At 40.7% G+C, this 144179-nt stretch overlaps 3 protein-coding genes and 1 long non-coding RNA gene across 6 annotated transcripts; all 4 read left to right on the top strand.

Moving 5' to 3' along the window:
- The first annotated feature begins 22902 nt into the window (after positions 1-22902).
- fa2h (fatty acid 2-hydroxylase) lies at positions 22903-47416 on the top strand. The gene is made up of 7 exons (XM_079345264.1): positions 22903-23406; positions 33406-33525; positions 41089-41231; positions 43614-43714; positions 43881-44053; positions 44125-44377; positions 44471-47416. Exons 1-7 carry the CDS (start codon positions 23041-23043, stop codon positions 44536-44538), a joined length of 1224 nt encoding a protein of 407 aa, XP_079201390.1. The 5' UTR covers positions 22903-23040; the 3' UTR covers positions 44539-47416.
- Positions 47417-59016: 11600 nt separating this feature from the next.
- Positions 59017-140756, top strand: ano10b (anoctamin 10b). 3 transcript variants are annotated; one of them, XM_079345247.1, is made up of 15 exons: positions 59017-59212; positions 74277-74545; positions 106998-107171; positions 108261-108398; positions 124476-124592; positions 124908-124940; positions 131417-131755; positions 132001-132183; positions 132415-132470; positions 132624-132698; positions 138586-138750; positions 138826-139017; positions 139110-139247; positions 139338-139454; positions 139541-140756. In XM_079345247.1, the coding sequence occupies exons 1-15, from the start codon at positions 59190-59192 to the stop codon at positions 139562-139564; spliced, it is 2043 nt and encodes a 680-aa protein (XP_079201373.1). In that variant the 5' UTR covers positions 59017-59189; the 3' UTR covers positions 139565-140756. The 3 variants fall into 3 exon arrangements, with proteins under 3 accessions (XP_079201373.1, XP_079201372.1, XP_079201371.1); XM_079345246.1 differs by having other exon boundaries at positions 124824-124940; positions 139544-140756; XM_079345245.1 differs by having other exon boundaries at positions 59018-59212; positions 124824-124940.
- On the top strand, positions 111937-113276 carry LOC306825794 (zinc finger protein 862-like; the record flags this gene model as incomplete). Its single annotated transcript, XM_079346750.1, has 2 exons — positions 111937-112149; positions 112578-113276. The coding sequence occupies exons 1-2, from the start codon at positions 112027-112029 to the stop codon at positions 113274-113276; spliced, it is 822 nt and encodes a 273-aa protein (XP_079202876.1). The 5' UTR covers positions 111937-112026.
- Positions 133732-136680, top strand: LOC306825993. Its single transcript, XR_013779340.1, has 3 exons — positions 133732-135044; positions 135085-135261; positions 135299-136680. It is a non-coding gene; the product is annotated as an uncharacterized lncRNA (long non-coding RNA).
- Positions 140757-144179: the final 3423 nt, after the last annotated feature.

Below are 144179 nucleotides of genomic sequence, written 5' to 3'. Positions count from 1 at the left end.
GGTGCAAAAGAAAAAACAAGGCTGAAATAACAAGTACTTAAATAAAATGAAATAAAATATTTTATATACTCTATAATAGTTTTTAACTGGTTTGAAACATGGTATTGAATTAAAAGTAGTTGGAAAAGCTTCCTTATAGTTACAGCTACAGCAGGATCATAAGTATCGAGAGAACAAGTTTTCAGTGCCGAGTTAAGTCTCAGGAGAAATCCAACATAATAAGGAAGTTATCTAATAAAAGAGGATTTTTTTTGGCAAATGATTGATTTCAATACCATGACAAGGTCCAAGGTGTGGTAAGAACGATGAGTGTTTGATTACACCCTGGGTGACAAAAAACTGTGCTAAGGCTATCGTGATCAACATCCACGAATACATAAGAGAGACTCTAGATGTGTGTAAGGCCACAGCACAGTTTACACTCATTCAAGTTCATCAAGGATGCATACAGATCATCACCCCTCCCCCCACTGGGTCGCTCTGACCACAACCTGGTGAGACTGCATTCCATTTACATACCTATGGTGAAAAAACAACCCCCCACAACTAGGTATGAAAAGAAGTGGTCTAAGGCCCCGTTTACACAGAGACACTGTGACAGAAACGCATCAAAACGACTCCACTCCGGATTCAAAGTACAGACACTCGACACGGCAGGTCTTGCCTGAGTGAAAACGATGTAGTTCTCACGCCCGGCCAGGAGGCCACTGAGGCCCCGTTTACACGGAGACGCTGTGACAGTAAGACGAAACAGTTGAGTATCGGATTGGCCTTTCGTTCACACAGCGTCAGTGTTTCACGGGGGTGAAAACGCAAGCTTTTGAATTCAACCTCCAGAGTGGAACGAAACTGATACGGGGGGGCGTATCGCAGCCATGTGAACGAAACGGAGCGGACTCTCTGGCTGCGATGACCTCACCCCATACATTTGGACATGCGCAGTAGTCGAGAACAAACATAAACAACAACGGCAGCGGATTCGCTTGTGCTATGTGCTTCAGCAGCTATTCGCGTTGTATAAACAGAACCTTGATATGATACACTGTGTATGTCGCCGCTGAAAGAGCATCGAACACTTGCAGCAAATTGTTCAACCTTTACCCAAGCACAGTGCGACCATACGCAGCATTTAGGTAAGACTTGGGAGAACTAGCCGCTAAAGAGGATGTTGTGTAGGAAGTGGTTGTACTGCGTGTCACGTTGTAAAGTTCCACTGCCCACTACTGGCCGGGCGTGAGAACTACATCGTTTTCACACAGGCAAGACCTGCCATGTAGACAGTCTGTACTTCGAATCCGGAGTGGGGTCGTTTCGATGCGTTTCTGTCACAGCGTCTCCGTGTAAACGGGGACTGAGGCGCTGCAGGACTGTTTTGAAACCACCGACTGGGATGTGCTGTGCAGCCCACATGGAGAGGACATTGACAGCCTGTTGAGAACACCGTACCCACCAAAAAAGTACGGTGTTTCTCAAACAACAAAACCTGGGTGACTCCTGAGCTGAAAACCCAGCTGCACGAGAAGAAGAGGGTTTTTAGGTCTGGAGACAGAGAGGAGCTGAGAAGGGTGCAGAAGGAGCTGAAGAAAAAAATCAAGGAGGGGAAAGCCAGCTACAGGTCAAAGATGGAGGAGAAATTGCAACAGAACAATGCGAGAGAAGTGTGGAAAGGCCTGAACAACATCTCAGGTCACAGCAGAGGTCACAGGAGGGGCCCTGACGAAGGAGACAGGGAGTGGGCAAATGAACTGAATTTGTTTTTCAATAGATTCGATTCTGCTCCCACCCCTACCCCCAACCAACAGAGCTCCGACCATCCCGCTTCCCAATCTCTCCTCCTGAGCACCCTGTCATCCCCATCAACAACCCTGAGCACACTGTCACCCCCATCAACAACCCTGAGCACCCTGTCACCCCCATCAACAACCCTGAGCACCCTCTCTCCCCTATCAACAACCTCCTCCCCCACCAATGGCCTCTCCATTACAGCTGATCAGGTGAGAAGTCAGCTGAGAAAGATCAAGGTGAGGAAGGCCACAGGTCCTGATGGCATCAGCTCCAGGCTCCTGAAGGACTGTGCAGACCAGCTCTGTGAGGTCTTTCTGCACATCTTCAACCTGAGCCTGAGTCTGGAGAGGGTCCCTACTCTGTGGAAGACATCCTGCGTGGTTCCAGTCCCCAAGACATCGCACCCCAGGGAGCCTAACCACTTCAGACCTGTGGTCCTCACCTCTCCCCTGATGAAGACCATGGAGAGGATCATCCTCAACAACCTCCGCCCCCTGGTGACTTCAAACCTGGATCCCCTGCAGTTCGCCTACCAACCGGACATCGGGGTGGATGACGCCGTCATCTACCGGCTGCACAGATCCTGGACTCACCATCCAGCCCACACTGCTCAGGGAGAAGCTAGAAAGAGCTGGAGTGGACGGTCACCTGGCTGCATGGACCACTGACTACTTGTCCAACAGACCACAGTACGTGAGGCTTCAGGACTGTGAGTCTGACGTGGTGGTCTGCAGTACAGGGGCCCCACAGGGTACAGTGCTCTCCCCATTTCTCTTCACCCTGTACACCAGAAGTTCTCCGATGACACAGCCATTGTGGGGTGTGTGCCTGAGGGGAGCGAGCAGGAGTACAGGCAGGTCATCATGGACTTTGTCGACTGGAGTGAGCTCAACCACCTTCACCTCAACGCCAGCAAGACTAAGGAGATGGTGATAGACTTCAACAGGAAGTCACGCCAGACTGCACTGGTGAACATCCAGGGTCTGGACATTGAGATTGTGGAGTCGTACAAGTACCTGGGTGTTCACCTCAACAATAAACTGGACTGGTCACACAACACCAACGCCCCCAACACCAAGGTTGGCTGCATCTGCTGAGACGACTGAGGTCCTTTGGAGTGTGCAGGACTCTGTTACAGACATTTTATGACTCTGTGGTGGCGTCTGCACTTTTCTATGCAGTGGTCTGCTGGGGAGGTGGGAGCACAGAGAGAGACAGGAAGAGACTGAACAGACTGGTCAGGAGGGCTGGTTCGGTCCTGGACTGTCCTCTGGACTCTGTAGAGGAGGTGGCTGAGAGGGGGATGTTAGTGAAGCTGACATCCATCATGGACAATCCCTCTCACCCCCTGCATGACACTGTGGGGTCTCTGAGCAGCTCCTTCAGCAGCAGACTGAGACACCCATCCTGCATGACTGAGCGCTACCGCAGGTCATTCATCCCATCTGCAGTCAGACTGTTTAACAGCATCACCACATGACTGTGTTATAATCATCTTTATCATTACTGTTACACACTGAGTGTTTTATTACCTGATCTGTCTTTCCAAGAGCGAAAGTGTACATAGTGTTTATGCCTTGTGTTACAGTGTTTATGGTCTTTATAGTGTTTGTGCCTTGTATTATTTAAGTCTATTGTATTTTTTCTTTAACCCCCTTTGTTTAATTAATGTAAACTGGCTCATAGCTGTTCTTTTTTTTCTTTTTGCTATTTGATGCTGTTTATATTCCCTGTTTTACTGTTTTTTGGAGCTATTGTAACACCCAAATTTCTCCCATTGGGGGATCAATAAAGTTTATCCTTATCCTTATCACAGACACTGCCAGGCATTTAGACATGTTCAAATGCCAGTCTTGTTAATCTACCACCTACAGTACAGTAAGCACAGACTAGTTTAAATCCTGTTTAGACCTATGGTCTTCTTACCACTATACAGCTAAAATCTCTGATTTTGTTCTCATCTCTTCACTGTTATACTGGTCCTACTGTGCACTATATGTGACCTGTGATGCAGTATGAAAGTTAACCTGTTGTTACTTATATTTTTAGCTGACATGCTGAATAATAATAATGCTATACATTTTCAACTGTTGTCACTAACAATAAAGTCTGGAGGCTGTACAGACTTTTAAAGTGTCTGGTTCTGTTTTTTGACCCCTTTCCCTTACTTAAAAGCATGCGTGCACACACAAGGAGACATGTTTTGTTCGCAGTAGCTATTGTGATATTACAGTTACATTTCAGAATCCTCATGTGTAATAATGCCAGCAACTATAGACAATCTTTTCAGTAGAATTATTGTTTACTAACTGTTAAATTTCGCTCCAGGTGAAGAGCCCAGCATCGGTGCTCCATCTATTAGTGAGTGTTATAGATTTATAGACTGGATGTATAGCTTAAGTTTGTAGAGGCCATAAAAATAAAAATCACATCACTACACAGCTTGACAGAAAAACACACCTCCATTCCTGGCTTTCCCCGTCATCCACCCACATTCATGCTGGTATCCAATGGGAAATAATCCACCGATCCCCGCGGAAATTGGGATCCGTCCTCCAGGAAGGCATTAGTAAAGGTGCCAGTCCTCTTTGACGGTGGGGTGAGTGAGTGGAAAAGACAGTTGAGGAGGAGAAGGTGACTGAAATATAAAGCGTTGTTTTAAGTCCGCGTTGAGCCGTCTCGGTTGGCTGGAGTTAATCGGCACAACCGCTCCTGGGATTTGTTTATTTCAAACTGGGATCAACTGGCTCCGGTGTCTGGAGATGCAGGATCCAGCATCAAAAAAGTCCGACATACTTAACTGATTGACTGTTGACTTCGGTACCGTGAGTACCCGGTGTTTTTCTTTTGTTTTGTCTTATTTGCACCGCGACGAGAGACGCTGGTTATTTTGAGTTCATTTCCTTGTTTTGTGTTTGAGGCCGCCGTAAAACCCGAAGCGGGTTTTGTTGTTACTTGTTGTGAGTACCTGACACTGGACTGGACTGTGGGTTATGGGAAAACATGGACAAACATTGTTTTCCGAGGGGATTGAATTTTAAAAATAAACAGACTGAGATGTACGCACGCTACTGCGCCCTTTCATTTCTTTGGTATTGGAATTCTGATTTATTATCTAATATAAACTGTTTCTTATGAACATTGTATTGCTTGAGTGGAGTATTGAGTGTTTGTGTTGGTGACTGCTTTTTTGTTGTTCATTAATTATTCCTGGCTCTGGCTTTATTATTTTTGTGCAGGTTGACTACATTTTGTTTAAATTAATTTTTTTTCTTTGTCAGACATGCCTCTGACTGGCACCCCAACTTTAAAACCCGTCAATCCCGCTACAAAAAAGTGGCACCCCAGATATCTGGATTCACTAAAGCCCTGGTTTTGTGGAAAAATGTTGCCACCTTCTTCAAATTAACAGAATGGATTTATTTTCCCCAACAACTGTTGAAATTGCCTCATCAACACAAGACTGCAGTCAAACTCAGCCATCTACAGAGAAAACGACCACATACTCCTTGTTGGATATGGATTTATGTGTAACACTGAACCCGGATCTGTCTCAACCGCTCATTCCTCTAGCAGTGGCATCTCAGGAGGAAGTTGGAAATGAGGATGGTTGTTCATCGTTATGGACAACTGAATTAATGGAGGAACCAGTTGACACTGATAAAACAATAAAAACAACTTTGGAGGAAAAATTCTAATTCTAATGGAAACACAAAAACAACACAAGGAGGACCTTGAAAAAACAGTTACAACTTTATTTGAAAATGTCACAGCAACATATGAACAACGCTTTTAATACTTACATGAAACTCTAGACAAACGGCCAACATTCTTGAGGAATCAGTTTGCATCAAACCTTAACTCGCGCTTAACACACCATCATACAGAGATTTTAAAGGACATCAAAGAGTTCATGACCCCAGTCACACAATCAGTTGTTCACCTACAAGATGATGTGTGGAAATTGTCCCAAACTATGGACTCTGTGTTCCAAGAATTGGGTACAATGAGACATACACTGAATATATCTGCACTTGCAACAGTCCCTGTTCAAGCAGCACCGGAAAATGTTCGGCTGCAGGAGGCACAGACTCAGTGCCTCCAATCAACTGTACTGACTGATAAGAGAGGTGTAATTCAGTCTCCTAGGGATTCTCCTGTGCTGGCTGAGGCCAGGGCACGGTTAACAGAAAAATGTCCTGTGAAATTGCAGTTTCCATCATTTGGAAAGATGGAGGATGAATCGGATCCACTCTTGTACCTAGAAAAATGTAATGATTTTCTTGCTTTAAATCCACTGACGGATGAGGAGTTGATGGCAACTTTGAGAAATGTTCTCCATGGAACAGCAAGGGACTGGTGGGATGTGGTACGTTTAAACACACATACCTGGTCAGACTTTCAAGAAAAGTTCCGTGCTGCCTTTCTGTCGGAAGATTATGAAGATGAACTGGCAGAAAGAGTGAGGACAAGAGTTCAAGGTGTAGGTGAAAGCATTAGAGATTTTGCTTTCAGGTACCGCTCCTTGTGCCAGAGGTGGAAGCCTGAAATTCAGGAAGATGCAGTCTTGAAGCTGATTTTCAGAAACATCAATCCGCGTATGGCAAGTCAACTCCGAGGCAGAGTCACGACAGTGGATGAACTGGTGAGGCTCGGTCAACAACTGGAAAAGGACAGGGAGAGTCAAACTCACTATGAACAAAGGAAGAAACAAATTGTGAAACAAAAAGAGAAAGTGGAGACATTTACTGTTAAGGACCAACAACCACCGAAAGACAACATTTCCCCTTTAATTTACTGCTGGAGATGTAAAAGCAGTCATGCTCCATATTCATGCCCAAATTATAATCAGTACAAGAAATCAAAGCCCCCTGGACAATTCTACCCTCAACAATCTCACCCTCAGCTGCCCCACCCTCAACTCTCTCACCCTCAACAACCCCACCCACAACCATCATATTCTCAACAAGCTCATCCACAGCTACAACACCCTCAACCACACCAATCTCAGCGACCCCACCATCGTCAAAACCACTCTAATCAAAGCTACCCACAGCCATTTCACTCTTCAGATCCCCAGAACCATTCTTCAGTGAACACAGTGACCAATTCAGCACAATCACCATCATGTGTCACCTCACATCTCTTTGTACAGGGCCTGAAAAAGTCCAACATCCCCGGAGGAAGCCCTTCCCGAGACAGCTGAAAGTGAAAGTGTCCTTGACTCTAAAGAACTGGACAGGAAAAGCTGTTGTTGATACAGGTTCTACATACACACTACTAAATGAACAGGTCTGGAACAACATCAAAACTGAAGAGGATAAAGTTGTCCCATGGATTGGTGACCCCCTTTACCTTGCTGATGGTCAACCCAGGAAACCCATTGGGTGGGAGGAGCTTGAAATGAGCCTGCAGGATAAGACCTGGTCGGTAACTGTGGTAGTCCTAGACTCCAGGACTCTGGCTTTTCCTGCCCTGCTTGGTTTGGACTTTGTATTTTTTACTGGTATGCAGATTGACATTGCAGGTGGTGTGTATTGGTTCCAGGATAATGTAGAAAAGAAATTCCACTTTTGTCTGGAGTCCTCTCTTTCCGGGGAGGGGGAGACAGGCAACTCAATTGCCTTCTTTTCTGTGGAAGCTCCATCAGCCACTGCACTGTTCCCTACACAGATCCCTTTGGAAGACTCGGACTTAATGCTGAGAGCAGTTCAGGAGTCTCACCTAGAGGAGCATGTAAAACCTCAGTTACACAACCGGTTACTTAACAATGGTGATGTATGTACAACAAAAGTAGGACGAACTGAGATATTGAAACATCAAATCTTTCTCACCAATCCTGTACCCATTCGACAGAAACCTTATCGAGTCTCCCCCCCTAAACAAAAGGTGATGATGGAACTCATCGAGGACATGCTGGAAGATGACGTCATTGAACCTTCTTGTTCTGCATGGGCCTCGCCTGTGGTCCTGATTCCCAAAAAAGTAGGGAAACCAAGGTTTTGTGTCGATTACCGAAAAGTGAATGACAACACAGTCACGTATGCTTATCCCATTCCCACAATCCAGGAGATATTGGATAGCCTCTCAGGTGCTGTTGTTTTCTCTTCGCTAGACTTAAATAGTGGCTACTGGCAAGTGGAGATGGATCCAGAGGTGAGGGAAATCACAGCCTTTATATGCCCTCATGGACTGTTCCAATTTAAAGTTATGCCATTCGGACTCTAGAATGCCCCGGCCACCTTCCAGAGGCTCATGGAGAGAGCACTGGGAGAGCTGAAGGGAACGATCTGTTTTGTCTACTTAGATGACATTATCATCTTCTCTTCGTCCTGGGAACAACATGCTTATGATGTCCAAGCTGTCTTAGACAAACTCCGAACAGCAGGCCTCTCTGTGAACATGAAAAAAAGTAAACTGTTCAGAACTTATTTGAAATTCCTGGGCCATATTGTCTCTGCTACAGGAATTCATGTAGACCCAGACAAGACTGAGGCTATGCAGAATTTCCCTGTCCCCACCAACCTGAAAGCCCTACAAAGGTTCCTAGGCAAGGCTGGGTGGTATGACAGATTTGTCCCCAATTTTTCCCAAATTGCTGAACCACTCAATGCCCTAAAGAAAAAACGAGCAAAATTCAGCTGGTCACCTGCATGCCAAACAGTGTTTATTAAACTGAAACATCACCTGGTTAAACCACCTGTCCTTGGTCACCCAAACTTCAATGCTCCCTTTGTGGTATACACTGATGCCAGTGAGATTGAACCTGGGGCGGTGCTTGTCCAGAAATCAAACTATGGAACCATGGAAGTCCTCGCCTTTGCCAGCCACAGTCTAAACCCTGCAGAGAAAAACTATGCTGCCACCGAGCTGGAATGCTTGGCAGTGCTGTGGGCAGTTGAGAAGTGGAGAACTTACCTTGAAGGTAGACTGTTCACAGTAGTTACTGATCATGCTTCTCTTCTTTGGGTCTTCAAAACCACCAAACCCAGTACACGACTCATAAGGTGGGCACCCCGGCTTCAAGAATTCACATTCACTGTAGAATATAGAAAGGGAAAGTACAACACTGTACCGGATGCCCTCTCTCGAGTTCCAACAGAAATCATCCATACCACCTTACCTGTGTGCTACCATCACATCTGCCCATCCAATACCATCAAAAGATCTGCCTATCTCAATTGAGGCCCTGTGGAAGGCACAACAGGAAGACCCAGAATGCCAATATCTATATCAAAAAGTGATAGAATCTCAATAATTCCAATAATAGAAAGTCAATAATTCCAAGCCTTCATATAACCTCATGAATAATCTCCTCTACCGTGTCGTCACCCTCCCATACAAAACCATCTACCAACTCTACATACCTCCTAGCTTCCGCTCACAGTTACTGGACTACTTCCACCAAGATCCCCTCTCTGGACATTTTGGGAGGCACAAAACCTATCGTAGACTTCAACATCTGGTCTACTGGTCAAAGCTGAGCTGGGATGTCAGAGATCATGTAAAAAACGGTAACACAAATGTCAACTTTACAAACCGGAAAACAGAAAAAGTGCAGGAAAACTCCAACAAACCCAAACTCACCGCCCCTGGGAAATACTGGGAGTGGATTTGATGGGTCCCTTCCCAAAAAGCTCCAAGCAAAATGTCTACCTCCTTGTGTTTGTGGATTATTTCTCCCGGTGGGTTGAACTGTTCCCCATCAGAAATGCCACTGCTGAAACCATCTCTCAGGTCATGGTCAAAGACATTTTGACCAGATGGGGCATTCCTGACTACATTCTGTCCGACCAGGGAACACAGTTTGTTTCGTCAGTTTTCCAAGCTGTATGCAGGATCTGGAATGTGGGACACAAGTTAACATCTGCATACCATCCACAAACTAACCTTACAGAGAGAGTGAACCGTACTGTAAAATCAATGATAGCGTCCTATGTTGGTGATAATCATAAACATTGGGACAAACACCCGTCTGAGTTTCGGTTCGCGATTAACTCTGCAGTCCAGGAGTCAACAGGAGTTTCTCCTGCCGAGCTTAATCTTGGCCGCTCTCTGAGAGGACCTCTTGATGTAATGTTTCAACCTTGGGAAACTGCTCCGGACACCCCTCCATACACCAAAATCACACAGCTAAAAGATCTCTCTTCCTTTATCACAAAAAATTTGGACTCTGCACGTCAACGGCAGAAAAGAAGCTACGACAAACGCAGACGTGACCTTGAATTTCAGGAACAAGACAGAGTCTGGTTGAGAGCCCATCCTCTCTCAAAGGCTGAAAAATCCTTTGCTGCCAAATTAGCCCCAAAATGGCAAGGGCCATATCGGGTCGTGGAACAAGTTGGGCCTGTGAATTACAAAATTGTTCTAGAAGATTCGGGCAAAGACTTAAAAGTTGTCCACATTTCCCGCCTCAAACCTTGTTACCCGACTGCTCAGGACCTACAGGAGCAGGAGAAAAAACATCTCCTTGAAATATTGAATGAGGACTCTGATGAAGAGGACTTCCTTGGGTTTGCAGACAGCGAATGTTCTACCTCTAATGGAGGAAAGGATTTGCAGAGAAAATACAAAATTACACTTCTGACAACACTTCTGACTCCGACAATGAATATTGTTACAAACCCCACCTTCGATAAAAATTAACTTAGAATGTGATTTTGTGTAAAGACCCACACTAAGATTACTACTGCGCCTTACCTTTGGTCGGCTTCTGCTAAGGGGGAGGAGTGTAGCGGCCATAAAAATCAAAATCACATCACTACACAGCTTGACAGAAAAACACACCTCCATTCCTGGCTTTCCCCGTCATCCACCCACATTCATGCTGGTATCCAATGGGAAATAATCCACCGATCCCCGTGGAAATTGGGATCCGTCCTCCAGGAAGGCATTAGTAAAGGTGCCAGTCCTCTTTGACGGTGGGGTGAGTGAGTGGAAAAGACAGTTGAGGAGGAGAAGGTGACTGTGAAATATAAAGCGTTGTTTTAAGTCCGCGTTGAGCCGTCTCGGTTGGCTGGAGTTAATCGGCACAACCGCTCCTGGGATTTGTTTATTTCAAACTGGGATCAACTGGCTCCGGTGTCTGGAGATGCAGGATCCAGCATCAAAAAAGTCCGACTTACTTAACTGATTGACTGTTGACTTCGGTACCGTGAGTACCCGGTGTTTTTCTTTTGTTTTGTCTTATTTGCACCGCGACGAGAGACGCTGGTTATTTTGAGTTTTGAGGCCGCCGTAAAACCCGAAGCGGGTTTTGTTGTTACTTGTTGTGAGTACCTGACACTGGACTGGACTGTGGGTTATGGGAAAACATGGACAAACTTTGTTTTCCGAGGGGATTGAATTTTAAAAATAAACAGAGACTGAGATATACGCACGCTGCTGTGCCCTTTCATTTCTTTGGTATTGGAATTCTGATTTATTATCTAATATAAACTGTTTCTTATGAACATTGTATTGCTGAGTGTTTGTGTTGGTGACTGTTTTTTGTTGTTCATTAATTATTCCTGGCTCTGGCTTTATTATTTTTGTGCAGGTTGACTACATTTTGTTTACATTATTTTTTTTTCTTTGTCAGACTTGACTCTGACTGGCACCCCAACTTTAAAACCCGTCAATCCCGCTACAAGTTTATATACTCTGATTACCAAACCCAGCAGAATAACATCACACAGTGCCACTTTAATTGATAACATATTTACTAAATCATATGCAACTTAAAGAGTGCCAAAATACTTCAAATCTATTTTTCTGTTTAATTCTGTACATATTCAACAATGTCTGGAGATTAGGCTACTGATGCTAAAATATCCCGTCGGGAAGTGCAATTTAAAGTTACTTCTAACCAGGGCAGCAGTTAAAAATCCAACTCGTAGAAGCAACAGATCAGATAGATTTTATAGCACAGAATTCTCTAAAAAATTCTATAAGACAACTTACAAATGTTCTTATTCCAACCAACACAATTTTCAATATGTTTAGTGTACACAGCATTGAGGACTAATGATAAAGGATATCAGTAATCATAACTATGACTATGGAAAAGAGAAAAAGGAACAGCAAGTCAAATACAGAAGACTGACAACAGATCAATCCATAAATGCACTTAGAATGGAACTACAAGCTCAGGACTGTAAATAAAAGCCTTTGTGAAGAAAGAGATATCGACAAAGCATATGATGTCTTTCTCAGAACATTTAAATCACAATACGACAAACACTGTCCAAAAAAAAAAAAAAAAAATAGGACACGTGAAAAAGACAAACAATATCATAAGGAACAGTTCCGCTAACAAACGTTACCCTACGTGTTTCATAAATAGAAATAAGTCTTTGAAGACTATGGAAGAAGTGGTGAAAGATGGGGAAGACAGCCACAGTCCAGAAAATGCTATTACAAGAAATCCAAGCTCAGTCTTTCAAGACGCAATGGAAACAAAGGAAATCATAGACATAGTGATGTCATGGCTCGGGTAGAAAACAGTGGAGGAGGACCCAAATGCAGCAACAAAAAGAAATGATTTAAACGTAAAGACATTAAAACAAACAAGGAAACAATCAACACAAGGAAACATTAACACAGAACACTAGGGAAAAAATTAAAACTTAAACAACATGAAATACAGAAACAAAACCAGACAACCACCATGACAAGTGATCTAATGTAAGAATAAAACATCTACGGACTATAATGATATTAATATGGCACTTGTCAAGAGAGTCATTGACATTATTGCAAACCCATCTGTAACTTATCATTCAAAACCGGAACATTTCCTCAAAAAGTGAAAACTGCTAAAGTGATTTGGTTTTACAAAGCTGGGGATAAAAAAACATTTTACAAACTACAGGCCTGTGTCGTTACTCTGTCAGTCATCTAAAAAACTAGAAAAACTGTTTACTAAAAGATTGGACAAATTCATTGAAAAGCATCATTCACTGTCAGACAGCCAATGTGCGAACAGATCAACCTCAATGATATTAATGGAATTAGCAGAAGAAATCACGGGACATTTGGATAAAAACAAGTTTGTAGTAGAAGTGTTTATAGACTGAAAGAAAGCATTTGATACCATAAACCTTGATATATTACTTTAAAAAAATGAAAAGATATGGAATTAGGGGGGTTGTGTTGGACTGGGTGGAAGGCTATTTGAGAAACAGACAACAGTTTGTACGAATGGGGGATTACATAGCCTAATGTACAGACATAGCTGTTGGGGTTCCACAGGGGTCAGTATAATTGTGCATTTTATACATAAATTATACTGTATATGTATGGTGTCAAGCAAATTTAAGTTTGTTTTATTCGCAGACAAATGCTCTTTGTTCTGGGGAAAAGCTGCAGCTTTTTGCTGAGGTCACATCAGTAATGACTAAATTAAAGCCCTGGTTCAGCAGCTGTCACTAAACTTAAATAAAACTAAATTTATGTTGTTTTGAAACTATAAAAAATTACAACAAGCTCAAATAATGATGATCGATAATGTTAATGTCAAAAGAGTGTATGAAATCAAATTTCTGGGTGTGATCCTTGACCACAAAATCAGCTGGAAACCTCACATTAATTATTTACGAATAAAAGTGGCAAAGAGCATTGCTGTCCTGGGGAAAATAAAACACATACTGGACTATAAATCACTGCACATTGTGTACTTCTCACGTGTACTACCATATTTAAATTATTGTGTGAAAGTGTGGGGCAACTCTTACAAAAACAACTTACAACCATTATTCATACTGCAAAAGACAGCAATCGGGATTGAACGATTGTAGGTTGTAGGTAGGGCTCAGGGAACACAAGAACACTGTTTTTAAGATCACATGCGTTGAAATTTATAGATCTGGTCAAATTAAAACTGCAATAATCATGTACAAAGCAAGAAATAATTCACTTCTGGGCAACATTGAAAAATGTTTTGTGACAGGGAGGGGGGGTTATGAGGCAAATAAAATTTTCAAAAACACTGTCTTCGTACAACAAAGAAGAAGCTGAGTATTTCTGTGTATGGGGTGGAGCTGTGGAATGGCCTGGCTGAGAAGATGAAACAGAGCACAAATATTATACGATTCAAAAAAATTCACAAGGAATCTTTCTTTAGTATTTAGTATATTAAGAGAAAAAATTGTATTAGGACAAGGACCTTTATCATTTGATAACATTGAGGGACTAATAGGATTGGGATACACCGGGATTGTTATACCTCTAGGGAGGCAAACAATCCAGGTAAGTATTTGTGCATGTGTGTAAATAATCATCTAGATTGGAATAATCTATAAACTAACAGAAGAAATGTAAAATGGGGGTAGGATTATATAAATTTTACTTCTTCCTACTCCTTTTCTAATAATACTATTATTACTGTGTGTGTTTTGATACGTGTTTCTAAGGGAACCTTATAAATATGCTGTTTTCTATATAATAGATGCTTCTTTGTTGTGCTTATTAAGATCTCATCTAAACAGATATCTGATTCGAAAAGTGCAAACTCAAATGATAAAAGTCACATTGTATGGTTTTGGTCAGGCTCAGCCCATAAATGCAGTTGAAAGGACAGGCTGGGCTCAGAGAAAACCTGCATTGGCTCAGGTCAGTGGGGCATAGTGTAAGCTAAATGGTAAAGGTACAGCGTGCAAGAATTCAGTAAAAAAAAACAGTTAGAAGGAGTGGTTTGGGGCAATAATCCAAAAACTATGCCGCTCCCCTGAATGTTTTCTGTTTTCACCTTTGGTGGGAGACGCATGGACAGGGTCTCCCCAAAGGGACAACCACAAGGGGAGGCACAAGATGGTAAAGGCAACGGCTCCAATGGTGGCCACGCAGGAACTCTCTGAACACCTCAGAGTAATTATGGGCTGGATTAGGGGCAGCTACTGGGCTCTCCAGTGAAGAGGCGGCAGTGGCTGGCGTGAATCCACATGGCCATCTCTGCGACCTTCAAACGGTGTGGGTCAGCAGAACCTGGTTCGGACCTAACCGGCGCTTGGACTTTCAGTGGCGGTGCCTGTGGTCCTTCACAGCAACCCACTGTCCTGGCCAGAAGGTGTAGAGCGGTCCAGAGGCCGCTGGAACGGGTAGTGCAGCTTTCACCGCCTGATGGAGACAGAAAGGGACCGTGACAGACTTTTGCAATATTTCAACATGTTACGTTTTAATAAAGCAGTAGATGTTAGTTATTTTTGTGGAGTTAGTTTTGTGCTGGTTTCCCCTCCAGTGTTATCTAGATGTTCAAACAATATTTCATAAAAGTTAAGTGAGGTGCGTGCACGTGTGCGTGTACGCCTTTACATGAGAACAAGCGGAAGTGCTTTTGTCTAGGGTAACTTGGTGTCTTCACAACATTTAGCCAATCTGCTTTTTAAGTGCCATTTTCACGCTCACAGCGCCACCTGACTGTAGATGGGAGGCACAGAGTGTTTTTAGCTTGAACCCATACAGAGCACTTACTTCTTGTTCGGGCTTTCTTAATAAAATGGATGCCATTATCACTGGAGTTTAGGTTTAGGTATGTCCCACCTTGGAATGATCTCTGTCAAAAGAGCTTTCGCGACGGCACTTCTGTCAACATGTTTAGTTGGAAATGCTTTGACACACATGGAAAAACATGCAAACCACAGTTTCAAATATGTTTACAGTCAGATTTCAGAGAAGAGCGATGTTTTCATAGTGTTTCAACGTCATGAACTACTCCGAAGGGATAAGGGGAGTTAGTGTAGATCATGACCGCTTTAGATGCTAATTTGCAGGCCTCAGTTAAAGCCACAAGTTCTGCTGTTTGTGCAGAGTAATAAGATGACAGTGAGCCAGACGCCCACACATTGTTTTTAGAGCAGACAGCGTATCCTACCCAATTCAGTCCGATGTCAGAGCAGGAGGAGAAACCATCAATGAACGGTATTAGGTCAGGGTTAATCAGCGGTCGGTCAGAGAGGTCAGCACGAGGTGTGCAGACCTGACAGTGAAATTGGGGAGGCCAAGCAAGATGGTGGCATAGCGCAACCACCTGGCAGCAGACAAGTGTCATGCATTTTGATCAAGCAAAATAATAAACATTACGAGAAACAAGGACTGTAAGATCGAAGCCAAAAATGTCACGTGAAGCTTAAACAGCTACTTCAGCTGCTAAAAAAACAAAACCAGGAAGTTCCACAGGGTCCAGTTTGGATGAAAAGTAGGCCACCGAGCGGAGTTTATCACCACGCATTTATAACAAGACAGAAGAGAGAAATCCTCCCTTTTCGTCCACAGTTTACACAACAGGACAGGAGGGGTCAGGAAGACCCAAGGCAGGTATGACTGAGACAGGGATTGTTTTAATCAAAATCAGAATCAGTTTTATTGGCCAGGTATGTTTAACACCCAGGGAATTTAATTCAGTAGACTGTGCTCTCTCTCTACAAAATAAACATCAAATAATAACAAATAGCTAAAATATAAACAATAGCTCGAAGGAGCGCTCAGCTTCAGGAAGAAACATGCAGAGAGAAACTGTAAACTCTAAACAATCCTTCCTGAGGCTCCATCAAGGACACACAGATAGCCGCCACGTGGGCGCTCCAAAACAACGTCAGAGTCCGTCTGTCAGAGGATTGTTTGTACCATCGTTTACCATAAACATGGTCGAAGTTGTTAGACGCATGAGAGGTACAGTGTAAGTCAGTAAGTCGCTTGAAGTCTGAGTCAGGAGCAACTTTTCTTTTGTCATTTTAACAAGTTGCTGGGTCGATTGTCCTAACTGTATTCTCAACTCATAGATATATTTCAGTTCAAATGGGCCCATTGTACAGCTGTAACACGTGTCAGGATCATCATCATTAGGTCCATGATGAGAAACCAGAAATGAATGACGTATCTTTAGATTAGAAACCCTTTCTCTAATGGTTTCCCCAGAGGCAGATATAGAATAGATCTATCTGCCACTATATCTAATTGGGGTAGACAAAATAAATCTGTGATCTATGATCACAGAATGAGTAGCCTTAAAATCAACCATAAATTTAACCAGTTTCCCCAAAATTTCTATCGTAAAAACACAGGTTTGTTTTGAAATGCGGGAATCAAATTAACATAAGTACCCAAAATAAGTAAATAAACAAAAGTTCCTAAAACATAAGTGAATAAACACAAGTTCTAAAAATAAGTAAATAAACACATTTCTAAAAAATAAGTAAATAAACTAAATAAAAATGTTTCTGGCAGGGGTTGTGTTTGTAACTCTAAGTGTGTTAATGCCTCCTGTGTGTGTAACCTATGTGAATCAGTAGAAGCAGGCGCCGTTTCAACAGAGTGTAGCAGTGTGTGTGTGTGTGTGGTATCTCACGCCCCTGGGCAGGACCCTCAGCAACCGGGTTGACGTCTGCACCTGGAGTCCCAACCTCCCGTCCGTCCCCACCGGTGGCTCCTCCTTCAGCTCCTCCTCGCTGCGGGCAATCGTCCCTTCAACGGTCAGGTTGCCAGCAGTAATGGTACACGTCAGAATGTCAGTCAAGGGCTCGGCCCCCTTCGCATCCGTGTCTTTGGGACAGGCCCTGGAAACGGGCAGCTTATGCAACAGTGTCTCTCTTTTCTTTTCTGCTCCCTTCTCGCTCATTCACCACGTCCTGAGCGTGTAAAACGTGTCTTTGGAGCTCTCCATACCGTACACCATGACACCATGTCTGCCCCGCAACTTCAGATAATCCATAGTGTGGTTGCAGAGGAGGCCTGAGTGACGGTTAAAGGCTTCCGTCAGGCAATGCAGGAAATCAGCAGCTTGCTTCTCTGGGCGCTGCGTAACACTCCTGATAGCGCTGGTATCAGTGTTTCTGAAGAATTCGTCTCTCAGGTCTCAGAGTAGCAACAGCAGCTTTGTATTCCAGTGTCTGTGTTATCCCAATCCGGATGCTTTGCTCTTTGGTCTGGAGCTGGCAATGTTAGGGCTGTCATAACGTTGCGATGTTGGAGAACCGTTCGCTGGGCCCTGTTGACCACGGGGAGGAGGCTGGTCGTCTGGTTCCGGCTGGTCTGGTTCCAGTGGTGGCAGGGACGGTGGCATGGGAGGGTAGGAGTCCAGGTCCAAGTCCGTCACCCTGAGGGCCTGCAATGGTGCCTGCAATGGGGCATAAGGAGACAGGCGTGAGGTATCACTAGACCTATATGGAGGTGGACTGAACTGGTTTTTTCTTCCAGTTACATCTCCACCTTAAACTCTTCCCTCTGCCATCTTTTACATTACCTTTTTTCCTCTCTCTCTTTTTCAGCGAGAGTCTCACTGCAATCTTCCACATTGTCATGCATTTGCTATGACTCCCATATCTTTCCAAATCCTTAACTTTCACCTTTACCTTTTTCTTTTATTTATACTGTCTTTATTTATATTATTATTATTATTATTATTATTATTATTATTATTATTATTATTATTATAACTGATTTAAGTTCAACGAAACTCATTCTGGAAATCCATATTCAATCATCCACTCATTCAGACATTCAAAACATTTTTCACCGTATTTGTTTTATTTTTGTGTTGTTTGTTTTTTCCCTTTTTTCCTGTTTTCTCTTTTTCTTTTTTCTTTTATATCATAATATTACACAATGGACTGTCGGGGAAAGGCCCTTGACACTTAGTGGATCCGGACCCCATGTTACAGTCAAGACGTCTCTTGCTGGCTTTCCTAACTTTATAGTGCCGAAATGCTAAGGGCACTGGCTTGCCACGAGAATATTCTCACCCTTTGAACATCCCTGGAAAGTCCCCTGATTCTTCACTTTTATAGTGCTCGAATCATAAGAGCACTGAGAGTCCCCCGGAGAAAATCCAGAGCTCCTAGCTTCCTAAAGTTTGAAATACTAAGAGCACCTTGAATTTCCCACTGGGAAGTCTGATTCCTTTTCTATTTTTTAGTGCTCGAAATCATAAGAACACTGAGTCTCCAAGAAAAAATCCCGGATTTCTATTCTTTATAGTGCATGAAATCATAAAAACACTCAATTTTCCCCCTGGAAAATCTCCGGTATTTCAAATTTTATTGTGCTTGAAATCATAAGAGCACTGATTTTTCCTTGGAAAGTCCCTGATTTTCTCTCTTTATAGTGCTTGAAATCATAAAAACACCCGTCTTCCCTTTCCCAGAGAGTCCATAATTATGATTGGAATAGTATCTCACCCAGTATTCTCTCGGATCAAGTCCGTTGGATCCAGGCGGCCGTAGACGCAGGAAACGAGATTCCGGCTCCCCTGTTCAAACAGGTGGACTGAGTTTTTTTTCCTCAGGCTGGCCAAGCACCGTTCTCCCGTTCCCCTCGTGTAGCAGCTCGCTGGATCCTGCCGACAACGCCAAATTGTTGTGGAATTTTTTCCATTACCAAAGAGTGAAAATAAAGAGTGAGAAGATCTATTTAAAAAGGAACCCCAAGATCGATCTGGTCTCAACGAACATTTATTCGAAGGCAAGATAAGCGTTCGAAGACCCCTCTCTCACACGGTGAGGAGAGAAAGAGGCCCCGAGAAAAGGCAAACATAAAAACTTATACTTTTCCATCACATTACACAGATCACTCCCCCATCACGCCACATAGAGCCACGGCCCACCTGGCAGGGCACCATCTATCCCCTAGTGTGAGAAAAGAGACTACATGACTATTTACCATCTCCCAAGGCTGAGAAGGAGATGGAGTCCAGTGAGAAAGAGCCTGGGTGACTCTTCCCACATGTACAGAGTGTGAGAAACAGAATAAAGGGAACAAACTGATGGGAAACAAAACACCCAATATGCTGTGAATGTAGTATTCTAAGACATTTCAGATACATTTCATATGACAGATTCTATGAGACCTTCGTAGTACACATGGAGTAAAATTTTCCATAACAGCCGCTCTCACGGATTTTCCTATGGGAGTTGGATTTAAATGTTTTTTTATGTGTTATAAGACAGATTATGAACACGTTTGTGAAGAAATCTATTGGTAAGGAATTTATTCCCAGATTGGCCAAATATATGATAAAATACCCTGACTAATTTGTGAGGTTAAGAATGAAATGGATGAAAAGAAGCGAGCAATGCTATTCCTATTTCTCCATGTAGAAAAATCAAAACTGAAAAAGTTGTCAGTAGATTCATTAAAAATTAATGGTAAACTTGTCACTGATAGCAAAATAATTGCCTCATTTTGTTAAGATTTTTACAGAAAACTCTACACTTAATATTTCTTAGAATAAACAACATCTGAATTAATGGACATAACAAATGTCAACATATTTTGTTGAAAATGACAGAACACTGTGCTAGCAATAACTTCTGAGAAAGTGCTGGATGCCTTTCTGAACCTTGGAAAACAGTAAATCTCCTGGGAATGACGGACTCAGCGAAGACGTTCGTTTTTAAGGAGATTTCTGTATGTGTCAATAGGGTTTAATAAATTCTCTGGCACCCTTTATCTTTAATGTGTTTTTTTTCTTTTCTTCAGAAAGTATCAAACAGGGAATATTACCAACTCCAGACGCAAGGATTTATTAATCAATTAATAATTTCAAAACCCCCAAAAGATTTACTTTTGATCGATAACTGGAACCCTGTCTGTCTGCAATTTACAATTATTACAAGATACTGGCTCTTATTTTACACAAAAATATTAATAAGTCTTTATCCTCTATAATTCACGATTCACAGTATGGTTTTATGTCAAAGACATATTGCTAAGGGGGTCAGATTTGTTCTGGATCGAGTGGACTATTCTGAACTTATCCATGATGAAAGTTTTATTCTGTTTTTAGACTTGTATAGGCCTTCGACTCCCTCGAACACAAATGTATTTATCGTTCACCTCAAATTTGTTTCTTTTATTATTGATAAAGCTCTTCTTGGTTTCTTATTTATGTTCATACCTTCAAAGAATCAAGAGCAACTATACCTTCTGTGACGTTCTTAAACAGTCTGTTCCTTGTGTCTGCACTGACCTGGGAAAATGAGCATTCAGTTTTGCTGTTCCATCTACTTGGAACTTTCACCAGAATGACATGAAAATGAGCGAACTCATTTCACTTTAAGAATTTGGCTTAACCTTGAAAGACAAAAACGTGAGACAATCGGACAGTGCCTGTGTTTCTGATTGTAATCTGTCATCACAACTATGCACTTTATCTGTAAAGTTATCTGCACATTGCAATTGTTGTTTTCTCTGAAAATATTGTCTGTAAACTGTTTCTTAATCAAGTACCATTTATTAGGACATGTATTATGCCTGTAGGTGCTAAATATATATAGCAGTTGCCTACCACAGGGGGGAGTGCAGCTTGGTGTGGCAGGGGAAGTTATATATTGCACAGGTGTTAGGGGCCAGGTAATGATGCATGGGTGACGGGGAGATCAGACAAGGTCTGTTCCCGCACCCAGCTGAGTGGCCGATCAGCTGATCGTCACTACAATGCCTTCTTGGCCACTTCACCTTTGTAAAAGAGGTCTTGATCTCAAGGGATTAATTACTTGGTTAAATGAAGGATAACTAAAATAATAATAATAAAAAAAAAACTGGTAACTATTTCTGCAAAGCCAAACACTGTACACAAATGGTAGTTCTTCAATCAGGTTCCTCACCTCTCTTTAAGTTGTCTTGTGGTGTTCGTCAAGGTTGCCCTGTATCTCCCTTTTTATTTATGCTTGCAGCCCAACTCCTTTCCATTTTCATTCTTGAACTAACATCCAAGGCATTTCTCTTGCTGGCAGAGAAATTACCATAAATCAAGGTGTTGGATGATACTCTTATTTTAAGAATTCAGACCAAATTCCATTTACCGTTTAACTCATTCAAACACTCTCTGCAGTATCGAGTCTGAGTTTAAATATAAATAAATGTGTAACGTAAAAGTAATCTAGTTTTAATTATTATACTCACAAAAAATTAAGATGATCGTTGTTGAACCCCATCATTGATAAAGCTAAAAAAAATTCAATTGATTGCTTCAGAGAGATCTGGCTTTAAGAGGAAGATCTTTATTAACAAAAGCAAAAGGCATCTCCAGATTGACATATGCTGCTTTTGCCCTGAATTTTGATTCATCTGTGTGAAAGTCTACATATGATGCTTTTTAAATGTGTTTGTAATAACAAACGCACTTTATCAGAGAAATTCTGTAATTATGGACATTAACCATGGGGTTAAACCTTTTGATCTTTACAAATTTAAAACTTTTAAAATCAACTGGATCAGAAAATTCCTATGCAACCCTGAATCAATGTGGAACTTTATTCCAAACTACACTTTTTCTAAACTTGGTTGTCTGTCTTTTGTGTTCAAATAGCTATAATATTGAAAAAAATACCAATTGAATTAGTCAAGTTCCACCCACAAATCCTTTTAGCTCAGTCCCTTAATAATAAACTTGATTTCTCTCCACACAAATACCTAATTTTAAACAATTGAGATAACGTGTTCAAGAAAAATACTATTTTTTTCAAAACTGCTTTATAAGGGATATTACAACATACATACAAAATCGATTAGCTCTTTAAGATAAGATGGTGCCTGCCAGAGCTTGAAAAATTAGAAGGATATTGAACACTTTTCTATATTTCCCAGGGAGCCAGTGCAGAGACGCCTATTTTTTCTAGTTCTAGTAAGTAGGCTAAATCAAGGTTACGATTAAAGCGATCATTTAATAAAACTGATGCCAAGATTGTTCGCTTTATGATTCATAGCCCACGTTAAATGTAGAGGACGGGCCTGACCTTTAGTCTCTCTTATTATTCAGGAAGTGATGTCGGACTTCCCAGTGGTTGACGGCCAAAGTGAACGTTTGTTGAAAAAACAACCGCTTATAAAAATGTGTTTTGTTGCCTACTATGTGGGTTCTTTCATAGCCAATAATAGTCACTGTTGGTCCCTTTCTCCACTTATTGGTCTTTCGGAGTTGTTTACAGTCGCACCTAAAGAGTAACAGGTGCGTCTGGATGTAATGCTGCTTTCAAGGAACATTCAGAAATCTGGTAACGGTTATGTGTCACTTAAAAATTCGTCTTTAATGAAAAGGAAAAGCAAATATCTTAACATATGCAAACAATACAATCCATCAAGACGCCACCGAGGGAGTTTACTGACACGTTTTTAGACACCTGTATGTCGTTGCTGCTGTGAATAAATCTGAACGCCAATCTTTCCTTTGCATTTGAAGGCCTCACAGACCCCGCCTCTCACCTCTGTCCTCCCAAGAATTAGCTACTAAAGTTTTACAGCCTTTGGGTGTCAACGTCGAAATTGAATTCTCTACTATAGTCAATGACCCTCAGAACTCTCTCTGCTCTGGTTCCTTTCTGTACAGTTTCCTATTCAGGTGTAGGCTTTGCATCTTCATTACCAGGAATGTCTCCGTCTCCGTCCCCCAGGTCGTTCACTGAGAGGGAGGTGGCCCTACACTGCACCAAGGACTCCTGCTGGGTTCTCCAGGGGACCAGGGTGTACGACGTGACCGCATTCTTGCGTATGCATCCGGGTGGTGAGGCGCACATACTTAGTCGATCAGGCAAGGACGTGTGCCAGGAGATGGAAGGACCCCCACACCGCCACTCTGACAACGCCCGGCGGTGGATGGAACAGTACTACATTGGAGAGCTCGACAGAGACAACTACTCCGAAGAGCCAAAGGTAAAGTCTTACTTGCTTACGTTCTAGTTGAAAAGCCCGACATTACTTTCTCAGAGCATCAAAACAATTTAACAGAAAGACATCGACCTGTTTGTATTTCTCAACTGGGTGTTCAACGTGTGCCTACTTTTTAAAGGAAACTGACAGCATAGTTAAATATAGCATTTCATTTAAATACAATATTTCTCACATTAAAATAAAATACATTTATTCGCCAGATGTGCAGATAGGCTAAATGATTAAGAATGTAACCCAAATTGCGCATCAGGTGTGTGCCGTTATGTTGGGAAATGTCTCGTGTGACAGAGAAGCGCTGAAAGTCAGTTTCATTTGGAGATATGCGCAGTTGTTACACAGGGCTAGACGTTGTTAGAGAGGTTTTAATATAATATTCAGCAAGAATTTCAAAATGTAAGTTTTGGTGCATTGTCTGACAGGGAGATCTAAAGTCTTTAATTTCTCTGTTGTGTGCTCATTGATTGAAAGCCAGCTCCAAACTGCTGTGAGTTGAATGACTTGACAGGGGGTAGTCTATAAACGATACAGCCTACTGTAATAAACAGACAAAAATGCAATCACACAATCTGGTGTCGGCTATACTACATTAACATATCCCATAATATGAGGTTAACTATAGTATACATGTTCTTATAACTGATGGTTTTAATTGTTCCTGGTCACATACTTCCCACATCTCTACCGAGCCTGGACGTCATAGGAGAAGTAGTGGCATGCTCCTATCATGTATTCCGATCTTAACATATCTACTCCTCTCTTGAAAATATCTAAACCATAGAAATGATAACCCAAAATATTCCTCACAGTGAGCAAACTTCACAGTGTTTCTTCGGACTTGAGAAAAAGAAGGAACACCCCAACCCCAGCCAGACAGTGGTAACTAGGGAGGGACTTAGGAGTTAACAAACACAGATAAGTCTACCAGGAAAAAAGAATGGGTTTTACGTTGTAGGGTGGGATGGAGGTGTCGTGATGTTAATAAATGAGTATGTTTTGTGTGTATGTGTTCATTTGTGTGCATGTGTGAAAAGACAGAGAAAGAAACTCGTTAGTCATGTCACAGTAGTAATAAATGGGATAAGAAAAATACAACCATAATTTCCTTGCTATTGGAAAAATTCACGCCCAATTTACTGTTGTGTGTTTCTCTTAGGAGAAGAGAGAGTTTGCAGACATCTCTTGCCAGCAGATTGACATTTACATGGCTTGCCCAGACTCATGTGTCTGTGTGTATTTTTGCCTGGAAGTGCATCTGTGTATGCAAAGTTAACACCGTTGCCGTAACAAAAGTCATTTTCTTTTCTTCCTTATCCCTTCTGGATGGTCATGTGCACGTCACTCCTAAGTCATAACAATAAAAACACATCACTTTTGGACTTCTTTATGGCTCTGTTAACGATTAGGTTTAGAAATGGTATACAAACATTAACTTGTGTTTTTTTGGCGAGGTGGGAGAGTTGTGTTGCAGATATTGTGTTAAAAGTTAGCTAAACTCTGTGACAATTTGTATTTGCTTTGCATCATCTACCTATATTTTCACACATTCTCACAAAAGCTCTTTACAGTTTAATTTAGTGGTTTAGTACATTTTCTTTGTCAGCAGCTATCATTACACCCTCTTTAGCTGAAGTCTGTGGTTAATAATTTTTCTCATTTTATTTGAAATGCATCTTGTTGGAGGTGAATCAGCACTGAGGTCAGTCCAACATCCAGATTCATAGAACTAGACTCCAGTTGTTTGGAGATTGACTTGGGGTAAAATTCATTAACAATTTGAGATCTTATAAAACTATTTGAAAAAAACAACTTGAATCTGGGGAAAGTTTTTATTTTTGATATAATCTACCAAGTATTGTTTCAACTTATTGTTTAGCCTACATAATTTAGCCTACAATTAACCATCATGTGTACAAAAAGTAAAAGATTATCTATTTATGTAAACTGCAAATTATTTGGTGTTTTTTTCCATGGAAAATGGCAATGATTCACTGAATATAGAAGCATTTGTAAATGATGGCACTAGTAATAATGGCACTAGTTTTTTGTTGTTGTTTTTTTTACTTCCATGTCCTTGAATTTTGTTTTAAAGTACATAAAACACAATTTGTTTAACCTCAGATAATCAATGCTGTATTAAAGACAGGATTGGTAAGTTTCTCCAGACACTTTTTAAGATTTTCATTTGTGTGGTTCAATATATATATTAGGGATGGCAATTTACTGTCATCTCGGTTCTCGAATTACCTAATGAAAGAGTAGTTGAGTACTTGCAGATTATTATTCGCATGATTATTATTTTTTATCATAAAAAAAATCGTGTAAAAGCCTGTAAAATTACATAAACACCCAGTAAAATGCCTGTATGCCTGCTATACCTGTAAAATGACAAACATACAATATTTAAAAGATAAATATCAATAAATAGCCGACAACAGAAAGCGATCGTCATGTCACGACAGCAGCGTAGGCTATATGTACTTCGTGCTGTGTTGCTTAACACTCTCAAAAAACAACCTTGTACCTGTTGTTCTCCGTGATGGTAGCCTGTACTCCAGCTCGACAAACACCCTGAGGTCTCTGAAGCTCTTTTTATAAAACTTAGTGGAAGTATATCTCAATTTACCGTTTTGGTTATTAGCAGGCTAACTATGTGTGCTAAGAGGGCTAGCTAATGACGTGACGTGAAACTGCCTGTTTTGGTCTCGGCTGATTTCCAATTGTGTTTTAAGCATCAAACTAATATTTCTATGGTATGCAATTTTAATGCCACAAATCTTGCACTGAACATCTATTACATTGTTTTGTCATCACTTTTCTTGACTGACATGTCGCATGTGTAGCAGACAGTTCTGAATTTGTTGTTCTTTTGCTTTCTGACTAATTTGTCCCTTGAGAGTTGCCGTAGCCGCCTATTGTTTTTGTTGACATCTGGCTTGTGTGTACTAAAACTGAAGCTGTGGCTGGAGAAGATATACGTTTGTTTCCCGTTCATTATTTTCCTTGCTAGTATGTTAAATGAGGCGAAAATAAAAAGCTGGGTCACAAGAATAACGCTGTATAAGCCAAAAGCACTGCTTGCACAGGTGCGCGAGTAATGACTTGGAACTTGAATAATGGAGTCAGCGGCGAGTACTCGAGTGCTCGTCCTCATCCCTAATATATATCTATATCTATCTTTATATATATATATATATATATATATATATATCCCTGTCGAATTCGCTGAATGTTGCCCAAGGATATTTATATATATGGACTTGCACATTCTATTTAAGGACAAGAAAATGAAGTGAAAAAAATATACTTAACACTTTTTGTATAATCTGAACTGAGTTTTTGCACCAGTAACGGGGTAAGTATATGTGTGTGTTTGTGTCTGTGTGATTTAAACGACAAAAATACCTTCCCTGTCAGTGTGGCAATCATGGGTGCACCTTTGTTTGCTTTTTGCTCCTTTTGCTTTAACATGAACAAATAAAGCCTGCTAATACTGTTAGTTAAAATGTGGCAATGCACCGCTAAAGAAATAGTTAAAGAATAACACATTCTTTAAAAAAGTAAGATAAAAATGATTGTATGGTAAAAAAAAATTGAAGCCCATTTTAGAAACATGTAGAGCAACAAAGTGTTACAAGGCAGAAACTTAAAAGGTTAGAGTACAGAGTCCATCTTAGAGTTTATTATGCATGTTGATAAGTCCTGTAAAAAGGAATGTTGAAAGGCATCAGGGTTAGGCTTCACCAGATGGCTTCCAACATGCATTGTAAGTGTGTTTTGACAGATAAATTCAGCTCTTCTATACCCCCATCTCTCTCTCTCTCACACACACACACACACACACAAACTGTTCTAATAAACTACCTCTTTTGTTTCTCTTATGAGCTGCTCTGAGGCTATCACCATGGTGATATATTACTCAGCGCAATGTTTACTTTTGCTACCATAGAGACTGCAGACACTGCTTTTATACGCTCAATTTCAGGCCTCAGGTGGTTATCGTCATTACCACGGTTACATTTGGGGGAAAAAGGAGTGAGGTCCAGGAAACAGGATGGGCAGTCAGGAACTGAAAAAAATGTATGCATTAATGTGCCACAGGAGTGAAAATTAGCATTTTCATTACCCTATTCTTTTATCATGCTTGAGAGGTTAAGTGCATACAAACATATGAATAAGGCAAATAATGTAAATGTTGATTATTGGCAAAACTACAATTTTAAACTTTAACATTTTATCACAGTTTTAGGACACCTTCAGTCCCATTTGTTTGTAAGTTGACAATTATTTTTGTATAATCATAATGTAAAAAATATTTATTAGATGTATTTAATGAATAGCCACACACAGAGGCATTCAATAGGACTGTCACAATTCAAAACCAGACTCAGTTGCAGAGAAAACCAGTACACAAAAAGCACTTTGAAAGTTCTTTACTTAGAAAGCAGTCGGTCAAAAACAGACAATCCAAAATCCAAAATTCCAAAATCCAAAGTCAGAAAAAACCGGGCAAGCAAACACTAGGACAAAAAAGGCTGGAGAGAATGAAACACGAGGAATACAATGACAATCTGGCAGAGGGCTGGTGAAAACTCAGGGCATATATACCGGTCTGACTAATGGGAAAAGAGATACAGGTGTGTTGGACAAAAGGCGGGAAACATAACAAAGGCAGGAAGCCAGACTAGAATTCCTACAAAAACAGCAGTCAACAAAATAAAACAGGAAGTCATACAAAAGAAAAACAACATGATGACAAACAGAATATCACAAGGACACTTTCTGCCTGACAACCACAGAAGCATTTGTTTGAAACGTGTTACTCTTTAAATTGTCCAGAATGTCCTTCAGTGGTGTTCATTTATATTTAAAAGAGAATCTTTAAACTGCTGTATGAAATTCAACAAAAATACTGGTTGAAAAATGGTAAGATTACCAGTAGTCAAACCAAATGAACATTTAACAGGATGTATTAATTTAGATGCAATGAACTTTTTTGGCTTTAGGGAAACTAAAATTGGGGGAAAAAATGTAATATTATCTTCACTGAAGCCAGTGCATATCTGTTTAATTTTGACAGGGATGTCAACAAATCCAACTGTTTATACAGTATTTATTCGTGAATATCACATACTGTTTTAAAGGGTCTATAAATGGTCTAAAACTGTTTTGGAGATGTGGAATAAATAAAAAGTTTGTTTTCAGTTCCCCCTGATTTACTTTGCTGGTTGAAAAAACTAAAATGTGCCTGTTCACATTTAAGATGTCATTCATGTTTGCAAGTCTGATCAAACAAAGTTTTGTGGCATACATTTTTCTTTTCACTGTTGTGAAAAACGTTGATAAGAAAAAGTATAGTATTGAAACATGGTATGGTGGTTGCAGTGTTTATATGGCATTCTGCTCTGCATGGTAATAAGACACCTTCCCAAATTGACTAGCTACTTGAAGACTCTGATCCTTGTGTATCAGTGCACGAACAATCCAAAGCAGGTGCAGAGGAATCTTGAGACTTCATAATTCAGGTTTGACTGGTTTTTTTAGTTATTGGAAGACAAGTGATCTTGTTATCCACACAGACACACATCTCACGCATACACACCCTTTATATACTCATTACTTTCATTATACTCTCTCCTGGTAATTATCTTATGTAGAGCATATTGCTCTGTGAGATGTGCTGTTTTTTTAGTTTCCTTAACATTTTGCTTGAGATTGAAGGCATTGGCAGTTAAAGGGGTACCACCCAAACAAAACAAGGATATGTCAAGCATTAACATTCTATTATTCACATTTGAAAGGGAGCTATGACAAAAAAGTGTCCTTTAAATGCTAACCTAGATCATTAAACAACACACAACAAGCTTTCTATTTTTTTCTTAAGCAAAGTGAGAGTAATAACTTAGTTTATCACAATTCTGCTGCATATACTTTGGATGTATTCACATAGTTAATGCATCTACGTTTTTATTTAAGTTAATGGGCATTATTTACCAATATCTTTCTAATGTTTTTTTAGAACAAAACCTAAGGAAAGTCTTGGGCAGATGAAGTTGTTCTTAAACTGCTGAATGGTTCACACCCATGTTTGTAAATTTGTTGGAGCTCATACCTGTTTTTCTCTAATTGGCATAGAGAAAATACCCCTTTAATTTTTTAATTGTATATACTTTATAAATTCCTGAGGGGGAAATTCAGGGTCACACTCTTATTTTAGAGACACACTCTACTTCTCTCACACACACACAGGCCTGACTCACACACATGCAGAAGCAGGACCTTTGGACATGCTTTAATGGAGAGAAAGTGCCCCCTGAGCTGGTGGGGATTGGGTGCCTTGCTCAAGGGCACCTCGGCAGTGCTCAATAAGTGGTGTGGTACCTCTCAAGCTGCCAGACCAACTTCCGTATTTTGGTCCATATCAGGATTTAAACCGGTGAACCTTCCAACCCAAGTCCCTACGGACTGAGTTACTGCTGCTCAAATGCACATTTAAGGGCAGGAGACTGCAGGGCTCTATTCACTCAAAGAAGTTACACAGGATGGAATAGAGAGGTAGAGAGACGGTGCAAAAAAAATAATTAAAATCCCCAAACAATTGCACAGGCTAAGAAATAAATGCTTTAGTATTTCTAAAGTGGATGTGTTGAGACAGGCTGATTTAATTACAAGATATTGAGCAGCACCATTAATGAATTTAAAATAGATACTAAAGTTCGATACTTTGGATCATATAACTTGTTCAGTCAACACTATTATCTGAAAAGAAGACACTAAATATAATTAAAATACTGTAAATATAGGGGGGAAATAAGTTATTGGAAAATAAAAAAAACTCACTGGCTTTAACTTTTGTTTTGGTTTTTAACATTTGCAGTTCCAATGCATTTGGATTTTAAGAGCTTTTTCTTGTTCTAAAATCACTTGAACTTCTAACTTGTTGAACTGCTAATGTCATGTTGCATCTTGGTTTATACTTATTTACTTAATACCAGTGGGGCCTCAACTATGCTGCTTCCTGTCTTTGTTCAGGATTGATAAAAATACAATAGTAGCAAGTTCTTAAGTTTGGCATCAACTTTAGTGCTCTTTTTATGCACTGCAGGTTTGCACTGGGGGTTGGGGGGGATTGCAATTTCATCTGTGCTGTATGTTTAACATGGAGCATATTTGACAATGAAGAACCTTGAACCTTGAACCTTCTGGAACATAGCGAGAATTTAACAGCAAAGAAAAAGGATCATATTACCTTGGGAGGTAATGGTTTATCCAATGAGGTTGGTAATTATTAAGTAGTTACAGTATTTGATAAACATATTTAAAACTGTATAATTACACAAGTGCTGTCGTTTGCCACTGTCATCATCCCGTGATGAAACATTTTTATACTCCAAAAGCCAACCATTAACACATCTTACTACACAGTGGCTGATCAGAGGGCGAGACAACTCGACATTTGCCCTGCCCACTTTGTCTACCTTTAACCCCAATATTCTCCTCATCATCAGTCATAAAACCCAAGTTATAAAATGTGAAGATAACAAAACTGACACATGCTCACAGGAGTTATTGTATTTTCTTGAGAAATTAAACAGCAAATAGTTTTTAGTTTTTTAATAAAATGAAATAAAATCTCCCGTTATAAATAACCAAATCAAATAGGCCTCATGGGGAAATTGTTTTGCTGTCAGAACGTATTGCAGAAGAGGAAACAGGAGAGGATAGAGAAAATGCACAGAGACAAGTATATCTCTTAATTAGAATCATGCACATAATTTAATGAAAAATTACAAGGTAAACTAGAAACAAACTGTGTAAGTTACAAGATATCTGTGTAAGTTTCTAAAGTATTATGTCACAATGTTGTTCACCCTATCAAATGCAACATTTACCTTTGACCCAGCTCTTATCAATTATCTTCATGCTTGTATTGATCCACCCCTTAAACTCTAATTTATGTAGGCTTTGGGGCAGCAGTAACCGGAGGGTCGCCGGTTCAAGTCCTGATGCGGACCAAAATACGGTAGTTGGTCTGGTAGCTGGAAAGGTGCCAGACCACATCTCAAGCACTGCCAAGGTGCCCTTGAGTAAGGCATCAATCCCCCACCAGCTCAGGGGGCGTTTCCAGTGGGGGCTACCGCCACACTGGCATCTCTCCATTAATGTATGCCCACAGGTCCTGCTTGTACATTTGTGTGATTCAGGGAAGCATTTGTGTATGAGAAACATCTATAATAACAGAGTGTGAACCAGAATTTTCCCCTTGGGTATTAATCAAATGTATAAAATTAAAAATTGAATTAAAATTACACAAAACACGCACGCACAGATCAAGGTTTCTGTGTGGTGGTTTTACCAAGCCGTATACCCAACCGACTGCCACCACCAATCGTTAATTCTGAAAATGCTTTCATTAGTTAAGATTTATGGGAAAAGAAACAAAACATATGTAACGATTTATCCACCCTAAAGTTTGCCCTATTCTGGCAGGATAATAAATAATCCATTTAAAAAGCATAAACAGCATATATGCAAATATGAAAAACAAATTAAATCAAGGTTAAATTTGCCTTACGCAGCAAAACAAAGATTTATATTGTTGTGTAAACTGTGTAATTGTTTTAATTCACACTATGTTAGCCAGAGAAGTATTATAGCAGTTCTTAAAAATTCTCCCTCCTGACATGTCAATAACCCTATCTTAGGTGAGAGTTATGTCAACAAAAAGGCAAACCACCTATTGTCCTAAGCCTGACAAGTGTACATAAGCACTCCTGGATTGACCGAAACACAATTGTATGCCGACTATTGGTTAGTGACCTCTCCTCCCCTTTCAGTGTTTACTGAACAACAGCAAATAACCTGCAATTTATTTGTTCATATCGGCTTTACATTCATAAGTTAAAAGATGTGTCACATTGACACCAAAAAAGTGACTGAAAAAGGTCATATTTTATGAGAAGTTGGATTTAGTGAGAACAGGTGCGTGTGGACTATAGTTTACCTCCATTTGACACTGTTGGTTTATTGTGAATGTGTATGAATGGAATATGTTTATACTTTTCACAGCACATCAGTGTGTGAATGGGTCGGTGTTACTTGTGGTGTAAAGTGCAATCAGGAGTCAGCCAGTAAAGCTCTATATAACCACACGTTCATTTACCATTTTCAAATGTTCAAAAATCCCACCTCTACAGCAAAGTCAACCTTAAATTATGAAACTAAAAACTAAAATTAGCCCCTCTAGGGCAGTAGCAAGTCAGCTGTCAGTCAGCCGATGCAATTCCCAGGCAAAGAGAGAGCCCCCCTCTTTACATACATTACACTGTAAACACGCCCATGCATCTAATTGCAGGGTGTCACCAGTAGATGCCTCACAAGAACACAGTATTACACATGGTAAGATACGTAAGATACACACAGTAGCCTACAGTATTGTTTTACTGAACTTAGGCCTCACACATTTATTAATGAATCCATAATCATAGCAGCTGTTGCACAAAGTCATGTTTAATATAGTCTATGATTTTTCTACATGACATTAAGTGTATTCATTATTTCTCTTTCTTTCTTGGGCCAGTCTCGACACCAACAATATTTAAAGCAGCTGGCATTTGAATGGAAGGTTCCTGGGGGCTGGGCATCAGGAACTCAGTAGTTTAATTTTAAACTTGGGTCAAAGAATTGAAAAAGAATGCCTCAGAACATGGATCGAAGGCTTGGTCTGATACATATCTTCGGAAAATGTTTTGTCTTGGTTTTTACCTTTTTTCCTTTGACAATGAGTAAATGTTAAGGTATATAGTTGAAAAGGTTTATAAGCTTGATGTCTTCAACTTTTAACAGTTTAATAGCATATCTGTCAATGGGAAATATAAGACATTATTTGTCTTACCCCATCATTACATCCACCTTTGTTTATTTATTACCTTTATTATTTATATTTATTTATATATTATTAATTTGTGTGTTGTTTTTCTTCAGATTCTGAGAGAAAGGAGGAAAGCGAGCGAACATACAGCAGAAGACAGACCAGACAAGGATGTGATAAACAAGGACAATAATGCTCTGTTCAACCGCTGCAGCTCTGTGGACCTTGACAAGGTGTGTGTGTGTGTGTGTGTGTGTGTGTGTGTGTGTGTGTGTGTGTGTGTGTGTGTGTGTGTGTGTGTGTGTGTGTGTGTGTGTGTGTGTGTGTGTGTGTGTGTGTGTGTGTGTGTGTGTGTGTGTGTGTGTGTGTGTGTGTGTGTGTGTGTGTGTGTGTGTGTGTGAGAGAAGAGTGAACTGTCATCCGGTTATTCACCCTTGTTCATTCGAAAACTGTCCCTGTTTGTTTGTAAACTCTGAAGTTCAGATACTTCTTGTTTTCTAGGCATACACTGTTCAAAACACACACATATTGTTTATTATTGTACAAGAGCTGACCTTTACCAAAAGAAGCCACAAAAACCCCTAATTTAATAACATTTGGTTTAGAGCTGCAGCTATCGAATATTTTAGTAATCGAGTATTCTATCGAATATCCCGTCGATTAATCGAGTAATCTAATAAATCATACTTTTGCTTAATTAAGGTTTAACTCGTCTTGGGTCGTCCCTACAAACCTGCTTCTTTGCAGTTACCATGGAAACGCCTGCTTGTTACAGCCAACCACCTCTGCTCTACAGCTACTGATGATGCTCACCATATTACTGACAGGGTCCCTGATTCACTTTCTGATTCACTGGTCAACGCGGCAGGTAGATGAAAAATACAGGCCAAACACGTTTTAATGGCTGAAATAACAAATACTGTTTTGTGTAGCCTACACATCTGTACAGTACATTTAATTGAGAAAGCATTATGTTCTGTTTGAATCAATCACAGAATCAATCATTATGTCAGATAAGGAAATTGAGAAACTTTAAATATATATTTGCTAAATTATTATTCCACAAACAAGTTCTGTCTGGATTTAGCTTTGAAGATATTAGACATTTCATATTATCAGCCTGTATATTGTTAAAAGTGTATCTCTGTCTGCTCCTGCAGCGCGTGCATTCAGCGCGCTCACAGACTACAGAGACCAGAGACGCGTCTATGACAGAGACTGTGAGAGGACGTTGCTATCGTTATGTTAGCTGCAAACACGGAGAGAGTGAACGGAGAAAAGCCGACCGTTTGACCGGATCACGTGTTCCCGACTGGGTCGTATGGATCACGGATCAACTGTGTGCTGACTAAAAGTTAAAAGGGGCGCGCCGCGCTAGTGTGTGGGTGTTAGCGCTAAAGTGTCTGTGTGTCAGAGAGAGGAGCAGGTAGCTGCAGCTACATTAAACGTGTTTTATACTCATACCAAAGTTTTGATGACGCAAAAAAAACAAAAAAAAACTTAACGAAGCCTCGAGGCAGCGAAACTTCCTCGATGAATTTTTGTAATCGAATTATTCGAGTTATTCGAGGAATCGTTTCAGCTCTAATTTGGTTTGTGATTTATAGTTGCAATGTTGCAATATAAAATATTCTTAGCAACTGTTATTTATCTGATAGTGCTTTATTGGAAGTTAAACCAAATCAAGTTACAGTTTTTCTTGACTCTGCCTACTTTTTGTAGACTGACAATCAAGAAGCGAAGCAGGAATGGTGCTATGGTGGTTTGTGTTTTACCACATATTCTCCAAGTTGAAACAAATTATTATGAAACAAATGTTGTTTAAACTTTGCCAGACTCTGCAGTTCAACAACCATTTATCATTACAAAATTATGAGTTTGCATATTGGACAGCGAGAATTACCCTCAAACACCTTAGCATCTAAGTGTTTGTTTGTTTTCTTATCTAAAGGAATTCATTAATTTTTCACAAAATACAGTTTAAGATGACTATTTTCAAATTTCAGGTATCTACTGTTGATATATCTGCCATTTACAGAAAATGCCCAGTTTTGGACAACACTGTTTAAAACTTTAATCAAATCAAGATACACTTTGTTGTCCCCAGAGGTGACGGTAACAAATGTAACAGTTCCACTTATATATAAAAAATATAATTAATCCCATGAAGTATACGAAGTACAATTCATTTGCAGTCGTTCATGTTGTATGATTAAACATGCATGTTTAAGAGGTATTGCCGAATTTCATTGTCCGACTTGGCGATTGCAACTCATGATGATGCACTCATTTCCCCACAGCAAACTTAAAACGTTAGGTTCAGTCAGATGTGGGGGAATGTTTCCTGAAAATGACTGTTAGCATGCTATACACCAGTATTTCCCAAACTTTTTTTCTGTTGTCCCGGATTTTGAAAATGACAAACCATCGCGATCCAATTCACAATAGATCTTGTATATAAATTGTGAGAGAAGCAAATTTGTGAATAAATTAACATTCCTGACCATTTTCATCACCATTTCTGCATCACCTATGTATTATCATTTATCTTGAATAGATAAACCAGCCAATTGTGTTTCATGGATGTGTTATTGAAAACATAAACACATATTAAATATCAAAGGTCAAAGGTATCTTCATTGTCCCCACAGGGAAATTAGTTTGCAGCAGGAAACAAAGACGACATAATCGACGCAAAAAAATAATTCCAACTAACATTTCAACTACATTAAATAAAATATATAAAACCTAATAGCCCAGCAGAGACAATCCAGCATCCTAATAAAAGTGAAAGTACAAAGTGCAATGAACAAAAATTTAAAATTCAACTTCCATTTAACAAACAAATAGCAGCATGTGTTTCATACCACACCAGGACTCCCTTACATTACTAGCTCAGCTTCGATTTTTGTCTTCAGTTTTGTCTTTATATCTTAATTTTTGCTGCTTGTTATGTCCAGGACACCCTTGAATAAGAGATGTTTAATCTCAATGAGTTTCTCTTCCTGGTTAAATAAAGGTTAAATAAAAATAAAATAAATAAATTCAGCTTTTTTAATTTCGGTCCAAATGTCCTTTCTAATTTCTAAAACTCAGTGGAGTGGCCATCAATAAAATCATTTCTCCTTTTAAGCAGACCTCTGAGAGCTGCTGAGGTCCATGGCTTGTCATTAGGGAATTACTTTATCACTTTTGTCAGAATGACAAAATGTCTTTGCAGAAGGAAATTTAGCTACACACGACATCAATATTCTCAGACGTTTCCATAAACACTGACCAGTCTGTGCAGTCAAAGTAGCCCTGCAGGGAAAGAGAGGCATCCTCATTCCAGACCTTTACCTCTCGTTGCTGCGCATTTCCTGAATTGCCCCCCGGGGACAAATAAAGTTTTTTGAATTGAATTTGAATTGAATTGAATTGATTCTCTCGCCTCAACACAGTCTTATAGACTGGCAGGAGATGCACAGCATTATGGTCAGGGCCTGCCTTACATTTGTTTTCATGTCGCGTGGGGCAGTTCACATATTGACAAAAACTGCTTTAGGTCACAATGATTGAAATCACCTAGTATGATGATGGGTGCAACAGGAGAGATGGACTGAAGTGAGTGCACACTTTTAGAGATTCCACGTTGTTACAAAATCTTGGAGGTGAGTAGCTGGGCACTCAGACCCTCTGCGGACTCTCCTTGTGCTGTCACGCCGGCTGCGAATGCGCAATATCGCCATCCACAAGAAGCATGAATCAGGTTTAAGGGATATTGCAAATTTATTTGGCGACCTAAATAAAATCTTGTGCGACCCAGTCTCTAGGAATAACTGCTATACACTACATGCATATTTTAACAAACTCAAATAAGGTGAGATTACCCTGCTATTTAATCATACTGCTTTTGCTATGCTTTTTTCACAAAACTGTCATGTTCGTAGTTTGGCCGGCGGCACAAGCAGTCGCAGCAGCCCCTCTCTCTCCCGATCCCAATTACAGCTGTCAGTTTCTACTGGACTCAAACAGAAACAGTCTTTCTGTGGATTTATAACCTGAATCCCTGAAACAACAGTTTCAAATTTTGGGATTACTTTGCGCGCCAGTTAGAGAGGAGACGTAAGCGCAAACAGTGCTAGCGAAAACAAAAGAGAGGCAAACGTGGAGGCGAGGCTTGCGAAAATGCTCTACAAGACTGCTCTTCCGACTTTTTTACTGGCAAATTTAAGATCTCTGGACAATAAAATGGACCATATAGAGCTGATGAGAGCTGCGCACCGCAACGTTAGGGACGGCTGTGCGTACATATTCACAGAGACATGGCTGAACGAACGCATCCCATACTCTCCCGTTCAGCTTGAACAATTCACATGCTACCGTTCGGACAGAATCCTTATTAAAGGAGGAAAGAAGAAAGGTGGTGGAGTTTATGATCATAAAGTGCCGTCCTTTCTATCAACGGAGGGAGATAACAGCGACCCTGCTCGTCGCTGTGTATATCCCCACCACCAACAACAACTCTGATAGAGTCGACGCACTTTGGGAACTTTAAAACGCCATCAGTGAGCAACAGACAGCCCATCCAGACGGCTTTTTCATCATCGCGGGGGATTTTAACAATGCAAATCTCAAGATGGTTTTACCCCACTTCCACCAACATGTGAACTTCCCCACAAGAGAAGGTAACACCTTAGACAGTGTAATGCTAATGCCAGCTTACAGACCCAGGGTTAAAGTCACCAAACCAGTTCTGAAGCAGGTATGTGTGTGGCCAGAGGGGGCTTCTGCTGCACTACAGGACTGCTTTGAAACCACAGACTGGGAGATATTTAAGCAGGCAGCCACCTACAACAACAACACAGACATTGAGGAGTACTCTGACACTGTTACCTCCTACATTAGCAAATGCATTGCGGATGCCACCACCACGAGAACCATCAACACTCAGGCTAACCAGAAGCCATGGCTGACAAGAGAGGTACGCGGGCTACTGAGGGCCAGGAACATTGCCTTCAGAGCTGGGGATGCAGTCAGCCTGAGAACGGCGAAGGTCAACCTGTCCTGTGACATCAGTAAAGCAAAACACAGCTACTCACTTAATGTAACTGGACACTTCAAGGACAGCAGAGCCTGTGGCGTGGTATCCAGACCATCACGGACTACAAGCCACAGACCTGTGACAACAACACCTCTCAGCTGAATGACCTAAACAGCTTCTTTGCCAGGTTTGAAGCAAACAACAGCATGTCCCCACAGAAGACCACCCCTCTTCCCCACGACCAGACCCTGTGCCTGACTGCAGTCAACGTGAAGAGAACCTTCTCCAAGATCAACACCCGCAAGGCTGCAGATCCAGACAACATCCCTGGCCGTGTGCTTAGGGACTGTGCAGAGGAGTTCAAAGATGTCTTCACAGACATTTTCAACACTTCTCTGAGGCAGACTGTTGTTCCATCATGCTTCAAAACGACCACCATCATACCCATTCCAAAGAAGCCATCACCATCCACTCTCAATGACTATAGACCCGTTGCACTGACCCCCATCATCATGAAGTGCTTTGAAAGATTAGTCATGGCCCACATCAAATCCTTCCTCCCCTCCACCCTGGACCCCTACCAGTTTGCATACCGGGGCAACAGATCAACCAAGGATGCCATCTGCTCTGCTCTTCACCCAGCCCTCACCCACCTGGACACCAAAAACTCATACATCAGAATGCTGTTCATAGACTTCAGTTCAGCATTCAACACCATCATCCCTCAGCAGCTGATCGGCAAACTGGACCAGCTGGGGCTCAGCACTTCCCTGTGCAACTGGCTGCTGGACTTCCTCAGCAAGAGGCCTCAGACTGTGCGGGTTGGCGGCAACGCATCAAAAACCACCATCCTGAGCACTGTGCTCAGCCCCCTGCTCTTCACGCTGCTGACCCACGACTGCACTCCATCCTTCAGCAGCAACCACATTGTGAAGTTCGCGGACGACACAACAGTTTCATCTCCAACAACGATGAGATGCACTACAGGATGGAGATGGGCCAACTGGCCACGTGGTGCAGAGACAACAACCTCTTCCTGAACATCAAGGCCAAGGAGGTTGTTGTCGACTTCTGGAGGGCCCCCACTCCCAAACCCCCACTGACCATCGATGGTGCTGCTGTGGGGAGAGTAAGCAGCACCAAGTTCCTGGGGGTCCACATCAGTGAGGATCTCTCCTGGACAGCCAACACCACATCACTGGCCAAGAAGTCCCAGCAGCGCCTCTACTTCCTCCGTAAGCTGAAGAGAGCACAAGCACCCCCACCCATCATGTGCTCCTTCTACAGAGGCACCATCGAGAGCATCCTGACCAGCTGCATCACTGTGGCTGGGGAGCTGCACTGCTGCCAACCACAAGACCCTGCAGTGCACAGTGAAGGCGGCTGAACGGATCATCGGTGTCTTGCTCCCCTCTCTTCTGGACCTCTACAACACCCGCCTCACCCGCAAAGCAACTAGCATTGTGAGTGACCCCACCCACCCCTCACACAGCCTCTTCAGCCTCCTGCCAGGGGAGACTGTACCAAAGCCTGCGGGCAGGCTCTACCACACTGAGAAACAGCTTCTTCCACCAAGCTGTCAGGAAGCTGAACTCTCTCCCTTTTCTACCTTCCTTCCTTTCCCTCTCTTCCCTCCCTTCCCTAGCCTCTGCCCCCATGAACACTGAACGAAACGTTGAAACAGAACTCTGGACATTTATTGCATACTGCATGCATGCAGAAGTTTCACTTTTTTTGATAGATAGATAGATAGATAGATAGATAGATAGATAGATAGATAGATAGATAGATAGATAGATAGATAGATAGAAAGAAGACATTAGTTACAATACACACCCGCTGTCCCCCTCCCCTCTGTATACAATATATATATATATATATATATATATATATATATATATATATATATATATATATATATATATATATATATATATTCCCCAAACAAGATGTAGAAGCCCTCCTATGTGACTAAGAGTAAACATAATTACAGAATAAAACCTGTGCAGTTAACATTAACATTAGAATTATGCTTATATAGCATAAATGTACATAACCTGTGAAGGAGAGAAAACATACCATATATGCTAAATAAAAGAGACCTGTAAACAGTTAAGAGCCTTAGAAACAAAGTGCTGACCTTCTAGAAGTTAGTGTTGTTTGTGCATGTACAGTGGTGTTTGAGGTACTGCCAGAGATGTGAGAACAGACATCAAACAGTCAATGCAGACAGTTAGGGATGCAGATTAAAGTGCAGGTTGAGTCATTAAAGTGCTCAGCAAGATAAAGGAGCAGTGATTAGCATGAAGTAACCGTATCGTAAGTATTCTAATCTTGTTTTAGATTCCTTTTTATTTAACTTTGTACTTTTTGCACATTTAGATTTTATTCATGTCAATATCATTTATCAATCAATCAATCAATCAATCTTTATTTATATAGCGTCAATTCATAACAGGCGTTATCTCGAGACACTTTACAAAAGCAGGTAAAGGACCTTACTGTTTGTCTGTTAACATTAACAAAAGAGCAGGTAAACAGACCATGCTCATTGTTATGTTTACAAAAAGCAGGTAAAGGACCTTACTTTATCCTTTTACCTCATTTTATTTCATATTTTACCGTACCTTTTTTATCTACATTGCACAGTGGGGAGGGAGGAAACGTAATTTCGATTTCACTGTATGTCTGACATATTTTGGAATTGACAATAAAGTAAACTTTGAACCTTGGAATGGAATTTACTGATTTTGAATTGGTTTTAACTCTATAGGACTTGGTGGACTGGAGGAAGCCCCTGGCTTGGCAGGTAGGCTACCTTGGAGAGAAATACGATGCATGGGTTCACCAGCCGGTTGACAGACCAATCCAACTGTTTGGGAACCCTTTTCTGGAGGCAAGCACCAAGACTTCCTGGTAAGACGGGACTCTTTCTCTCTTATTTGCAGTACACATGTGAAAGATCTTTCTGTAAATCACATGCAGTTGGACTCTTTGGTATAGATTATCTTATTTTACACTTGTATAATTCTGAATGTAAGTCTTTTCATTTTTCCTGCCCATTAACCCAAGTTATTAACACCAAACAAAGCAGTCACAAAGTTCAAGCGATTGCAGTTAAAACAAATTAGCCAAGCTTTTGGGAAATCTAAACTAGTGCTGTCAGGCGATTAAAAAAATTAATCTAATTAATTACAGGATTTGTAATTAATTAATCTAATTTTAATCTCATAGTGGGGTTTGCGCAGCTGAATGGACGCAACAGTTTCACCTCAGTCCTGCTTTATTTGGTTTTGCTTGCGAGGAATGTCTGAAATGACGGGCCAAGTACGGGTCCTTCAATGTGCAAACTTTGAAATGTGTATTTCTTACAGTCTATAGGGTAAAATTGGCATTGAATTTTTTATTTAAGTGTGCTATAATTAATCTTGCATAATTTTTTTATAATGCGTTAATTTGCGGTGTAATTAATTAATCTAATTAACGTGTTAAAGTGACAGCTATAATAAATACACTTGTGAACACTTGTTTGTTGTACAATGTCCTTGTGTGTCCTGAAAGGCGCTTATAAATAAAATGCATTGTATTATAAACACATAATCTTTCACTGACACTCTCTCTCAAACAACTCTTTCTCAGTCATTGGACTGAGTGCTATACAACAAACAATTCGGAGAAGTTGAAACTGAAGCTATTTTAAAGTTGAAGCTATTTATTTATTTAGAATCAATATATATATACTTCTTTTTCTTCACTAAAATATGTAGCAAGAAGGCAGCATGCACAGCTGCGGCTCGGTGCTCTTTTGGTTGGTGCTATGTATGGCTTTTTAGGTTCACGCTATATGTACCTGGCCTGATGGAGCCCGTTAACAGCTGCAGGACTTAGACAGCACCAATTGGGATGTGATTTTACATCAAGACCTGGAGATATTTACGGGCAGTGTTCTATGTTACATACGACACTGCATAGACACTGTTACCGTGAAAAAACAGATTCAGGTCTACCCCAATCAGAAGCCCTGGCTGACTCGGGAGGTCCAGCACCTGCTGAGGGAGGGGAATTTCTCCCATTGGGGGATCAATAAGTTCATCCTTATCCTTAACACCGCCTTCAGGTCCAATGACCAGGCCCTCTACTCTGTGGCCCGGGCCGACCTCAAGAGAGGCATCAAAAGGGCCAAGTCAGAATATCGGTGGAAGATTGAGGCAAACCTTGAAAGTATTAATTCATTAATAATCTGTATTTAATTGAAGGTGTGAAATCCGAACACAAAGCCCTTTCACCCAGCCTAAGTCACAATGCAAATACGCAGTAATCACAAACAACTGCTCTTTAAATTATAACAGAATTTATTTAACAAAGAAACATCAAGTTAATCAATGAAACTCAATCAAACAACAACTGTTATAAACTAAACCACAAAGACAAACATAAACAAACAAGCGGTGTGTGTGTGTGTGTGTGTGTGTGTGTGTGTGTGTGTGTGTGTGTGTGTGTGTGTGTGTGTGTGTGTGTGTGTGTGTGTGTGTGTGTGTGTGTGCGTGTGCGTGTGTGTGTGTGTAAGGCTGAAAGCAAAGTCCAAGGGGGTGAGCAAGGCTGGGGTGTCCTCTGTCGAGCGAGGTGATCACCGTGGATGTCCAGTCTTTGCAGGACAGAACGAGACGTAATCTTTACGATCTCTCTCAATACCGTTTCAATTCAGCAGAAATAAGATGCTCTAAGTGAAGATGCGTTCAAGTGGATGATCTGAGCTTGGAATTTAGGATGCCGGTCAGCTACAAGGCCTTGGTTACCTGCGCGCCAAAACTCTTAAACAAAGAGGCGTGCTGTGAAACAGGATGCACATGGGTATCTTCTGACGTCGGAGGTCAATGGCATGAAAAGAGAATGAAACAATGGTTGTCCTGGAGTTTTATAACCTAGGCTTCATGGGAAGGGGTGCACCTTCAGTGCCCTCCAATGAGAGGAGAGAGATTTCTGCCTAACAACAGTAAAGACCAATGGGCTGGAGATTGATTACAGGAGGAAAAAGACTGCCATTGCACCACTCATCATCAGCAGGGATCATGTGTCGCAAGTGTCAGGCTTCCTTTGATCTCCTCTAACAAAACGTCAACATCTTTTAAGCCTATGTTAACCACAGAACTTGTTTCAGGCATCTAAACACAAACTTATTCAAAATCCCAGATGATATATAGAGTTAGGAACCAATGCCAACTCACTTCCGGGTCAGGACCCATTCCTGTACCAGTCTATAGTCAGTTCTGATGATTATTCTGTGATCTCTTGCTACAGGTACTGGGTACCAGTGGTGTGGCTTCCGATTGTCTTTTATTACAGTTGGCACTGCTACAGCACCCTGGCAAAAGGAACCACCAGGATAGTCCTCACTTCAGGTAAAATACCTGCAGATAACAAGGCGATGCATGCGTACCCTGTATTACCTCACCTGAACATTTCCACTCTATATTCTCATTTTCATATGCAAAACATTTTTTAAAGGTTTTTACATGTATGTCCGTGTGTTTGTGTGTGTGTCAAAATCTGTGTATGACTTCTCAGACTTCTCTATCCCGATCCATGAGTACGTTTTCCCAATACTGTTTTTGCTGGGCTGGTTCTTGTGGTCCTTCATTGAGTACTGCATCCATCGCTTTGTCTTTCACATGAAACCTCCTGCTCACAACTACTATCTCATCACAGTACATTTTCTTCTGCATGGACAGCACCACAAGGTAAAACATCATCATCAATAAGAATGAGGGATTGGAAATCCATTTTGACATAACATTTGTTTTTTCCACAGTCTCCATTCGATGGCTCCCGGCTGGTCTTCCCTCCAGGCCTGGCATCTTTTGTAGTGGGAACTTTCTATGCACTCCTCCGCAAAACTCTACCTGACGTCCTTGGGATATCTGTGTTTGTTGGAGGACTATGTGGCTATGTCATATATGATATGATCCATTATTACCTTCACTATGGCTCACCAATGAAAGGGTCATATATGTACAGTCTCAAGTCCTACCATGTGAAACACCACTTTGAGCACCAACGATCAGGTAAAAATATGATCGACATGGGGTTGAGACCCAGAGAGATTTTGGATTTGATTCCACTTGCTCCGGTTTATGTTGTTTGTGTCTTCTCTTTAGGTTTTGGAATATCCTCCACATTCTGGGACCATCCCTTCAACACAGTCATCCCAGATGAAAAATTCTAAAACTGAAATGGCTACAGGGGCCACAGGAATAAACAAGCTCCATCATATTAACTGGTCATCCTCCTATAGTATAACAAACATGAAAACCTTTTCTTCATTCTCTGCAGAGGCATCTTTAACACCAACGTAGGAACTTCAAATTTAGAATACTTGATCTGTCACAAAGCAATATATTTATATGTTCTTAATTAACTAACTGTATTTCTTCGCTGTAACCAATTCTGCACAAGGGCTGTGCTATTTTTTCTAGCCTAATCAACAGCTACTACTGCTGTACTCATTTCATTTGTGAGTGCACTGGCCAAATTATCATCCGATAGACACTAACTTTTGATAGTATACTATGTCGATCGGAAGAGAGTGTCATAAACACAAAGGGTAAGTCACATTATGTTTGGATTGTTATGGTACACTTTCATTATAACCAATTTCTTTGTGATTGTTATTTGAGTATATTCAAAATGTCACTGAAGAACTTAAACAATTTGTAAACTCTTTTTTACTAGTGTAAACATTCAACCACAGCTCAAGTAGACAGACACATACAAACACATAAACACAAACACACACACTGTCCTAAATACCTTCAGAATGGGAGAAAAGAAGCAAGAAGGAATGGAAGCTAAATAGAGAACATGGACAAGAAAATAGTTTGACTAAGTGACCAACAGTGACATTGTGTCAAAAGACTTAGGGCCTGATTTACTAAACGTTTGCGTGTATTAAAACGTGTGCAAACTTGATACCACCAGCAAAAAATATGCTATCTGATTTACTAACAGCGTGCAGTGAGGATTGCGTCTTTCATATGAGTAAAACAACAGTTCTGTCCAAATAGTATGTTTGCCTTAATGAATATGCAAAACGAGGCGTTTCTGCCGCAGCGTGCAAAATACTGGGAGGAGAAAATGCAAAGAAGTTAATTTAGTACACGCAATGCGATTTACCAAGCCAGGCAAAAATTGCGGTGATTGTGATGGTGTCTGAATTTAGCTCCTTTGAAAAGAACGTGCTAATCCAAGAGCCCCAGTGTTACGCACTGCAGGCTGCAGTTAGAAGGAGACATAGGCACAATAAAAGACTTGTTAACATGTTTAAATGACAGGAAAATAAATGGTATGCATTTATTTTTTATCTTGCTTCAATAATAGTTTAAAAGAAACGCCATGATTAAACTATGACTGAATATTCACAGCCTATGCATTCTAAAGAATTTCAACATTGACACTGTCATACTATTTCCCTCTTCTCGCCAACATTACTTTTTAAACTGAGCATTTCCTTTTTCTTGGGTTGCGTGTCTCTGGTGCGCTCCAGAGCACGCTCGTCTCTTCACTCTACAGCCAACTCCCCTGCTGCTGCGCTGTGGGACGCTTGAATGGGGGGGCTCACCATGCTTGTATCCCCAACTTCAGTACCTGTTGCCATGGCATTTATGTCCGATCAGACACAGCGCTGACCAGCTTCTGGTGCGCAACAATGGCACGAGTGGCACACACATTGAGCACCAGTGCCACAGAGAACTCGCACCTCCTGCGCAATGTATTACAATTCATTCAAAAGAGGGAGGGAAGAAAAGAGAGACCGTGTTTAATACCGAGGTTTTCTTATAAGCCACTTTTTCCTTTTGTTATATTCATATTTATCTGCTATACTTGAAAATACTTGACGTTCATTTGCCTCTCACTGATACCTATTTTGCGCTTGCAGTCGTCCAGCTTTCCGCCCAACCTCTCTGTGACGTAAACCAGTAGAACACGCAAAAGCCTGACAAAAATACTACCGCCCCCACAAGGTTTGCACCTGACGTCATTCACGCAAATGTTCTTAGTAAACCCCCCCCCCAAAACACCCACAAGCCAAACGTGCAAACTTTTGCAATGAACACGCAATTTAGTATTCTTTAATTGAGATCTTAGTAAATCAGGCCCTTAGTGATTGAGAGCCAGCACATTGCAAAACAACAACCTCAGGAAAATGTCTTTACACTTTGTCTTCACTGTCTGTATCTGGAACGTTATTGTCATTTTGCTGTTGGCCACTAAGCTAGCCAGCCATGCTACAAGACCATGTTTAACTACAGGTGTTATGAAAAGAAAAACATTATTTACCTTGGTATGTCTCCTGTTGTTGGTAAGCATCTGAGAAGTGAAAATATTCTGATATTGAGATGTTGTAAAAAAAAAAAAAAAAAAAAAAAAAAAAAAGTTGGAATTTGATAATCATCAAAAGATCAGAAAAGGCAACATTTTACATTTCTATTTCTATATTTGAAACAACTGTGAAAAAATGTAATTTTTGCAAGTCTGTTGTAAAATGTCTCTCATTTTCCTATTTTTAAATTGTTTATCATACACACTAAATGTAGAAAATACCATTGTGAGTGATTCAATGGATTTCTTATTGAATTTAATTTAAGTTTTTAGGTAAGAATAGTTTATTTTTTGTAAGACAATAAGACTGATGAGATATTTAAGTGTAAAGAGGTATATAGATGTTAAAGTGTTATCTTAGAGCGACACAGATGAAGGCATGAAGCCAGCCTGTCAGACAACTTGCTGATGGTATCTCAGGGCCAAGTATGCGTTTACTACAATTTGTAGGACTCCATCTATCAAAAGAATTTTTGTGGACCTGAAGATTCCCTAAGGATGACGATGGACAAATTATCTGACTGGACAGCAGGTTGTCTTGATATTGACTGGCAGATTCTCCAATTGTCTCTTCTCTCACACTGAAACTTCATTTAAACAATTTTAAAAGATTATAAAAGAACAATTAAATAGTAATATTTTATTTATCAATTGTTCTACTGTTGAGACAGACTCCTACTTACACAATATGAATGTAAATTGATTAAATAAACATTCAAACACTATTTCAGAAAAGTCTTGCTTATGTTATTTAATGTATGTCAGCTGCATAACAGAGTCGTCAGATTTTTTTGCCAAAAAATTTGGTTTGGACAAAACAAAACAAGAGCAACTGTGTCCTGTTCAGCACATCAGTTTACACAAACCCCTTCACAATCTTTGATATATTGACTTGGCACTGTGTCGTAAGTGCTTATGAAAGAACCAGAAACATTTTATGTAAGACGTGCCAGTTATGAGTATAACTCATTCCTGATTGCGAGGAGTGTTTTGGCAAGGTCAAAAGACAGCACTTGTTGGAAAAGAGTTAGAGTTTATTGATGAATTTTTAGACGGAAAAAAAGAAAAACAACAGCTCTATGGGCTTTAAATCCGACAGAAAAACAATTCCTTTTAATAAATAAAATAATATAATACTTCCTAATTGCGTTTACTATAATATATGTAAACTTGTATTTCTGGTCTATGCAAATGCAAAAAATGTGTAAATACATTAAAAGTATGCATATTTCTATTACTTTGTTTGATCACGTCCATTTTAAATGGAGGCTTCTTTTTTGATGGATGGATGGATGGATAGATAGATACTTTATTGATCCCGAGGGAAATTCAAGTCATCCAGTAGCAATATACAAGACATGCACGATACAAGACATTAGTTACATTAATACACAACCGCTGTCCCTCCCCCCTTCTGTATACAATAAGCCCGAAACAAGACTAAGAAACCCCCATGTGACTATAAGAGTAGACTGTTATATCCAAAACTTTTACATGACATTAACTTTCATTGAAAGTGAATGATATTAACACAATTTCATGGGAAGAAAAGAGGCCCACCTTTATTTTGTTTCTGTGTTACTGAATAGCTTTGTCAAGACAAAGGACACTTTTAAAGGCAGTTCTCTATCTTGAATCGTATTTTATGATTCATTAATTTTTAAATTAATTAGAAAGCCCTGAGTTAGATTTTTTTTTTTTAATCAAGTCCCACCCCTTTGGTCTAGTAATCAAACCCCAGCACAGATATTTTATTTAGAGTACAGAGAATTGTTTTAAAGGTGAAATACTGGCACAGTATGTCCTCTTTAGAGATGCACACAAATATGAGCTGCGAGAAATGCTTGAAAAGATTTTTTAAATCCCAGTGCTCTTGGAGGATACTTTGGGATACAGGGTTTCTCTTCAACATGACTTTCCTTGCTGATATTACTTTGCATCTTAATCACCTGATCATACAGTTGCAGGGAAGAAGCCAGACTGTGTCCCAACTATATGCATATGTGTGAACAGATGTGCAAAGATGTCCCCCCAATGTTAGAAAACACAGAGCCGAGATAGAAAACTGCAGGAGCAGTTTCAGAACCTTGTTCAAAATTTCTATGCCATGAAGCCACGCCTTGTCTTATTCACTAACCTGCTCTCTGCTGCTGTCAATGCGCAGCCCCCTGAGCTGCAGCTTGAACTGTGAACTACAGGCAGATCCCTTCTTCTAAGCAAAGTACCATGAGAGGGGAATCTCATGGAGCCATGCTTTCCACTCCTCAGGGATATTGCACTCTCAATGGCCAACATATTTGAGAACACTTAAATCTGTGAAAGCAACTTCTCAACAATGAAGCACATCAATTTAAAATATGTCATGAAATGAGTACATTAAAAATATATATGAATATAAGTTACTGTTGATGTCAACTTTTGTTATGTTATTGAAAGATAATTGTTGAATCCCATTGCACTGCTCATTGAAGTAGTAGAAGTAGGAGTTAAAGCATCACTAAATCCATTTAAATATGAAAAACGAGATTTTGTAGATAGATAGATAGATAGATGGATAGATAGATGGATAGATAGATGGATAGATAGATGGATAGATAGATAGATAGATACTTTATTGATCCCGAGGGAAATTCAAGTTGATCCCGAGGGAAATTCAAGGAGTAGGAGTAGAAGCGTCATTAAATGCATTTAAATATGGATGTAATGTAAAAAGTAAGGTTAGCTTGAAAAGCAAGCCTTGACGTTTCCGACTAAGAGACAATTAATCTGGAAAAAAATGTTTTTGAAAAATAAAAATGTGGCATAATAAACTCTAATTGCCAGTATGTAAATGCCTCTCATGGCTGGTTTTTGTTTTCTGCCAGAAATCCAACAGAAGAAGTTTTTGTTTGTCCAACCTTTTATTAAGTAGTTTACTTCTGCAGGCATTGAGACGGAACTAATTATTTACCTGGTTGTTCCACACATATATGTTTAACTGACACACCTTGCAAAGAACTGCCAAAAGACGAAGGGTGCGTTCGGATTGTTCCTCCTACCTCCTTTCACTAGCCTTTTTTCCTTAACCCCGTAAGCATTTAAGTGGCATCCATGATAAGAGCAGTTAGAATTCTCTAAAAATTAATGCAGTGCTATCTTTATAACCTTCTTTAGCATATGAAATACTGGACCATCCTTTACCAAAGAAGATTAGGAAGTACCACCTCACAATTCCTTGCGGCAGCAAATTTTAAAGTGACTTGTGCATCCTACTGTTCACAAAACTAACCATCTGTTGGAGGAGAAATGTGGAGCCAATCTGCATTTGCTTTTAATATTTATTTATGTTGGGTCCAGCCAGGATGACAAAGTTCAGGCTGTGTCCCTTTGGAGAACCATGACAAAAGACTCTTTATCCCAGCAGACCTTGCAGGTACTCCCAGAATGCTTTGCCACACCTAACACATAGGTGTGAAGTTTGGGAGGGATAAAACCGGTCGTGTCCCCCTTGTTCACTCTCTTTCACACGTCGTCTGACGACGTCCGAGGATTACAACTCTGTAATGTTCTTTGTTGCATTAATAATGACCACTTCGTGGAGATTCACGTTGCTCTTTATTACCGTTCACTGTCGCCATCACGTTATATTGTATATCGTCATCCGAACTACAATACCCAGTATGCATTGCTACTTCCGCCTGGACTACGGTAAGTGTTAAGGGACAAACATGTTTCAGTAATACAACATCTCCCTTTTTTTTTTTTCTTTAACACAGCACATATGCATAGTGTAAATCACATCTACCCAAAACAGATGTCTTCAACAATAACAATAACAGCAAATGATTTATGATATGTACGGACAGTACCTCATATCATATAGTGTAATAACAAACTCTCTTTTTTTTTTTTTTCCAAGTTAGCTTATAAACACCATAAAATGTAGTCTCAACATTTCTTTAACGACAACATGTAAAACATGGCGTTGTGTAACAATGGGCAACCTGAGGGCAGCGATCCGCCTACACCCTTCACAATTCACAGGTCAAGAATACTTCTGGGCTTTATAACACGACCTGATCGAGTACCGTAAATTCCGTACTATTGAGCGCACCTGGATATAAGCCGCACCGGCTAAAAATAAGTAAATAAATGTATTTGTACATATATAAGCCGCACTTGATTATAAGCCGCAGGTGTCCACGCTATAACAAGAGCTATTTACACAGACGTAGGCTACCGGTAACATCCGCAAATACTGTAGCGTCCGTACGGACGTTAAAGGACGACGAGAGCGTTCAAATAATAACTTAATAACCCGATCACTGTCGGCCGTGACCACGCCGTTTACAGCAGAGAACAACACATAACTTGCCGTAACAATCCAACTCTCTCCCCCAGCGTTCTCGCTGGTGCATTCACTGACTCTCCACATAATCGGAATTATGAACACATTATCAACTACTGACTTTACAACATGAACCGTTACAATACGAAGCCTAGCCGACGGTGTCTGTAACACGGCTGATGAAAAAGATGACCGTAATATATTTCACAAGAAAAAGTCCATCCATTCACTGCCTCAGAATAACTTCATTACTCACTTCCTCAGTCTCTGTTGTTGCTGTCAGTGTCATCTTAACGTGCAGCAGCTCTGTTAGCTTCTTTGACAGCCAGGTCGATCGCCTTTAACTTGAAAACTGCATCATATGTATTTCTCCGTGTGTTTTCCATCATGAGGGTGCGTGCATGAAGCGCAAAATGACTGATATTAAGATCCGGCGTGACGAAGTCAAATGTTTTTGCGGCAGAAGCTCATTGTCCCCCATAAAAAATCCATGCATTAGCCGCACCGGAGTAAAAGCCGCAGTGCTCGAAGTGTGAGAAAAAAGTAGCGGCTTATAGTCCGGAATTTACGGTAGTTGCCGGAGAGTTCTCGTTAGTGTGTGGTGTGCTAGTCTCTTTTACAGTTGGTTCTGGTTGTAACTGCTCTGGAGTTATAGGTTGGTCACACGTTGGTTCATTGGCTGGTTGTTTCGCCTGGTTGCTTGTCAAGTGTCGTCGATTGCGGCGTAAGGTCTTTCCTTCACCCGTGCGGATGATGTATGAGTATGGTCCTGTGAGTTGTACTGTGGGCCATTATCAGAGATAAGTTTTTCAGGAACACTATGTCGAGCAAACACAGCCTTTATTTTCTTGATGATGGAGCCTGAAGTGGTGGACTGGAGTCTATCTAGCTCAAAGTAACGGCTGTAATAGTCCACAACAATCATGTACTCTTCTCCCTTCCATGTGAAAAGATCAGAGGCAACGACCTGCCAGGGCCTTTCTGGAATTTGGTGAGATATGAGAGGTTCTTTGGTGTTTGAGGAACGCCTTTCCTGGCAGATGGAGCACTTTTCAACCGTTGCAGCGATGTCTTTACCCATTCCTGGCCAGAAGAGGCCCGGAATGGGCTCTTTGTTTGCTCCTCTCAATTCCCATGTGTCCAGTATGGATCCTTTCCAACATGTTTGGTCTGAGTGCTGCAGGTACAATGATTTTGTCACTTTTGAACAAGATGCCTTCGTAGTGCGAGATCTCATCTCTGAAGTTCCAAAAGTCAATAAGTGTTGCTGGACATTTGTTTCGGTCCTCAGGCCAGCCTGACAATACAGTTTGTTTCAGCATTTGGAGCAGCGAGTCATTTCCGGTAGCTGTGCGTATTTCTGAAAGTTTATTGTCACTGACAGGCAAGCTTTTCATCACTGAATGGACCTGTTCGTCCATGCCTTCACTGAGTGTGTGATCGTAATCCTGCAGCGGCTTACGGGACAGCGTGTCGGCCACGGGAATGTCTTTGCCAGGACGATGCAGGATGCTGATGTCGTATCTTTGTAGCTGCAGAAACATACGCTGAAGTCGAGCAGGTGCACAAGAGATGTGTTTCTTTAGTATCGATTCCAAAGGCTTATGGTCAGACTCGACAACAACATTTCTGCCGTAAATGTAGGTGTGAAACCTCTTGCACCCGAAAAGCACTGCAAAAAGCTCCTTCTCAATCTGCACATAGTTAACCTCGGTTGGGGTGAGTGACTTGGAAGCATATGCGATCGGTCGGCCTTCCTGCAATAACACAGCTCCCAACCCGTGTTTAGACGCGTCCACTTGTAAGCACACTTCTTTTTTAGTGTCGAAGTAACTCAGTACTGGCCCTGGTTCCCTGGTAATGAGCTCTTTCATTTGTTGGAATGCCTTTTCATGGTTCTGGTCCCAAACAAACGCAACATCCTGTTTCAGTAGTTGGCGCAGTGGAGCGTTAACTTCGGACAGGCCTGGAGCAAACCTGGACAGGTAGTTTGCCATGCCTAGGATAGTTTCAAGCTCGTTTTTGTTTTCAGGTGGCGGCATGTCTTTGATTGCCTGCACTTTCTTTGGATCAGGTTGGATGCCGTCACGTGTCAGTTTGTGTCCAAAGTAGCTCACCTCTGTTGCACATATGACACTTTTCTCTGGGTTCAGACGCACTCCGCGCTCCCTTGTACGTTCCAGCATGGCTCTGAGGTTGGCATCGTGTTCCTCTTTAGTCCTGCCGAACACCAAAATGTCATCAACAATAGCTGAAACACCATTAAGACCACTGTATGTCTCATCTATTTTCCTCTGGAAGATGTCTTGAGCGGATATAATACCAAAGGGCAGACGGAGAAAGCGGTATCTGCCGAAAATGGTGTTAAAGGTAGTGAGCTGGGAAGACTTGGCCGTCAGTTTGATGTTCCAATATCCTGAACGTGCGTCCATCACACTGAAGTATTGTGCTCCAGCCAGTTTCGGGGTAACGTCGTCCAATGTGGGAAGAGGGTAGTATGGTCTTTTGATTGCTTTGTTTAGATCACGAGGGTCAAGACAAACTCTGAGCTTCCCACTGTGCCGTTTCTCTGCGACAACAAGTCCGTTGATCCATTCTGTAGGCTTGTTTACTTTAGCGATGATGCCGTTTTGTTCCATGTCATCCAGCTCCTGTTTCAGACGGTCTTTTAACATGAACGGTATTCTCCGTGGGGGATACACGACTGGAACAGCTGTGGGGACTACATGCAGACTATATTCACCTGGGAATTTTCCTATCCCTTTGAAAACATCAGCAAATTCCTCCATGATGCTCTCGGTGGCACTAGTGGGTTCTATTGACATGACTAACTTGACAAGGTTAAAGTCAAGGCATGCCCGTAGCCCTAGAACTGGAGGGGCTGCTGTGTTTACGATGTCAAATGTGAATGTATGGTGACTGCCTTTTCTGCTGCATTTCAGCTCACATGTGCCTTTGACGTCTAGTCTCTCACCACCATAGCCTGATAGAGCGCGTGTGGCTGGTCTCAGTTTGATATGCTTGAAAAGTCTATTGAAGAGCCGAACAGGGATAACGTTGGTGGTAGCTCCAGTGTCTACTTTAAATCGGATTCTGTATGACTGTGGGCCTACCTGCACATCTGCAAAAGCTTGTTCGTTGTTTTCCCCTTCATTTGTTTTAGTGATAGAATCAATAAACAGCTCATCTGTGCCACTTGAATCGGGTTGCTCAACTGTGTGCACCTTGTTAAACTTGTATTGTGATGACTGACAAACCTTGGCAAAGTGATTCATCTTTTGACACTTTTTGCATTTTCGGCCTTGAGCAGGACACTCCTCTTTATCGCCGTGCTGCAGCGCACACCTCCAGCACGTTTTCCTCGGGTAGTTACTGTTAACAGTCTTTGGGTTTTTCTGCACGGTGTGCCTCCGCTTTGTAAAAATAGCATGTGCTGCCATAGGTGCTTGGGGACTTGGATGTGGGGCTACCATAGTCTTTAACTGGTCCTGTGCTATTTCATATGAGCGTGCAATGTCAATAGCTTTCTCCAGCGTGAGGTCTGAGCCTTGATTCAGCAACTTTTCCCTCACATGAGGCGAGTTCGTGGCGAACACGATCCTGTCGCGCACCATCTCATCACTGTTAGCATACCCGCATAGCTTCACGAGCAGCTTCAACTCAGTAACAAAATGTTCAAAGGGCTCCCCCTCGCCTTGCAGCCTCTCATTAAACTTGTATCTCGCAAATATCACGTTTGATTTGGGCATGAGATACTCCTCAAACTTGCCGTTATATGTGTCGAGCTTTTTAGCTTCATCAGCAGTCAAAGTCCAAGTATTAAAATATCTCTGCCTCGCTCTCCTACCCACAAAAGCAAATAGCTGCATTGGGTTGCTTCCTCCTTACCCCGTAGCGGTCCCGAAAACATGAGCTTGACGTGCTGCACGAATCGCCGCCATGCGTCGGGTAGGTTTGCCGAATCCCAATCCATCTGCGGTGTAGGCACTCCCGACGGATTCATCCTGGGCTCTTTTTAGAAGCGTACAGTCCAACGAGTCTCTGACACCATGTAATGTTCTTTGTTGCATTAATAATGACCACTTCGTGGAGATTCACGTTGCTCTTTATTACCGTTCACTGTCGCCATCACGTTATATTGTATATAACAACCCTCTGCACAGCACCTTCACCGGGCAGAGGAGCATGATCAGCGAAAGACTGCTGTCACAGTCGTGCTCCACGGACAGACTCAAGAACTCGTTCGTCCCCCTGGCCATAAGACTGTATAACACTTCACTGTCACGGCAGGGAAGAAGCGCACGGTGATCCCTGGAATCTTTTTTCACTTTTTTCTCACTCCTCACCTGCACTGCTGACCTCAGAGTCAGCCCCCAGTTGGACAATGTAATGCATATTGATAGTCACTTTACTGAGCACTGGTCACTTTAAAGATAATCACCCTAATCATGTCTGGTTTCATCCGACTGTTGTGTTATGCTACATCTGTAAGGGTTGACATGATCACCCTAATTAGGTCAAGTTTCACTCTATTGTCTTCAACACTTAATGCTAAGCTGCTCCTCAATAGTTGGGTACTTAACGATTATCACCCGAACCACTCCTGGTTTCACCATATTGTCTAGGACACTTAATGCAAATCACTGCTCCTTTAAGTTGGTGAACCAATTTACATTCCTGCATTGACTGTTTAATGACTGTACTCACACCTCTGGCATAAGCTCAAACACCTCTGTACATGCACATGTAACTAGTTTCTAGAAGGTCAGCACTTTGTTTCTAAGGCTCTTTAACTGTTTACAGGTCTCTTTTAACCAGCACATGTTTTTCTGTCCTTCACAGGTTATGTACATTATGCTATATTAGTTTTAAGTCTAACTGCTAATGCTAACTGCACAGGTTTAACATATAATTATGTTTATTCTTAGTCATATAGGGGCTGCTATATCTTGTTTGGGGGATTTTGTATACAGAGGGGGGGGGGGGGGACAGCGGGTGTGTATTGTAACTAATGTCTTGTGTCCTGCCTGTCTGTATACTGCTACTGGATGCCTTGAATTTCCCTCGGGATCAATAAAGTATCTATCTATCTATCTATCTATCTATCTATCTATCTATCTATCTATCTATCTATCTATCTATCGTCATCCGAACTACAATACCCAGTATGCATTGCTACTTCCGCCTGGACTATGGTAAGTGTTAAGGGACAAACATGTTTCAGTAATACAACAAACTCTGCTTCCTTTTTCACAGCATGCTTCTCTTTGTTCAAAAGTTTTGGCGCGCAGCTGATCCAAAGGCCTTGAAGCATACCGACATCCTGAATTCCGAGCTTAGATCATCCATTTGAACGCATCTCTAAGAAGAGCATCTTATTTCTCCGGTATTAAAATGGTATTGAGAGAGATTGTAAGGATTACGTCTCGTTCCGTCCTGTAAAGAAGGGACATCCACGGAGATCACCTCGCTCGACGGAGGACACCACGGCCCTGCTCAACCCCTTGGACGCGCCGCCGTCACCCTACAAGGGAGACGGCGGGAGATGGTTAGAGACCATCCCAGCGAAGGACCCTTTTGTTGCTTCTTTCATCAACCGTGGACAAAACGGTTACAAGTGAGGCTTAGCTAGGTCTGGGCAGTTAGATATAGAGAGTGTGTTTAATAACTGAGTTATTATTGTGAAACTGTGATAGTATTTGCTTGGTGTTTGACCGCTGCATCTTTTGTTTTCTTTATTTGGGCCGCTCCGTCCCGTGTGTTTCTCTGTGAACTCTCACACCATAACCGAGTAATAGACTCATTATCAGAAAGACTAGTGTGAACGCCATCTGATGTGCCACGCTTGTTTGTTTTTGTTTGTTACCTGTAGTTTGGTTTATAATAGTTGTTTGTTTGATTGAGTTTCATTGATTAACTTGATGTTTCTTTGTTAAATAAATTCTGTTATAATTTAAAGAGCAGTTGTTTGTGATCACTGTGTATTTGCATTGTAACTTAGGCTGGGTGAAAGGGCTTTGTGTTCAGATTTCACACCGTCAATTAAATACAGATTATTAATTATTGATGATATTGGTATTTAATTAAGTAATTTTAGACTGATATTTGTAATATTTTGGTTGTTCCCTGTTTACAGGGTGGTTCTCTAAGGTTTATTAAACTCAGTTTAATAATGATTATTGATTTATATTAATAATTAAGTACACTTAATTATTAAATTTAATTTGACAACTAAATGTTACATCATAAAACCCCAACATAATGTTGCCGCCGTGAGAGGTCCCTACAATGCTAAAGCTGGCATTTCTTTTGTACATCTGTGTAAATTCCATACTGATAATGTTTGCTCATGTCTAAATCATTTAATAAAGTGATTTGCATTTAAAGTTCTGTTTTTAAATGTGTTTAATGTTCACCAAGATTTTGTGTATTTCAGGATATTGTGTTAAAGCAACTTAAAAACATTGTGATCAGTTTCAACAAATGTGTTAAGTACTTCAAAATGTTGTTTTGAGCTGAAATTAAGCAGAGATTTTAATTAAAGTATTCAAAACTAAATTACTGGTAAACAAAAAAAAAGTGTTTGAGTTTGTAGCACTTACTTTTATTTGTTCCCTTCAAAATAAAATGTTATGTTAATAATACTTAATAATTAATACAGCATTAACATGCAAAAATAAGTTAATAGTGCTTAAAAAATTAAGTTTCTTGTTACTTAAAAGATTTAATAAATGCAACTTAAAATTTTTGATGTAATCAGTTTCAACAACATTTTTTAGTTAAATCAACTGATCGGGTTTTACAGTGTTGAGTATTCTTTTTATCAACATGAGCCATCTAGTCTATGGAGTCTTATTTTGTGGCGTCAAATCTTGATAATTTCTTCGATGTTATCTTAACCCAATAATAAACACAAAATGTGGTTGCAATAAAGTAACAACTATTGGAGATATTACTTTTTTACAACAACTTGGGGAGGGGATGGTTTGAAATGCATATAACCAGAAAGAGAGGGTGAGAAGAAAAAATAAAATAAATCATGATAATAATAGTAATAAATGAAAAATGAGAAATCAAATAAAAACAAATTTAGTAATAATAAATCAACAACCGTTCACAACCATAACAGCAAATAATGCTCTAATACTGATAATATTAATAGAGAAAACAGTAACAATGGTAATAATAATAAAAATATAAATAAATTACAATAATGATACTAATAATGGTAGTAATAGACATAATAATGGTAGTAAGTACAAACAAAAACATTTCTAAATAAATTGTTAGTTAAATTTAGGTGTATTTTGTTTGTTTGCAGGCTGGGTGTGATTGTCTCTCTTGCAAAAACAAAAGAATAAAAAGGACTCTGATGATGCTTGGGGTGACAATTGAGAGCGACTGATAGAGTCAGGTTTGTTGAAAGTTATTGAGAGCCAACCAGAAAAAGAGGGGGTCTATTGCAGGGTCATCAGTGGAGGAGGAGGTGGAGAGGGTTTCCATAGAAATATGTTCCATAAGTAAAAAGTGTTCCCTTGTGTAATATAATTTATTGTTTGATCTGGACTGTTTTGTTTTTCATATATCTTCGCAGGATGTGGCAGCCCATGAAAACTAAGTGAATTTGTGACTTATTTATTAAATTGTCGAACAGATGTGCAGTGCCAGAAAGCATGTAGGTAAGGTCCCAATTAAAATTTGTTCTCCATGAATGTTTGGATCAAAATGTCTAGGTTATTATTTGTTTTACCTGCCTCAGCAGAAGCCCGTGAAAAACGTTTTCAACCAAATGGCGTATGGTTGTGACATATTAATTTAAAGAGTAGTTTTCATTTCCTTAATATGACTTTCTAAAATATGCTATATTTATAAATTAAAAAAATATATAGAAAATTTAAAGATTTTATGCAATATCAACTGCATGCAAATTCTCCTGTTTTTGTGTTATGTAAAGTCTCTTATAAGATTTCAACAGAATATTGGTTTCCCATGACAACTATGTTGGTACGGTTTTAAAAAACAAAGTAGCTGAGTGGAGCACTAGGACCCTGGGGTGAAGCGGAAGCTGAGCAGAGAGCAGGCAGGAGGGAGGAGCTAGTAAACTAAACATCTGTCCACACCCTGCAGTATAGGAAGTTCTTCTGCATTCCTTCCTTATTCACACACACATCATGGAACAACTAACTGAAGCTGGGTAAGTGCGTGCATATTGAGTGAGCATTTATCTTTGTTGGATAACTGAATAGATTGTGTGTGTGTGTGTGTGTGTGTGTGTGTGTGTGTGTGTGTGTGTGTGTGTGTGTGTGTGTGTGTGTGTGTGTGTGTGTGTAAATGGGGTTGGGGGGGGGGGCTTTAAGCTTAAAAAATAATGTGGAACATTAATATGAATAAATAAAAAGAACCAACTGATTCAAGATGTCTTTCCACGAGATGTTGTCATATGGGTGTTACTGATAAAAACAGAAAGTGTTGTCTGCTGCTGAAGTTACAGTGTTTCAGAGATATGCAGACGTATGTAGTGTTCAAAACAAATGCTAAAACTAATGACATAGTTTAATGTCAAATCATGAAAGATTGTGCCTGAAGCTTAACATTTATAAAATTATGGTTCAATGTCCAATGGTAATACAAATTTAATAATGAAAAGTAACGACAAATTTAATTCTTAACTGTCAACAACTGACTCAAGTATGAAGATTGTATAATCTAAAATGTTGTTTCAGTATATTACTAGGCTTAATAGTGCTTCCTGAGGAAGCCTTTGAAGTGAAGGACAGTCAACATTAGAATATCCATGAAAGTTCTAATTTACTGATAGATTATTGTCATACAGATCTTTCCCATTACATTCTGGGAGGATATCAAAGTCCATTTGGGGAGTGACTGAGCTTGTTCAGTGTTCTGGGGAGTCCACCCATGTAACCTGTATATTTATTCAGTTTTATGGGCACCTTGATTACAATCAAAATACATACCTTTACATAGAAAATGTCTCTAAAACGTGTTGCCTTAACAACTTCTATTTAACGACTACAGTTACAAAACTTAAAAAAGAAATTCTATGACCCAGTTTTCTAAAGCCTTATAAATGCATTTCGAAGACTTCATAACAGTCCGGATAAATGATTTTGAGAATTCATAAATACCAAAAGCAATGTTTATGTACTGTTGTAAGAAGTGAAATAATGAATTATGAAGGTACGCCCTATACCCTAATAAAAAAAAAACTAACAACACCGTCTTGTGAATTTTGGGTCTTATAACAAATATAACTTCCACAACTTTATCCAGTTCTAAAGGTTCAGAGAGATTTCATTTACAAGAGGTTAAAATGTATATGATTCTCAAATGGAAGAATGTCCAACTATAACTTATAACATTCTATAGTATTACTTTGTGCACATTATATGATCCTATAATACATTTAAAAGAACTTACAAGCTGTTTTTGGTGGCTGTAAGTAAAGTATAAGATACAGTACTTCACAGCAATTTTCAAAACGATTATTTTGCCAAACATTTTAAAAAAACTTTCATGTTTTCAAACGTTATCTGTCCAAAGGCAAATATAGATAGATAGAATCTATCTATCTAGGGGTGCTCAATATGTCGATCGCGAAGGCAGTGTGGGTAGATTGCAAAGCATTATAAAGTAGAGCCAATTAGTCAGCCAATCGTCCGTCCTCACTATGAAAAAAAAAACGGCTCAGTGCTCGGCGCCTCCATATTTTCCTCTTAAGTTTTGTTTCATTAAAACCGAAAGTAAAGACGGTCGCGATGCGACTGTATTTGTTGAATGAATATTTACATATGTAACGTTGTGTTAAAAAGCTGCATCAGTCAAGTTATCATTTGTTGCAGCAAGAAAAGCAGAGGATCATCAGGCAAAGAGGAGGAAAGGTGAGAACTGTAATAAGCTAAGAGAATGAGAAACAGTGAAGGAGCCGACGAATGAAACATAAAAAATAGATATGTAAATGTAGCTTAGGCTGGAAAACGGAAGGATATGCAATGAATCGGAATATTTCAAGGCCATGTTCAGTCACAGCATGAATTATCCATCAATAATATTATTTGGGTGGATTAAGTAATAATGTAACTAAACATGGCATTACAGTAAAAGTAATCAGTAATCGTGACTCAGTAGTAAACTTGGACTTTTGATTTTTTAAAATTCAACAGAGGATAAGACAGACCAGGACCCAGTTACATACAAAGGCCAGAGTCATTCATTCACTCTCTCTCTCTCTCTCTCTCTCTCTCTCTCTCTCTCTCTCTCTCTCTCTCTCTCTCTCTCTCTCTCTCTCTCCACAACCTATACCAAACACTTAATATACAGGTATAGAGCTAAATTCTAAATAAATATATGTTTAGCATGTTATTGGGTAGATCATTTTGACTTGGCCATTTTATAAGTAGCTCCCATGCCGAAAAAGTGTGAGCACCCCTGGATTAGATAGATAGATAGATAGATAGATAGATAGATAGATAGATAGATAGATAGATAGATAGATAGATAGATAGATAGATAGATAGATAGATAGATAGATAGATAGATAGATAGATAGATAGATAGATAGATAGATAGATAGATAGATAGATAGATAGATAGATAGATAGATAGATAGATACTTTATTGATCCCGAGGGAAATTCAAGGCATCCAGTAGCAGTATACAGACAGGCAGGACACAAGACATTAGTTACAATTCACACCCGCTGTCCTCCCTCCCCTCTGTATACAATAATCCCCCAAACAAGATTTAGGAGCCCCTATGTGATTAAGAGTAAACATAATTACAGGTTAAACCTGTGCAGTTAACATTAGCATTAGACTTAAACTTATATAGCATATAAGGACAAACAAAAACCTCCAGAGACCAGCTGTATTCATGTACGTGACTGACTTTCTGAGCCCACTCACCAAAAAAGCCATATTTTAGACTTAGTTTTTACGCTTGGCCTAGACATTTTAAACCTGTCTGTAAATGATGTTCATTTGAGTGATCATAGTCTTGTTCTGTTTGATCTGCACTTTTGTCCTGAGCCCAAGCCTTCAACAGTCAGGTCTCAGAGGCGTGTTATCACTGCTAATACTGCAGATAGTTTCTCTCATTTATTTGATCCTGTCTTGGTCATGAACTGTCTCGATGTGGATGATCTCACTCACTGTTTTAACATTCACTGTGTAGAAATTCTGAACCAGGTGGCTCCTGTTAAAACAAACTCCTCTACCAGGGAAAAAGCTCGCCCGTGGACTAATGAAGACATCCTAAGTCTAAAGAGACTATGTCGAAAGACTGAACGCCTGTGGAAATCCACTAACCTTGAGGTGCACAGACTCTACCTCAGGGACCTTGTGTCCTCATACAATGTGATGGTCGAAAATGCCAGATCTGAGTATATCCATCAACTGGCAGCACTAAATAAGAAAAACCCCAAAGTGTTGTTTGAAACAATAAACTCACTTGTATGTCCTGCTGCCCCAGTTACCCGTGTTTTGTGAAGCTGACAGCAATGCCTTTTTGAGATTCTTCACAAACAAGATAAAGATGATCAAGGACAACATCCCGCCCCCTCTTTGTGTTACCCCTGCTGTTTCTGAGCCTGTCTCCAGCTTGTGGTCCTCGTTTAGGACTGTGACGGTTGCTGATATTTCAGCAGTGGTGTCTAAGATGAAGCCCTCCTCTTGCTCATCTGATGTCCTTCCCTGTAGGCTTTTTAAAAAAGTGTTTGGGGAAATCGGCCCGTGTGTGACCAAAATGGTTAACCTGTCTTTGTCCACTGGTGTGTTTCCTACTGCATTCAAACATGCCATAGTGGAGCCATTACTAAAAAAAGCAGGCCTAGACCAAACAAATCTTAATAGCTTTAGGCCTATTTCTAAGCTCCCTTTCATGTCAAAGATCCTTGAGAAGGTGGTCTGTAATCAGTTGACCCTTTTCCTGGATCAAAGCAGCATCCATGAACCGCTTCAGTCCGGTTTCCGTAACAAACACTCCACGGAAATGGCCTTACTGAAAGTGTCCAGCGACATTATGATGGCTGCTGACTCTGGAAAGTCCACGGTCCTGGTTCTCTTGGACCTGTCCGCAGCCTTCGACACTGTAGACCATCAGATTCTGCTGAGAAGACTGAGGGATCAAGTTGGACTGTCGGGTTCAGTTCTAAAATGGTTCTCTTCTTATCTAGCTGGATGAAGCTTCAGTGTAGCAGCCAACCAAATAAGGTCGGAGTCTGCGGACCTGCTGTGTGGTGTGCCTCATGGTTCCGTCTTGGGTCCTGTCTTGTTTTTGCTGTATTTGATCCCTCTAGGAAAGATCATACGAAGGTTCGGTGATGTTTCTTTCCACCTATTTGTTGATGATATCCAGCTGTACTGCTCTTTTAAGCCGTCCGAGATCCAGAAGCTGAGCTCCCTACGTCATTGTCTGATGGAAATCAAACAATGGCCCAGCGAAAATTCTCTGCAGCTCAATGCAGAGAAAACAGAAACATTGTTTCTCGCCCCTGATGACTCAATTCCAGGGATTAAGCAGTTCTTGGGGGACCTAGGCCAGTCCGTGAAGCCTAGTCTTAGAAACCTGGGAGTTATCTTCGACAAAGACATGTCTTTAGTCCAGCACTGTAAACAGCTGTCAAGGAACTGCTTTTTTCAACTAAGGAAGATCTCCAAACTTAGAAACATGGTTTCGCAGAATGATTTGGAGCTCATTATCCATGCCTTTGTGTCTTCATGTTTAGACTATTGCAATAGTTTGTTTTCTTGTCTTAACAAGAAAGAGCTCTCTAGACTGCAATTAGTTCAAAATTCTGCAGCAAGAATTCTGACCCGCACAAATAGGAGGACCCACATATCCCCTGTTCTGAAAGACCTTCACTGGCTGCCAGTGTCCTTTAGGTTCAGGTTTAAAATCCTGGTTCTGGCCTTCAGAGCCCTGCATGGTCAGGCTCCCTCTTACCTTAGTGAGCTGATCCAGCCTTACGCCCCTATGCGAGCGCTGAGGTCTATGGATCAGAACCTGATGAAGGTCCCTCGAGCTCATTTTCGCACTAGAGGTGACCGGTCGTTCCAGGTCGTTGCTCCGAGCCTCTGGAATGAACTTCCATCATCCTTGCGCTCAATTGATTCAGTTGACACTTTCAAGAGTCAACTGAAGACGTTTTTATTTGTCCAGGCTTTTAATGAGCCTCTTTTAGGGCTGCTATGATCTTTGTAATGTCTGTATATTGCTTGTGATGTTTTAACCCTGTTTGTGAAGCACTTTGTGGCCCCTGCCTGCGAAAAGTGCTATATAAATAAAATTTACTTACTTACTAAAATGAACGGCAAAACCTGTCTTCTGAATACAGATGATTAATAGATTAAATCATTCATATTAATTAAAGCGATACTTCACCCATTAATATATGGGTATGTATGTAGTGAAATGTAGTGAAATTGGGTCATATATGTTGTAGAAAGGTGAAATATTTTTTTTTATTTGATGCCTTCTGGACCAAGAAAAAGCAGCATTTTAAACGGACTTGAATCAAATACTACAATCCCAGAATGCACCAATCCACCACAGAGGAGCCTCAACGCCTCAACGTTTACATACCGAAAGCCCTGAGGTAAGACTATATTTCTGATCACGCTCAATGATACAGTCGTCTGCAGTAAAGCAGCACATAGAAGTTGTATTAGTTAGCTGTTATCAAAGTAAATCTGCCTTTCGTTTGCTCCAGAATAATATCACGTTTTTGTAATGTGCAATTGACACATGCGCTATGCTAACCGCTAGCATTCCTATACAAATTGTCATAGACGTTAGCATCAAGCTAGCGGACTTTTATGTTTCTTTTGTTTAATATGAGATGAGTAACTTTTTGACGTCAGTTTAGTTTCACAGTGCTTCCTTAATTATAGTCCGGACAAAGAAACTTCAGCTATCTGTCAAGCTGTGTATCCGAAAAGAGAAGCCACGCACAGGGCAAAATAAACATTCAATCTATCTAATTTCAGATGCCATTGATGGCTGCAGCTGCTTTGGTGTCGTCTGAACATGAAGAGGAACAATGCCTGCTCAACTGAACACCGGTAAAATACCTGCCTATGTCCAAGCACACTTTGTACAGCACAAAGTGATTGTGAGAATAGATGTCTTTGTATGAACGTGCTTTAATTAACGCTATCCATTCTCCCTTTCTCTTAAATGTCACACAGGGCCACTGGAGGTAAGGCGCCAGGCGTGGGGTCAGGAGAGGTGTCCCCTTGCCATCCAAGAGCCTGACGAAAACATTGTGAAAAGGAAGCAAGTCACAACACTGAAAGGTGTGTTACCATTTGCTTTCAGAATAGTATCATAGTCAGCCAAAATGACAATCTTCACAGCTAACTAAATTGGCATATTTTGCTGAAAGGTTTATATATACCTGGGGAGAAAAGTATAGTACAGTCATGTCTTCAGATCAGATTTTCTGTGTAAGCATATTCCCTATCCTTTACAGGAGAATCACACTTCAATCAAGTCTAATGTAAAAGAAAATCTTCACCCACCATCCTCATCGAAAGGGGCATGGACAGAAGACTCAACCCAAACATCTAGTTCAAGATGGCAACTTCTTCACTTGCCCTGCCTCAACCTGCTGTCACCCAACACTGTTCCTGTACCTAACCCATCAAAGGAGGCTGCTGCATCTTTCCAAAGCTGCTCTGAGACATGTTAACACATAACTTACCTGGTCTTGAGCTTTTTTTTTAAATATAAAATATAATAATCTTACGGTATATATCTTAAGATATATTTTGATTCATATTTTACACGTAGCACCGTGGTTCAGAGAGAAACGCATGCATGTCCATCAGATGTGAATAAAGATGACTTTGACTTGACTATATAATGCATAGCTTGTTTGAGATGAATCTCCCTGTTAATTTTAATTTGCATCTACCGTTTTAATGGCACAAATATTTTTGTCTATAAAAAACATTTACCTTACCCTGCACTCCTGTGTACACCAGAATTCAACATCATAGTCTTGTGGAAGGAGGCTGAATGCTTACTTATCAAAAACATGATGCAGTTAGGACCATTAGTTTACTGTCTTTTATCATCTGAGGCAAGAGTAACTTAGCAACTCAAAATAACTATCTAATACAGTATATACTTATACAACCACAAAATAAACTACAACCAACTTGAATTTAAACTTTTAATCAAAGATAAGTATAGCAATACAAATAAACATCAATAAAGCAAATGATAGATCCTCCGGGGCATCCAAAGTCTCTTGGCCGTGAAACTTTAATTTGTAGTATCTCAGCTTCTGAATAAGCTGGAATGTTGATTTTAACTGCTAAACCCACATTTTCAGGGTCAGAGAATCCAATGATGCTAGTTAAAAAGCTACACAACTTTACTATATTAACCCATAGTTGCATTAGTGGGTCATGTTTTCTTGCAATATGATCAGAATGAAAAGTTGTTCACATTTAATATTCCATGTCCCTCAAAAAACATTTATTTTTTCATCTTCCCATAGAAATACATCAGTTTTGTCTTTGAGTTTAAAATGAGCTAATATAAACTTGGATGAGTTGGAACTATAAACATGCACATTTAGACCACAGGATGGTTCAGCAACCTTTTTAATTAGACAATTCCATCACTGCTTGGGCATCATCATCATCATTCTAGCACTGGCTGCTGCACTGACACATGATTGTACAGGTTAAATCCTAAACTCTTCAGATTTACACTTTCATTGGACCAACTCAAGGAAGGCGTTTGGGGCTTGGAGGACCTCTGTGGTCACTGGTTTGAGCATGCCATCTGAGTGTTTAATTATCAGTTTTGCATAGGATCCAGCTGTGGATCCTGCAGAGTTATGGCTTTCTCTACTCTAAAGTCCTTCCATCCAAATTTGCTTTTTTTTCCCCTTGAGTTTACCACAGTGGTTCAATCTACACAACACCAGAAGCCACAGCAATGAATGTGTTCTTCAACATGAGATCATAATTTGCTCTGACTAGCACTAAAACCTCTGACTAACACACCAGGTACACAACATCTGTATCAGGTGAGTAAAACACCAACTGTGCATCATCATGGTTTTACTGTGAAGCCAGTACAGACTGGTGAATCAGCAATCCGTCTACTTCTTCCTGGTTGTTTTCTTCAAAGACAACAGTGTTAATTGTAATACAATTTCTGTAATGACTGAGATAAAAGATGCATCCCATGGATGCGCTGGGGCGCATCATCAGTGATGTTTCCAGAGTTCATTGGGTGTTTTGGGTCTCGCAGCATCATACTCCCTCACCCAGGCGACTCAAGCCCTAACTTGTGTCCCAGCAGCATTAGGCCATGAACCCCCCCTTTTTATCCACAGCCACCTGGAGGCTTTCTCTGCTGCATCTGCATGCAGGGGGACGTCATAATAGGTTTGGACAAGTTCTGCTCTCCAGATGTCCAGATAGAATCTTGTTTAATTTGGCAAGATAGTCACAATAGATATATGAAAGCTTTACGGCAGGCCCGCACTGCCTATTACTCGTCTCTTATTGAAGAAAATAAAAACAATCCTAGATACCTCTTCAGCACTGTAGCCAGGCTGACAGAGAGTCATAGCTCATTTGAGCCATCTATTCCTTTAGCCCTTAGTAGTAATGATTTCATGAGCTTTTTTAATGGTAAAATTCTAAACATTAGAGACAAAATTAGCAACTTACTACCTTTACTTAGTGCAGATTCCTCCTAAATTTTGGATACAGCAGAAACGGTTCCAAATTCTGATACTAACCTCGACTGTTTTTTCCCAATTAACCTTTCAGAACGAAATTCGATTATTTCTGCGTCTAAACCGTCAACCTACTCTTGATTCAGGAACTCTAGCTAACTATAGACCTATATCTAACCTTCCTTTTATCTCCAAGATCTTAGAGAAAGTGGTAGCTAATCAGTTGTGTGATTTTCTCCACAACAACAGCTTGTTTGAGGAGTTCCAGTCGGGATTTAGAGCTTACCATAGCACTGAGACTGCACTAGTTAGAGTAACAAATGATCTTCTGTTAACCTCAGACAGGGGACTTCTATCTGTGCTTGTCCTGTTAGATCTTAGTGCTGCTTTTGACACAATTGACCATCAGATTCTGTTACAGAGAACAATTGCTTGGAGTTACAGGGACTGCTTTAAGTTGGTTTAGATCCTATTTATCAGACAGATCTCAGTTTGTGCATGTTCATGATGAGTCCTCTATGTACACCAAAGTTAGCTATGGAGTGCCTCAAGGATCAGTGCTTGGTCCGATTCTATTTACATTATATATGCTTCCTCTAGGTAGTAAACTTTCATTGCTATGCAGACGATACTCAGCTCTACATAGCAATGACGCCAGTAGACACCAACCAGCTTCGTAAACTAGAAGCCTGTCTCAAGGACATCAGGACCTGGATGACCAGAAACTTCTTACTGCTCAACTCAGACAAGACTGAAGTTATAGTGATTGGACCTAAGAACCTTAGAGAGCCTTTCTCTGCCGATATGACGGCCCTTAGTAGTATTAGCGTAGCCTCTAGTACCACTGTTAGGAACCTAGGAGTTCTGTTTGATCAGGATATGTCCTTTGATTCATACATTAAACAAATTTCAAGGACAGCTTATTTTCACCTTTGTAATATCTCTAAGATCAGGCAGATCCTGTCACAAAATGATGCTGAAAAATTAGTTCATGCATTTGTTACCTCCAGGTTGGATTACTGTAATTCTATTTTAGCAAGGTGCTATGGTAAATCTCTAAAGACCCTTCAACTCGTCCAAAACGCTGCAGCTCGTGTACGGGGGCATTGGAAAGGTGCCCACACCTGATCTTCCCCTTACATCTGTCCCTGCCACTGCCTTGTGCCTCAGCATTGCCTTTGCAGTCTCCAACTCCTGAATGGTGCTCCATTTTTTCTGCCAGTGCAGATTTCGATGCCAACTGCTGAGACTTTGGGATCTTTGGAATCTCTGTTCTGCATGGACTCTCTGGTCCGGGAGACCTTAAACTCTTCCGTGACGTTGTTAAAAGGAAGTTGCAGTATGTTATTCCTCCTGTACAGAGCTGCACTGCTCAGTCTACGTGGGAAGCCTAGCCACCTGCGAAGGTATCCACTGATATTTCTCTCCACCATCTCTACTGATATTATGGGTACATCGTTAACCAGCAATGGCCAAAGGATCTGTGGCAGGATGCCATGCTGGTATATCCAAGACTTTAATTTTCCTGGCAGTCCTACTTGTCCACTTTGCTGAGTTAGAGAACGTGTACGGTCAACGCCATTACACTTAGTTAATGTGTAATGTTAATTCACTGTTGCTGATGTCAGTCAGACCTGATACAGTTCAGCTTTGCCTAGACACCAAGGACAACTTGGAGAGAGTCAGCAGCTCTTCCTGATATCTGCAGGATGGTTGGGAGAACTTTTTGTTCACTCCAGGCTGCTTGACGTCACAGATAATTCTAGGTGGGTCAATGTGGCATGACTCTGATATTGATAAAAATCTTTTGAATATATGCAGAGCCTTTGGAAGTGTCTGGCAGTTATGTTGGAGCATGACACTGAACCACAAGTACGATGCTAAATCATGTCTCCTGCAGTATTCATCTGATGTATAAACTGAGCTGTCTGAGTCTAAAGAGTCTTATTGTGTAATGTCAAGTCTTGATAATTTCCTCAACAATGACCAGCTTGGAGGAGCCTTTGTTGAGTTTTGGCAGCAAGATATATAATAATATTCAGTCAGATCACTTAGTCTTGTCATGGGAGATGAACCTGCTCATTGGGATGTGGTAGATGTTGGTGTCATCTCTGACTTAATAATGAATAGAAGCTTGTCCTTGTCTTTGTTTATCTCTAGTTGCACCCACACTCAGAGAATGTGCCCCGTATCTGTCACTAGATACAGATCTTTTAGTGCTAATCACAGCAAATTAAGGTCCATGTTGAAGAACACATCCATTTCTGTGGCTTCAGGTGTTGTGAAGATTGAACCACTGTGCTGAGCTCTAGATAAAAAAGAGCAAATGATTTGCAAGCCTACCATGCTTTCAATGGGGACGACAACACAAGAAGGTTCTCCTGCATAGGCAAGGCAAGCTGGCTGCAGGTCTACCTCAAAGCAGATGAAGATATTGTCAATGCTCTGTAGATGCTTTTGGATAATGCAGATGGGACAGAAGGAATGCTGTTAGCCCTTATTCATCCAAGTGGATCTACATAAAGGCAATCCCTCAACTGCGATGGCACTTCTTCTGCAAACATCGGGCAGAAAGTGATGAACTTCCTCCAAAACTTGGAGCTATGAAGCAGCATCTTGAGAGTCCATGTCCTAACAAGAGTATGGGATCTACAGCTGGATCATCTGCAAAGCGGATTCTTCAAACACTCGGATGACATGCTGAAACTAGTGACCACAGAGGTCCTCCAAGCCCCAAACGCCTTCCTTGAGTTGGTCCAATTTAAGTGTAAATCTGCAGAGTTTAGGATTTAGCCTGTACGATCATGTGTCAGTGCAGCAGCCAGTGCTAGAATGATGATGATGCCCAAGCAGTGATGCATGAAAGTGATGATGATTTTGATGATGTATAGAAACTGTTTAATTAAAAAGGTTGCTTAATCATGGTGGTCTAAATGTGCATGTAGACAACACAACCAAGTTTTACATGAGCTAATTTTAAACTCAAAGACAAAACTGATGTATTTCTATGGGAAGATGAAAAAATAAATGTTTTTTGAGGGACATGGAATATTAAATTTAAAACAACTTTTCGTTCTAATCATATTGCAAGAAAATAGTCACACCGTGTCATTTTTGACCCACTAATGCATCTATGGGTTAATATGGTGACCTTTTTTTTTTTAGCTTTTTAACTCGCATCATTGGATTCTCTGACCCTGAAAATGTGGGTTTAGCAGTTAAAATCAACATTCCAACTTATTCAGAAGCTGAGATATTACACAGCGGCCATTTTTTAAAATCCAAGATGGCCGCTCTGAAGTAAATATTATGTATTCATGTATATACAGTGTTATGAAGTTCAGGGTTGCATACAAATTGTAAACAAATTTAATTCAATGGATTTCCTGGACAACACAACATCATCATGCTTCTGATGTTCATCCTCCTCTGACCCGATGTGCTGTCAGGTAACAATCATTGATAGACTATGGCCAGACCAGGATAAAAGGAGTCTCACAGGTGACTGTCTCTAATCTGTACTATCTGAAAGTCAAAGATTATATTACATCATTAAGATTACATAAACCCTTTATTACCATGGGATTACTAAAATGGAAGACAATAAATTAGTATTTTAAACACCAGCCCTTCTAAATAAAAGTTGTATGGTTATTAGTATATCAATAAACATTTGGGATGTGATTGCTCTTAATACCATACAAGTTTAAAAACATTAAAGAAAATTCAAAGTAACACATCCTGTATTTTACTGGATGTATTAAAAAAAAAGCAGGTAAGATAGCTGTGAGGATGAACACTAATCTTTAAGACCAATTTACATTGGATTTTTTTTTTATGGAACTACATAAACATATATTGTATATATACATATGACGGTCTAATGTATAAATATTGTAAATCAATGCAGTTATTGACGAGAAATTACAGAAAATCTCGGTTATGTCACTCGGAATCAATGGAATCAAATTGCCCGCCATCGACTTCCGGGAACTATTTGAGTCTACATGAGTCATGTGATGGTCAAGCATTTCGAACTTCCGTTGTCGCAACTCTCTCTCTCTATATGGCTCTGAACGAGATGTAGTTCTTCACTGCCTGCCTAAAGTCCCGCCTCCACGCAGGTGATGCAATATGACACGCAAATAAGCCTACTTTCGGGCAAAGAAAATCATATTTCTCTCGTGTCAGGGCAAAGTGAGGGCTGGATTCACAACCATTACACACTACTAGCATGTTTCTAATGATACAAAGCTTAATGCAAATGTGTGAAGTATCCTGTTGGAGCCAAACTATGTGTTCCATATTTTCTTTGTTTATATATGCAGTCCCTTTACTGGGCACTAGGGGGAAGTGTTTTTAATGAGGGCTCCAGGTAAGGTGGACAGGTGTGTGAATGAGTGCAAAAAGTTTTTCCACCGTGTCAGCCTGAGAAGAAAGGAGAAAGTGGATTTTTTGGGTTTATTTAATTCCAATGGACGTAGTGGTTCGTCTTTATTGTTTTGTTTGTTTTGATCATTTTTTACAAGTTGAACAATAAATGGATGAATATATCCAAAAGTATATCAACAGCCTTCTTATGTACTTTAAGAGCTGAGCACGCGTTTGAAAACAGCGTCCACATTCTACACCAAAGTGGCCTTGCTTAACATAATTGGATTTGTTAAAATAGGTCACTACAATCCCTTTAAGTGACAGGACATTGTCAGACAAAGCCTGACATTTGTCTTACATCTTTTGTCTTGCAGCTCCATTTAGAACATACTAAAGACAAGATACATAGACACAAACATTTGTCAGAACATTCAAACATCAAACAAATATATCAGAGGCCTCCACATGCTTTACAATTAGTCTAATATTTAAATCAGGAAATAAAACAAACATTAATAACCATAGGCTGACAAGCGTCCTACCCGTCATCTCTAAATAATAAATAATAGGAAAGATCAACTAACTGACCTTCTAAACTGTGATAAAACTCTCGATGCATTCTTCGCAATGTGGATAACGTGCCCAGCATTCTACCTAATCTGCCACCACTATGTTCCTCGAAAAAACTATTTTCTACCTGGACAGAACAGTTTGTGTGGGTTGCTGTATTTTTAGATCTGAAAAGGGCATTTGGCACCATTCACAGAGTTCCTGGTTCACACGGCAGGATAATTACGCCGATTTTGGCCCCGATTCTCCCTTTCCGATAATCTTAAGGACGCCCCAATCATCATTAGATAATCTTATAAGATCATCCTGCCGTGTGTGGTGTGTAAAGACCGTTCTAGTATGGTCGGAAGAATGTCGGGACCGCTCCGATCTCAAATCGGGGATATTCAACATGTTGGATTGTTTGGCCATCATGTGTGGTGTCCCCTGAAGGGAAAACAAGCATGAGCCTTGCCAATCAGAAAGCGAGGCGACGTAGTGGCGTGAAAACTCAGGGAGCAAAGTAACAACAACAACTCACCTCCATCATGTAGCAAGTACAGTTCATGCTCCCCTTGTCTCCACTCTTTTGACAAACGCCTCTTTTTAAAACGTGTTTTGCATCCTCTTTGTCTGTTTGTTGACTCTGGAATCACGTTTGATCTCGAGAGGTTTTGCGAAATTTCCCGTCTGATCGGGGGATGTTTGCGAGTGAAATCGGTTCGTGCGTTATGATGTTGATGTTGCCGTGTGGCTGTGTGATGGTTAGGCATAACTTGAGATGTCAAAAAATGTTGCAGTATTTTTGTGGGTCTATATATCAAGTTTATTCTAATGTTATTGTAGTTGTCGGAAGACACCAGCAGGGGGAGCAACCTTTACTGAGTGACACATGACGCTACGCTTCACCTCACCACTTAATACACAAGTGAGTTGAGAAACGCATGGACGTGTCGTGTCTAATTCTTTTTACTCAAATACCCCTGTTTCAGGTATGTGTGTCTTATCCTGATTTAGATTGAGATGAATATTCCCACTGGAAGTTATTTCTCTTGGAAAAGTATCTTTTTCTGCGAAGTTTTCAGTCAAATTAAAGATAACAAGTTAAGCTAACAGTTGAGCATCTGAAATGCACAGTTGTGTGTGGCACCGTGTTGAAGCGTAAAACCTTTGTTGTAAGATTGTATTCGTATATCGGTTTGTGGTTGCCTGTATGTGTGCATATGTTGTAACACAAGTGAGTTAAGGAACGCATGGACGTGTCGTGTCTAATTCTTTTTACTCAAATACCCCTGTTTCAGGGCTTTACAGCTGCACACCACACACTGTACAACCAAAACTGTAAAACCTCTGATTATTTTTTAAGTTTGGGAAATCGGCCCGACAATTTTAAAATCCTGCCGTGTGAACTGACTCACTTCTTACTTCAGTAAACAAGCTATGTTTTGGATAAAGTCCAACATATGAAACGGAAAGCAGTGTGTCCAGGTCAACGGTGTCAAATTCCCTTTTGAGTGTCCAGTAGGGGGCTCACACTAACAATGTATTCAGCAGAAGTAGACTGGCAACATGTGGCAAATGCGGTGAGCTGAAACTGTTTTGTAATTTCTTTCAGTTTAACCATGCGTAGGACAGGTGCTGATGAAGATAGCTGCGGCAACAGAAGAGAAACCACCAAACAGCAAGAGGATAGGATGAAAACATTGATTGTTCCTTGCAAATTAAGTGCTACTACTGATGGACCAGGCTGGACTAAAGTAAGCTGCCCCTGCTGTGTATCCAAGAAGGTGGAGCCACTGGTTTTGGTGAAGCTTGGAGAGAATGTTCGCCCTGAGACAAAAAGATGGCTCATCAGACTGATAGGAGCTCCTCAGAAAGATGGGGGTGAGTAATGAGTAATTAAAGAGTATAAACGTTTTGAGAGCTGCAGAGGTCACATGTCAAAATTCATAACTTCATTGCTGGGATATAAATTAAACCATTATGTTCAATTCCCTCTCTCTTTCACACCGAGGGATGATTTTTGACAGGAAAGTTGCTTTTTTGAAGGCCTCAGTTCAGTCATTTGAAATTGACTGCTAATGCGAAGTGTGTAAATATGGTTATATAAGAGATATGAGTGTGTGGTAGAATTGTCTATAAAGCTACAGGCTAGTCTCTTCAACAACAAGGGACTCCAGTCAGAGAGTGACACAGGAACAGGGATTTCAACTTTTAGTGTACTTTAATGGACATTCTTTATGGTCTCTGTAATAAAAAACAATACACAATGTAAAGGAATCAGGAGCCTGCACAAGCTCAATATTCTTAACAAAAACATATTAAATATATTATCAAATTAATCTATTAGATAAGATCTTATAAAACCTTGAAATAAAAAAGGCATCACCTGGTTTAACGGGGAAATAACTATTAAATATCACATAATCAATCAATTTCGTATCAGAATTGTGAATTCTGGAGCAGCTTAATCAAGAAAAGACAGATAATATTTCTGAATTTCATGTTTAAGTTAATTGTTGATGTAGATGTTGGTCAGTGGAGATGTGTGGGTTCAAAAGAGATTCCCGTAGATGAAGCATCAAGAGGATTGAAATCTCAGGATTTCATGAAAGGCAGGAGATGGATAAATGGACCTGAGTTCCTCTCTAGGTCAAAGGAGGAGTTGCCTAAGTTTGAGGAACTTGATTTAAATTTCTGCAGATGACCCAGAGGTCAAAAAGGACTTTGCAGTGAATGTTATTCTCAAGGATGTGGATAATATCACCAGCCACTTTTTTATCTTGGATTAAATTAAAATCATCTGTGGCTCCGTTTTTAAAGGTCAAGAGGGTTCTCATGATGTTGCCACAGAAGAAAAAAGAGTTTGTGCTTCCGCAAGCCTTAATCAAGACAATCTAAGGATTCAAGAACCTCAAATAGAAAAAGGAATTCAGAGTTTTAAAATCACACTCAAGGGACAAAGTCTGACCCCTGAAGATCTTGCAAAGCAGAGCAGTCAATCATTCAACATGTGCAAAGAGAAACATTCAAAGCTGAAATCCCGTCACTCAAGAGTGACTTAAAAATCTCCAACTCCAAGGAATGTCCTCTATACAAATTGGACTCAGGTGGCTGTGGCTCAGTTGGTAGAGTTGCCGTCTCCCAGGGATAAATGTAGTTAAAAGAAAAAAAAAGAAGTAATGAATGATGTCCTCAGAGTTGGAGGTTGGCTGATTAAAGCAGCACTACCAGCTGAATCTAAACATCCAGTCATTCTGTCCAAGGACACATGTAGCCACGCTAATATTTTGCCAGTCATTGTCAGCTGGAACATGCAGGGAGAAATCATATGCTGTTTAGGTTGCGACAGAAGGAACTTACTGTGTGTCTGTTCACATTAACGAAAGAGCAGGTAACAAAACCATGCTCATACCCTGACTGGTAGACGATTCCAAAGGAGCGGTGCCTGATAACTAAAGGCTCTACCTCCCATAGTACTTTTAGAGACTATAGGCACCACGAGCAGGCCTGCATTCTGGGAACGTAATGTTCTAGATGGGTAGTACGGTACAATTAACTCTTTAAGATAGGAAGGTGCCTGACCCTTTAAAGCTTTGTAAGTGAGTAGAAGGATTTTAAATTCTATTCTAGATTTTATAGGGAGCCAATGGAGAGAAGCCAATACAAGAGTAATGTGGTCCCTTTTCCTAGTTCTAGTAAGAACATGAGCTGCAGTGTTTTGGACGAGTTGAAGGGTCTTTAGAGATTTACCATAGCACCCTGATAAAAGAGAATTACAGTAATCCAATCTGGAGGTAACAAATGCATGAACTAGTTTTTCAGCATCATTTTGTGACAGGATCTGTCTGATCTTAGAGATATTACGAAGGTGAAAATAAGTTGTCCTTGAAATTTGTTTAATGTAGGAATCAAAGGACATATCCTGATCAAAGAGAACTCCTAAATTCTTAACGGTGGTACTAGAGGCTACACTAATACTACTAAGGGCCGTCATATCGGCAGAGAAAGTCTCTCTAAGGTTCTTAGGTCCAATCACTGTAACCTCAGTCTTGTCCGAATTGAGCAGCAAGAAGTTTCTGGTCATCCAGGACCTAATGTCCTGGAGGCAGGCTTCTAATTTGTGAAGCTGATTGGCGTCTACTGGCTTCATTGCTCTGTAGAGCTGAGTATCGTCTGCATAGCAATGAAAATTTATGGAGTGTTTTCTCATAATACTACCTAGAGGAAGCATATATAATGTAAATAGAATTGGCCCAAGCACTGATCCTTGAGGCAATCCATGGCTAACTTTGGTGTGCATAGAGCAGGGGTGGCCAACCCTGGTCCTCAAGAGCCACAATCCTGCATGTTTTAGATTATCTCGTTATCAAGCTCTGCAGAAGCCTGATAACGATCCTGATCATTTGAATCAGGTGTGTTGGAAGAGGGAGACATCTAAAACATGCAGAATTGTGGCTCTTGAGGACCAGGGTTGGCCACCCCTGGCATAGAGGACTCATCATGAACATGCACAAACTGAGATCTGTCTGATAAATAGGATCTAAATCAACTTAAGGTAGTTCCTGTAACTCCAAGCAATTGTTCTAGTCTCTGTAACAGAATCTGATGGTCAATTGTGTCAAAAGCAGCACTAACATCTAACAGGACGAGTACAGATAGAAGTCCCCTGTCTGAGGCTAACAGAAGATCATTTGTTACTCTAACTAGTGCAGTCTCAGTGCTATGGTAAACTCTAAATCTCGACTGAAACTCCTCTAACAGGCTGCTGTTGTGGAGAAAGTCACACAACTGATTAGCTACCACTTTCTCTAAAATCTTAGAGAGAAAAAGGAAGGTTAGATATAGGTCTATAGTTAGCTAGAGTTCCTGAATCAAGAGTAGGCTTTTTAAGGAGCGGTTTAATTACAGCTACTTTGAATGACTGGGGTACATAAACTGCCACTAAAGATATATTGATCATTTTAGTATGGAGCTGCTAACTAGGGGAAAGACTTCCTTAAACAGCTTGGTTGGGATTGGATCTAAAAGACAGGTTGACGGTTTAGTTCAACGCAGAAATAATCGAATTTAGTTCTGAGAGGTTAATTGGAGAAAAACAGTCGAGGAATCTGCATTAAGTAAAGGTAGTAAGTTGCTAATTTTGTCTCTAATGTTTAGAATTTTATCATTAAAAAAGCTCATGAAATCATTACTGCTAAGGGCTAAAGGAATAGATGGCTCAAATGAACTATGACTCTCTGTCAGACTGGCTACAGTGCTGAAGAGGTATCTAGGATTGTTTTTATTTTCTTCAATAAGAGACGAGTAATAGGCAGTGCGGGCTTGCCGTAGAGCTTTCATAAATCTATTATGACTATCTTGCCAAATTAAACGAGATTCTATCGTTTTGGTGGAGCGCCAAATTCTTTCAAATTTACGTGACGTTAGTTTTAGAGTACGGGTTTCTAAATTGTACCATGGAGCTGATCTCTGTCGTTTGATTGCCTCCTGTTTTAGGGTGGCGATTGAATCCAGAGTATCTCTAAGTGAATCCACCGCACTATCTACAAACTGATGTAGCTGAGAGGGACTAAAGTGATTATAGGAGTTTTCAACTGGGTTAGGGGATGGAACTGAAACAAAGGCAGCTGAAATAGCTTCCTTAAATTTAGCTACAGCATTATCATTTATCAGAGAATTTTCCAAAAAAACCGACAAGTTATTAACTTCAATACCATAAGCTAAAACAAGATCCAGAGTGTGGTTAAATCAATGAGTAGGTTTGTTTGCACCCTGGATGAAGCCAATAGAGTCTAATAGTGACATGAAAGCCGTGCTAAGACTGTCATTAACAACATCCACATGGATATTGAAATCACCAACAACAATTATTCTATCACTGCTAAGAACTATGTTTGATAGAAATTCTGCAAATTCAGATAGAAATTCTGAATATGGGCCAGGAGGGCGGTAAACTATAACAATTAGAACTGGCTGAAAAGTTCTAGTGACTGGATGTGAAAGACTGAGTGCAAGACTTTCAAAAGAGGTATAATTCAGCTTTGGTCGAGGATTAATTATAAGACCAGAATTAAAAATAGCTGCTACCTCGGCCAGTGTCTCGAGCTATATGAGTATTCAAATGACTGGGAGGGGTGGATTCATTTAAACTAACATATTCATCCTGAGAAAGCCAGGTTTCAGTTAAGTAAAGTAGATCAATATGATTCTCTGATATTAGATCATTTACTAAGAGAGATTTAGATGCTAGAGATCGGCAGTAGCTCAGTCTGTAGGGACTTGGGTTGGGAACCGGAGGGTCGCCAGTTCAAGTCTCGGCACGGACCAAGTCCGGAAACTGGTCTGGTAGCTGGAAAGGTGCCAGTCCACTTCTTGAGCACTGCCGAGGTGCCCCTGAGCAAGGCACCGAACCCCAAAAACTGCTCTGGAGCGCTCTCTGTGGGCAGCCCCCTCACTCTGAGACCTCTCCATTAATGCAGAGTGAAAACCGAATTTCCCCTCACGGGATTAATAAAGTATATATATATAAAAAAAAAAAAATCTAATGTTTAGTAGGCTGCATTTAATTGTCAGATTTGTTTGCAAAATTGTATTTGTAGTTTTGATTTTGATTACATTTTTATGATTTACGCCTTCTTTATTGAGGTTCGGATTGCTTATAACGACAGGTCTGGGGCGGAGAACAGACACAGTATCTGTAGTATAAGTAGGGTTACAGCCATGGTGCGAACTACGGGGGAGCCAGGGGGGTCTCAGCCCCCCTTAATGGGACATGAGCTCCCCTGGAAATATGATTTGTGGAATTTTGGGGGGGTCACTTAAATATTGGCAAAATGCTGTTTTTCCCATGGTTGTCCTTTATTTTATTATTATTATTATTGTTATTATTTTTGTGTTATCATAATTATGGATCATCTGTAGAATTAGACTATTGTTAATGTATGATTTGCGCATCGCTATTTCAATTTAATAAAGATGCCGGCCTGTATGCAGTTCTTGTCCTCACCATTCATGCGTGGGGGCGCTATGCCTTAAACGTCACTTTAAGTCAGACATCGTAAACGGAAAAAAAGCGCGCGCTGGACCTTTTGTGATTGAGTTTCGGAGCTATCTGTTTGACATTTTGAGGCAAAACATGAGCAAAAGAAAACAGGGAAACCTGCTCGCCAATTTCGGCTTCACAAAGAAATCAAAGACGAATGACTCTGAGGAGCAGCAAGAGGCGAGTCCCTCGACAGATGCGAGGTTCGACACCGCTGCACCTGAAGGGACTGCTGCCGCCGGTGAACGCCCGCCAACAGCCGGGCCCGGGGTGACCATGACAGAGGCTGGAGATGAAGCTAAAGACAGCTCAGAGGTCGCCGATGACGGTGAATCCACCTGCCTCTCTCTCCCGGCTAACTGGACCAGCCAGCAGTGGAGAGAATGGAAGTCCCGCAACATCTGGCTGTTTATTAAGGACGGGAACTTGGGATGCACAATTTGCAGAGACAAAAAACTCTGTTGCTTTCTGAAAAGGTAGTTGGCACGCACTTATCAGAAGAGTGGATTAACGGAGATGTAAGCAGCCACACACAAAAAGGGTTGCGCAAAAAAATCTATAAACATCGTGATAGCATAGCACACAAAAGGGCAGTTGAAGTGACAGAAACCAAGCAAAAGGATATTCTGCCAAACCGAGTACTTGAAATTAATTCAAAGTTAATAGAAGAAACGGCAGCTTCATTCAGATCGGCCTATATGGTAGCCAAGGAAAGGCTGGCTTATAAAAAGCTCCCTCCTTTAATGAAACTACAGCAGCTTAATGGCGCAAAAGTAGGCACTGTTCATAAATCAGATAAGTCGTGTGCTGAGATAATAGGCCATATTGCACAGCACATGCGGATGAAGTTAGTCTCAAACGTGAAAGAGATCAATTCAAAAATCAGCATAACCATTGATGAGAGCACGGTGCACGGACGCGCATACCTCATTTTATATATGCGATGTGATGTGAGTGGGAATGGAGACGTGGACAATGTATTTTTAGACATTACAGAACTGACCCAGGGCACAGATGCGGAATCCATTTACAACAGTTTGAGACAGAGTTTGCGCCAAGCGGGATTAGATGATGAGTTTTTGAGGAGCAACCTCATCAGCATCGCCACAGATGGTGCTGCAGTTCTCACCGGCAAAACCACTGGACTGATTGCGAAGCTTAAACATGACTTTCCAAACATTCACTCCATACATTGCCTGGCCCACCGCCTCGAATTGGCTGTCCATGACTCTCTCAAAGAGGTTGCAGGATGTAACCACTTAGAGTTTTTCATCTCCAAGCTGTACGCTCTGTATCACCAGTCCACAAAAAACGCACGATTGCTGGAGGAAGCGGCTGCAGATCTCAACATGCAAATTTTGAGAATTGGGCAGATTTTCACCATCAGGTGGGTGGCTAGTAGTTTTAAGACTGTAAAAGCAGTCTGGAATAACTACCCTGCCTTAGCACGCCACTTTAAGACAGCAAGCGAGGATACAGCTCGCAACGACACCGAGAGGAAGAAATTCCTGGGGCTGCATAAACATCTCACACACTCCAGGTTTTTAATGGATTTGGCTTGCATGAAAGACATCCTCCGTGAGCTGTAGGGTCTCTCATTGAAACTTCAGCGGAGAGACATGTCACTAGTGGATGCCACTCGCCAGATTCAGCAGACTACTGACGTACTGACGGCCATGAAAGAGAGTGGCGGTAAATCCACACTGAAAGCTGAACAGCGCACATCCATGGGCCTGTTTAAAGGCGTTCAACTTGTTGAGGGAAGGGGAAAAATCAACCAGCGTCAGTTTTATCAGTCTGTGATTGACGGCCTTAAAAGGCGACTGCCGGAATCAGACCTTGTCCACATGTTAAAACCCCTGGATACGCACTTCTGGCCACAGGACCGCAACGCATTGATCCTGTATGGAGAAAATGAAGTACGGACACTTGCTAAAAAACTCGGTGAGTCAGCCAGAGAGGCAGTGGATGAGTTCCGCGACTGGAAGTTGCAAAATAAAGCACCAGGCAAAACGTTGGAAAAGCTTTGTACAGCAAGCAGAACATCTCCCCACCTCATCAGAGTGTGAGAGGGGGTTTTCTGCTGTCAATGACACTGACAGCAAAACCCGCAATAGACTGCGCGAAAACAGCCTCTCATCGCTCCTTTTTGTAGATCTTAATGGACCCCCATTAGAGAAGTTCGACCCAACACCCTTCATCAAATCCTGGATTAGATCAGGACATCGCCTGTCCACATCCTGGGCTTCTGGACCAACAGCAAAGGTTGCTGATCCCAGGCCTGTGTGGTCACTTCTGTTCTAAGGTAAGCACTGATCTGTACGCTTATAAACTGTATTATTCATTGTTAGCACTGTGTTGTTGGCTATTGCATTAAATGATGCACAGTTTTATAATGACTGCGGACATTATTACATTGGCGGGCGTTACACAGCCTGGCCGATTTAAAAAAAAAAAAGGTTTTTAATTATGATGGTCGTGTGTGTTTCGTCATTGATTGGTTTGTTGATTCGTGTTGTAGTATTTCAGAGGTTACTTTGCGCATGTTGATGCGGACTTGATCTCTTGTAGACAGGCTTACTTGTTTTGGTTTTGATTTAGATTTGATTAATTGATTATTTGATGCGTGTGTGGAGGTTGGATGTGATATATGCTTACATGTGCTGACATAAGGCAAGCAGATGTATAGGCTTGTAATAATGGATGTTTTGTGTAAGTCCTCACTCTGAGGCACGCGCGGAGCGCGCCCCCGATATAAGTGAGCCCCCCCGGCAGCCGCGGTATAGTTCGCACACTGGTTACAGCTATAAGAAGATCTAACTGAGTTAGTTAGATTTACGGTCATAAGGACAGCTATAGTGGCAGGTAAACAGATCTAAAGGAAGCGCAGAGAAGTGTGTAAAACTGCAGCTCTGCCTCCTGGTCTGAACTCTGAGTTGTCAGGGTTTGGGACTAATAAACTCTGCTATATTTATAGACAATAGAGCTGCACCAACCAGAGTAGGATGGATGCCATCTCTAGCTAGCAGACCAGGCTTTCCCCAAAAGGACTGCCAGTTATCTATGAAGCCCACATCATTTGCTGGACACCACCTCGATAGCCAGCGATTGAATGAAGACATGCAGCTATACATGTCATCACTGGTCAAATTAGGGAGAGGACCAGAGAAAACTACGGAGTCCAACATCGTCTTTGCAAAACTACACACCCACTCCATTAACCTTAGTAATCATTATGCACAAATGACCATAGGAGTCATTTGTGCCGACATGAATTACAATTTTATCAAATCTACGTTTAGCCTTTGTCAGCAGCTTTAAGTGAGCCATGATGTCGCCCGCTCTGGCCCCGGGTATACACCTAAATATGCCCGCTGACTTCGCTAACTTCACGTTTCTGACTATGGAGTCTCCAATTATCAAAGTTTTTGTCTCAGCGGGTGCTTCGCTGAGTGGGGAAAATGTGTTTGAAACGTGAAGTGGTTGGTGGGGAACCGTGAGCCTCGTTTTGTGACTATGCCTCAGTCGGACAGTAACCTAGCCACTGCCTCCCGGCTGCTCGGGAGCTACTGGGGGAGATTTAACACTATGTTGGCCCGCACCGGCTACAGAAGGCTGGCTAACTACTACTGCGTACGATGGCTGTGACTCTGACTCAAAGGTGCGGAGCTGGCTCTCTAACTTAGACACCCTCGCCTCCAGAGCTATAAATAAACTACATTTAATACAGATGCCTTTATCAGTAAAGAAGGACGAGGCGTAACTAAACATCTGACACACAGAACAAGAGAGAGCAGGAGAGGGAGAGACAGGGAGAGAAGCCATCGTAGGAGAAGCTAACTGCTAAGTTAGCCTGAGAGTACGTAGTTTAACGCAAACAAAAGATCTATAGATAGCTCGCAAGAGTGCTTGGTGATTATTTCTATTTGTCAAAGTGTGCAGTGATTTCGAGACAAATGTAAGAAAATACACAAGATAAACAATTTAGCTTTAGCTCTATCGATCGGTAAGGCAGCAGCGAGACACAACAGGAAGTGATGCAATACGCTCACCCATAGTACGTCAGGGCGTCAGACTCCTGTCTCAGCGCTTACAAATATTGGTGTTGACTATTTTGGCCCAATTGATGCAAAAAGAGGCCGTTCACCCGTATGACCAGTCATGCTGTTCATTTGGAGGTGGCATATTCATTGGATACAGACTCTTGTATAAATGCAGTTTGGAGGCACCGGAAGAGCTGGAGGAGGTGTCTGGGTGTCTCTGCTTAGACTGCTGCCCCCGCGACCCGGCCCCGGAGAAGCGGCAGAAAATGGATGGATGGATGGATGTAGGGCTGAAACGATTCCTCGAATAACTCGAATAACTCGATTACAAAAATTCATCGAGGAATTTTCGCTGCCTCGAGGCTTCTTTTAGTCAGCACACAGTTGATCCGTGATCCATACGACCCAGTCGGAATCACGTGATCCGGTCAAACGGTCGGCTTTTCTCCGTTCACTCTCTCCGTGTTTGCAGCTAACATAATGATAGCAACGTCCTCACAGTCTCTGTCATAGACGCGTCTATGGTCTCTGTAGTCTGTGAGCGCGCTGAATGCACGCGCTGCAGGAGCAGACAGAGATACACTTTTAACAATAAACAGGCTGATAATATGAAATGTCTAATGTCTTCAAAGCTAAATCAAAACAGAACTTGTTTGTGGAATAATAATTTAGCAAATATATATTTAACGTTTCTCAATTTCCTTATCTGACATAATGATTGATTCTGTGATTGATTCAACAGAACATAATGCTTTCTCAATTAAATACTGTAACAGATGTGTAGGCTACACAAAACACTATTTGCTATTTCAGCCATTAAAACGTGTTTGGCCTGTATTTTTCATCTACCTGCCGCCTTGACCAGTGAATCAAAAGTTTATTTGGGTGACTGTCAGTAATATGGTGAGTGTCAGCAGCTGTGGAGCAGAGGTGGTTGGTTGTAACAAGCAGGCGTTACCATGGTAACTGCAAAGAAGCAGGTTTGTAGGGACGACCCAAGATGAGTTAAACCTTAATTAAGCAAAAGTATGATTTATTCGATTACTCGATTAATCGCCGGGATATTCGATAGAATACTCGATTACTAAAATATTCGATAGCTGCAGCTCTAGATGGATGGCATTGTAGTTGAATTTTGCACGTCATACACCCATTTGTGGATCAGGTTTTACATTTGTGGATCTTCATACACCCATTTGTGGATCTTGGGGCATTTGTAAATCGCCTGTTTGTTTGTGACTTATTGGCACTAAGATAACTCCATATTCCTTCCCAGACATTTAAATTTTTGGCAATGTTGATTAATGCGCAGATAAGAGATCTTCTGACCTGGTCCCAGTCAACTGATGCGTTCATCTCAAAGGTCTTTTCACGGTTAACCTAAAAAATCTGTTGGTTGTTTATTTGGAGGTGAAGTGTCAAAGAACTCAATTGTAACACTAGAGAGATACAGGAGATGCCCCTGTAGCTTGGCTGTGCCTCCCAACAGGACAGCTGAGAGTTTTACAGCTGCAGTCTCTCTGAAGTTAAGAATCAGTGGATAACAGAGAGAGGGGTTTTTTGGAGTCCAGTATCCAGTGTCTTCCTTACAAGAAGGTAAGGCACCGAGTGTGATTGACATGCTGAATTTTCTGCGACAGTTCCACAATTAATATATCAATACTCGTTGAGAGGACGTTAGTATTGCTTTTAACAGGAAGTTATGTGATAAACCAGTTTTATAAATTCATAGCAGACAAATGCATGGACTTGGCCTGGCCAAGGATTTTCTTGGCCTGTGGAGCATGGAACCAAGGGCACCAGTAGTTGGATGTAAGGACATTGGTAACATTTGAATGCCAGCCATGCTTTTTCCATTAACAAGGTGGTTTGGGATGAATTATGCCACTTAATCACAACTGAGCTTTCTCGTATTCATGTGGGATGATTAGAAATAATGTAAAGGTTGTTCTAATGTTGATGTACTTATCAGAAGACACCAGCAAGGCCAGCAACCGCAACTTAGTGATATATGACACTACGCCTCCTCACCAGTTAATACATGATTGAGGTGAGGAACGTATGAACGACCACTAAGGAGCAGCGTCATCCCTGGTATAAGCATCACACTACCTCAAAGTTTTTCTTTTCTGCCACGATGAGTACAGAGAGGGCGGATTTACAGTTTAACGTTAATGGATCTCTTTTCTAACTTACCACATGTCAGTTAATACAAATAAGTGACTTTCTTGGAATATTAGGAAGAAATAGCAAAAATATTCTGGGCAAAACTCATAATGCTCTGGTCTCCATGATCACTAAACATGATGAATGTGAGGAACTAAGTGAACTTGAAGATGAAGGCATGGCAGAACTGTGAAACCTAATGGACTATATACAGAAATTGTAAAAGACATGAAAAGATGACATAGCAGAAAAAGCAAGAGCTGATAAGGAGCAGGAGAAATTAAGGAAAGAACCAGACTAGCTTACGGTACTTCAAAAGGAAACTGAAATGCAGGATCATGTTCACAAAACCAAAAAGGCTGTTAATGAAGCAGTGCCGTCTCACGCAGCCCCTGAGCATGCAAATAGTCCACAATAGCGAAAAGATTACAAGATTTCTGGTCAGATTGGTGAACCTGTTCAAAAAGAAAGTTTTACCTTTTCCAGTTTGGCTTGTCAAATTGAAAACGGTCTTAAAAAAACTGCAGCTGCAGTTGCGAAGCTACTTCGAAGGTAAAAGTGATCTGTCTCTGCCTACTCTTAGAAGGATTCTCCGCTCACATTACCAAGAGAGAGGTGCGACCAAGCTATACAGCTCACCACAGAAGTACAAAATAGTAAAGTGACTCTGCAGAACTTCTAAATTAGTATTATTGATTTAAGACAGAAAATATTGTTTGCGGCACAGGAGGCCGAGTCTAGCTTAAAATATGACCCTGCACTGGTGCAGAGCATGAATATGCATACAGTGCTAACAGGCTTACAAAATGACAACATAAAACATAATTATTAGATCCTAGCACCTCAGATGAGTTACTTTTGGAGAGACAAAATATGGCCCGTGCTAATGAAAAAGACAGAAAAAAGACAGACTACACCACAGCGACACACTGGGGTCTATGCTGTTTAGTCCAGCAATGAAAGTGAAGACCAGAAATGCACGGCTAGACAACCCTTCCCTATGTTTATTCCAGTTGTCTTGTCAGATTAAAAGAAATCAAAGCAGATATAATGATGTTGAAGGACCTCAAGGCAGAGGTATCGCATATCAGAGAGGACATTCATAAGACAGAAATCACACCACAGGCATATCCAGTTGGGAAAGAGATGAATTATGGTGGAGCCAACCATACAGCAAACCCTCCAGTCAACCTCCCAGCTTACATTCAGCCAAACTTTTCAACCTGGAATAAAGACACTGCCACAGCTTTCTGTCAGCCAGCTGGACCAGTGCAGGAATATTGCACTGCTGGTGGCCCACGTTTAATGACAGGAACAGCTCAGTTTCAACAGAGCTTTGCGCCACAAAGATACCCCCAGCCACGCTCCTGACCAAAGTGCTTCGAATGTCAACAAAAAGGAGTACTGCGAGCATTGCTACAGGTGGGGAAGTAATGAGCACTTCCGTGCAGGATGCAGAGGGACTAGAGGATGTCCAGAGCTGTAAGAGAGACCCCTTTAAATGAAAACCAGCAGCCCCCAAGGGACAGGGCCGACCCGATTGTTCAAAGTGTCCCAAAACTGCAGCAGCTGTGGAGTAGAGGAGAAAGGAAAGAAATTCAAACAATGTTCAGTGTGTAAAACAGAACGTTATTGCTCCAGAGAATGTCAGTGCAGCCAAGCCATAAAGAACACTGTAAACCATGCACACAGTCTCAACCAAACCAAAACATTCATGCAAAAAAATTACTGACAAGAAGAGCACACTTTGGCAGAAAATGATCTTACAGTGACGGATCTTGTGGGAAAAAATTCTCCTCAACTGCTACTTACAGGGGAAGAAAACTCAAGTACTCTGGGATACTGGTTCGCAGGTATCAGCTATTGATGAGGTATGGAAGGAATTCCCTGACATCAGACTGAGAGACATAGCAGAGATAGTGGACTTTGATGATCCCCTGCAGATTGAGACGGCTAATGGGACAGAGATGCGTGGGGTGGGTAGAAATTACATTCAGGCTAGCAGATAGTTCTGAGGAGCTTCATGTCCCCATGCTTGTCATGAAAGGTAGTCAACAACCCCGCCCCATCATCGGCTTCAATGTCATTGAACAAGTTGTTAATAACAGTCTGAAATCAAGGGATGGAGAGGGCTAGAAACTGAGCAAAACAGTGAAGATGGCTTTTCCAAACTTAAAGAAGATAACAGCTAAAGCATTCATCAAAGCAGTGAGTGTGGAGCGAACAAGTGAATATTTAGTGAGGACCGCATGTCAGAAAGTGAATATTCCAAGTCACACTGTTGTTCAAGGCAAATGCAGGATACAGACCAAACCCTTTAAAGAGGACGCTACATTAGGCTTTGAGCCTGAGGACAAGCCACAGTGGACTGACTTTTGTGACACACTAGTTCAGGTGAGGAAAGGTGCACAACCAAACATCATACTTAGGGCCTGATTTACTAAATGTTTGTGTGTCTTAAAACGTGTGCAAACTTGATACCACCAGTAAAAAGTTTCCTCGTATTGCCTGCCCCTACGAGCTTACTAAGGAAACAAGTAGTACTGTTGCGAGAGCGCGGGGATCTCGGCTAAGCAGTTGCCGTTTTTAGGAATTATTTTAATATCCTAGTTTGTTGCTCTTATGTACTACTTGACCTTGAAACCTCTACTCTGCCTCACTTTGATTGCTTGGTCTGGGCCGAGTGTGAATCTCGTCAGGAGGACCAATAACTGCCTTTCATAAATTTATCGCTGCTGCCTTGAACTAGAACATCACTATTGTTTTTTTGGGGGGGTTTTTTTCTCATTCTTTTTATTTCAATTTTAGATTTCAAACAAAACAACACAACACAGTGCCTGCAACTGGCATCAAAACAAAACAAAAAAAGCAGCTCTGAATACAATAAATACAAAAACACAAAATATATGAGATGGTGGATTTACAGTACAGATATAACAATTGCCAATACAATTCAGTACAGGAATCCCTTCAAGAGGATTTTGCGCCAACCGTCAACAGATGCAACTTTGTCAGTGATCCAGTGTAAAAGAATGTTCTTCCTGGCAGCAAATGTTAAAGTATTAAATAGTCTTTTTCCAGCTGTTGTGTCCAGTTGTTTAGATGAAAGTCCGAGGATCAGAGACATGGGGTCCATCTCAATATTGGGGTCCATCTCAATTTTGAACTTCAAATAGAATTTGAGTCCAGTACATCTGAAGTTTATGACAAGTCCAGAAACAATGAGTCAGCGTTCCCACATCAGTTTTACAGTTAAGACACAGAGGGGAGAGGGAGCGGTTAAAGAAATGCCGTCTGTGAGGGGATATATGTATTCTATGAATAATTTTTAGTTGCATTTCCTTTGTCCGAGCACAAATTGAAATTTTTTTCACATTAGACCAGATCGAATCCCACATATCTTCATCTATAGTGACAGACAATTCCTTCTCCCACACACCCCTGACCCTCTGCGTGTCAGAAGCAGACAGTTTGTTCAGAACACGGTAATGCAAACTCAGACATATTTTCAGTTGTTGTTGAAACAGCATTTTCTCAACAGCAGATATTTCAGGGTGATCACCAAGAGTTGTACTGTGTAAGATGTAATGTCTCACTTGCAGGAAGCGGAAAAAATCTTGTTTGGTCAGGTAGTAAGTTTTAGTAAGCTGTTCAAACGACATAAGTCTATTATTTGAAAAAAGGTCAATGAGTGATTTGATATTTTTGCCTGACCACTGTCGAAACCCTGGATCAGAAGAGCCCGGGGGGAAGGCAGGATTGTTTATTATTGGGGTGAACATAGATGTTATATTTGCTCTGCCCTCAAGATGGCGTACAATCCGCCATGCCTTCAGGGTGTTTATGGTTATAGGATTTGTACAGAAAGCTTCAATTTCTTTAAAGTTAGTAAAAAATAACAGATCACAAAGTCTGCACTGTGATAGTGTCATTTCAATATCCATCCATATCGAAGGTTTACTTTTGATCAAATCGTTCACAAATCTTAAATGTGCACAAAGTTAGTATATTTTAATATTGGGCAAATCTACACCACCCATTGAACTTGGTAAATGTAATACTGCCATCTTAAGCCTAGGTCGCCGCTTGTTCCAAATAAAAGAGCTTAGCCATCCATTTATATCTTTCAGCACCCTTTTAGAGAATAGAACCGGAATCATTTGAATAGGGTATAAAAGCCTCGGTAATACGTTCATTTTAACCAGAGATATACGACCTAACCACGAAACAGGGAGAGAGGCCCAGCGTTATAAATCCTGTTTAATTTTACTAAATATTGGCACAAAATTGGCTTTGTATAATTGGTCAAAAGAAGGAGTAATAAAGATACCCAGATACACAAACCCATTGGGAGACCATTTGAAAGGAAAGGGCGGCACTGTATTTGGTATTGTTAAGAGAGTACCGAGAGGCATAGCCTCAGATTTGGTCAAATTAACCTTATAGCCAGAAAACCGACTAAAACTATTGATTACATCTATAAGAGCCGGTACTGATGTTTCCGGGTCAGTCAAAAGAACCAGAACATCGTCCGCATATAGAGTTATTTTATGACGCAGATGTCCAAGTTGTAAGCTGCTTATCCTGGGTGCTGTCCTGATGGCCTCAGCAAGAGGCTCTATGGCCAAAGCGAAAAGGAGGGGGGACAGAGGGCAGCCCTGCATTACCCCTCTTTAAGTAGTGAAGTATTCAGACCGGAGACCATTGGTCAGAACCGCTGCCTGTGGTTGATTATATATTATTCTGACCCACTTTATAAAATTATCTCCCAGGCCAAATTTACCCAATGTGTAAAATAAAGAGGACCATTCTATTCAATCAAACGCCTTCTCTGCGTCGAGTGAGAACACCAGACCTTTAAGAGAATTTTGTTTGAAGTATTGGATTGCATTTAGTAGGCGTCTAACATTGGCTGACGAACTCCGACCCTTTATAAAACCTGTCTGGTCTTCCTTTATTAATAAAGGTAAGAGGTTTTCCAAACGAAAGGCTAAAATCTTGGAGAGCAATTTTCTATCTACATTTAAAAGTGCTATAGGCCTGTAAGATGCACAAGATTCGGAACACTTCCCCTTCTTTAAAATTAAAGTTATATTGGCCTCCTTCAATGTTTGAGGGAACTCATTGATGTGTTGAGGGAGAAGTAATGTAGGCTCTTTCCTTATTCATCAACTCACCCTCTAAGAATTTTTGATTCTTCTGTCTCTGGCGCTTCTTTGTTGCAGAATACGAGATAATTAACCCTCTGGCATACGCTTTGCAGGTTTCCCATAAAATTGAAGCATTTTTAGCTGACGGAATATTAACTGACAGAAATGCCATGAATTCAGTACGAAAATGGGTTGTGAAATTTTCATCTTTAAGAATAATATTAAGTCTCCAGTGGCGGGACTGTTGCAGTGTTGATCTAGGGTTGACATCTATAATCACTCTAGCATGGTCAAAGATTATTATGCTGGAAATTTCGCATGATGAAACTGAATAGAAATCGGTCCGTGGGAGAAAAAAGTAATCAATTCTGGTTTGGCATTTGTGAGGAGCAGAGTAGAATGTATATTGTTTATCTGACGGATGCATGCATCTCCAAACGTCAATCAACCCAAACTCATCACATATAGCGTGGAGCGCATTAGCGCTAGCTGAAGGGGCTTTGTTACTGGACGGAAATCTATCAATGAGTGGGTTCAATATCATGTTAAAATCCCCACCAACGATAACTGTAGAATTAAAAAGAAATGGAGCTAGGTCCAAGAATAACTTTGTAAGAAAAGTGACCGGATGGGCAGGTGGAAAGTATACATTCATTATCACTATATATTGCCCTTGCAAAATTCCTTTAATTATAACTTACAACCCTGTTGGTCTTTAACACAGTCAGTTATTTTAAATGGCAGGTTTTTCTTGATCAGGACTGCTACCCCCCTACTTCTTGTTGTAAAGGAAGAAAAAATCACTTGGCTGAATAAACCTTGCTGTAGCTTCAAATGCTCCTTGTCATCAAGATGTGTCTCCTGTAACAAGGCTATATCTATGGCATCCTTCTTAAGACACGTTAATATTTTCCTCCGTTTAATGGGATTGTGGATTCCCCTCACATTCCATGTGCATTATCGTAATTTACTCATTGTTGGCCTTATTCATAAAATGTACAAGATAGATATCCACCATATTCGGGATGAAACAAGAGCAATATGAAAATAAAACAAAATAAAATTAGCTGCGCAACAACATAGCATAAACTCAGAGCTATGCACATACAAACACACAAAACAAAGCTTGGCAACAAACCTACTGAACCTGTAGGGAAAAACCGTCCTTCTGTGCATAGCACAGCATCCAGCGCTTAACTCACGCCTGTTCATAGACCTAAACACAGCCTGCCAAGCATCCGGTGTAGAATATGTTCACCTGGTTAACAATCAACAACCCGAAAATAAAGAGGAGGAAAAAAAAAAAAAAGAAACTCCAAGACAGTCAAAAGTGTTCATGTCTGATACTCACGCGCTCCAAAAGTCCATACACTGACAGATCTTTGGGAATATGCTTAGTCCAGTAAGCGTATCAGTCTATGGCAGCGAGTCCACGTAAGCTGCGGCCGCATTCGGACAATCAAACTTTTTCTCCACGTTATTAATGGCCAGCTTCAGGATAGCAGGATACATGAGCGCGTACTCATATTCCTGCTCCTCAGGCTCTTCTTCACATCATCAAAGGTCTTACGCTTCCTGACCAGCGCCGCTGAGTAATCGTTGAAAAAGGAGACACGGATCCGGTCAGCGGGTTGGTCCGGTTCTGATGTAAGGCGTCGGGCCGCAGTCATCACTCGTTGTTTATCAGTGAAATTGTGGAACTTAATGATGATGGGTCTGGGACGCCGATCAGAGCCCGGGTTCCTGGAACCGAGGGAGCGGTGAGCGCGGTCCAACTTGATCTTCCCCGTCTTGGTTGTGAGCTTCAGATGAGCCATAAGTAAGGTCCTTTACCTGCTTTTTGTAAACATAACAATGAGCATGGTCTTGTTACCTGCTCTTTTGTTAATGTTAACAGACAAACAGTAAGGTCCTTTACCTGCTTTTGTAAAGTGTCTCGAGATAACGCCTGTTATGAATTGACGCTATATAAATAAAGATTGATTGATTGATTCAGATAGGAGGGGAGCCACGACTCAAAGAAAGTAACTGAATCTTTGGTCTCGGTGCCCTCCGGTACACCAAGCAAGCGGACGTTACACCTACGGTTTCTATTCTCCAGGTCATCCAAATGATCCGCCATACTGCCAACTTGTTTCTCAAGCTTTTCCACAGTAGTCTGCAAAGTATCTGTCGTATCCTCAACTTTTGAGATCTGGGCTTCAGCATCGTCAACCCGGGCACCCAGCTGCTGCACTAGGGTTGTTTGATTACGTATGGCAGCAAGCACAGTGTCAATCCTGGTATCAAATGACTGAGTGATATTATCCGTAATCTTGCTCAAAGCCAATAAAATACTCTGATCCACCTCGCCCCTGGCCTCAGAATCAGTAGCAGTAGATTCTGCATCGCTAGCTTCGTCGGGCTCCGCCGTGTTAGCATTTTTCCCCGCAGTTTTTCTTGTCTTAGTTTTGGGCTTCAAGTCGGGCATTTTTGAAAAATAGTACGTCAGGCTCATTATATAGTTATTCCTACACACACAAGTGGCGTTTCGCCAGGTGAACACATAGTTTAGTCAGATATTTAAGCGAAAACCACCGGAGCTGCACAGAACAAGGTGCTCACGCTACGACGCCATCTTGTCACCCCACATCACTATTGGTTATTAGGAGCGGTTAAAGAAATACACAGCTTGTATACCTTTTAAAGTTATTGAATTATTACAGTTTTGAAGTCATTCTCCTCTATGGTCAGGCCTTTCCAGTATTAACATCATAGGATGTTAATACTGGAAAGGCCTCTTTCGCAGCCGTTATCTGGAGGGGACTCTCCTTGGGTCTCTCACACCCTAGTGGGTCCTAACCACTTTAAAGCGGAGTGTCCCTCCCCAGTCTATGTTTTCCTCTCTGGTATTGGAACAATGGGGACAAAAAGCTTCTATCCCTTTGGTCCGTCGTGGTCCAACAAGAGAAAAATATAAGCTCTAAAAGGAAAAGGGTTTTTGTTGGAAAGTCCTTACAATGGAAGGTTTCCTTTTATTTTATTATAACACAATTGATGAAATACAGAGCTTACAAAATAATACAAATCCTACAAAAGAGTGCTATTCTCACAGTGAGTGACTAGAGCTAAATAAAAGAGAATATAAGTCAATTGATCACAGGTGCAGAACAAGTGTAGAGCAAAAGTCAAGTCCCAAAAAGGAAGACCGAACCAGAGAGAAGCTTGTGCTTCCCTCCTATATACTATGGTTGACTCTCAACATCTACGTCATGACAGTTTCAATTTACATTTTGGGTTACGTCAAAAAGAATGTAGCAAAAACAAGACATATATGGTTATGTGTATTTCTCATGCAGCTGCAGGACACTCCCTTATCTCTAACAGGGCACTTCTACGCACCCCACTATGTGAGCAGTCCATTACCCCCAATAAGATTTACAGCCTGCACTTCCACAAGCGGTTTTATGACCGTCAACTATTCTAACACATAATAATATGACACTCCTTACAATGTTATAAGTAAACATTATGCATGTAATACATATCAACTTTTTTGATAAGGTTTATGAAAGTTAAAATAAGACTTTTGTGATTGGCTAAATTCAGCCTGAACTCAGCTTGAGTGGAAATTCTCCTGTGAGGGGGTAAAAGTGTCAGCCGAGCTTTCAGCTGTTGATGATGAGCAGTCTCCCTTGCTTCAGACCGGTGTGGTGAGGTGAATCGTCTGGGATCTTTCAACAGTACAAAAATAAAAGAAAAAAATTAATTAAGCACAGAGGTGGTTCCATGTCACACACCGACAGTGGACAGACGCACATCAACAAATCCTGGAGAAACTCATTGACAGTCTAGTTCAACCTCCCATCTTGGCATTTCCAGATTTTTCATTGCATTTCCTTCATACAGATGCTTCCAATAAAGGGCTAGAAGCCGTGCTTTATCAGAAACAAGATGGAAAAGTGTGCGTCATTGCATATGGATCCAGAACACTTAAGCATCAGAAAGAAACTACCACCTCCATTCAGCTAAATTAGAATTTCTTGCTCTTAAGTGGGCAATCACTATTTGTACTATGCTCCCTTTTTTTATTTTATTTTTTATTTTTTTACAGTTTTCAGTGACAACAACCCTTTAACTTATGTGCTATCTACTGCTAAGTTAAATGCCACAGGGAGTAGATGGGTAGCAGAGTTAGCTGACTTTAATTTTACCATAAAATACCGCCTTGGCAAAAAAAACATAGATGCTGACAGTTTGTCTAGGATGCCAATAGATATTGAGAGAATCATGAGCGAATGCACAGAGGAAATGTCTTACGATGCAGTCGGAACAGCTGCCCAACCAGTAGAAACACAGCTCGAGTCAAAAAAACCTATGGTCAATGGCAATATCTATAAACAGTTTGCTGACTGCTAAAGATAACTAAATTGTCCCCTTGCTCAAGCACAAATACAAGAAGATCAAATAAGTGATTTACACATCGGGTTCCCATCCTGGAATGGGATAAACTAGAAGTTGACAATAATGGAGTCCTTTGGAATAAGACGGCACGTAGAAAACAGCTGGTATTGCCAAAATAATGCAGGATTGTATGGAACACCAAGGAATTGATAGGACAGTGTCACTAATAAGAGACAAGACATTTTTTTCTGGCCCAATATGCAACGTGAAACAGAACAGTATTTGGCCAAAACAAAAAAACCCTAGTCTTTAGACACTTTAGTCACTACAAATACGCAACAGGCAATCACAAGTTCAATCACAATCACAAACCAATCACAAATATTGTCACCACCCAGCCATTCGAGCTTGTGTCAGTGCATTTTCTGCATCTTGATAAGTGCAGAAAGTGCTTTGAGTATATTCTTGTGATCGTAGATCATTTTACACGTTTTGCACAGGCATACCCTAGAACAGTAACCGACAAAATATTCAATGACTTTGCCCTGAAATTTGGATTTCCAACGCGTATTCACCACGATCAAGGAGGCAACTTTGTTAATCAACTGTTTTTATAACTGAGCAAACACTGCAGCGTAGCTGGCTCAAGGACAACCTCTTATCACCCTCAGGGGAATGGCCAGACTGAACGTTTTAATTGCACGCTGATACAGATAAAGACAAACTGAACTGGAAAGACGCCTTAAACAAGCTGATATTTGTTTATAACTGCACACACACAGAAGTAACAGGCTTTTCTCCATTTTACCTGCTGACCGTGTGTTGATCCGAAACATGACCCCTTGAGGTGGGACTGGTAAATTGAGAAATCCCTGGGAAACACCATTCATAATGTCTTTCGGCAAGTAGGTAAGAATATCCGTATTTACGAGCTGAGACCTGAACATGGTAAGGGGAATTCAAGGATCCTGCATCAAAACCTCCTTTTACCATGCGATCACCTGCCTCTTGAAGTTGTATTACATTCACGCATGAAACCAAAAAGGAAAACAGCAATGAGTGACAAAATCAGGACAGATTCTGATGAAGAGGACGACGAAGATGAGGATGATTATTATCCCTCGCCTCTTCAGCTCCTTGCCAAGCTACCAAAATCAGAGGCTCCTGCAACAACAGACAATGTGACAGAACTGGAACCAAGCAGACCTGCACCAGAATTTCCTCAGCTAGAAGAGAGTGATGATGACATTCCGGAAAACGATGATGTTTCAGACACTCTGCCATCTGATACGAAGGATGAGGCATTACTTTGCCCAGCAGATGACATACAGGAAAACAGAAGGGAGACATGGTCTGAAAGGCCTCAGAGACAGCGCTGGCCACCTAAGACATTCCGGTATGACAAAATTGGAACTCCATGCTGCTGCAGTCTTGCTGGATCGCCCTGTCATGTCAGACCTAAAATATGGACACAACCAGCACCTTTATTAGTGTTCATAAACCCCTCTCTCATACGGTGAGGAAAGAAAGAGGCCCAGAGAAAAGGCAAATGAATACTTACACATTTCAGAACACACTTCCATCACGCCGCATAGAGCACTCCCCCGTCACGCCACATAGGGCCACTGCCCATCTGGCAGGGCACAATCCCTAGTAGGGATGGCAATTTACCATCATTCATGTAGTTGAGTACCTGAATTTCCTAATGAACGAGCATCATTAAAAAAAAGCTTGCGTCGGACACGGAGCTATAACGGAGTGGAATTGTAAACCTTATTCCTTTGAAATGACATAAACATCAAATATTTAAATATAAATAAATAGTCAACAACATAGATTCAAATTTCAAGTGCATTTATTAAACAACAGTAACAGCCACTTCAATTCACGTGTTTTGTTTAACATTCCTGTCATGTCACCATATGAATATATATATGCTAATAAACTTAACTACTGTTTTAAACCAGCAGTTTCCCTTGGCAAATGAAATGAAAATAACATCACAATGATGAGATGCTCAACTTAATATTTCGAAATAATAGCCTACATGAATATAAAACGGGCTATAGCTTAATAGCAAACAAGTGGGCTATTGGCAACAAGAACATAAATTAACCGTCCATAGCCTACAGTTTTATGGCAAACACTTGACAGACATTAAGTGACGTTACTTAGTCTTGTTTAAAAAGATAAGCATATTAATGTGTACAACCAAGTGCAGAGGCGATTTAAAATTAGGCTCGCTGTGGAAAATAGTCTTTCGGCCGGTACGGAGGTAGCAGGTATACTAAGGTATTGTTTCGCCAGCACACTTAGTTTCCAGTACCTGGTTTCATTTTTTTGCCACCACTGCAGCGGGTTTTGGTCGGGTGGGATGGCTCCTTGAAGAACTGATCCAACTCGTGATGGACCTCAGTGCCAAATGTGCTGTAATCCTTTCCGAACAAAGTGTCAAGTGCTGCAGCGCTTGTAATTTGGTTCAGTGAGTCTCTCTCGGACGTCCACACGCATAGCAGAGGCAATAAGCGCTGCTTTCCCTGTGAAAAATGAATTGTTGCTATTAAAGCTATAACCTATAAAAATGAATTTACAGTATTTATTTTTCACCAATAAATGTCTGAAAATATAGGCGAGTTAGCCCTTAATGATCAGATGGAATTATATTAATTTTAGCCAGGTGATGGCAGCAGTGTGCCATATAATTAATTAATTACCTGTACCTCCATAAGATTATTAATTGTTATTGTGTGTGTTTAGCGGATAAAATAATTACCAGGGTTAGTTGTGATGTTGAGACACAGGATTTTTCAAGGACTTCGCCACTGTGGTCTTGAATTAGTAGTTGTGTTTTTGCCTGTATTATGTTGCTTGAGGTTTGCCATAGATGCCGTAAAAATTTAGTTTTTACTGAAATCTGGCTCGATGTGTAGTAGCGCTGAAGTCGGAGAAGTCATACTCATAATTATTTTCCTACGATTACATTTACCGAGTATAATACACATGTAACGCTGCATGAGTGCAAAAAGCAGTGCTTGCACAGTTGGGTATTCCAGTAATGGAATATTATGCAAGTGATCAGCGGCGAGTACTCGAGTATTCCCATCCCTATCCCCTAGTGTGAGAAAAGAGCCTACATGACTATTTACCCATCTCCCAAGGCTGAAAAGGATATTGTAAGACATTTTTGACACATTTTATATGACAGATTATATGAGACGGCGTGAAGTAAAATAGCGCACCATAGTAGACATGAAGTAAAATTTTCCATAACAAACCAGTCACACACAAAAAAAAAAAATGAAGTTGTCGGTGTGGTAAACATTTATTAGTCTGGGCTTGCGATCACAACCTAAATGCTTGAACAGGACTGAGACAGAATTGAATGTATCAAGAGTTCCTGCCTGTGAAATGCATTTTGTATGTGTTTGTGACATTTTAGCACTCAGTTGTGTGGGACTGAGACCAAACTGATTGTATCAGAAGAGTTCCAGTCTGTGAAAGAAGAAGAAAAAAAGTGTTCTATATATGTTAAGCTGCATCTCAACACTTTAGGTTAAAGGTCATGATGTTAAGGACAACATCTCATTTACTGGGGAAGTGTGTGATATAGAGCTGAAACGATTCCTCGAATAACTCGAATAATTCGATTACAAAAATTCATCGAGGAATTTTCGCTGCCTCGAGGCTTCGTTAAGTTTTTTTTTTTGCGTCATCAAAACTTTGGTATGAGTATAAAACACGTTTAATGTAGCTGCAGCTACCTGCTCCTCTCTTACACACTTCAGCGCTAACACACGCACACGCGAGCGCGGCGTGCCCCTTTTAACTTTTAGTCCGCACACAGTTGATCCGTGATCCATACGACCCAGTCGGGATCACGTGATCCGGTCAAACGGTCGGCTTTTCTCCGTTCACTCTCTCCGTGTTTGCAGCTAACATAACGATAGCAACGTCCTCTCACAGTCTCTGTCATAGACACGTCTATGGTCTCTGTAGTCTGTGAGCGTGCTGAATGCGCGCGCTGCAGGAGCAGACAGAGATACACTTTTAATAATGAACAGGCTGATTATATTAAATGTCTAATGTCTTCAAAGCTAAATCAAGACAGAACTTGTTTGTGGAATAATAATTTAGCAAATATATATTTAAAGTTTCTCAATTTCCTTATCTGACATAATGATTGATTCTGTGATTGATTCAACAGAACATAATGCTTTCTCAATTAAATGTACTGTAACAGATGTGTAGGCTACACAAAACACTATTTGCTATTTCAGCCCTTAAAACGTGTTTGGCCTGTATTTTTCATCTACCTGCCGCGTTGACCAGTGAATCAGAAAGTGAATCAGGGACCCTGTCAGTAATATGGTGAGCATCATCAGTAGCTGTAGAGCAGAGGTGGTTGGCTGTAACAAGCAAGCGTTTCCATGGTAACTGCAAAGAAGCAGGTTTGTAGGGACGACCCAAGACGAGTTAAACCTTAATTAAGCAAAAGTATGATTTATTAGATTACTCGATTAATCGACGGGATATTCGATAGAATACTCGATTACTAAAATATTCGATAGCTGCAGCTCTGATAGTTAGAAATAACTTGAGATGTTATAATCTGTTGTGTTTTTTTGTGTTCATATGTACATGTAAAGGATTGAAAAAATATCTACATAATTAATTGAAATAAGTATTGTTCTAAGCTAAAAAGCACTCAACTTGTTACAATGTTATTGCAATACTGGATCAGGTCACAAGAGGGCGCATAGCGTTTGCGAGGGGCATTATTCCCTAAAGAGGCAAGTGCTGCAGAATAAATCCTGCAGCCAAGCTGAACACAGCCAAACTTTATTGCCTCTTTGTATTTACATACATTTACATATGGAAAACTCTTCTCCCTGGCACCCCTAGGCCAGGTTGGGGGAGCAACATTATTACTTGGCATTAAAGGAGCCCCCTTGCTGAAAGCAACTGTTGACGCAGTGATAGCAACTCTTTTTGTAGTACTGAAAGACAAATGATGAAAGACCCTGTTATAGGGCTAACATCTATGACAAGAAAATTATTAACTGGTCACAACATATGCACACATATAGGTGCATATTAAAGCTGATAAACAAATACAAACTTACAACAAAGGTTTATGCTTTAACACTGTGCCACACACAACTGGGCATTTGCGATGCTAAACTGTTAGCTTATCTTCTGGTCTTTCATTTCACTGAAAACGTTTACTTTTTCAACAGAAACCACCTGTGGTAAAAATATACATCTCAATCTAACCCAGGACAAGACAAACAACACTGTTGTTCCAGTTCATACTTGAAAAGGGTATTTGAATTAAGAAAATTAGACACTACACGTTAAAACGTTCCTCAGCTCAATCATGTATTAACTGGTGAGGTTAAATGTAAATACAAAGAGGTAATGAAGTTTAGCTGTGTTCAGCCTGGCTGCAGGACATGCTCACATGCTCTGTAATGTTACCATGCTTTAGCAACAGGTGCGCTAGCCTAGCACGCTAGTGTACAGCTTCAAACCTCTATTTCTCACATGCAATAAATACTCGACTTCAAACATGATATTCTTACAGACAAAATTCACAACACTCTTAACCATTATACTGGTGTCCATGCGTGTGGTCTTCAGGACAATAAACCCACATGTATGATAATACTAAGAGGCTGATGAAGTTAAGCTGTCTTCAGCTTGGCTGCAGGATTTATTCTGCAGGACTTGGGGAATAATGCCCCTCGCAAGCACTATGCACCCTCCAGTGACCTGATCCAGTATCGCAATAACATTATAACAGGTTCAAGTGCAGTGAAATGTGGCTTAATACCTATTTTAGACATAAAAAAACATTTGGGGTCTCTTTAACTAATTCAAGTTGTTCTTTGAGCAATTAACTGTATTTTTAGCATAATGAACTTCTTCACTGTTCTAAATACTTCAACATATATGTGTCATCACAGATCTTGTGATAAATTGTTAGCTTTTTAAGAACCCCCTTTTTTTATTTATTTTTTTTACTCATACTCATTACTACATTAATACTAATTTCAATTAATTATGCGTAGATTTGTTCAACCCTTTACACATACTGCACCTTAGAACAGTAATTACTTGTGCAAGCCTCCAGAAGAGTTACAGTATAGCTTCCTGATCCTATTGTGAACAAGTTACCAGCTTTTCATTCCTAAAGGGTATGAAATTGACCTACCAATGACCTTCCACATGCCGATAATAGTGGGTGCCTGGGTAATTTGTTGCAATCATTTCAAGTTGGTGTTAAAGTTTGGTTATCACTTCCACATTGAAGCTTAGGTTCTACTGAACAATTAGAGTCCAAGTGTCGAACACACAGAGACAAAATAACCTCATGGGGGTGCTGTAAAAAACTTTTGGTGAGATAAACCAAATTTAGCATATGAGGTATGCATGGATTCAAAATTTAAAGGAGAAACTGGCATGTCAAGAATCTGGTGTCCAGAAAAAAAAAAAGTTTGAGGCCAATATATGAAATGTAAACGAGCAGAATTACGCTTTTTTTTTTAAAGATAAAGTCTTAAAATGTCCTCACAGTTGCTGAGGCAATTTACTTTTCTATTGAGTAAAGACTGTGTGGTAATTAAACTTTTCTTATAGTCACCATAATCTTTGTTTTATTAGGATCAGGAGTCCCAGCTTTTTTTCAATCAATTAATCAATCAATCAAGTTTTATTCAGATGAAATTTTCCAAAAAGAACTTTAAGCTGGAAGAAACTGAATCAATACTAACAATAATAAGAGAAACAATTTTTTGGGGGGTATTCAAAAAACAAGCATAGGACCATAGGGCTGATATCTATTCTGAGAACTTCAGAACTAAAGATTGTGTCTTTGATTTATTCTGTCAGTCTTATACGTTCTGACATGTACATGTGCACCGAGAACTGGCAGGTTTTTTTTTTACATCAAGTTGGAATACATCTTTGGCAAGTGGTAGCGTAGTCCAAATCGGAAGTAGTTTACTATTCTCTTCTTTCCAGGAGGTGGTGGAATTGCTATTTATGTGCTAAAATAAGTTCCATGCTACTCTCCTAACCTCTTCGGCCATCAGCAAGTAATTTGATATTCTTGTCTTGAGACTTAATTTCTCTCATGGCCAGTCTCTCTCAGCCTTGGGTTGTTATAGACCTCCCTCAGCCTGCGTTTAAGCCTTTTCCTCCTTATAAGGCTATGTCCTTAACCTCGGACAGCCTTAAATCAGTCTGTGATTCTCTTCCTTGACTCAACTAATGCAAGTACAACTGAATATCTACGCTAGTCCTCAATCACATGCACATAGCACACTGTTTACTACATGCTCTGTACATTTCTCCATCTCATGCACAGACGATTTCTTTCTTTTGAGAACAGAACAAAAGGCTGTTAAATACATTTTATCCTTTGGACTACATCAAGTAAAGTATGTTTTGAATGATTGAGTGAATGTTTGTTTCGGAACAACATTAAAAAAGAATAAAATAAGCAAAAATGAAGAAAAGTATTATTTGAAAAGGAGTAGATGGATAGATCGATAGATAGATAGATAGATACTTTATTGATTCCGAGGGAAATTCAAGGCATCCAGTAGCAGTATACAGACAGGCAGTACACAAGACATTAGTTACAATACACACCCGCTGTCCCCCCCCCCCTGTATACAATAATCCCCCGAACAAGATTTAGCAGCCCCTATGTGACTATGAGTAAACATAATTACAGGTTTAACCTGTGCAGTTAGCATTAGCATTAGACTTAAAACTTATATAGCATAATGTACATAACCTGTGAGGGAGAGAAAAACATGTGCTGGTTAAAAGAGACCTGTAAACAGTTAAAGAGCCTTAGAAGCAAAGTGCTGACCTAGAAACGAGTTACATGTGCATGTACAGTGGTGTCTGAGGTAGTGCCAGAGGTGTGAGTACAGTCATTAAACAGTCAATGCAGGGTTGCAGACTGGGCCGTTAAAGTGCTCAGCAACATAAAGGAGCAGTGATTAGCATTAAGTGTCCAAAACAATAAGGTGAAACCAGGAGTGCTTAGGGTGATTGCCATTAAAGTACCCAACTATTGAGGAGCAGATTAGCATTAAGTGTCGAAGACAATAGGAGTAGGAAGAGGTAAAAACCTATATATTCCTACCCCCATATTACATTTCTTATGTTAGTTTATAGATTTTTCCAATCTTGACACATGTACACACATTTGCCCAGATTTTTTGCCTCATGAAAGGTATAACTATCCTAGTGTATCCCAATCCAATATCTATGTTATCAAATAATAAAGGCCTTCTTCTAATACAATATTTCCTCTTTTTATACTTTTTAAACCTTCCTATGGAGACCCATTCAGTCACGGCTCCATTGTTTACACCCGCGAACAGCTGATCGCGCTGTGCAAGCCTCGTACACATCCAGCGGCTAGACCGGACATCCCCGCAGAGCTTCGGAGGAAAAGACGGGGATGCAGATGTGTGAAGTGCACGGTGTGAAGTGCTGGGAGAAGAAAAGACGGTACAAGCCATGCGTGCTGTCTTTAATTATGGGGAATGTAAGATCTCTCCCGAATAAGATGGAAGAGCTGACTGCGCTCACCCGGCTTCAGAGGGAATACCGCGAGTGCAGCATCATGATGTTCACGGAGTCATGGCTGAATGAACTCACTCCGGACACGCTCGTAACTTTGGATGGCTTTCACCTAGTCAGAGCGGACTGGAGCCTGAGGGACAGTGGTAAGAAGAAAGGCGGGGGAATGGCGATGTTTGTGAATGAGAGATGGTGTAACCCTGGGCACATCACAGTTAAAGAACAGCGCTGCACTAAGGATGTGGAGCTGTTGGCTGTAAGCATGCGACCATACTACCTGCAGAGGGAGTTATTGCTGTGACTGTTTACATCCCCCCCTCGGCTGACGCTGCTGCAGCCTGTGAACTCATCCTCAGTGTGGTGTCTCAGCAACAGACATTGCACCCCCAGTCTTTTATTCTCATCTCAGGAGACTTTAATCATGCTTCCCTGTCTGCCACTCTCCCTACCTTCACTCAGTATGTTGACTGCCACACCAGGGAAAACAAAAAGTTGGATTTACTGTATGCAAACACCAAGGATGCATACAGATCATCTCCCCTCCCCCACTGGGGCGCTCTGACCACAACCTGGTGAGACTGCAGCTCATTTATATACCTATGGGGGGAAAAAACAACCCCCCACAACTAGGTATGTAAAGAAGTGGTCTAAGGAGGTCACTGAGGCGCTGCAGGACTGTTTTGATACCACTGACTGGGATGTGCTGTGCAGCCCACAAAATTGCAGCAGAACAATGCAAGGGAAGTGTGGAAAGGCCTGAACAACATCTCAGGTCACAGCAGAGGCCAGAATCCTGAAGGACTGTGCAGACCAGCTCTGTGTGGTTCTTCTGCACATCTTCAGCCTGAGCCTGAGTCTGGAGAGGGTCCCTACTCTGTGGAAGACATCCTGCATGGTTCCAGTCCCCAAGACTTCAGACCTGTGGTCCTCACCTCTCACCTGATGAAGACCATGGAGAGGATCATCCTTAACAACCTCCGCCCCCTGGTGACTTCTGTGTTCTGGATGACGCTGTCATCTACCGGCTGCACAGATCCTGGACTCACCTGGAGAACCCCGGCAGCACTGTGAGGGTCATGTTCTTTGACTTCTCCAGTGCCTTCAACACCATCCAGCCCGCACTGCTCAGGGAGAAGCTAGATAGATAGTGAAGCTGACATCCATCATGGACAATCTCTCTCACCCCCTGCACGACACTGTGGGGTCTCAGAGCAGCTCCTTCAGCAGCAGACTGAGACACCCACCCTGCAAGACTGAGCGCTACCGCAGGTCATTCATCCCATCTGTAGTCAGACCACCCTGCAAGACTGAGCGCTACTGCAGGTCATTCCTCCCATCTGTAGTCAGACTGTTTAACAGCATCACCGCCACATTACATGACTCTGTCCTGTAATCACCTTATCTTTAATGTTACACACTGCTGTGCTATTGATGCTGTTTAGATTCCCTGTTTTGCTGTTTTTTGGAGCTGCTGTAACACCCAAATTTCCCCCATTGGGGGATCAATAAAGATTATCCTTATATACCCATCAAAGAACGATTTTTTGTGAAGTTTTTTTAATCATATAATATTTGTGCTCTGTTTCAGCTCCTCAGCCAGCCCATTCCACAGCTCCACCCCATACACAGAAATGCTCAGCTTCTTCTTTGTTGTACGAATACAGTGTTTATGAAAATTTACTTTGCCTCTTAACTCATAACCCCCCTCCCTGTCACAAAACATTGTTTTAATGTTGCCTGGAAGTAACGTCTTGCATTGTACATGATTATTGCAGTTCTAAATGTGTGTGACCTTAAAAACAGTGTGTGAAATTTCCATCAGACATGTGACGTTTAATCAATAAAACAAAACAATTAATTATGACCAAAATAGCCACTTGATTTGCCCATACACACTCCCCAAAATTCACCCACCAACCCCACAAACGAAAGATACACTAAGCAAACAAAAAGTTAATTTTTTATTGTTTCTTAGTCTCTGTTTTATCAACAACAAAAAAAACTCCTTCGTTGATGCGGCCGTTTATGCATCTAAAACTTTGCTTCATCAAATAATAAGTGAAATAATCCAACAAAAATAATCTGAACAGGGATATTCCAAACAGGACCAACAACAAGGGAAAATAAAAACCATCTCACCCGGATCTTGGGTGAATGTATCATGTCCCCGGCTCGACATCCTTTCTTTGCTTCAACCACGAGCCCCGTGTCCAGTAATGAATGAGAAAAGATGGAAATCCTTATCTTTTGTATGCAGATTGTAACTCCTTCATATTCCGCAGTTTCTTCTTCACATACACCTTAAACCCCATACAGCATATGAACCTAATCTTCAGCTGCAGAAACTTTTCCCTGGCGCTGAACTTTTCTCCCCGTCACTTTTCCCCTGGTACACCGACTTTCTTCCCCCTTTATTCTGCTCTACCCCCTCCCCTTATCACCTCGGTTTTCACTTTTTACAACTAAATCAGGACAAAACAGACAGCTGGTTCATCCTTTAATCTCCACTCGCTGTTTGTAGGAGTTACAAGTTAGATACTACATGAAGTCTAGCTTATTCAAAACGCTGCTTAGCTACCTCATGTAGTTGACATGCTGACTGCATGAGTAAACACTGATAGGTCCCTCAGATCATCAGATAAAGGTGTTCTTAACTTACCCAAAATGAATTCCAGATCAGCTCATGGTGCTTTTAGCCATTATGGTCCAACTCTGGAATTCTTTACCACATGAACTAAATTCTGCTATAACTTAGTCTTCTTTCGAAATCAGACTTAAAACGCATCTATTTATACAAGCTTTTGGCTTAATCTTAAATGTTTGGAATATATATTGCTCTATCTAGGACTTTTTATTTCTATTTAAATATGTTTTTCTTCCTACTTTTCATTGTGTATGTAACAGTGTAAATGTACTCACTTCTGTGGTCCACTGTCTTATCCCAGGCGCTGCATTGCTAGCCCACCCAGGTGAGGATGCCAGTGGTGACATCATTATGGTTTCTGCCCCATACTGTACATTGCTTAAAGCCACTGAGGAGTTGGGACTTTGTAGGACTTACTACGACGAGAACATGGAAGCCTTCTCCTACAAGAACAGACACAACTTCAAAAATGCAGGTATATCAGTAGGTTTTTTAACATATTCATGAACAGTATTTCCATGTTAAAACCAGAACAAAAAGGATGTGCTCTAAAGTTCTGTAATATATTTACAAGACAAGTGAATGAAATGTTGGATCCCACATTTATGTGAAAATATTCAGATTTCCATGTGTTCTATGTTGTTGGGGTTGAAATTATTCCTAGACATATCAGTATTTTCTTTCCTCTATTTCTGATTCAATAGTTTCATAATGTTGCTGAACCATACCAACCATCAATGAGCCGCTGAAACGGCTTGGAGTTTGTAGCTTGAGTTATGTCCAACACATCCTTTAGGCCTTCCCACAGAGTCTGGGTGCAGTCATGATCTGCAACCTCTGGGTTCTGAGGGATGATGATGTTAACAGGGAGACTTGGCAGTCTGCCAGACAAACATCAAAGTTTCATGAACTGTGGACTTGAGAGGGGAACATTTTTTTTCTTGTTTAGAATCAGATTAGTTTTTTATTGCCAAGTACATTTACATATACAAGGAATTTGTCTTAGTGTATTGGTGCGAAAGAAAAAACAAGGCTAAAATATCTATAAGTAAATAAGTACTTACATAAACAAAATAAATACGTACTTAAATAAAATGAAATATGAGAAGCAATTACCAATATATAAAATAGAATTTAGAAAATGCAAAATATAAAGAACGACAAAAAACACAAATGTACAAAGGGTGCATGGTGCACATGGTCCAGTGAGCTTTAATGTAACGCATAAAGAAAAACTTTCAGTCTTCACATTACTATGTTGTTCAGTAACTTCATTTTCACTTTCATTAATTTATGTTGCATCTCTCCTGCTAGGTTTTTGCAGTCAGGGTCCTCTCAGAGTTTCTAGCTGGCATATTTTACAGTAGTTTTACATTATCCTTTAAAAAAAGATCACTGTCGACGTCAAATTGTCACTATGTTGATCAGGGTTTGTTGATTTTTGATCAGTGCATGATACAGCCACAACATCTGTATTGAAAATAATTTTTTTGAACAGCCTGGAAAATAGGATGTAACAACTGCTTTAGATATGTCTTTGTCATGTTTTTCATGTGTGTGACAGACAACATGGAGATTTTCCTGACCCTTGCAGAGCGACAGTACATCGTGAAGTATGAGCTGGATGGACTCTGGGCACAGAGAGACCTGAGAATACCCGGTCTGCCTGACAACTACACACTACAACACAGAGATAACATATGTGAGTACTTGTGTTAAATTGGGTTAACTTTAGTAAGGAGTCACAGGATCATTACTGTAAAAACATTCTGTAATTTTTAAAAGTCGTAGTGCTGGCAAGTTGAAATAGGCAACACAATGGAGATCACATAATATGTTTAAGTTTATGTTTAGGCTGGCACTGTGATGATAGCTGAATTAGCTAAATTTGGATCACATTGAACATTTTATATAAGAGGTAGTACTTACTCTTTGAAGCTCTTTTTAGTTCCCTCGACAACTACTAACCTCCTCCAACTCCCAGAATGCCTTTCAACAGTTTCCAGAAAGGGGGCGTGGCTTCTCGTCTTGTTTCTGGCTGTGATTGGGTGTTTGAAGCTATGGTTAGCGTTAATTATGTATGTATGTATGTATGTATGTATTATGTAAGATTAGTATTTAGAGCAGATCATAAAAAGTATATGAGATGCTGCCCAGCCGCTTTCCAGTAGGAGGCGCTATGTTAATGGCATAGTTGTATTGGGTGTGATCAGGGTGTGATTAGGTCAGTACTGTCATTGTTCATGTGAAATTGGAGCAAATGGAACATTGTATATGGGTACATTGTAGATGGTACTTAGTCCTTGCTATATGGGGCGTTGTGGTTACAGGTGAATATTGTTAAGTCAGTGTATTCATAGGCTGACCCTGATCATACCTGAAATTTGAAGCACATCAGATAAAGTATATGAGATGTAGTACAGCCTCCTTCCAGTCGGGGGCATTAATGGCAGAATTGTATTAGGTTAAATGTGATCATGCTAATGATCTGTAATCATACATTGTTGAAGAAGATAAAGTATGTTATATATGACAGAAAGATTTTGTCTTTTTGGGAAACAGTCTAAATGTTCAAGTTTTACCTTCAGCGGTAGCCACGCCCCATGATGTACAGTCATGCTTCGCACAACAGGCCATATTTTGAATTTTGTTGGGTTTTTCCTATGGGTGCAAGTGGCTTTTATGTAGGGCCATGTGCTTATTTTGCATAATCATTGTCATGCATGTAGGTGAAGAAAACCTCTGTGGGGAGGCCTTTTTGAAAATGTGAAGGAGGCGCCCCTGAGCCATTTAGCAAAGCCCACTCAATTAATATGAAAAGTTTTACTTTCCCACTGGGATAATGTGTATGAAGTTTTGGGAGTTTCAGTAGTACGACTATATTAAAGGGACTATACAAAAAGCGTCATATTGCATCACATGAAGAAAACTTCCAGGCAAATAAAAACATATATTTCTCATCTCAGGGCAAAATGAGGGCTGGACTCACAACACTACTACCATGTTTCTAATGATACACAGCTTCATGCAAATGGGTGAAGTATCCCTTTAAAGAGCATATTGCAGGTTAAAAGTTTAAATTAACACTTCATGTTGTCAGATAAGGGCTGTAGAATAAGTACAAACATTTTCTGTATATTCTTCAACACATAAGTGCTCTAATTTAGAGGAGAAAGTGGCTGTTTTTAGCGTAGCTGTTTAGAACTCGCTTTTTTTAAACAACGCGTCATATGACGTCACATAAGGGAGTCGCGTTCTTTTACTCTGCTTTGATCGGCTTTATGCGTACGTGTATGAATGAATGAATGAATGAATGAAGCCTTTATTGCCCCTGGGGGAACTTGTCTTGCATCGAGAGCATGAAACACTTTACAAACAAACATTTAAAGGCAGCACAAAAGAATTAAAGTACAAAAAACACGCTAAAACATGACATGATTAAAGAGGTGTAATGATACGTGGTAGTGAGTGAGAATAGACAGGATGTCTCCCTGCAATAGTTTGTAATTTGTGCGGCGCACAATCGGGTGCATAGTGTAAGTGGATTGATTATTCATAGTGTTTTTTGGTGAATTATTCCCACAACCTCAGAAACGATCGAACAGACACATTGAATATTTCGGCATCAGGCGATAAAACGTTTCCTTATTAATTTAAATCTCTGGGTGTTTAACATAAAATATTATACACGCAGACAAGCGTTTAATGATTTGATCTGCTGGAATCCTCTGTTATATTCTCTAGTTTGTGCGTAATAGACACCGGACAGTCTGTATTAATATATGTAGGCATACGATTTATTATAAATCCAACTCTGTTGCAAGAGAGCATGTGCGCAGTGGGGAAAGACGGAACGCGCAGTTTGGAAACAAACCGAAACACAAGCTTTACGTCTGTCGGTCCTCAGACGTATACAGATATACAGTATACGAGATACAGTACGGAATGTAAACTATAGCATTAGTATAAATAAATATTGCAGTCTGAAATGTAGAATATTGCACATGCCAGAAGTGTGTGCGTCTGTTAAGAGAGTGCACGTGGGTGGGACAGTCAAGGCATGTCCAAGTTTAGTGTGGTTATAGCAGGGCTCGAGACTAATGGCGTCCCGTCGTCCCGGGGACGATAAAAAATGTGTTTGGGACGAACTGAAATCTCCCCCGGGACACCGTTGGGACGGGCATTGGTCAAAACCTCCACTAAGTAAATGAGATACTACATCACCAGCTGACTACAAGTCAGCGCATCTCCTCGCGCTACAATATGTATATTTTGGTTACTGTGCGCAAGACCCAATATAAACATTCTAAAGTTTTCCCGCCGCTTGCCGGTCCATATATCCCCTCATTAAAAAACGGCTTGCTGACACGACCAGCACAAGTATGTTACGTTGGTTAAAGGTTACGCCGATCGAGCCTGGAGAGAGCACTTCTGCTTCCGCATCATTGTCTAATGTTACAAACCCCGACTCTGAGGTAAGGACACATTTCTTTTGTTTTTTTAATAGTTATTCATTCATTCATTCATTCATTCATTCAAGTTACGTTAGAGTAAGAAACTGATCATAACCTCACTAAGTAACATTAACTTAAGCCAGCCAGGCACTGTTGGCTATGATTAAAGTTTTATTAGATCAAGCATAATGTTATTAAGACGATTTCAATGTTACATTGTTGTGCTCTCTTTTAGTTATTCGTGTTATTTGGGGGTCTTAAACGTAAAAGGCAATGTGATGAGAAGAAATGTAAAATAAACGGGCACTTTGAACTATTTCTCAGCAGGGAGAAAAGAGCGCACGAGCTGCTCTTGTATTGCTTTAATAAGCAATCAGACTGCCACTGAACAAAAAGAGAGAGGTTATACAGAATTTAGATTTTCAAGAGATTGAAGGAGAGGTATTTGTTTTGTCTTATTTGCTCAGTTGAACAGGCCTCTGTATGATCGGGCCGATCGGAAAAGTTCACATCTGTTGGTTTGGTCTCTCTCTCTCTCTCTCTCTCTCTCTCTCTCTCTCTCTCTCTCGGTCGGTCGGTCGGTCGGTCGGTCGGTCAGTCTTCTCGGCACAACTTATAGCAATGACCAGGCATGCCGCATGTTTATCGAAGACATTGCTTTGTGCTTCATCGAGGACCTTCAAGAAAAATTGCGATCAGCCAAGTTCTTTTCAATCATGTCTGACTCTTCAGTTGACCGATCTGTGAAACACCAGGAGCAAATCTATTGCACCTACAGCTCAGCTGAAAGAAATAAGACAAACGCTACGTGCCATCCACAAACACTATACCTGCTCTGCAAAGGCCTCACGGGAACTTCAGGAGATTGTCAAGGCGATGGAGATATCGATTGTGAGGCCAGGCAACATTGAAGGTACTCGCTGGCTACCACACATGTCCCATGCATTGGAGGCCTTGATGAGGAACTACAGGCCCATTTTGGTACACTTTGAGAACCATGCAAGTGACCCTAATGACAGGGAAGCAAGTGCAGCCATGAAGGGGAGGGCAAAGATTGTGCAGCAGTCCCTGAAGCAGTTCAGTACGCTGCTATTCATCCACCTCATTCTCGATGTCTTGCATGAGCTAAAACACCTCAGCCTGTTGTTCCAGCAAGAAGGCCTCACCTTGCAGATGGTCACAGATGGACTGTAGACAACATCTCTGGCTCTTGTGGCCATGCAGGTGAATTTTGTGTTTTTATGTTTTAGTTTGGCATTAACTACTTAATGTCTTATTTGCCATTGACACACATATTCACATGTTGTAATTGCCCAATACCATTAAATATCATCACAGCTCAACATAATTGAAGTTGTATGTTTTTTAGTGAGATTACAGTTACTATTAGTAACATGTTCTACACATTTCTTCTTTTTTAACTGCAGACTAACCCAGGTCCAAGGCTATACAAGTTCATGGAGGAGGTTGGAGCTGGAAGTACCTGGCAGGGTGTCCAGATTTGCAGAAGCAACACTGCATATGACACCTTCAACACCCTCAAGCTTAGCCTCACCAACAACTTCTGTGAGTTTGTGTCAGAGAGGTTCAAGAGTCTGGAGACTGGTGTTTTGAAGGCAACCTCCACCCTCTTTGACCTGTCCAACTGGCCAGAAAACACCACTGATCTGGCAACATTTGGCACTGCTGAACTGAATGTTTTTATGGAACATTTCCATCCACTACTTGTCGCATGTGAGGACTTTGAATCAATGGAGGCAGCTAGGCGAGAGTGGCTTGACCTCAAGATTCTCGTTGCCCGTTGTTACAGGCACCTCAATTACCAGGTGCTGTGGCAGCGTCTGATACAGGGTGCCATAGGAAAGGAAGGCCAGTTCCAGCACATGCAGGTGGTGGCAGAGATAGGTCTTGTCCTCCCCATGAGCTCTTCTTGCTGTGAGCGTGGCTTTTCTAGCATGAAGAGGATCAAGTCAGACTGGAGGTCCTGCCTGTCAAATGAGATGCTCAACAGCCTATTGCAAATCTCTGTTCATGGTCCTTCTGCACAACACTATGACTCAGTGAAAGCTGTCACCAAGTGGTGGAGTAGTGGCTTCAGGGCACAAAGACCTACGTACAAAGACTGAGGGCATTTTGTGAAGTTCTGGGGCACATATTGTTCTGTTTTTAAATAACTAACAGTTATAGTTGTATCAAATTACTGAAATTATATGTTCGACAAGCTGAAGTGTGTGTTCATATTGTTACTAACTTTGCCCCTGTATCTACTTTCTGTGTCCTCAGTTTTATATCAAACATTTATTTATATATATATATATATATATATATATATATATATATATATATATATATATATATATATGTGTGTAGTAAATATATTTTTTATCTCCTTAACATTCTAATGTTGTTTTTATTGTGCTACTAACAATTACAGAAGATAAGCAAAATGTTGTTTTTGGGACGGTTCAAATTCACTTCGGGACGGTTCAAATTGTTTTTCGGGAAGGTTCTGGGACGGTGGTGAGAAAAGTTTGTCTGGAGCCCTGGGTTATAGCTCTGGAGAATAAACTGTCCTTGAGTCTGTTTGTCCAAGCTCTGACAGACCCGGTGTGTCTGCCAGAGGGCAACATGTCGAACAGATGAAAGCCGGGGTGAAAGCTGTCCTTAACAATGTTTTTCACTCTGTTCAGGCAGCGGGTGTTGTAAATGTCCTTTAGGGAGGGGAGAGTGCACCTGCATGATCCTCTGTGCTGTGCTGATTACTCTCTGAAGCCCCTTCCTGCCAGCTTAAGTGCAGCTGGCGTAATACACAGTGATGTAGTACAGCAGCAGGCTGTCTATGGAAGAGTGGTAGAAATTCACCAGCAGCTTCTCATTCAGGTTGTTCTTCCTGAGCACTCTCAGGAAGTGCAGGTGCTGTTGTGCTGCCTTAGCAGCTTACATTTCATACAATCACTACTGGATGCCTTGAATTTCCCTCGGGAAATTGTCTGTCTGTCTGTCTTGTCTGTCTTGTCTGTCTTGTCTATCTTGTCTATCTTATCTATCTTATCTATCTTATCTATCTTATCTATCTTTACCCAAATAACAATTTCATTATTCATCAGAATAACATGCAGTTGTTTTTTGTGTCTCACCGGAGAGCGTGAATGTTTAACAGTCTCTGTTATCTTAGTAGGTTCAGCACTGACTGGTTCACTGGAGCAAGGTGTCTGAGTGTGCTCGAAATCCCCAAGAACTGGTTGAGCGTTCTCGTCAGTGTGAGATGCCGGTGTATCGGGGGTGGCGTGTAGCAACACCAGCAGTATGCGAAGTTGCCTTGGAGAAGCTTGCAGAAAGGTGGACTGCACAGCGTCTCCGTGTGCCGGCTCTGTGCATGGCAACATTTAGTGGCATTTCCACACTCCTTCTGCTCCTACCTTGACCTCATACAACACTGGTCCTGTTGGTGTCATTACAAGCCCTTGGGCCCACTTCACCTCCCCTCTCCAGCACTCACACACAAGGACAGACTCACCTACTGCAAAATGTCTGGCCTTGGAGTCCTGTTGACGGCGTTGCTGCTGTGAGACTTGAGAGCGATGCACAACGCCAGCCACACTGGGTTTAAGAACGCCCAGTTGTGTGCGCGGTGTGCGCTTCGTGAACAGCGTAGCCGGTGGTTCTTTTGTTGTGGCATGTGGTTTGTTTCGTTATGTCAACAGAAATGTGTCAAGCCATAGTTGCACTGGCGCGGTGCCTCTTGAGGGCATGTTTGAAAGTCTGTACAAAGCGCTTGGCCAGGCCATTTGTAGCCGGGTGGTATGGTGCGTAAAATAGCGAATGTAAAATTCGAATGTAAAATATCATTCATGATGAAGTCTGATGTACAAGGTAGAGAAGTATATTCATGAATGAGGAAAGTTTCTGCACTTTCACTTGCTGCACAGGACCTGATGGGCTCATATCCATTTTTTTTTTTTTAATTAACCTGTGTCAACCTTTGTTGAAATAGATTATATGTTCGAGTGATGTGTATTGGTATGTTGTGCATGTTTGTGTATATATATTCACTACCGTTCAAAAGTTTGGGGTCACCCAGACAATTGTGTGTTTTCCATGAAAAGTCGCACTTTTTTTATCAAATGAGTTGCAAAATGAATAGAAAATATAGTCAAGACATTGACAATGTTAGAAATAATGATTATTATTTGAAATAATATTCTCCCTCAAACTTTGCTTTCGTTGAAGAATGCTCAATTTGCAGCAATTACAGCTTTGCCGACCTTTGGCATTCCGACTGTTAATTTGCTGAGATAATCTGGAGAAATTTCACCCCATGCTTCCAGAAGCCCCTCCCACAAGTTGGATTGGCTTGTTGGGTACTTCTTGTGTAACTTATGGTCAAGTAGCTCCCACAACAGCTCAATGGGGTTGAGATCTGGTGACTGCGCTGGTCACTCCATAATAGATAGAATATCAGCTGCCCGCTTTTTCCCTAAATAGTTCTTACATAATTTGAAGGTGTGCTTTTGGTCATTTTCTTGTTGTAGGATGATATTGGCTCCAATCAAGCGCTGTCCACTGGGTATGGCATGGCGTTGTAAAATAGAGTGATAACCTTCCTTATTGAAAACCCCTTTTACCTTGTACAAATCTCCCACTTTACCAGCAGCAAAGCATACCCAGACCGTCACATTACCTCCACCATGCTTAACAGATGGTGTCAGGTGCTTTTCAAGCATCTTTTCAGTTGTTCTTCTGTGTGATCCAAACACCTCAAACTTAGATTCGTCTGTCCATAACACTTTTTTAAAGATCTTCCTCTATCCAATGTCTGTGTGCTTTTGCCCATATTAATCATTTCCTTTCATTGGCCAGTCTCAGATATGGATTTTTCTTTGCCACTCTGCCCTGAAGGCGGAGATGCAAATGCAAAAGGCAGAAAGGCAGACTCCCAGAGTCGCCTTTTCACTGTAAACATTGACACTGGCGTTTTGCGGGTACTATAATGAAGCTGCCAATTGAGGACCTGTGAGGTGTCTATTTCTCAGACTAGAGACTCTTATGTACTTGTCTTCTTGCTCAGTAGTGCAGTTGGGCCTCTCCCTTCTCTTTCTACTCTGGTTAGAGTCTGTTTGTGCTGTTCTCTGAAGGGAGTAGTACCGCAAGCACCCACATACCCTTAAACAACTATATATAAATATTTACATGTGAACACATTGTTATTTAAAGAAGAAGAAAAAAAAGACAGAAGGAAAGACAAAAAGAAAACAAAACGTTTATAAATAAATATTTAAGCAATGATCCCTGTAAACGCCTGGTGATTTTCAATGCCCTTCTTCATCCCTGTACCTCGTGAAAATAATATTGTTATAACCCTTTTTAAACTGTTTGACATTGCTTAAGTTCCATTCTCAGAATGTTCCACAGCTTCACTCCACTTAATGACATACAAAAGCTTTTTGTGGTTGTCCAATCACTGAGAGCTTGATTTACTAAACATTTGCGTGTATTAAAGCGTGTGCAAACTTGATACCACCAGCAAAAAATGTGTTATCTGATCTACTAACAGTGTGCCGTGAGGATTGCGTCTTTCATATGAGCAAAACAACTCGTATTGTCCAAATAGTATGTTTGCCTTAATGAGTATGCAATATGAGGCGTTTCTGCCCCAGCGTGGAAAATACTGGGAGGAGAAAATGCAAAGAAATTAAGTTAGTACATTCATTGCGATTTACCAAGGCGGGCAAAAAATTGTGGTGATTGTGACAGTGTCTGAATTTAGCACCTTTTAAAGGAACGTGCTAATCCAAGAGCCCAGTGTTATGCACTGCAAGCTGCAGTTAGGAGGAGACATAGGCACAATAAAAGACTTGTTAACATGTTTAAATGACAGCAAAATAAATGGTATGCGTTTATTTATTTTTAGGGACCGAAGCACTGACCAGTGCGAAGGACCCTATTGAAACCCAAATGATTATTTTTATTTTTAGGGACCGAAGCACTGACCAGTGCGAAGGACCCTCTTGTTTTTCATATGATTATTAGGGACCGAAGCACTGACCAGTGCGAAGGACCCTATTGTAACCCTAATGATTATTTATTTTATTTTTTTTCCTTCCGCCACTTCGGAGCCACTTTTGACGGCTTGAATGTGAATGAAAACTCATCAAAATCTCCAACATCATCGGGTCTGGCGAAAAATTTGATATTCTCGTCATTTCGTAAAAAAAATTAGCAAAATGACTCAGTGGCGCCCCCTTCAAATTTTCAAAAGGGCCTCCGCATTGAGGTTTTTTCATCGTACGTGCACGACAATTTTTAGGCACATTCAGCATGCGAGATCTCACATAAAATCCTCTTACACCCATAGTCAAAACCAAACAGGAAGTCCGCCATATTTTTTTTCAATGGCGAAAATTCGCGTTTCACAGGTTAGCTATTTGAACGAACTCCTCCAAAAGCGTTTATCCCATTGACACAATGAGAATGTCAGTGTGTTCTCGACATGTTGAAGATCTCTCGTTGTTCTCTGCACATTATTTCCTCAAAGGGTGTGGTCATACGGACGCGTTGTTCGTCACAAACAGGAAGTAGTTTGTAACGGGCCTCAATATAGTCATACATTCATCAAACATCATACACATGATCTCAGTAGAAAAATAAAACTAGACATGTTGGCATAAAAAGTGGGCGTGGCTAATTTACTCAGTGGCGCCCCCTTGAAATTTTCAAAAAGGCCTCCCCATTGAGGTTTTTTTGTCCTACATACACACATTTTTTTATGCTCATTGGGCATGTCAGGACCTACATAAAATCCTCTTACACCTATAGTCATAACCAAACAGGAAGTCCACCATATTTTTTTGAATGCAACAAAAATGGCCGAAATTCACGTTTCACAGGTTAGCTATTTGAACGAACTCCTACAACAGCGTTTATCCGATCATCGTAAACTCAGTGTCAGTGTATTCTAGACATGTTGAAGATCTCTCGTTGTGCTCCGCACGTTATTTCGTTTAAGGGCGTGGCCATGGCGTACCATCATACATTGATGTCTCGGCGCACCCCTATTTTACCTTTCTGAAAGGCCTCCCCGTAGAGGTTTTTTTCTTTTACATGCATGACAATTTTTTTGTACATTCATAATGTCAGGACCTACAATAAATCCTCTTACACCCATAGTCAAAACTAAACAGGAAATCCGCCATATTTTTTTTTAATGGCGAAAATTCTCGTTTTAAAGGTTACCTATTTGAACGAACTCCTATAAAAGCTTTTATCTGATTGACAAAAAGTCAGTGTTTGTGTGATCTTGACATGTTGAAGATCTCTCGTTGTGCTCCGCACGTTATTTCGTCAAAGGGTGTGGTCATACGGACTTGATGTTCGTCACAAACAGGAAGTAGTTTGTTACAGTGTTTGATATAGGCGTAGAGTCATCAAACATAACACACATGATCCCAGTAGAAAAATTTAACTTGTTATGTTGTTATAATATGTGGGCGTGGCTAAATGACTCAGTGGCGCCACCATGAAATTTTAAAAATGGCCTCCCCATAGGGGTTTCTTTGTCCTACATGTATGAAATTTTTTATGCTCATTGGGCATGTCAGGAGCTACATAAAATCCTCTTACACCCATGGTCATAACCAAACAGGAAGTCCGCCAGATTTTTTTTTGAATGGTTCAAATTCACGTTTCACAGGTTAGCTATTTGAACGAACTCCTCCAAAAGCGTTTATCCGATCATCGTAAACTCAATCTTAGTGTGTTCTAGACATGTTGTAGATCTCTCGTTGTGCTCTGCACTTTATTTCCTCAAAAGGCGTGGTCATACGGACGCGTTGTTCGTCACAAACAGGAAGTAGTTTGTAACGGGCCTTAATATAGTCATACATTCATCAAACATCACACACATGATCCCAGTGGAAAAATAAAACTAGACATGTTGGCATAAAAAGTGGGCGTGGCTAAATGACTCAGTGGCGCCCCCTTGAAATTTTCAAAAAGGCCTCCCAATAGAGGTTTTTTTGGCCTACGTGCATGAAATTTTTTATGCTCATTGGGCATGTCAGGAGATACATAAAAGCCTCTTACACCCATGGTCATAACCAAACAGGAAGTTCGCCATATTTTTTTTAATGCAAGAAAATGGCTGAAATTCCTTTTTCACAGGTTAGCTATTTGAACGAACTCCTACAACAGCGTTTATCCAATCAGTGTGTCAGTGTGTTCTGGATATGTTGAAGATCTCTCGTTGTGCTCCGCACGTTATTTCGTCAAAGGGCGTGGCCACGGCGTACCATCAAACTTTGATGTCTCGGCACACTCCAATTTTTTAACCTTCGATGAATGTAAGGCCTGCTGCTTGGCCACGTGTCGCGGCTGCACTCCCGCGGTCGCACTCTCGCGGTCGCGACACGCGCCGACATGCGTGGGGTGCTTCGGTCCCTTCATCACCGCTTGTGGTTTTAATTTTATCTTGTTTCAATAATAGTTTAAAAGAAACGCCCTGATTAAACTATAACCGAACATTCACAGCCTCCGCATTCTAAAGAATTTCAACATTCACACTTACGTATTCCTATATCCCTCTTCTCGCCAACATTAAATTTTAAACTGGGCATTTCCTTTTTCTCGAGTTGCGTGTCTCCGGAGCACTTCTCCAGAGCGTGCTCGTCTCTTCACTCTACATCCCTCTCCCCTGCTGCTGCGCTGTGGGAGGCTTGGACTGGGGGCGCCTCACCACTGCTTGTACCCCCAACTTCAGTAACTGTTGCAATGGCATTTATGTCCAATCAGACGCAGCGCTGACCAGCTTCTGGTGCGCAACAATGGCTCCAGTGGCACACACACTGAGCACCAGTGCCATAGAGGACTTGCACCTCCTGTGCAATTTATGACAATTCTTTCTAAAGAGAAGAAGAAAAGAGAGGCCCTGTTTATTACAGAGTTTTTCTTAAAATCCACGTTTTCCTTTTGTTATATTCAGATTTATCTGTTAATACTTGAAAATACTGGACGTTCATTTGCCTCTCACTAATACCTATTTTGCGCTCGCAGTTGTCCTGCTTTCCGTCCAAACTCTCCGTCCAAACGCTCCATGACGTAAACCAGTAGAACATTTCAGAAGCCTGTCTGAAATACTACCACCTCCACAAGGGTTGCACCTGACGTCACCCACACAAATAGTCTTAGAAAATCACCCGCAAAACGCCCAGAACCCAAACATGCAAACTTTTGAAGTTAACACACAATTTAGTACTCTTTAATTGAGATCTTAGTAAATCAGGGCCTGAGTGTTTTGAAGTTAAGTTCACCCCTTAAATTGTATCCCCCTTCTCGGTCATAAAACAATGTCTGAATGTTTCGAGGTTGCATATAGTTTTTTGCTTTGTACATTATTTGTGCTGTTTTGAATTTTATAAAGTATGCTAACTTTAATAGTTTTCACTGTATGAATATTAAGTGTTTGATCCCTATATCCAACATTGTGAATTATCCGTATACTGTAGCTCTTTTTTGAATTGTGAAAAGTGGATGTAGTGAACTCTTGTCTGAGGCCCCAAAACTCCAGAACCTGTTTGAAGACCCCCCTCTCATACGGTGAGGAGAGAAAGAGGCCCCTAGAAAAGGTAACCATGAATACTTGTACATTTCAGAACACGCTTCCATCACGCCACATAGAGCACTCCCCCATCACGCCACATAGGGCCACTGCCCACCCGGCATGGCACAATCTATCCTCTAGTGTGAGAAAAGAGCCTACGTGACTATTTACTCATCTCCCACGGCTGAGAAGGAGATGGAATTGTGTGAGAAAGAGCCTGGCTGACTATTGCCACGTCCGTCCAGAGTGAAGAAGGAGGTGGAAGACAAAACATCTGAAGGATAAATGTTGGTATTGAAGGATAAAAGTTGCTATTTCATCCTTTTCCTAAATGTTGTTAATAGAAATCTGACTCCTCTAAATAATTACCTCAAATCTCTGCGCATTCTTTTGATGGGATGAGAGGAATGACTGGAGGCGTCTCTTTCAGGTTAACAGAGTTTATTAACCTGATGAATCAAGAATAGAAGTTACAGAGTCTCTGGGTTCAACACTACGCGTCCCTGACAACAGACAGATGCTGGATCAGTTCACGAAGTCTGAGCCCCGACTATCTTTCCCTGAACCCTTTTATACACTCGACAGAGAATATCTAACCAAATAATACATTCAAGAATGTGCAGTTTTCTTCCTCCGATTGGGGCAACTTCCAAATTATGCGTCTTCGGATGAGTGGTTCCCCTTCTCTCATTGGTGCATCTAACTCCCGAATCCTTTCACCTCCTGTAGGGGAAGACACATCCTGCCTGGCCTGTTTCTTATCACAACCTGACATCTAGTCTAGTAACTAATTCTTTTTAAGGAGAAGACAATTTAGGTAATTAAGAATCAAGGCTCACTCAACCTATATAAAAGTGGGTGAGTGATTAACTGTTCAGGGCCTTAAACTAAACCTATGTTTGAGTTGGTGAGTGATTCAGTTTAAAGGGCCGCATCAAACACATGTTGGAATGTGCATTCACTCCTACAAGCCCTCTTCACACAAACACCTTACTGAAAAGTATGACAATTTTATTAACACACACAAACCTGGAATGAAACATGATAAAATAACTGGTATAATATAAATGTAAGCGAACATCATTCAAACTGTAAACATCAAACCTTTCCTTTGGACCGGGTGATGAAACTTTATTGCAGTAAACACATTGATTATAAGCAGAAAAAGGCCTAATATTCTATCACATCCTTATATACTGTGCATGCAGTATTGTAAGTCATTTCTGACAAATTTTATATGACAGATTATATGAGACATTTGTACAGCACGAAGTAAAATAGCGCACATAGTACCCGTGAAGTAAAATTTTCCATAACAATAGATAGATACAGACATTAAACAGTCAGTGCAGATATAGACTGGAATAGTAATGACGTATTTTTGTAGGCCAACCCAAAAAAATGGCGCGGGTGTGAAGGATAAAAGTTGCTATTCAGAACTTTTCCTATGTTGTTAATAGAAATCTGACTCCTCAAAATAATTACCTCAAATCTCTGCGCATTCTTTTGATGGGATGAGATGAATGACTGAAGACGTCTCTTTCAGGTTAACAGGGTTTATTAACCCAATGAATCAAGAATACAAGTTACAGTCTCTGGGTCTAAACCCCGACTATCTTTCCCTGAATACTTTTATACATTAGACAGAGAATATCTAACCAAATTATGCATTTGAGAATGTGCGGTTTCCTTCCTCCGATTGGGCAGCTTTCCAAATTATGCGCCTCCTGATGTTTGGTTCCGCTTCTCTCATTGGTGCATCATACTCCCGAATCCTTTGTCCAATCTGTAGGGGAAGACACTTCCTACCTGTTTCTTATCACAACCTGACATCTAGTCTAGGAACCAATTCTTTTTAAGGAGAAGACAATTTCGGTAATTAAGAATCAAGGCTCACTCAACCTATATAAAAGTGGGTGAGTGATTAACTGTTCAGGGCTTTAAACTAAACCTATGTTTGATTTGGTGAGTGATTCAGTTTAAAGGGCCACATCAAACACATGTTGGAATGTGCACTCACTTCTGCAAGCCCTCTTCACACAAACACCTTACTGAAAAGTATGACAATTTAATTAACACACACAAACCTGGAATAAAACTGGTATAACATAAATGTAAGCGAACATCATTCAAACTGTAAATATCAAACCTTTGCTTTGGAGCGGGTGATGAAACTTTATTGCAGTAAACACATTGATTATAAGCAGAAAAAGGCCTAATATTCTATCAGGTGGTTCCTACGAATATTCGCCTATGGGATTTTTGCATTGGATTTTGGAACATCTGATGCGTTGCTGATTTAAAACGTAAAAACTTTAAAATTCACAAATGGGGTCTTAGCGCAAGTAATTTATCTCATCTAACAAAACATCAACATCTCTTCAGCTTGTGTTAACCACAGACCTTATTTCAGGCGTCTAAACACAAACCCATTCAAAATCCCCATTGACTTTTAGTGTTAGGAAGCCACGGCGCTAAAATGCTAACTCAGCTGGTTTTAGGACTCAAAACTACACCAGTCTATTAAGGGTGCAAATTAAAGTGATTGTTATTAAAGTGTCATTTATTAAAAAACCAAGACATTTATTGGCATGAACTCGTTCAAAGTTCACCGGCCACTGGCTTCTGGTAGTGAAGTTAACTATGCTCTGAGTTGTGCGTGAGTTCCAGGCTGAGATTGAGCTTTCGAGGTGCACTCTTTTCTCTCTCGCTCTCTCCCTTTACGCACACACGCACCTTTCGGCAGACGCACACACTTAAAAATCTGTGGCTTTCCAGACGCTGCATAAACATAGATCAGGCAGAGACAGAGTTTGACTCCGTCTCTAGACGGAGGTTGGGAGACCTGTGTTCAGTGTCCGCCATCACGTGACCATTTTGATATCTCTCTCTCTCTCTCTCTCTCTCTCTCTCTCTCTCTGAGAAACACGCACACACACGTGCCATGCTTGTTTGTTTATATTTGTTACCTGTAGTTTAGTTTATAATAGTTGTTTGTTTGATTGAGTTTCATTGATTAACTTGATGTTTCTTTGTTAAATAAATTCTGTTATAATTTAAAGAGCAGTTGTTTGTGATCACTGTGTATTTGAATTGTGACTTAGGCTGGGTGAAAGGGCTTTGTGTTCGGATTTCACACCTTCAATTAAATACAGGTTATTGGGGTCGCCGGTGGCGCAGCGGCAGTGCACGCGACCCCATGTATCGAGGCTCAGTCCTCACGCGCGGGCGGCCCGGGCTCGCGTCCGGCCCGTGGCCCATCTCCCGCATGCCTCTCCCCACTCTCCCCCCCTGATTCCCGACTCTATCCACTGTCCTCCCTCTATCATTAAAGGCAAAAAGGCCAAAAACAAATCTTTAAAAAAAAAAAAATACAGGTTATTAATTATCAATGATATTAGTATTTAATTAATCAACTTGAGACTGATATTTGTAATATTTTGGTTGTTCCCTGTTACAGGGTGGTGCTCCGAGGTTTTATTAAACTCAGTTTAATAATAATTATTGATTTATGTTAATAATTAAGTAAACTTAATTATTAGATTTAATTTGACAACTAAATTTTACATCATAAAACCCAATCTAATCGTTGGTCAGGTATTCGCTCCTGAAAACCCCAACACCTGTATGTTTGTTGATGTCTTTGCTGTGTTCTTTTTGTGTTTAGTACAATACAAATTCCCGATGGAGCAAAAAAGACGTAATTCATTCATTTATTTTTTTGTTGCAGGGAGGAAACTTGGGTCAGCAGGTGTTATTGTCGACATGTTTCCCCTCCATAACAAAGACAACCTGAAGAAGCTCAGTGAAGCCTGGTACTCAGGGAATCAGCTGTCTCAGCCACTGGGTGGGTAAACATACAACATAAACATACACACACACACACACACACACACACAAAAGCACAACACATACTTTCATGTATATAAAAATCAAAGTCAAAGGTTTTTCTACGCTTTCCACTTTCCTCTCTTGTCAATTCAGGATTCAAATTGACAAGAGATAAATGCATTTTTGTGTGCTTGAAAGATAATCCACGTGCTTGAGACTAACAAAGATTCTCTCTTGATTTAACCAGATTCAATAAATGATTATTTTGGAAGCTCAGTGGCATTGTACTTCAGTTTTCTTGATTGCTACACCTGGTCTCTAATTCCACCAGCAATGCTTGGCCTGCTGATGACATACTTTTCAGGTAAGTGTGTCAATTTGGGATTTTTTGTTTTATCAATGAAAATACAAAATACATTTACAACAGATATTCTGCATATGATTCTGTTGCCCACTGATTAAAATATACAGTGGTATGCAAAAGTTGGGGCACCCCTGTAAATGTTCATGATTTTCCTTTTATAACTTCAGTTAAATATATCATATAGGAGACAAACAGAGATATTTGAGAAGTGAAATGAAGTTTATATGATTTACAGAAAGTGTGCAAACATTATTGAAACAAAATTAAGCATGTGCATACATGTAGGCACCCTTGTCATTTCATTGATTTCAGTACCTTTATAGCTAACTATTGAAACTCAAAATTGGTTTGGTAACTTCAGTTAGCCTTCATCTCCATACACAGGTGAATTTAATCATGAGAAAGGGTATTTAAGGAGGCAAATTTTAAGTGTTTCTCCTCTTTGCATGTTCTCTGAAGAGTGGCAACATGGGAGGCTCAAAACAACTCTCAATTGACCTGAAAACAATGATTGTTCAACATCATGGTTTAGGGGAAGGATACAGAAAACAATCTCAGAGATGTAAGCTCTCTGCTTCAACTATGAAGAATATTGTGAGGAATTGGAATACCAGAGAAACAGTTCCAGAAGGCCCAAAGTGGCAGACCAAGAAAAATCTCAGATCGGCAGAGGCGAAGGATGGTGAGAACAGTCACTGTCAACCCACAGACCAGCTCCAAAGACCTACAGCATCATCTTACTGCAGATGGTGACACTGTGCATCATTCAACTATTCAGCACACATTACACAAGGAGATGCTGTATGGAAGAATAATGCAGAAAAGGCCTTTTCTCTGCAACCGCCACAAACAGAGTCGCTTGAGGTATGCTAAAGCTCATTTGAACAAGCCAGCTTCATTTTGGAATAAGGTGCTGTGGACTGATGAAACTTAAATAGAGTTATTTAGGCAAAACAAGGGGCGTTATTCATGGTGAAAAAAAGAACACAACATTCCAAGAAAAACATTCTTACCTATAGTAAAATTTGGTGGCGCTTCCATCATGCTGTAGGGATGTGTGGCCAGTGCAGGGACTGGGAATCTTATTAAAGTTGAGGGTCGCATGGATTCCACTCAATATCAGCAGATTCTGGAGAACAATGTCCAAGATTAAGTGACAAAGTTGAAGTTGCACCGGGGCTGGATCTTTCAACAAGAGAACAACCCTAAACACTGCTCGAAATCTACTAAAGGCTGGTTCACAAGGAAGGATTTTAAAATTGTCCGCCGATTTCCCGAACTTTAGAGACCACATACATGGCGGAAAATAATCAAAGGTTTCACAGTTTTGGTTTTACAGTGTGTGGTGTGCGGCCACAAAGCAACATCAACACACCACAAACAAACAGATACCACTCGTTAACATCCCCCGATCAGGCGGTAAATCTCGCAAAACCTCTCAAGATCAAACGTGTCTTGATTTTTCGCATTTCCTTGCCACTACGTCACCTCGCTTTCTGATTGGCTCCGCATCACAGTCAACAGGTTTTCCCCTCGGGGGACACCACGCATGATGAGAAATCGGGCCAAAACAATCCAACATGTTGAATATCCCCGATTTCAGATTGGAGCAGTCCCAACATCCTTCCAAGCAGACGAGAGCAGTCTAAACACCCCACACATGGCAGGATTATATCATAAATGTATTTTATGATGATAGATAGATAGATAGATAGATAGATAGATAGATACTTTATTGATCCCGAGGGAAATTCAAGTCATCCAGTAGCAGTATAAAAGACAAGCAGGACACAAGACATTAGTTACAATACACACCCGCTGTCCCCCTCCCCTCTGTATACTATATATATATATATGTATATATATATATATATATATATCCCCAAACAAGATTTAGAAGCCCTCCTATGTGACTAAGAGTAAACATAATTACAGATTAAACCTGTGCAGTCAACATTAACATTAGAATTATGCTTATATAGCGTAAATGTACATAACCTGTGAAGGAGAGAAAACGTGCTGATTAAAAGAGACCTGTAAACAGTTAAGAGCCTTAGAAACAAAGTGCTGACCTTCTAGAAGTTAGTGTTGTTTGTGCATGTACAGTGGTGTTTGAGGTACTGCCAGAGGTGTGAGAACAGACATTCAACAGTTAATGCAGACAGTTAGGGATGCAGATTAAAGTGCAGGTTGAGTCATTAAAGTGCTCAGCAAGATAAAGGAACAGTGATTAGCATTAAGTATCCAAAACAATAAGGTGAAACCAAGAGTGATTAAGGTGATTATCATTAAGTGCCCAACTATTAAGGAGCAGATTAGCATTAAGTGTCAAAGACAGTAGGTTGAAACCCGACATAATTAGGGTGATTATCATTAAAGTGTCAAGCTGGAGGCTGACTGTGAGGTCAGCAGTGCCGATGAGAAGTGAGGAAAAAGTAAGATAAAAAAATGAGTCCAATTCACTGTGTGCTTCTTCCCTGCCGTGACAGTGAAGTGTTGTACAGTCTTATGGCCAGGGGGACAAAAGTTCTTAAGTCTGTCCGTGGAGCACGACTGTGACAGTAGTCTGTCACTGAACATGCTCCTCTGCCCGGTGAAGGTGCTGTGCAGGGGGTGGTGTGTGTTGTCCATGATGGAGAGTATTTTGTCCCTCTCTGCCACTGTCACCAGAGAGTCCAGCTCTGTGCCTACCACAGAGCCAGCCCTCCTCACCAGTCTGTCGAGGTGTGCTGCGTCCCTCTTTTTGCAGCTTCCTCCCCAGCACACCACTGTGTAGAAGAGGACGTTGGACACCACAGACTGGTAGAACATCTGCAGCAGCTTTTTGCAGATGTTGAAGGACCCCAGCCTTCTCAGGAAGTACAGACGGCTCTGTCCCTTCCTGCAGGTAGTGTCCATGTTAGGTGACCAGTCTAGCTTGTCACCCAGTTGCAGCCCCAGATACCCGTAGGTCCTGACCACCTCCACGTCGACCCCCCCGATGGAAACGGGTTGTAGATGTGGTTTGTTTAGCTGCAGATGGTTAGCACTGCACCACGTTACACGTCCTCAATCAGGCTCCTGTACTCCTCCTCCTGTCCATCCCTGACACAACCAACCATCGCAGTGTCGTCCCAAGTATTTCTGCATGTGGCAGAGCTCAGAGTCATACTGGAAGTCAGAGGTATACAGGGTGAACATGACGGGGGAGAGCACAGTCCCCTGTGGTGCTCCAGTGCTGCTGACCACAGTGTCAGATGTGCAGTCCTTCAGTTTGACATACTGTGATCTCTCTGTGAGGTAGTCAGTGATCCACCTCACCAGGTGCGAGTCCACCCTCATCTCAGTAAGCTTGTCTCTCAGTAGGAGGGGATGGATGGTGTCAAAGGCGCTTGAAAAATCAAAGAACATGATTCTCATCACGCTGCTCCCTTTGTCCAGATGAGAGTAAGCCCTGTGTAGCAGATAGAGGATGGCATCGTCCACGCCCAACTTTGCCTGGCATGCATGGGGGAGGGGAGAGAGAGGGGGGGGGGGTGTAGAGGGGTGCTGGGGGTGCAGGCATTGGCTGCAGCAACGGGGCAACCTTTTAAAAACAAGTCTAGCTGGTTTGCTCTTTCAGGGTCCCCATCTCCTGCATTGTTGTTTTCTTCTTACAGCCTGTGATGGGTTTCATGCCCTCCCAGACCTCCCATTAAGATTATCGGAAGGTGTGGTGTGATTTAAAGCAGGCTGTCCATGCTTGAAACTATCAAACCTGACTGAACTGTAGATGTTTTATAAAGAAGAATGGTCCAAAAAACCTTCTGCCAGAATCCAGACTCTAATTGGAAGCTATAGGAAGCATTTAGAGGTTGTTATTTCTGCAAAAGGCGGATGCACAAAACATTGAGTTAATTTTTCTTTTAGGGTGCCTAACTTTATGCACAACATGCCTATTTTTGTTGAAATAATTCTTGCACACTTTCTGTAAATCATATAAACTTTATTTAACTTCTGAAGTATCACTGTTTGTCTCCTATATGATATATTTAACTGAAATTTCTTATCCAAACAACCAATGATTTATAATGGAAAATCATGAAAATTTACAAGGGTGCTCAAAAGTTTGCATACCACTGTATATTATCACCAAAACCTCCCATTTTTTATTTGCTAAGAGCACATAATTAACAGAAAATATAATATCAGGCTAATCAAATATTAAGATTTCTAATACAAATCAGCATCTCAATTTTCACTGAAAGATGCAATACACCAAAAGATAACAATGACACTAGAGTAGATTGAATATAATCTACCATAAATCTGCCAGGCTAAGCGTTTTATTAGCTCCCTGTATCTTCAAGAAAGCTGTGTTTGAGATAGATAGAACAAATACCTACACATGAGGACGAAATTATTAGCCCCCCCATGAAAATTTCACTTTTATTTAAGTATTTCCCAAATGCTATTAAATAGAGCAAAGAATTTTTAACACAGCCTTTTTAAACATCCTAGTGTTATTTTGGATGCTTACATTATTTTACTTTGCACAGAGAAATGAAATTATATCACAAAAACCAAAAACTACCTGGGTCAAAATTATTAGCCCCCTTAAGAACTGACCTTTTAAATGAGCCATAGAACAAAACACTGTTGAGCAATGATGTGCATTACCTTTGTAATGCTCAAAGCTTGTAAAATCAAGTTAAAATTGAGTATTATCTACCAATTTACAAACGGTATAAAAAGGTCAGTTGGGATTGAGCTGTCACTTGAGAAAGCATCATGGCAAAAACAAAAGAAATCAGTTTGGACCTGAGAAAAAGAATTGTTGATGCACACAAAGCAGGAGAAGGATATTGAAAGTTATCACAGTGATTCCAAGTGTCAAGAACTGGAGTGAGAGGTATCCTGAAGAAATTCAAAGAGAGCAACACAGTACAGAACAAGCCTGGCAGAGGTAGGAAGCAAAAGATGTCAAAGACTCTGGAGAGGAAACTAGTGAGAGATGTGTCTAAAGACCCCAGAACAACTGCCAAGACACTAGTGAACGACTTAGCCAGCTCAGGAATTGTAGTCTCAAAGACGACAGTCACTAGAGCTCTGTACAGGAATGGACTGCGAGGTTGCAGACCAAGAAAAACTCCACTTCTGCAGAAGAGACACCTTCAAGCCAGACTGAAGTATGCTAAGGACAACCTGGAGAAAGATTATGCATACTGGAAGCATGTCCTTTGGTCAGATGAGACAAAACTAGAGCTCTTTGGCCATAGAGACATTGCCTATGTTTGGAGAAAGAAGGGAGAGGCGTATAACCCAAAGAACACCGTCCCCACAGTGAAACACGGTGGTGGGAGTATCATACTGTGGGGATGTTTCAGTGCGTCTGGAACTGGGAATCTCGTCAAAGTGGAAGGAATCATGAAGAAAGAAGGATATGTGAAGATTTTGAAAGAAAACCTCAAGCAGTCAGCAGCAAAACTGGGTCTGGGTCGTCGTCTGTTGTCTTCCAACACTTGGAATCGCTGTGATAACTTTGAATATCCTTCTCCTGCTTTGTGTGCATCAACAATTCTTTTTCTCAAGTCCAAACTGATGTCTTTTGTTTTTGCCATGATGCTTTCTCAAGTGACAGCTCAATCCCAACTGACCTTTTTATACCGTTTGTAAATTGGTAGACAATACTCAATTTTAACTTGATTTTACAAGCTTTGAGCATTACAAAGGTAATGCACATCATTGCTCAACAGTGTTTTGTTCTATGGCTCATTTAACAGGTCAGTTCTTAAGGGGGCTAATAATTTTGACCCAGGTAGTTTTTGGTTTTTGTGATATAATTTCATTTCTCTGTGCAAAGTAAAATAATGTAAGCATCCAAAATAACACTAGGATGTTTAAAAAGGCTGTGTTAAAAATTCTTTGCTCTATTTAATAGCATTTGGGAAATACTTAAATAAAAGTGAAATTTTCATGGGGGGGCTAATAATTTCGTCCTCATGTGTAGGTGTGGGAGTTTCCCATACCTGAGGGAGAGGTTTATCTCCCTTTGTGATGTCACAAAAGGAATATTTCCTACTTGCCTGTTTGCGCACACAAGAATTTGTAGACGGACACAAGGAAAAAAACAAAACCTAAAAGTCTATTTTCAGTAATATGTGGCCGTTAAACTTGATCGACAGATGACTGAAACAAGCATTAATCAATCAATCAATCAATCAAAAATGCAACATTAATCTATAGTCAAAATTTTAATATTGTATGATAGAATATGTTCTATCCTTAGGCCACTGGAAATCTTTGATCTTCATAAAAATACTGTTTCAAAATGTTTTTCTTGACAATTCCTTTGTAAAACCAGCTTTTTGCCCACCATTATGCTTTGCAAGGTGTCTCCATGTCAGTGGCAGTTTTTAGCACGCTCAGTCATACTTTGTAATTTATATATGTATATAAGCATATAAAAAACCTATGAGTCCTGTAAAAAACAAATGCTTTTCTTTTGGCCATCACAGGGGACTTTCAAAATGACATGTTGGAGTCCATCTCAAGTTCAGGGGTAAAAATGAATGAAGATAACTTGGGACCAGCTGGCTACAGTCACGTGATCCAAGCTGTGTTCAGCATTCTCTGGTCTACAGTGGCTATGGAGTTGTGGAAGCGATGGAACTCTTCCTTATCCTACCGTTGGGGTACCAGTCACCTAGCAGAACACTTTGCAGAGCCCAGGCCTGGTTACCATGGCGTACTTGGGGTCAACCCTGTGACAAGACGTGTGGAGCCACTCTTTCCTGAATGGCGGAGGGACTTACGTATGGCACTAGTGTCAGTCCCAGTGGTGGGGCTGTTTCTAGGTAAAACTTGACTTTTTTATTTGAATTGAATTAACTCATCAACATTGCATGGTGACGTTACTGAAATGTACCATATTATAATATTATATTAATAGTATAGTATAATAGTATATTCATAAATATTGCTGTAACCTCAAAGTTCCAATTAAATCAACTAAGGGTAAAGTGAACATAAGAGTCTAAAGCAATAGGTTCCAGAAACAAATGGTCTACTAATGTTTCCTTCCCTTTCATTATTTTTTCAGTGTTGGTGGTACTGGGTATGCTTTGCTTCTACTGGGGGGAGGCCAAGATGCAAAAGTTACATAAAGATTGGGACTCCCTGCTGTCTGAAACTTTTCTCTACATGCCCTCAGTGGTTCACATCGTCTATACAAATGTTCTAGCAACCGTTTACAAGATTGTGGCACTGTCTCTGACTGAATATGGTGAGTAAATGAAAAAAAGTGTTTCTAATACATAAGAGAAAAAATTATTCTGTAACATATTGAGCCATGAGTAAGTATAATGGTAAAGAGGCAGAGAAGATGGATGGCAAGGGAAATTGTGAGGGTGCAAAGCGAGAAGCAAAAGTTTGCTGAAGGCTTTTTGTTAATCAATAAAATAAACTTTTTGTTCATTCGCTTGTAGTTTACCAATATTTATCTTTTCCTCTGAAGAGAACCACAGAGAGGAGTCTGCCTTTGAAAATCATCTGACAGCCAAAGTCTTGGTGGTTAGTTCCCTTACTCATTCACTATCTCTTTCTTCTTTGACTTCTACTTCTTTTACTACTACTACTACTACTACTTATTATTATTATTTTATTATAGGCTATTACTCCTACTCTAGAGACAGTTTTAGCAGATTGTTTTCCCTCTTCCTACAGTTCACCTTCTTCAACTACTTTGCAGTACTCTTCCACATTGCATTCTTCAAGCAAGATGTACCAATGCTCCGTAAGGTAACAGCTAACACAAAAGTTGTCCACTGTTGTGTCTTCAAACAGGTAATTAAGTGATTTGAACCCAATTTTGTTTACCAAGATAAAACGACCTCTAAGGATGTGAATTATTTCCGCCTAATTGTGTGTGGCTAAGGTTAATTTACATAGAAAGCAAACCTTGACTGCAAATCTGTAAGAATGCCTGTGCTGAAAGGGTTAGGAAATGGTCATTGTGGGGTATTGTCTTCTTGGGATGCTGACTTCAGGCTAATAAACAATATAGTTACAGTTTTAACGTACAGTTGATGCACATAGCAGCCATGTTGGATTGTAACTCGGACAACCCCGACCTTTTCGACTTGTAAATACGACTTCAGGTTCTTTCCAGTTGAAACTTCTGACTGAACTCGGAATTTCCCACTTCCCAGTTCAATGGCAATGCAGCATTACAAATGTGGCACCACCTAAAAGGGATATAAACAGGCTTTCCAACATTTTTCAATTAAAATTGTCATTTCAATTACTCACTGTAACTAAATTCACATAGATCTGAACTGTCCTTATTATTGTTAAATGGGATGCTACGTTATAGCCAATAATAGGCCCAACTAACCTTAGCCAGAGAGATCGAGAGCTAAACTACCTGAATGACGGGTGGCTAATATCTTCAGATTGTGTTTTTGAGTATAAATAACTTGTAACTTGTTTCAAGTTTACAAGTTCTAGTTGGTTGTCTGTAATATATTACAGACAACTAATATACATTAGTATATGTTATAACATATACTAATGTAATATATATCTTCTACAAGTGTTAGATAACTGCATTGGAGGGAGCAACAGAACGCATGTGTATATCTTTATGCATCTAACTCAAATATACAGTAGATCTAAGAAAGATTTTGGCCAGTATAACGGTATCTGAATTTTTTTCTTTCCCTAATATTGACATTGGACCCAAAAATCCCATACTTCTTTTCACAGAATGTTTGCTCAACTATTGTTTTAAAGATTTTTTTTTAAGGTCTAAAGCACTTTGGAAGTGATTACATTCACTTACTCAATGTCCTTACCAAAGATTCCAAATAACAATATTGTAGGAAAATGTAGTCTTATCATAGCTTTTACAGCTAACTGTAAATTACATTTTAGGCTTGGTATTCGACATATGTAGCCATGCCAGGTCACCTAAAATGTCACAATGCACTTGAATACTTTCTTTCTCTCTGATCACGAGTAGACACTTTTTCGTTCATGAGTTAAAAATTGACATGTTCAATTCAATTTAACAAAATATGAGATTGTGTAGGAATACTTCGCAAACGAAAGGAGTCATAATTTAAATGTAATTTATTTCACAATTAAGAACAGAACAGACTGCATTTATAGCCAACATCCATCCATTTTTTTTTCATCCATTTTTTACCGCTTATCCGGGGCTGTGTCGGGGCAGCAGTCTAAGCAGAGACGCTCAGACTTCGCTCTCCCCAGACACTTTAACATAGCTCCTAGGATCATTCGGGCGCTCAAACTCCCCCACCACGATAAGGTAGCAGTTCAGGGGGGAGCTTTCATGATACATATAATCAAATTTAAGTATTATGCAGAAGGCAGTAGACAGAGCCATCTTTTGGCACTAACTATAAAACAACAAGAAACTTAAAGGTGTGCTAAACATGGAGTCATATCTTCAACAGAGGAAATAAATAAGACCTAAATTATTTTGAAGACCTGTAAACATGTGGCTCAGTTCTTTCTGAAGAGAGCTTCAGTCTGGTTTTTTTACTTTGTCATTGGAAGACTACAAAAATCTAGACTCTGCTATTACAGTGGATGAACTACTTAAAGCAGTCCAAATCACAAACAAGGGCCATACACCATACCTGTGAAGCTTTACTCAGAAATGTGGGATATTATTGTACCAGTATGGTTAGAAACTTTACATGTGCACTCTCCATAGATATCTAAATATGGCCCTTAACACAGGTATACCCAAACTCGGTAAGGGCCCCCTGTCCCAATCATTGTCAAATCTCATTGATAGATTCTGACCTAAAGATGTTTTCCAAGGTCCTAGCCAGTACACTTGAGAAAATAATTAGCCCACATCAAACAGGCTTTATAACGGATGACTCTCCTCTGTCTCTCTCTCTTTGCTGGCCCTCACTTATCAAACGTACGTGCGACAGAAAAATGGGTGTGCGATCATTTCCACACAAAGTTCGGCACTTATCAATTTGGACGTGAGCAAGAGTGCGCACACATCCCACGCCAGGTCTCAGCTCGTCTACTCACGTTTTCAACCCAGTGTGGACTTTGGTGCAGTGAATCTATCTGTGTCAGGAATCAGTACATCATACTGCAGTGCATGTTCAGACAGACAGACAGACAGACAGACAGACAGACAGACAGACAGACAGACAGACAGACAGATAGAGGATTTGCAGATGTAATGTTATGTACAGGTTTTGCATCTAAAATGTATTTTACATTACACTCCACCTCAAATGATCTCTGTAGGCTATATTGCTTTTTAAATATTGTTGAGCAGTGCCCGCTGTCAGGAGATTTCTTAAATTTTGTGTTATATTTGATTTTTTTTTAAATTGACTTTAAAGATTAGAGAGTCTGCTTTTAGTAATTACATATTAAACTTTCCCAAGGGTTGCATGCTGATGATGCCAGATAAGGTTTGCTGTTACTAGATCACGGTTGTTTAAATGCCTCTTTTGAGTTGTTTTACATTTCAAATGTTTGCTACCTGAAACGAGTGAGTCTCTGAGTGGAACCTTAATTCATCAGTCAGCCAATGGACTTTCTTTTATGCCAAACAAGCCTACGTATTTGATTCACGATTACGAGATATCGGACTTTGCATACCCGAACTGACTTCTAGCCTCGAGCTGGTCACTGTTTACACCTTGTTTACGCCTTTGACTGTTTATGTAAGCATCAAGCAGTGTGGTTACAGTTTTCAACTCTCTGCCGGACTGCGCTAGGTTAGGTGCTGTCGGCTGACCCCAAAAATATCCAAACTTGAAGGTCGGATTTCAAGTTTTTATCAAATTCAAGAGGGCGAACAACTCATTAACTCTATGGCCGTCAAGTCATCTCGCTTCCCCAACAACAACACCACACTCCCCTGGCTCGGCCCTTCTGTCATTGCCAAGCAGGCACCTCGGATCATGGGATTAACTCACCAGGAATGTCAGGATTTGTCCAGGCTTGGTTCTAAACCAAAAGTTCTGAACTGTTCCACACCTGCTCCTTCGGAATCCCAGACTGTCATCCCAGGTAACCAGAGGCAAGGTCACAACCTGTCCCATACTCTTCCTGCTGGGCCTCTTCTCACATCTGGGTCCATCCCGCTGACAAACCAGTTTGGGGTGTTGGGGAAACTGGAGCAACACCTGTTCACTGAAAATCCGGAACTATCTGTAACCACCAAAGTCGTTGTCGGGTCAGAGTGGAACCTTAACTCATCAGTCAGCTGTTGGACACCGCCCAGTGCAACGGCACCGCTTATCCAGGGCAACCAAGGCTGCCTCCAGGTGAGCACCAAGATCAACCCACAACTCTGGTTATTGGGGAACAATCATGGTATTCACCTGGAAAACCTCACTGACATTAAAACTGCAAACCTACAAGTCCGAATCCATCACTCCTGTATGCAGTATCAAAATGTCACTTCTGAATGTGAGATCTTTGGCAAACAAAAAATTTCTTGTTCATGATCTCATACATACTAAAAAGCTTGACTGTCTCCTTGTCACTGAAACATGGCTTGATGCAACAGGTGACAAATAACGTACTGAAACAGCACAAGCCGTCTTTAAATTTTTAAACTGTACAAGAAGTAAAAGAAAAGGTGGAGGAATTGCATTTCTTTATAACAATAACTTACACTGCCAAACTGTCTTCCTCTGGGATTTCACAACCTTTGAAGTGTGTCCCCCCCCAACGAAGAAAAGGTTTTTTTGATGAATTTTCAGAACTTCTTTCAACAATTTCTGTAGACTGTCTGTCTGTAGACTAGACTGCATTGTAATTACTGGTGACTTTTACTTTCACATCGACAACCCCAAAAATCTGGACACAAAACAACTACTAAACATACTGATAGTACAAATTTCTGTGTATTCGTTAAGTTTGGGTACACTCTGTAGAAATGATCTTGATGTCAGCAGAGTACAATCTATTCTGAGTAGCTATGACCACTTGATACTACCTGAAGAAACGTACAATCATATGGAATGTCTAAAAATGTACTGACTCAGCTAGCGGTGTCAGTACACACTATGTACAGAGATATCTAAATCTGGAAGGAATTTGTGATGTGTGTTGTGAACTGTATTTAACAGATACACAGATCATTAAACTTGTCTGTTCTACAGTTTACAGTAAGTCTCAGTGTTTTCTGTCGGACCCCTAATTGGGTTATGATCATTCAGTCTGTTTTATAGATTCAGCATTAGGGACATTTGGTTAAACCCCTTGTACATACTAGAAACATTTGAATTCTCACAACATAATTCAATGGGCCCACACATAAACAAGGACACACCCTCTACCAGATTTTATCTAAAGGCCAAAGTACAGCTATAACAGTTACTAATCTTGCAAATGTTGCAATTACAGACCACTTCTGCATATTTTTTAATATGATCTGCTCACCAAGAAATAATAACGTAGTCAGAGTATCAAATAAGCATATTATTAATAACGATACCTCTGATCATCTAAGCCCCCAAACATCTTTTTTGCCTTTTGGGGCCATCTCATAAAAACTTCTACATTTTTCCACCTTACCATTCTAGTCCAGCTGAATGTCCTTATCAGGGTTCTCAACTTTTGGAAATTCTTTAGAGTGAGACAGATGTGGAGTCCCCATGCGAGTGCACAAAGCGCTTGGGCAGAACATTTTTGGGGTGTTTATTTATTAATTTAAAGCATAATAATGGTTTTTAAATCAAACCAATTAATTACTTACTTTGGGTGGTGACGTTGAGCCTCATCAAATGTAGATTCCTCCTCGAATTGCACTGAATGGTGACCAGATTTCTAAAGCGAAAATCTGTTCGGTCAGTTCATTCTTTCATGTGTTGAAAACAGGTAACTGGACCCAAAAGCTCATATGACAAAAATGATGTGTCTGTCTTTTGTTGGTCTCACCTGTGTTTGATTACCCATGTGTCTATTTAGTCCCACTGTCCCCTCCCTCCATGCAAGGCAAAATAATATATTTTCTTCAATTTAATGTTGTGCACGTTTCTTTTTCTCTCATTGACTTTTTTCACAGAGGACTAGTGGTTCAATAAAAAAGGATAGATGGATGGATTTTTTCTAGAAATGTTTTTTTTTTTTGGACTGAAAGTGAAATATATTTAGACATATTAGTTACTTGATATTTTCATCCATCTCTGAAGAGTTGTCAGTGTGATTTGTGGACAAAGGTACAGGCAGGAAGTACTGTTTTGTCCTAAAAATGAACCAGTCAGGGCCAGAAAATAGATCATTGATTTTCAGAAAATTGTTTTTTTATTGAAACACCATCAAGTTACAGACAGTACAACAGCCTAGCGGATTTATTGAATGTTAAACCCAGCAATTCCTCCATCCCTCTACCAATGATTGACAACTTGCATTTTTTTTTCGGGACCAAGATCTTTTTCTTCAAGGTATTTTGACTAAGTTTTAGATTAGGAGTCCAGTCGTATCTTCTGGCAGTGATCTGGATTCCCCCTACACGATCTAGTCTTCCACATTTATCTTTTAAGACAACTATGCCCAGGATGCTATTGATGTCTACTTTGTAATGACTAATTTATCTTTGTAATTTTTTTAATTTTATAGTCAGTGAATGGAAAAGCAATATATTCACATGTTTTTTTGTTACTGTCTACAGCGTCTAGCATCGTTGCTGATAGTGACCCAGCTGGTGAACCAGGTGACAGAGGTGGTCATACCTTTACTGGTGGATAGGTTCATCAATGTCACTAACAAGGCAGACAGTGAAGACGAACCACAGGAAGATACATTTAGGAAGCAAGGCACCATGCCAGTTTTTCCTGTGAGTATGCAGTATATAGAGAGGGTCAGGTTAAAAAATCAAATTGTTTGACAATCTTTTTTTATTTTGTCTAAGGGCCTGTTTGCTGAGTACATTGAGCTTCTGGTGCAGTTTGGGTATTTGAGTCTATTCTCCTGCGTGTATCCTCTGACAGCAGTGCTATTGCTCATCAATAACTTGACAGAGATCCGAGCTGATGCCTACAAAATATGCAAACTCTTTCGCAAACCTTTCTCCCCACCTGTGACTAACTTGGGTGTGTGGCAGGTCAGCAGAAAACGTAATGTACAATTCAAATTATACACAATCAGTGCAGCCAGTCAAGACTTAATTGATCATGTCATGCTCTTGTTTTCAAGACCGCTTTTGAGGTTCTGAGTTTTGTCTCTGTCATGACAAACTGCTGGCTACTGCTGCTGTCACCACAGCTTCAAAAGCTGTTTCTGGAGTGTGGAATTAGCAGTACAAAAACTATACTGTTTGCTGTTTTGGTTGAGGTAAGAAGGAATTCAAAGTGTTATTCAATTAAATCAATTTTAAAATAAAATGTTATGTGCTTCTCTGATAATTCAACCTCTCCTTTGCAGCATGTGCTGATCTTGGTTAAGTTGGTTTTGGCAGTTCTAATTCCTGATGAACCGGACTGGATCCGAAAAAAGAGAGAGCACACTGAGTACACATCCATACAGGCCTTGAGACACCAGGTTGAGTATTCTCTTCCAATGCATCACATTATTAAGCTATTGATGTCGTCCTTTACCTGTTGGACAACTTTTCTTTCTTTCTCCAGAAGCTGCTTGCTGAGGAGTCCTGATGTTTTTCAAAGGTGTTGTGGTGCTGTTACTGTTACAGTGTTGTGTTGAGCTACTTCAAAAAGAAGATACAGTTTCATGTGGACCTAGGAATGTCTTGGGTCTCCAGCAGAGCCCACAACGCAAACTAAAAAAAACTACTAAAGTTTCTTGTGTACTTTGTCTCTGTTTTCCACAACACTGTGCTTTCGCAATGTACAGCATTATGTATTTGTAAAATCAACTACAAGGAGCCATGTTTGTTTTAAAGTGCCCTCAACAAAATGTATATTGTGATTGGAGAAATGAACACAGGGAATTGACAATGACTGAGGGGAAGAATCTATCGCTACAAGCTCATACAGCTTTATGAAACTGAGAAGCAAGTAAAATTGCATGCATTGCATTCATTCATCCACCAAAATCCATTTTGATTGAGAAGTATTGCTTTTTAGGGCAAATATTGTGAGGCACTTAAAATGTAATTAATTTCAATTAGTTAATTAGTTTTTAAAAAATTAAGTCCCACCCCTAGATAAAATATAAACTCAACCCTTCTGCCCCAAAGTGAGGTATTCTCCACTTACAAGTTGCACTGTACATTCAAAGCGCTTATTGGCATGTGGGGGACATGCCAATAAGCGCTTTGAATGTACAGTGCAATGGAGCATTGACATTTGTGTCGTCACTTTTTGAAGGCTCCATCAGTGACGAGGAGATTTTCCGTCACTCTGGCATCACCTCTCTCCTCACACCCGACATGGAGGTTAAGGTAGACAAGGGCTTTTTGATAGATGAGCTAGTTTCTGGGAAAGTGCATCGCCCAGCTTTTATGTGCAAACAGGAGCAAATGTCAGAGGTAGACATCCTTAAAACCCAGTCCATCGCACGCTTGAGAGTTCACGTGGAGAGGTGAGCCTAAGCCTACAGTGCTTAGGAGGGTCAAAGAAAACTAACTTTTTGACACTGTCATCCCTCTCTCTATTTGTGGCAGTATAAATCAACTTTTCACGGTTGCATGTCTCCTCTCAAACTATCAGTACGGACCCCTGGTCAAGAAATGGATGGTCTGATTTTCTGGTGGCCAGGTATTGTTATCCATGAACTCTCACACCATACTCTCCTGGCAAAATAAACATGCGGTTTAACCATACTCTGTACTGTTTTGGAAGTGATTTGTTGTTACTCTTTAAATAAAAGTGCTTTACTTCATAAGTGCTTTGTTCTGTGTGCTTCCTATTGGCTGTGATAGATTTTGTAAAGATGCAAAGGACCATTTCTCTGTTCTTCAGAAAGCAAAAACACATAGATTTCAAGTGAACTGTATTTGAAAAACGTTAAAGTTCATTAATAGTTAACATGACGTGTCACCACCCTTCAATAACGAAGCATTCAAATTAACATGACTAATGATAGTTAATTATACAAGATAAGATTTAAAGTAGTCATCTGCTATAATGCATCAACTCAGGAATGACGAGCAAACAATTCATGCCACTGCCAGGTATTTGTCCATGTAGACATTAAAGAAGAACACATCGATCCCACGCTGCATTGTTCGCATCATACACTCATCCCTCTGGATTCTTTGGATGAAAACATCATCTTGGGCAGAGACTGCAAAATCACACCAACTCATACCAGTCACTAGCAGTTGGCCCTGAATTTGCCAATAGTAGGCATGGGTTGGTTTGAGCTGCCATCGATAACCTTGAGATAAGGTGCGTCAATGTAATTTGCAGTGTTTGGACATTTTATTTCCAAAAGGCCAAACTGGGGCTGTTCCAAGGGGTCAAAAACAACCCCATCCGGTGAGGCACCAGTCTAGAGCTGCAGCTATCAAATATTTTAGTAATCGAGTATTCTATCGAATATCCCGTCGAGTAATCGAATAAATCATACTTTTGCTTAATTAAGGTTTAACTTGTCTTGGGTCGTCCCTACAAACCTGCTTCTTTGCAGCTACCATGGAAACGCCTGCTTGTTACAGCCAACCACCTCTGCTCTACAGCTGCTGACACTCACCATATTACTGACAGGGTCCTAAATAAACTTTTTGATTGACTGGTCAAGGTGGCAGGTAAATTAAAAATAGACATTAGAAATATAATATAATCAGCCTGTTCATTAGAAGTGTGCGCATCTCTGTCTGCTCCTGCAGCGCGTGCATTCAGCGTGCTCACAGACTACAGAGACCATAGACGCGTCTATGACAGAGACTGTGATAGGACGTTGCTATTGTTATGTTAGCTGCAAACACGGAGAGAGTGAACGGCGAAAAGCCGACTGTTTGACTGGATCACGTGTTCCCGACTGGGTCGTATGGATCACGGATCAACTGTGTCCTGACTAAAAGTTAAAAGAGGCGCGCTGCGCTCGTGTGTGTGTTAGCGCTAAAGTGTCTGTGTGTCAGAGAGAGGAGCAGGTAGCTGCAGCTACATTAAACGTGTTTTATACACATAGCAAAGTTTTGACGACGCAAAAAAAACAACAAAAAAAAACTTAACGAAGCCTCGAGGCAGCGAAAATTCCTCGATGAATTTTTGTAATCGAATTATTCGAGTTATTCGAGGAATCGTTTCAGCTCTACACCAATCCAAAGTGCATCTGGGTGTACCACAAACCCACATTTGTAGTGGTTGATGTGCTTTATCTGGCAGTACTCCCAGATTGCATCAGCCTCCAACTCCAAACCCCTCTTCATAGCCCCAGTCTGACGTGTCCCTCTTACAATCCGTTCAGCAAGTCCCTCTTCAGAGGCCTTGCCCACATGACAAACTTCTCTGAAACGAGACGCTGTCACCCGTGGTTTCCGAATATTGTACCAATCGGCACACAAGCTCTGTTCTCGGGTACCATGTTCAATTTTAAGGGCCAAATCCAGGGTAACTTCCAGACTTTGCATGTGCAGCTGTTGCATTCTGGAACAGGCAAACATGCACTCTGATGGTTCAAGTCTGTAGGCATGGAGTGGCAACGATGGAGGGGGTGCTAGCGAACAGCTAGTGGAATGTCCTCAGTTATTACCCATGGTGCAGCTCATAGGGCGGTCAGCAGCAGAGAAGTCTTTGTATGCCTCCGACACCCGAAGAACCGAGAGGTCAGGAAGTTCCCCATGAAGGCCTTTGTACAGTTTACTACTGTATTTTAGAACACACACACACACACACACACACACACACACACACACAAAATGGGTTTCACACATCTTATGAAATATATTTATTATACTGAAAAGCATACTGAAAGCCCTTTTTGGCAGACGTTTTGCTACTTTAAAGGATAACTTCAGGATTTTTGAACCTGGGCTGAATTTAGCATTGGCTGGCAGTGCAACTGAATGATAGGAACAATTTATGCCTGAAACCAGAAGTAAGTTTGAACAGGGATGTGTGGGTAATTTGGATTTGTGTAAAAAATATGCCAATGAAAGTGTTTGTTTTGCTACTAACATGTTCGGATTGTTATAGTAAGTATTATCGAGACAACCTGTACCATTTGTGTCGTCGCTTCATGCCCTTATTTATATCCTGTTAGGAGTCTGTGTTAGGGGTGAATGTGATGGGCTACAACTGCCACCAAGAGGAGCTTGGTTGTAGCCCCAGAACAAACATTTTTAAAGAAAAACACTTATTGACATACTTTTGACACAAATAGAAACATCCCTGTTTAAACCTAGTTTTGCTTTCAGGCAAAAATTAAACTTAGTGAGTACAGTGCCAATTGGCCTGATTTTGGTTCCTATCATTCAGTAGCATTGCCAGCTAATCCTAATTACAGCCCAGGTTAAAAAATCCCAAAGCTATCCTTTAACCAGATAATGATTGTTTCCCACAAAAACCTACTGAAGATGGACTCTCTGGGAAAAAACACCTTAAGGCTACATTCTCCCCACAGCGATTAACTGTAATCATTAACAATATGTTTATTGAAAGAAACTTGAACAAAACTATATTGACTGGTTGAAAAGTTTCTGTTATGTTTACATGGTAATCATACCTGGGTCATGGTTACCATGACGTTCTTGAGCCTTCTCCCGATAATTCCACCTTTCTTGCTATATGCCTTCATCAGTTGTGCAGACAGAACATCCAGCTGGGAAAAAAACTTAGACTGCAGATGGACAGTTGTGATTCCTTTGAATTCTGCACACCTGTGAATACAAAGAAATAAAGCGAAGGTACACAAACCTCAAATTTTATAGAACAGTTCAGTCATGCAATACAAATACAGAGTGCTGGTCTTCAGCAAATCATTTGTTCATGAGTTATTGGATTCCATGTGGTACATAGCATGCAGTCTTTAAGTATTAATTGTATACTAGATACTCAAAAAAACACAGGATGTCGCTTCACTTACCTCACGCACATGGAAGAGTCCTGGCCACCTCGTTTTGAAATCGGCTATCATGGGTGCATCTTGAACTACTTTGTGCCTTCTGTGGGCAAAGGTCTTGTCCATCATCATTGCCACCTTATCTCCATTGTTTCTTTTCTTTACCTCTGAGAGGAGTGGCACTCATCATTTCTAGGGTCTCCTTCGTTTCACCTGATAGATAAGCTGGGCAGTAATTCACTTCGGCTTTTTTTTGGCTTCTTCACACCATAGGCAGGACTGCATCTGCCATCAGGTTTGTTT

Source organism: Symphodus melops, assembly GCF_947650265.1.
Source record: "Symphodus melops genome assembly, chromosome: 6".
Classification (NCBI taxonomy): Eukaryota; Metazoa; Chordata; class Actinopteri; order Labriformes; family Labridae; genus Symphodus; species Symphodus melops.
The sequence above is the reverse complement of the archived record's forward strand: the minus strand, read 5'-3'. Positions and strand labels throughout refer to the sequence as shown.

Excerpts from the sequence above, each read along its gene's own strand:
- ano10b (XM_079345245.1), top strand. The coding sequence starts at position 59,190 with ATGGAACAACTAACTGAAGCTGG. Across the intron at positions 59,213-74,276 it reads GAACAACTAACTGAAGCTGG|TTTAACCATGCGTAGGACAG; the intron begins GTAAGTGCGTGC and ends AATTTCTTTCAG. Across the intron at positions 139,018-139,109 it reads CTAACTTGGGTGTGTGGCAG|ACCGCTTTTGAGGTTCTGAG; the intron begins GTCAGCAGAAAA and ends CTTGTTTTCAAG.
- fa2h (XM_079345264.1), top strand. The coding sequence starts at position 23,041 with ATGACCCTCAGAACTCTCTCTGCTCTGGTTCCTTTCTGTACAGTTTCC. Across the intron at positions 23,407-33,405 it reads ACTACTCCGAAGAGCCAAAG|ATTCTGAGAGAAAGGAGGAA; the intron begins GTAAAGTCTTAC and ends GTTTTTCTTCAG. Across the intron at positions 44,378-44,470 it reads CTTTGAGCACCAACGATCAG|GTTTTGGAATATCCTCCACA; the intron begins GTAAAAATATGA and ends TCTTCTCTTTAG.